Raw genomic sequence first — 142,314 nt, 5'->3', positions numbered from 1 at the left:
TGGGTACTGGCAGGCCAAGCGAGCCGCAGCTCGGGCGGTCCTGGAGGCAAATACCCGGGTCTGGGAGGAGTTCGGTGAGGCCATGGAGGAAGACCTTCGGTTGGCCTCGAGGAAATTCTGGAGGACCGTTCGGCGCCTCAGAAGGTGGAAGCAGTACTCTGCCGGCACCGTTTATGGTGCGGGTGGGGAGCTGTTGAGCTCGACTGGGGACATTGTCGGACGGTGGAAGGAATACTTCAAGGATCTCCTCAACCCGACTGACATGCCTTCCACTGAGGAAGCAGAGAGTGGGGACTCGGGGACGTGCTCATCCATCACCCAAGCCGAGGTCACTGAGGTAGTTCGTAAGCTCCTCAGTGGCACCGGGGGTGGATGAGATTCGCCCTGAGTACCTCAAGTCTCTAGATGTCGTAGGGCTGTCTTGGTTGACACGCCTCTGCGAGATTGCATGGAGGAAGGGGACTGTGCCGCTGGAGTGGCAAACCGGGGTGGTGGTCCCTCTGTTTAAAAAGGGGGACCGGAGAGTGTGTTCCAACTATAGGGGGATCAAACTTCTCAGCCTCCCTGGGAAAGTCTACGCCAAGGTACTGGAGGGGAGAATACGGCCAATAGTTGAAACTCGGATTCAGGAGGAACAATGCGGTTTTCGTCCCGGTCGTGGAACACTGGACCAGCTCTACACCCTCCGCAGGGTGCTCGAGGGTTCATGGGAATTTGCCCAACCAGTCTACATGTGTTTTGTGGATCCGGAGAAGGCATTTGACCGTGTCCCTCGTGCCATTCTGTGGGGGGTGCTGAGTGAGTATGGAGTCCGGGGCCCTCTACTAAGGGCTGTCCGGTCTCTGTATGATCGGAGCAGGAGTTTGGTTTGCATTGCCGGCAGTAGACCAGACTTGTTCCCGATGCATGTTGGACTCCGGCAGGGCTGCCCTTTGTCATCGGTCCTGTTCATAATTTTTATGGACAGGATTTCTAGGCGCAGCCACGGGCCGGAGGGGATCTGGTTTGGGAACCACAGGATTTCGTCTCTGCTTTTTGCGGATGACATGGCCCTGTTTGCTTCATCGGACCGGGACCTTCAGCATGTGCTGGGGCGGTTTGAGGCCGAGTGCAACGCGGCAGGGATGAGAATCAGCACCTCCAAGACCGAGGCCATGGTTCTCCATCGGGAAAGGGTGGGTGGGTGGAGAAGTCCTGCCTCAGGTGGAGGAGTTCAAGTATCGGACTCCCCTCGGAAGAGCTGGAGGAAGTGTCTGGGGTGAAGGAAGTCTGGGCATCTCTGCTGAGACTGCTGCCCCCGCAACCCGGGAACGGATAAGTGGCGGACGATGGATGGATGGAAAATTTTAGACAATGTGTTTATTTAAAATAAACAAATAAACGAAATCTCAACTTTTTTAATTCTATCCTTTATATTAAATTTGTATCTTTTTTACAGACAATTATTCACACTCAAACATTGAACCTGCCAGTTAAAGAATGTCTCAAATTATTTTTATGACCCAAACCATGAAACCAAGCACGACCTTTAACACAGATATATTTTCAAGGCAAATATATGTTGAGACCTTCATAGCGTTGTAATTTACTTGTTTTTTCTTAAGTAAGTGTAATGATTCTACAAACACCGCTGCTACCCCTTAAAGAAGGTGGAGTAGTCTGGATGGAGGGTTCATTTACTAACTCGTATGTAGTACAAAGTTTATTTACCATATTACTGCAGCTCCAATGTGAAAATATTTTCTGTGACATGTCATGTCCAGTTGTTCTTAAAAATACACGGCAATGTTTTTTCTGAGATCTTTGCTGTTAAATGGCAAAAAATATTATGAGTGTTGCTCATTATATAAAAATGTTCACAATCATTCATCTTGGACATGAAATCACAATGATAAATTGAGTGCTTCTACAGATTTCTTCCTTTGAAAGGCAGAGTGACAATCCAGGCCTCTTTTATATTTATTCCTAAACAGTCTGTTTGATTGGTCTATTTTTTGCTGCAATTTGGCTTGTTCCGTTTTCCTGATGCTGCCAGACCTCTTTCCCAATGCAGCGCTTATGTAATCTGCACTGGCACGCTTCTGTCCCCTCAATGAATTTGTACAAGCAACAGCTTCCTCTAGTGTGTGTACTTACGGTGTTTTTATAGCTCAGTTGTCACCAATGATCAGTGTCATTGCTCTGCTCAGTGTGTCCTTTATAGCTCCCTCTTCCTTCTTTAGCACACCAATGTCCATATCTGTCCCAGCAGGAAATGCATCTCTTCAGCTCCATCCATCCATCCATCCATCCATCCATCCATCCATCCATCCATCCATCCATCCATCCATCCATGGAGAAAACCCAGACAGGCATGGGGAGAAAAGGTCATGATTTGAGCCAGAAGAATTCTTGCCTTGAGGAGATAACGCTAACCACTGCACCACAGTGCTGCAACATCAGTCATATGGAAGAAAAATTCAGTGTACATGAGAATATTCTCACATGTCTGAAGCCACCCTTTGGGACACTTATCACATCCCGTCCCCTCCCTCCCTGCGGCCCAAGACTCCACTACATACACACCTCAAGCTCCCTCAGATCACTAAAAGCACAAGCTACTCTGCCTCTAGCGATGGTCCCACAAAGATGGACAAAAAAATGAGCAGAGGGCTGCTTAGAGTCAGTTCAGCCCTCCCTTTGTCTGCCTCTTATCCTTCACCCCCACTAAACCTTCTCTGATTGCTTAAGGATAACATTTGCACACATGCACACACATACAAGGGCAGTGATCGCTGATGGGGATCTGCACTCTTTATAGGAATGCTTTTTATAGTTGTCCATGCTTTCACTGACTTAAAGGGGATAGTGCCAGATTTGTGCAATTAAAGCAGTGCTTACCCACATGACCACTGAGTAAAAAGTAAAATGATAGCGATGAAACACAGTGGAGACACAATATGGTGCAATTATGGAGTAATTATCACTGCTGCGCACTCAGCCTGCTACAGCCGACCTAATCTAGCATTTTAATCAGCATGAAGGACAAAGCTCGGGACCCTGCTTATTTGTCCACTAGTACAGCTGAGGGATGGGGCTTAAAGGGCATGGCACGGTATCGCTATGTGTTATTTTGGCTTGTGCACACACATGCAGGATGTGGCCTGTAGCCAGGTCCTCAGTGTGTGTGTCTCCTCAACCACTAGTGCACACACAGTGGGACATTGTGGGCAGCGGAGCACTTCTTGGCCATTGAAGGTGGTTGCCCCAGTGATCACAAATAAGGGCAGAGAAAATACGTGTGTGTGTGCATGCGTGCGTGCGTGCGTGTGTGTGTGTGTGTGTGTGTGTGTGTGTGTGTGTGTGTGTGGATTAACATGACATTGTTATTTTGTGCTTTGCACCAAACTTTGAATCTGCAAAACAGTTAGGTTCACAGTAAATAACAGTAAACACCCACTCTGAAGAAGGAGCAGAATGAACCAATGATGACTCGTGCAACCAGCTTTTGTTCAGTTCGCATGTTTTCTGCTACAGGTTTCTTTGTTTCTGGCCCATCAATGTGTAAAAAATAAAATAAAATCAACACTTATATATATTTATATATATATATACATATATATATATATATATATATATATATATATATATATATATATATAAAAGAATAGCAATTTAGTTTCTGAGCGCAACTTTGTGTCCCCATCATGACCGGAGGGAACTTTCAGCAACAGCTCACGTTTGACTGGGCTCATCGGTCCTGCAAGGGGAAACACAGGATCATGAGAGAGCGCTATGGGAGCTGCACATCAAGTCACTGAAGGGAATTTGGGGTCAGCAATCACATGTGGAAGTGGGGGTTGTGGAGGAGCTCCTGCTTAAGATAGACTGAGCTGATACTGGTGCTGTGTGTAAAATAATGATGCAAATTATGTGTTTGTGAGTAACTAATGGAGAAATGATGAGTGTACGTCCATGTGAGGGGCAGTTAGATGTGCTCACATTAGCAATGCTAATACAATAACATTAATGAGATATAATGTTAATAAGATGATCACCGTCTCAGTTTGACATGTTTGCATGCTAAATAGTCTTTAATCAACACTGAATCAACTGCAGACGTGGATAATGGGGGATGTTATCTATTATTAGTTGTGTGTAGTTTTGGAAAATGTTGAATATTTATGAGTGATGGCATTTGAAAACAAGTTAGATAGCTATGAGAGTGGTTACAAGTAGTCTGAGTAGGGCTTCAATATCTGAACTAGATTTCATTAGCTGAGACTTCCAGAGGCTTTTTTTGCCGGATGTCAAAATATCACTAAAGTAAATGCAATTCAATATATAGGAAAGACAAATGCCTTTACAAAACTTTGTGGCAATGTGTCAAGTTGATGCTCAGACACGCTTAAACAGACTGACAGACAGTTTTTTCTGGAGTAACGCCAAGACTTAAACAGCAACAACAGGTAAGAAGGTATTTTTCGAGCGCTTACAAATATGATCACTTTCACCTGTAAGATTATGCGTATAGAAATATTATGCTTAAAAGTTTTTTGTCAGAATGGATCCTCCTTGTGACATCATTTTGTGTGCCAAACTGTGAGTAGGAAGTTGATGGGTTTCGATATTTTGGCCCTTCCCTGCACTGCGGCAGAGGCAGATGATCTGGTGTCTGTGTGTCTGTAAGCAAGCGAGGGAGAGAGAGATAGAGATAGGGGAAGGCTGCAGGACTCAACACCTCATCACACCTCATCAGTAATCAAAGATTAGCACCAGCACATCTCTGCGCAGATTGTTGTAGATGGATATATGCAGCCCTCACTAAAGCATTTGAGCCTGTGCAGGATTTTCTTTTACACAATATCAGGTTTGACAGTGACAGGTGACATGGAAAAAGTGTTGTTGTTTCCTTGCAGAGGGACGTTTAAGGACTCCTGACATATTTCAATACTATGGAGCAACAGCATTTCAGTCAGTGGTGCATAATTCCTTCCCGATCACCTTTGCCAGCCCCAGCCACACCTGCAGAAAAGCTCCCACGTCCAGCAAAAGCCTATTATGATCAACTATTCGTTATAATCCTTTTTTGTATCTTTATCTATTGGCTTAAGATGCTTTTAAATGTGAGTCCAGTCTCACCACTACGTGACTGTTGGTGCGTCTTTTCATCTTTTATGCAGATTTTAATTAATCATTTTAAATGTAATTTGGAAATAGAATGATATTTTCACTACTGTGAGTATTTTAGTGTGGGATAAAAATAATTCAGTGTGTTATAAATCCCAGTGAAGTGTCTCTGTGGGTAAAACGCCTTTCCTTCAACTTTTGTCCATTGAATCCTCGGTCAAAGTGACCTGATGACAAAGAATTTCTGTACCGTGGCTCTGGATGGCAAAATACTAACAAAGTGGTAGGGCTGGTCTTAAAAGAGCACTGAACTATGCCCTGATGCCATTTCTTCTTAACTGAGCCCTTGAGGTACAAGCTGCAGCTCAGTGGGCAATTGAACTCTCTGTGCTTGTCCAGATGTTGGCCTAATTTACTACGACTAACAGCGTATGTGGCCCATTTACATGTCCTCACACCCAGTGTGTGTGTGTGTGTCTACAATGTCAGCCTGTGCCTCAGGTGTTCCACCATTCAGCCCGCTGATGGCCCATGATTCACGTTGTTTTTTGCTGTAAAATGTAAGTAAAAATCAGCTCTTTACCTTTAACACGATTATGTGTCTGATGTTTCAAAGCATTTTAATGAGTTTAATCAGTTGGGATGTTCAACACTGTCACCTGCACCCTAAAAACTCTTTGTCTCTTATTTTACAATGCGGTGCCACCCAGATCTGACGTTCTCTGAATTACATTTTGGGTGGACATTGGTCCCCTCTCTCATCCTTTCACCATTAAATAAATCCCTTTTGGTGAAAATATTGGTTTAAAGAAAGAAAAGCTCACTAATGCACTGATTAGGTTCGTTGTAATATAACCTCATGTTGGAGCAGGAAGCAGTTTTATGGAGGGAAAAAAGCTCCCAAACCACCAGCACAACACAAAACATGCTGTAGTTCGCAGGAGTAGTGAAAATAATGGACAAGAAATAAAGTATTTTGCTGAAGTGTTAATGAAAACCAATCAATTCTGGACTTGATTCATCAGGTGCCTGAGCTGTGCTTGTTCAAGTTCAAAGGTGACATGTTTGCATTTTTGACTCACATGCCCTTCAGCTATGACCAGAGACGACATGTACAGTATTAATTACCAGCCTGTTCTCCGGCTTCTGCCCTCAAATCACACGTGCTCCCTGTACGGGGGGCTCTGGTAATCAACAGGTTTTCAACTGGTCTCAGTGCATGCTGTCATATTCACCTGGACATTGTGTATTATGTCTTGTTGCTACATGAGTAAGACAGAAAAGGTTTTTAGTTTTGTACGAATGAACACAAACAGGTGAATGTGGCTCGTGAAGCCACTGAGTCACTGGAAGGACTGGTGAGACTGAGGTGATAGAACAGCCGTCCATTTTTTAATTTGTCATTCCACTCCACCCACAGTCAAAGAGGCACCGCTGTCCTTTGTTGCTTGTCTACCTCTCAGATGTCGCTCCACAGACTCATTAGGGCTGATTAGGATGAGTTACAGTCTGGTGTGCGGAGAGAAGGGCAGTGTGAGGGCACATGTGCTGGTTTGGCCTGCTGGCACCAGAGCCACATTCAAGTGGCATCAGGCCAGTCTGAGATACAGCCACAGCTGGCCGCGACCAGATGTGGTGTGTTTGAAGACAGATGTGCCCAGCAGTCTTTAGAAGCAAGGATCAGTGTCTTTCAGCCTGCCTGTCTGTCTCAGATAATTATTTTCCATGTATGCAAACACTATTTCCATAATTATATAATTTGCTATTTGTGAATATGAAAATTCAGTCCTTTATCCCACTTTTATTGGGCATACTATGTAGAAAAAAGAAAAAAAGGTAATTTAAACCTTTGACATGCCTTCCTTTTCTCAGTCAGCAATCAATAGTTCCCTGAGCAGTGACTATGATCTGAGAACAGGGTTGATGGAAATGTCACTAATCCCCTATCCATCCTGATTTAACTTTACTCCATTCTTAATGAGACCTGCTCTTCTTGTGTATAATGATATAGAGCCTGTTTGAGGATTTACATGGCACCTTACCTCCTGCAGAATTGACTGACCACTGAAGTTTGCACTGAAACGATATTGTAACAGTGCAATACCAAATGGAGGGAAAAAATAAGTACAGGAACGAATATTTTAGAGTGCCCCAAAGGGCGAGTTTTATTTAACACAGCAATAAACATAAAACAAAAAGGAAAAAAAAAGGCTTCATTTCCAAAGTAGAATTTAACCAAATGTACATGTTGCTCAAACAAAAAAACAAAAAAAAGCTGCCAAATTAATATCTACATCAGCAAGAATATTATAATGTGACATCCTTGAAGATGTCTTACAGTAACTATAAAACAAGAGACGGTATGTACAATCATAGAAGTTTAATAGGACATGCTTAAGAGTTTGACTGCACCGTTTAACCACACACTGACTATAAAACACAAAGGCTGCATATTAACTGATATGGTCACTGAGCCATCCGCGCAACCGATCTTGAGAAAGCTTGACCTCAGCTCACTAACCCCCCCGCCCCCCCCCCCCCCCCCCCCGAAAAATAAAATTAGAAGAAAATAAAAATAAAATTAATGTTTTAACAAGCTTGGAAATAAATGTGTCAATGTAATGAATGTAGAGATGTCTGCTTGTGAGATAAACCTATCTATCCACACGACAAACCCAAGAGCTGGAGCCTGTTTTCTGCTCTGTTGCTAGGCAATGCCGAGGAATTTTGGTGTGTTACCATGAACTGGAAGCCTTTGTGCAAATACACCACTTTAAGTTCCTCCAACTAGCGGGGGCAGTCCACAGCTGCGTTAAGACACAATAACCATGTCGGGAGGATATCTCCACCATAACATGCCCTCTCACATCATGCTATTAAATACACAAAAATTAACACACACAAAAGAAGAATGGAAAAATAGCTTTCTTTGGACAGGGCCAGCCTGTGCAGTTTGATTACTTGCTCTTCTCAGTCCTGCATCCTTTTGTTTCCCTACACTTTAGCCCTTAATTAATAATTGTTTGACTTTTTAAGGGTATTCCCAATTTTAAAAGCTTGTTGTTGTCAACTCACTCAAACAACTCAAATTAATCTCTCTGTCTCAATATTTCTTATTAAGATAATATAGAATCAGCAGAGAAGGCTAGCATTTTTCAACCTAAAGAAGCATATTTCTTATAACCATACTCTAATATGTTTCAAAATACAATGTTGTTACTGACAATTCTCCAAATTAGTATGTACCTATAGAGGATCAGCAACCTATTTGTACACCAAAGATGGTTTCAGTCTAACATGTCGGTCCACGGAGCACTGAGGCATCAAAGTAATCGCAAAGCTGCATCTTTATTGCCACACAGGTCACCTTGCATCACAAGCACCTAAATCATGATTGCTTTATGGTCAGAATTGCAGAAATCTATTCTGCACACACACATGACCATGAAATCAAAGACTTAAGCTCAGTAAAAGCATCCGATGCCCTACGCTCCATAGTCATTGTAACCTACAGTAAGTGCTGCTTTTCAGAGGTCAATAGACTGAAACGTGTGTGCAAAACAAAAACGAATCATCTCGGAAGAATATGGTCACATCGGGAGTGCTACATTGGGTAAATGCAAGTATTCAGTTTTCAAAACAAATCTCAGCGACCTCTGGGAAAAATTATACGAAAGGCATTTTTCAAGATTGCATATGATTTGACAACTGCCGAAAAAACCGCCAACAATGCAATGCTACAAATATTTTCCAAAGACTATTTGAAAATGCATATCAGATTTTTCACATCACTGGTCTCTCGGAAGCAATTTCACATTTTTGAATATGCCTTCGAACATTTCAGGTGATCTCAGTAACCAGGCACAGCTTTGTAAATAATGCTCCACTACAGCGAGACGGCTTGAATCATTTGTGTTCATGCTGCTGGTCGCAACAAAAACACCTCTTTTTTTTTACCTTCTATTAAAATGTGTGTGTTTTGGTACTAGTAATAGCAACAGCTGAGCCATCAACAACCTGGTTAAACGTCTGTTTCTAAGTTGTGTCTACATGTCTGCAGTTAATTTGCATACACAGATAATCTTCAGAGTCCTCCACTCAGTTCTCCGAAGAGCCTGTAGAGCTGTGCCGTCCAGAGCGACACAACCGTACATCAACAATTCATCCAGGTTGATGCAGTCTAGACTATTGTCTGCGTTTACGGCTCTTATCCCTGCGCTCAACAACAGCCTTCTGTAATAGCTCTCTCTATGGTTTGTCCCAGTACATGTCTGTACTTTCATCGAAAAGGGAAACCCGTGACACGCTATTTCAGATCTCACACACCATACTGAGAGGGATGTACAGGATTTTGCTTGTTCCTGATGGTTTCATGCTAGATTTATTTACGTACTTAGAAAAATATCCATTGAGTTGTCTCAGCTGCATTTACATCACAAGATAAAACGTCACACGTTGCACATTTCCATATTGGACAAAATCAACATGTGCCTATAGATAGTAAAATCAGACAGATGTAACACCGTTGTATTTGCATACTGTTTACAGTTGAAACAAAATGATAGCTGGATGATCAAACCTTGACTGATTACTGTTTTGTTCAAAAGCAAAATAAACGGTGGAAAAGAAAGATGGATGTGCGCTAAGAGGTTCAGGAGCAAGTGGACAGCGAAGTGTCCACCTCTTCTGAGGAGTGTTTGGTTTCCTGGGGGGGTGAGGGAAGGATTCAGCAGGAAAAACCCTGATAAAACCATCGTGCCCACCCCCCTTCCCCAAGACCAACGAGGCTGGGGCCGGGAGTCGCATATAAGGACTGTGACCCAAGAGGTCTCCACTCACATGACTGAGCAGCTCTTGGCCTTCTCCTTCTTGAAATTGGAGGAGAGCAAATCCGACTTGCTAGGCAGGTGCAGAAGTCTTTTGGAGAGGCGGCGGGTGGGGCTGGGCTTTGGGAGTGGTTGCAGCTTGTTGATGCAGGCCATCGCTGCTGTGCGGAATACACTGTGGATGCTTTTCTCTGAGGTGAATGCTGAGCACTCGAGATAAGCCTCTGCACCCAGCTGCTTGGCCATAGCAGAGCCCTGCAATGAGTTAGATGAGAAATGATACTGTTGATAACATCCTCCACCAGAACCTTATTTTATTTTACCATGAACAATAGTGTGGAGTCTTAAGAGGCCTCAAAAATTCAAAAAATGACTGTGAAATGACTAAAGGAGCATAACAGCCTGTTTTAGAGCGATGCACTGTTCAGGATTTGTATTCAGGATATTTTGGACAGTTGATACTCAGTGAGTATAAGGTCTAACGAGAGAGAGTCAAGCCTTTTTCATAGTGAAATAAATATTTTAGACCAACTTATATCATGATGCAGAAATAAAATACATTACTTTAAAATTCCTTTATTGACTGACAAAGGAATTTTATTATCCTGTCGCTAACATTGCACCTAATTGGACCTAATACAAAAGCATGCAGCATTTTTTTCTTAAAAAGACAACTCTTAATGTCAATAGCTTCCGCTGAGCAATGACCACATTCTTCATGAGTTTATTCTTGGTCTCACCTGCTCGTAGGTCATTGGAGTCTGTTTCTGATTGGACAGCTCCATCAGTGTGCAGACATCTGTGCGCAGGTCAGTCTTGCAGCCAATGAGCAGGATACGTGTGCTCGGGCAGAAGTCCAGGATCTCAGTCTTCCACTGTGAATGCATAGAAGTATAATATGTTGCTCAATAATGCAAGTGTACCGTTTATGGTGTGAATATACGGCACAGGGCCCCACTCCAAGATATACTCGCATCAAAAGGAGTCACAATAGGCCAAAGGAAAGGATTGGGGAAAGTAAAAAGGCCATTACCTTTTTAAGACTGCTGTCCACAGTGTCGGGGCGGCTGATGTCAAAACACAGCAAGACTGCGTCTGAGTCACTGTAGCACAAGGGTCTCACATTATCATAGTATGGAGAACCTGCAGGGAAGATATAAGAGGATTGTTCATATGATTAAAAAAAAAGAAAACAAAACAGAAATCTCTGATTTAAAGGAGCCGTCTGTAAGAAATGTCCAAAACTGGTACTGCAGTCACTTTCAAAATATTGTTGAGCGGCGTGTACCCTCCCCCTCCTCCCCCCGACCAGAGGTTGCCAGGTAGGCTGCAGAATGCAGCAGGAACGTAGGCTGCCATGGCTGTGATAATTAGAGCGGAGCTGGCAACCCGGATGCCGAAACAATACTGACTTGGTGATTGGGAGATAGGTGGAGGGTGGAGCTTCAGGCCAAAACAAAAAATGACAACATAAACATCAGTTGAGGGCTGCAACTCCTCTTTTTAAACTGGAATATCCTGGCTTGAGTGCTGTTGTCAGTGACATAAGTATTTGAAATGAACATGATTTTTAAATGTCTGTTGACATATCGGGGTAATTTTATGATTCGTTTTATTATTGCTCTTACATACAGCTCCTTTAAAATATTTCCATGTGCCATCAGACCTGCTTACAAAGTGATAAACTTCTGCTTCTGCTTTCCTTTGGCCAGGCTCATACAATAAAAGTAATTTAGGTGTTTTGATCATTTTCAAAATGGTTAAAATGGTGCCGCACTTTCAAAGTTCTTGAGGGCTTTTAGTTGGGTATCTGAAGAACTGAGTGTACCCCTTTGTTTCTTGTATTTTACTGCAAGCTATATTTTCTTGTCAAAAGTGCATTCAATTTATACTGTGAAATAATAAATCAATAATTCATTCAAGACTGTAGGAAATTGGTCATGCCCAAAAAAAAGGTGTGAATGAGCAGCATAGGTGGAGCGGAAGATACAGCTGCAGGGATTCTGTGCAGCTGGCATCACTTCCTTCTGAGCTTTGTTTTGCTGTTCCCGAAGCTGCTCTTTTTTACTGCGCCTATCCTTTTGCTGTCATTTCTGAGGGAGAGAAGATGACAATCGAGCCATAAATCCTCATTGATCTTCTCTTGCAGTAGATTACACAAGTGGAACGGGAGGGCTTGGGGCAGGCAGACGCTCCCACTCATGCTCAGAATCCTTAAGTAAGCCACCCACCCCCCAAAAATCCTATGCTCGGCAAGCAATACCTCCAGTCCCTCTGTTACCACAGCAACAGCCTTGGAATCCACCATCTACATCAGGCATTCCTCCCACCTCTCTATAAAGGCTCGCCTTTAACTGCCAGTCAATCATTTCACACCACAAACTGCCCACCCACCTACTGTTGGGGACATTCCTTCTCCGCAACAGAGTTGTGGAAACTCAGCCACACATCCAGCACACAAAGGGGGACATTTACACATGCAAACACTACACCTGATAATGCACAGACTCACTATCTAAATGTGGCTGTAGCCAGGGGTGAGCCCAATCTGTTATCAGATGAAACACAAGACAAGCCCGCTCAGTGGGATTAACGTGTTTACTTCACTCTCTGCGTGAATCCCAAAAGGGATTCAGTGCTCCTCTCATGGCTACAGATAACAAAAGCAGTCTCTGTAATCACGATTAGATATTACACAACTTTCATTATTGATTTATATTGGTGCAATACAATACATCCGAAGAAAACACATTTGAAAACACACACGCAACATGAATGTGTGCATGTGAAGCGGTTTCATGAATACTTAATGGTCTTCTACATTATCAAAGGGTAAAACTGAATTTGCCAGCTGCCTGGTGCTGTGAGTGGAATAATGACAAGCTGTGATAAAAGTCCTCAGGAGTCGATGTCCTGAAGAAAGTAAACAAACCTGCAAAATGACAAAGGGACACACTTGTAGTATTATTTTTTTTGTACACTTAGAAATTGACATATCTATGCTCTACATTTAATTCACTGAAATGTTTTAACTGGAGTAAATAACCTACTGTATTCTGAAAAAGGTGACAGAACCCTGACTGCCGTTTAACACCTACGGCTACTAAATAAGAGGGAAGTGCCAGTTTACTGACTGTGAAAAGTTGACACATATTAGAATCAGAGAATTAGCACCACTGTGAGGAGGAGGCTGTTTGTGTTGCTGCTCTGATAAGAGAGGAAGCGGGGGCACTAAAAATCTCAATCTTCTGCAAGGGGTTATTACACATCCGGGACACTGCTTGAGATTCTGCATTAAACATCTCCTTATCTGCAGCAATCAATGGAAAGCCGCACTGGGGCTCTGAGAGCTTTGCAATTAAAGCTGACAAATAAGTTTTACTGCCAATATGGAGGGGACATAAAGGCACGTGAAGGATTTTTTTTTTAATTCAACTCCCCCAGGTGACCAAATGACCAGTCTTTAAATCTCAGCCTTATAAATGCGTCAGCATTACATTTGTGTACAACACCAGACTTGATAGGACTCACATGATATTATAAGACCCCGTCTCCACTGTAGAAAGAGACGTTTGTATTTTTGCAGGGAAATGAGTAGGGAGAGCAGGAGTGAATAACAAAAATGTCTCTTGTGCTGTTAATCCATCACCCCATCCATCACAGTTGGATATTACAGGTACCAGCCCTGTTCGCTCTCTTCACCTCTTCTCTCAATGGCACCAAACCAGGGAGTGATTTTTGGACAGGCTGATCAATGCCCATGCAGCGGGATGCATAGTCCAAATGTTCCTTTTCCTCCCATTTCTGCCTCCAAAACAGATGGAGAGTTTCTGAGGCATGAAACAAGGAGAAGGAAGCCGCCTAACTTGAGAATAGCAGCAAGAAGAACTTCATCTGTCTTGATGGTACGGCGCCCAGACCTGAGTATGGAAGCAGAATTTGGACCGATGTAAAAGATCTTCAGGCTTCATGAACTGTGACGGCAGGCCCTGTGCTGAAGCATACAGGTGGGGGAGGGGAGTATCTGCTCCTCTCCGTGTGCATGAGTGAGCATACTGTGTTGCTTGTGCGCTAAATCAAGTGAGCAACAAAACCCATTTTCATCATTAGCTCTCCTCCTGTCACTATGAGAAGGCAGGGGTCAGACAGACTAATGATCCGGTGATGGCCTGACTCACAAATTTGGGGATGAGAGCAGCTCTGCTCCTCCACCCACAGTCAGCCGACTGGAAGCCGTGGTGCTGCTGCAGCGTATGACTGCAGACTTCACAGCCTGGCCAAAAGACACACTACATTGCATCAGACAGTTGCTCCATATTTTCACATCAACCAGGCAGAATCACAGCAGAAGACCCCTGCAGGCGTAGAGAGGACGCTTCTTTGTTCCTGAGCATCAACACATTTGAACTGTTAAAAAGCTTAACTTTCAGGCTGTCAAGGCTGATGACACTGGGGATGTTTAACTTGAGGGAAAAATACCAAATTATTTACAAAAGTAAGCTAAAGCTTTGGTTTGCACAGAAAAAAAATATGTGCTTAGCAAGCAACGTTTGAGTCCTCACACAGTCTTTGTGAATAGTATCATTTTAATTATTGCTAAAGGAATTTTTGTTTTTTGCAGGACTTCTTTATCTAAATAATGTATGCAATATGATGCTTTAAACACGTTCCTACAGATGAAGCAAGTTAGTAGTGAATAAAAATGTATCAATCCACATTTGAACAAGCACTTTTCAAAAATCACTTTTTACATTTTTGAAACCAAACTTTGGTTCCAGACTCCAAAATAAAAGTGTTTCTGGTTCTTGGAGTATTTTCATTGAGCAAATGATTACTTAATTGTAAAATAATAGATTCATAATGGAAATATTCATTAGTTGTGGCCATAAAATAGGACCTATTATACTCATGATTATTATTTGTTGTAGTATTAGCATTGTCAGCTGTGTTAATAGGTCTCTGTAGTGTTACAAGAACACAGCTTCCAACTAACCTAAAGAAAATGCCACGTGGTTCGGCCAATCTTTTCTTTCTTGACTTGTCTCATCACGTCATACTTTAAGCTTTCACTTTGTTAATGGTAGCTGCATTGCTCCAGGTTTGTATACAGTGTGTATGTTTCCAGGAAGAAAGATGTGTCTGACCCATGCTAAGAAAAACAAGTTCTCATACAACTTGTAACAGTGTGGAGAAGAGTGCTCTGGATAAACCAAAGCCAAGTGTACGTTGGGAATTTTCAAGCCAAAGAAACAAACGTAGCACTTGGTTCCAGGATGCGTGCTTAGTCTTTCTATATCTCCCCTTTGTTTAGCCTCTGTTGCTACCTCTGATAGTGTAACAGAGGGAAAACAAATGTACGTCTCAGTTCCACCTCACATAGAGTGTGTCATTGAATGGGAAAATGAAGTATCACCACAAAGTAGTGTCATCTAGTCCCTGTTAATTCACACGCACAAACATTGGCCCGGTTTCCCAGATCAGTTAAGTAGCTCTTAACAGCGAAAGACTTCTTTCAAACCTTCTTAAAGAGCCTGTGAAAGAAGTCTTTCGCTGTTAAGAGCTACTTAACTGATCTGGGAAACCGGGCCATTATCAGTTATTTCTGTATTTTGCCAACCGTGGCTGGATGGATGCCCCCTATCTATTGGCTGCATGAGTTCTTGTCTCTGCAGATCACAAGTTCACTGGAAAAATATGGAGAACAGGTTTCTGGAGATATCTTTGAAACCCAAATGTTCCCAAAACTTCAAAGGCTTGTTAATAGTAAAACAGATAAGCTAAAACTCTTAACTGTTATCTTTTGTTGTAGTGTGCATAGTGCGTACAATATAGTATCCAGTATGTAGTGCACACTGATGTAGTGGTGGTCATTAATACATAGCATGCAGGACACAGTCACAAGATTGCTGTGACCAGGTTCTGCTTTAGTGGCTTGCTTTAGTATGTGAGGTGGACTGGTCAGCTACACTGGACATTTCCAGGAAGTAGCAAACGATCTAGGTTGTACAATCGCATGCTGCATACTGTGTACTACATTTTGGCAAAATCAGTACAAACTAATTAGTAATTGTGGCATTTGGCTCATAATAGCATTTTTTAATTGATTTATTAATTGATTGATTTCATACTTTTATTTCTTTTCATTGGATTTTTTACTGGAATGTCTCTATGTGTCTTGTGATCATTTTTTTAGTCCATGTTTTATTTGATTTTAACTCTGAAGCACTTTGGCCAACAGGGGTTTTTTTGAAAGTGCTATACAAATAAAGATTGATTGATTGATTGATTGATTGATTCATTCATTGATAGTATGGCATGTGGCTTTGAAAAATGAATTCAGTCCAAGTTAAAATTAAGTATTTCTTCTGCCACTCCTTGTAGTGTTATTCTTACGGTGTGTGAGAGTCAGTTTCTTATGTTTAAGATGAGAAGTGATGAGAGCAAGCCTTAAGTGCCGAATGGTTTTGCCTCTGTGTAGATGTCAAAAATCATTCATGAAATGACCAGTGGATCAGCACATCTGTCTAATCTGCTCAGTAACCAGCCTGGGAGATTTTCTTTCTACTTTTTTTTTTTTTTCCCCAGCCAGTGGGGAAAAACTGGAGCAGTTAGGAGGGAGACGGGGCCCGAAATCTAATATTTCAAACAGAATGTGCAGTAGCAATGCCCTTAGTGAGATTAATAATGTGGATTTTTTTTCCAACATTAAAGCATGTAGCTCTGTTCTAGTAGATATGAACTGTAAATCTGCATAAAATGTTTAATAATCCAAAAACAATCTAATATTCCTCGAGATAGGTCGTCTGGTAATCCTATCCAATGTGTCCACTAGCAATGCATCTCTTTCACAATTAAACCGATTGTATCGTCATGTTAAATGGTAGGGGTTAATTTCAAATTAATCCCCCTTATTCAGTCACAGAATACATAATTACATGTACAGTAGCTTCTTATACGCAAAGCCATTAAAAGCAAGATCAGTGAACCTGAAACAAATGACTCACTAACACCATAATCAAATTCATTGTTAACTATTCATGAGTTACAGCCACTGGACAGTGTTCACCTTCCCCTCTTCAGCCCTCCTCCCTGCACATCTGATCAGATCAGGCTGATTAAAACCGGAGGATTGATTTTAGTCTGTAAATCCATGGTGGAGCTGGGAGAAGTAGCTGCCTGCCATGTGGGGCCAGTGATGAGGTTAGTCCGATCAATGAAGGAGAGCTGGGATAATGAGGAGACGCTCACTGTGGTGGGGCCACAGAGGCACAACTCCATGCAATTAGAACAAATTACAGTGAGAAGGAGAAACGGTATGATGTGACCAACAACTAGCCCCCCGTGCCTGTCATATATATCACTAGGAGTCTGACAGGAATCTCATTGCTGTGACTTGTCTTCTACAGAAACACACTATACTTGTGTACAGTAATATTTATGTGTATTACACTGTGCAGCATATATTTGGTTGTGTGTGCAGTGCATTGTTTCTGGTGAAAAGAGGCAACATATGTAAATGACCAAGGAAGAAAGAAAGTCTTTGGGTCAGTCAGAGGGGATGGCCCAGTGGTCCTATTCAGGATCTTAATCCCTTGAATCAGTTTGAGTGGAAGGCCATGGCAGCATATGGAGGAGAATGCAGGTCACCACAGTTTCTGCGCTCCCTCCTATCTGTCTGCTCCAGAAAACCTTCCTGCTTATCAGCAAGCTTCTCTCTGTCCCATCATCCCTGGGCACCGGGCCCACTCCTGCTGGCCAGACCAAAGGTCCACAGTCTGAGATTAAAAACAGGATTTGGTCTGGGAAGGGAATTACACTCACTTTTTTTTTTTTTCCCTGTAGCCACTTTGGGATGATGGAGGAAAAATGTGAGGATACACTAGTAGACACTACATTGTCTCATATAAGTGGGTCTGTTACATAAACGATCTTTTCTATGCATGACTCACGTTAACACACAATTTATCCTGTCACAGTGACCTGGTGTGGCCGCAGATATGCAAGGACTGAGAGGGAAACTTATCAAGCAGTGAGCAAGAGGGGAATCACACAGGTGGGTCCGACCCTTTCACACAAGATTCAGGTCAACACACTACACAGCAGATCTCCCCGGAGATCTGTAGTGACACATTGACCCTCTTTTTCATGCCAAGTGTAAATGAACATATGATGCATAAAGTCACCATTAAAAGCAAGTGAACTGGAATAATCCCTGTCTTTCTGCTTAGTTTGCAGTGAAACGAACTTGGCACGTAAAACAGTGATTGTAGATCTGCCAATTCTTTATCTAAAAACATATAAAAAAAACATAGGGTTCATCTAAAAAGAAACAACAAACTGCAAAAACAAATGCCTGAGTCTTTTTCAACAAGTATACACTGTGTGTGCCAATGCATCAACAATGGCCTGGGCTTCCATTCATATAACAGTTACCACCATTCTTTTTATTGCAAAATAGATAGCATCATAACAACAAAGCAAATATTCAAAGGTTTGCTCTCCTTTCATCTGAGACAGAGACTAGTTAATTCACAGGGCATTGATCTGTTTTATCATCCTTCTGTGCTGCAGGTAGAAAGGCAGGTCATGGCCAGACAGAAAAGGTGATAGGTACCTGAGGTGTCCCACAGACTGAGCTCCACCCGCTGCTCCTCCAGCTCCAGACAGGCTGTGTAGTTTTCAAACACCGTGGGCACGTAGGTCTGGGGAGCAATTAGCAACATGGTGCCATTAGTGGGGAGGTGTCAGTCAGTCTGTCAGCTACAGGCACTGGAACTTATCTGGCTGTTTAGTGCAGCGTTAATGCATACATGCAATCAAAAAAAGAAAGCCAAAAGTTGAAAGAATATTGGATGTCAATCAATCACCGGGATTACTGCAGATACAGGAGATGTCGACACAATTGTACGTTATAATATGAAACAGGTATCAATGCGTAGGGATTACATCTTACTTGCATTTATAATGAAACATTTGTATAATTAATGACATTATGGGTAGAAAACACAAAATAACCCCCCAAAATGTCCAAATTTTACAAAATGCGCATGCAAACTGTCCCCATCTGCAACAGACGCACCGTTTTCTCCTGCCATTTTCCATCATTTTATCAGAATTTAAATCACTCTGTTACCGATAAAATAGAGCTTTTTTGTCTATACATTCTAGTTCACATTTTCACCAACATGAGTGACATCAGAGCAGACATACATACCTCTGGGTAACAATCCTTCGCCAGGACTTGCAACATCGCCGTTTTTCCGCATTGAACATCTCCCACAAGAACCAGTTTACATCTCACCACCAGCGGCTGCGCGTTTCTCCTTTCCTTCATGGTGTGAAAAGCGGTCCAGGGTTTTTCTCCTCAGAAAATATCAGAAACAAGCCGTGAAAAACTGTCCCCACTGTGATAAAGCGTCCCCGTGGATGCCTGTCGGAGAATGACCGCAGTTGATCTGATTGAATTTGCCACTGCGGCTCTTTATACACGGCAGCGGCGGCCAATAGGAGCGCATCATTCCACAGGCTTTCCAACATCCCTTCACTGCGCTCACTGACGCTTTCAGAGAAAGATACTCTTAATAAGTTTCTGTATACTTTATTTAGATACTGAAATGTTTTGATCAGAATTTTCGGCAAAATCTAGATTAAGAGCGCTTATCTAGTTTAATGGAAAGAAAGCAAATCATATCTGAGCTTCTTCTATCTTTGCAAGTTCAAATGTTTGTAACCAGGAGTCATACCCTGTCAACAAAAACTGATTAATTTAATTTTCCTGTCTCACCGGATCAATACTGTACCACAATCAGGAGATAATGGAGGAGACAGACCACTACTAAGCAGACTAATTAGTTTAATTTGAACCCAAAGTCTGTTTAATGCAAATCAGACCTGTTTATTTTTGTAAATCATTCTCTTTCCTCCAGAAGAGGTCTTTAATTTTCTGAAATTCTAACTTTTCTTTGATAAATAATCATTTAGTCTGAAGGTCTTTAATCTGCCACGTCAAATTTGACAATTATGTTTGTGTTTTAACACTGTAACCGTGGTTACTGTGAAACATTTTACTGATTGAATTGAAAATGTGTGTTTATGGTTCAGTAGAAACATTAAAGGATGCCACATTATTTGTCGTTATTTATGGGTTAAATGTTCCTTGTTTTAGCATTAATGTTGTCCTTTGGCTTTCTGTTTGGTCATTTCTTCTTTTTTATATCTGTTTGACTTTAAAATGTGTTCTCCTTCTGTACCTTAGTGAGATTTATTTTGTGACATTCCTTTTCCTGTTTGGTTAATTCCTGCTTTTTTTTTTTTTGCTCTCTTGTTTCACACATGATCTCTGTTAACACCATCACCTGTTTTGTTCCCCTCCTCACCGTATTCGTTGTTTTGGGTTCCTTTGTTTATTGTGAGATCCTGGTCATTGTGGCTTGTTCAGTTCCTGTGGTCTATCTCTGTTCCCCACCCTGCATCAGTAACACCCTCCATTTAGTTTCCATGTCACACAGGACTTCCTGCTACTGGATTCCAAGCAAATTTAGTTTGTTTCTATAAGGGTTATTAAAATCTCTGTAGTTCATTATCCACCTTTTTCCTGCATTTACAGCTTCCCCCATGTTCACATGTGGCAGTGATATGTAGTAGTAAACACATGCCAACACAAGTCAGGGGTCTGTTCCTTCACTTGTGCAGCTCAATGTGCCAGAGGGACAAAGACACTGACTTTGCACCCCGAGGGTTGTTACAGCATGGAAACAGAACAGAAAGATAAAAACAAACAAACAAACAAAATAAAACAGCCAACAACAATCACCAGCCCTCCTCAGCGTCTGGCAGCCAGAATAATTACAACTGCTGGTCGGAGCCTTTGCTGTTTTTTCCCTGGAGGCTTTAAACAATTGATGCAAACAAAATTAAACATTCATATCATTCAAACCCACCATGTTTGGACTTGTCTGCTGTCCCCCAACCCAAAATACTTTGTTATTCTTTGTTACTGTAAAACACAGTTCTGACTTGGAAAACTAAAATGTCACCTTTAACCTGTTGCACTTTAGGACTTTATTTGAGGTCTGTGATAAAAGCATTCCGTATACTAGTGAAATATTTTCACCTTTCTAGCGTGTTTCACTTCACACAATAAGCAGTGCACTAATGTTAAACTGCTGAGTTTAGTCTAATTTAATATACAATTATGTCTGAGGGTTTCAAGAATTAAGACTATCCTTCTTTTGGAAGTAAATCAAACTCTTTAGTTGCTTGGGAGTGCTCCCTAAAGCATCCTGAAACAATATCTTTACCCCTAGTTAAAGGCTAGTGGCTAGGGTTAACCAGACAGTGTCTCGGCTGCTTTGCCACAACCTCTTCTACCTCTTGCAGTAGCTGGGCCATCCAAGAGAAATATGTTGGATGATTTCAGGACCTTTCCAGAATGACTAAGTAGACCACTAGCCAGCAAAATCCTAGAGCACTGGCCTGGCTAAAAAACAGAGTCACTTGGAGCCTATAGGCTTGCTCGACCTGCAGGTCACAGCCTGTCTGGGTCCCGGCAGAGCTGCTTGTTTCATATTTTGCAGCACTTGTGATAGCTGTTGTTTCACCAGTGACATTCGAAATGAGAATATTTGGACAGATTTGATCAGAATGAACATAAAGTACCATTAATAAGCATCTTAGGTTAGCATCTACTAAGCGAGCAAAGCTAATATGACTAACTTGCATTGACTGAACTAAGGTGATAGCTTCAAGCCTTGCAGCCCTGCTCGTTCCCTCCATTTGCAACATGGTACCCTGCAGAGCGAGGAAAAAGAGGCTTCAAAAGCCCTCCGCTCTTCAGAAAACCACATTGTGACATCACAATGGGTTGGCCCAGTTCTTCTTATACAGTCTATGATCCCAACAAACCAAAGTAACTCTCATTAGAAGGTTATTCTCTTCTATACAGCAAAAATAATTCACTATTCAGCTTTATAACACAATATAACATAAATCGTTTTACCGGAGTTTGATGGTTTTTAGATTTTGTTCTGTGTTCTGGGCTATAAACCTAACAACTTTGACTGAAATTATGTGCTAAATATTTCAAAGCATTGAGGAGTAATTTGAGTATTATGAGTCAAGAGTGTGGAATAATGCAGAATTGAATTTTGTTTCATTAATGCACTATCAACACTTGCTTACAAACATCTTTCCACTGATGAGTAAACTTAATAATGTGCATACAAATGAGGTAGAAACAATTATAAGGAAAGTCACATATGAACTCTCTCTAACCCTTTTAATGCAGCGTTTATGTAGATGCCTGCAGAAACACAAAACATGCCCTCTGATGGGACAGAAAGACAGCTGCGTGTGAATAATCATCAGGCACGAAGTGACACTTTCCAATATGGCTGGTGTTATGGGATTAGGAGGAGGAGGCTGCAAGCAGGAAAAATCCAACGGAGGCTGACTAATGGCAGAAAAGAGCCTTTTCCTTGAAACCCCCACACTTGTTGGCAGTTAACATCAGCTAAAGGAGGCAGTGACAGCAGTCCACACATGGCCTCAGGAAAACAGATAAAAGCTGAGTCAAGATTCTCAGGAGGTGAGAAATGTGGACCCGGAGGGTGCTTTATATTTCAGTGGTCAGAGACCCCAACTGGTGGCGCAGTAACTCAGGATTGCTGGGATAAATTTCAGTGCAGCAGAAATCTTTCCACTTTTGCCCCCTATTGGTGGCACTGTGAATCTGTGGGGAGAAATGAAATAAAAAAAACAGAAGACAGAAGTGTTATTTCAATGTTTTTATTCACCCCATCCTTCACTTGTGGTAGTGACAAAGATGCACCCTGTTCTCATCATCGTCAGACAGTGCTGGATATTATTTATCTGGCTGATTTGTCAGAAACCAGCTTGTTTACAATAGAAGGTGCATACAGCATAAACGAACGGTTGAGCAATTATTGCATCAAAAAGCATACCTATAAATGATATTAGTGCAGTTATACCCCATCACAACTGAGGGGGTATATTGATAGTCTCAGCTAGTTTCTTGTCAATGCTAAACTTTGTATTGCATCCAGAATTTAGGCGCGTAAAACGCAATAGGAAACAATAAAAAATTGTGCTTTGGACATCAAAAGAATAGATCACTTTATGTAGAAATTTCTTGCAATAAAAATCAAGCGAAGGGGAAAGCTGAAATTTTGAAAGTTGAAACTTTTATCCAAAGAAGGTGCTGTGCTCTCTCTGTTTCACCAATTGGAAGTCATGAAACTAAAGTCCTCAGGGGGAATGAGCGTACGAGGTGACTTAATGGTAACGGTGGCCCTGGATAAGCGGTGTAACAATCTACAAATACATCACACATAAACACATGCTTTCTGAGGTGTCCCATACAGAATCGCGTCCTGTGGTAAAAACCTTTCTAGTTTCCATCAGCATTTTGCAGCATTTCTGTGCAATCCGACTATAATCATATACAGTATTTACAGCTAAGCCTCGATAATGCATATGTATGTGGTTATCTGGGTCACGATGATTCACTCTGATGAGTGAAAAACTCATGTGAGAATGATCCTAAAAAGCCCTTCTGATGCAACAGGAGTACAACATGTCATGCAGATACATCATTTTATTTACAGTAAATGTGTAATTATATTAGCTGAATTCTGTAGTTTAACATGATTTAAGCATTTTCATGTACGCGAGAATTTCAGTGCTTATTGAGATGCATTCCTTTTTCTGAGTACAGTTATACACATACACCTGCAGTCTGAGAAGTGGAGATGTCTAGCTTGTAAGCTTGTCATGCTGATATAAAACAAACCTCCTTAGGAGAGAACCATTTACAATATTCTGATGTGCTCAGAGACTGTTACGGCTCTTTAGGGGAGATGCTGTCTTATATTTCAGCTGCGTGGTGGAGGATGGGTGCAGATGTGTTTTATCTTCTGGTGTCTGCTGAAAGTCTTAGTTACTTCTTGAGTAGCAAGAGAGAAATGCAAATATGATAACAAAAATCCAATCTTTCTGACCACGTTGCCTGTTTAGTTTAAATGTAGTGATTAAAATGCATTTTCAAACTTAAATTATGGGATAAAACCAAGGGTAAGTTACAGTTGTAGGGAGATAATCGGGATATCTTTCTTTGAAACTAGTCCTAAAAGTAAATAATAAAGCTAAATGTGTTTTGGGTTTGTCCGCTTTTAGTTTTTTTTACAAGAGCTTTGTCACAAGTTTTTCCTACAACTATCTGCAAACAGCTATTGTAAATAATCCTTTTTTGAAGCCAATGGACCTCCATAAATTTACATTCACAGCTGTGACAAAGATGCATATAGGCTGTGTGCATATCTGTGCTTGTTATAAGTGGGTCTGAATGACTGCTACATATACCTGTACATATGCAATCAGTTACACTGATGGCAATGTTATTAATTACAGATAGCTGTATAGATTCTTACAGCAGAAAGGTAGATCGATTCAAGAATGTTACTGAATTAACACGGAGAAAGATTAAAGCGATGGAGAACGATGACGATGTTTCTTTTCCTTGTGTCTTCCATCTCAGGTTGGGAGCAACGGTGTCTTTAAGAAAAACAGTTACAAATTTGGAATGACAGCTCACTTAAAGCTGGAAACATGGAAGACATACAGAATTGATTTTCTGTTGCTCTCTTCACCTGCAGAGAGAGAGACGCAAGGTGTATCGCACGTGAAAACCTGGGACGTCTGCACTGGGAAGATGCATGCTCTACTGACAGCTCTGTCGCGCTACGCTACTGTGAGCAATCGTACCAGAAGTTCACAGGTGTGTCGTTTGTCTACAGTGAGAGTTTGAACCAGCCTGTGTGTGTTTCAGACTGTCACCTGTGGGTGTCTGAACACACATGGGCTGGCTCATTGTTGGGAGTAAGCAGGGATCAGGGATGGAGGTGTGAGGGAGGATGACACGGGGGTGGGTTTGGGGGTCGGGGAGGTGCGGTGGTGAACACCGTACAGCTGCACTGGCTGCACTGGAAGCTACCCTGAGTTGTCGCGTCACAGTGGGAGCAGGGAGCTCTGGCCGAGGGGGCAGCAGTGAGGCGGAGGCTTCTTCTTCTCTGTTGCACCGTTCCCCTGCTCCGGCTTTTGTCTTCTCCTCCTCCAGCTCACCAACCTTCTGCTCTGTCCTTCAACTCATGGACCCTGCTCTTGCTCTCTTCTTTGCTCCAGTTGTGGCTAGAGACGGTGGAGGCTGGCTTTGGAGAGGTGAGGGCTGCTGCTGCCCCCTTGAGGCGCCCCGGTCCCTGGACTCTAAAACTTGACTGGTCTGACAGCAGCCGACAGCACGGGCTGCTCCTGCAGAGAAACCGGAGGCGTATCCGTACCAATACCAAAAACGGGTGCCGCTTTTCTATTTCAATTAAAGAGGAAAACTGTTTTCTACCCACCAACACATGTGGAGGTGATCATTCTATCAATTCTTGAGTCTCAGAAAACTGGTATGGACACAAGAGGGAAAGAAGACGTGATTTAAAATTGAGTAAAAATGTTAACAAATCAAGCCTGAGTTAAGCGGTTCTTTCACCTGTTGGCTGGAGTTGGCTGAAGGTGGGGTGATCATGCTTTGGTCCAGTAAAGGATTAACTGGGGCAGAACAGGGGAGATGTGTAGCACGCCAGTAGATTTCCAGGTACTCTGCGAGGTGGTCACACGCGTCTTCCAGCTGGTTCTCATCCAGTATTACATCAAACATCTCCTGATGATCAAAAAATTAGAAAAAGTTGGAGAATGCCAAAGAATGAAGAAAGATTATCACCTCTATTTCACAAACTTCACTTACAGGTGGACACTGTGCCAGCTTGTCCCCAGCCATCATCTGGACATTTAGGTGTTTGCTTTGTGACTTCCCTCGAGACTTAATTAGCCTTTGTAAAACCTGAAACGGGAGCCAGATATGAACTGATGAAACAAAAACCTATGCAGAGGAACTCAACAGAAACACAGTTCTAAAATTAGTTTATTCTGCTAATTAATTAATCAGCTCCCATTTTATTGTGCTCTTGAATGCATCATCCCCTGGCTTAGAAATTCCTGCAGCATTTTCTCTTTATAACTGTAATTTGAGCTGACAATTACTCAATTCGATTAATCAACAAATAAAACCTCTAGAAAGGTCAAAAATGATTATAACAAGTTCAAATAATCAAACTTGAAATGCCTAATTTCTGTCTGAATCTCACACATTCATTTGACACAGAGGAGTAAAAAACGTATATAAAAGCTCAGACAGAAAGGATTTGTCTGTGAAGTTTGTGTTTGGCGTCACTCTACTTTGGGTGAGGAGACTTTGACATAGACGATGATGGGAGCCAGGGACGTTTTGAGGAGCTGCGCTGGGTGGTTGATGGTGTCTGCATCCAGGACTACCAGCTGAAGAGACTTAGCCAGTTCAAAGATCCTCTCTATCTCACTCTGGACCTCAGCTGGGACAAAAAAAAAGAACCAAGCAAGGATGATGAGATGAGGCACTTTGAACACAGAAGCATCACATACTTGAGTTTGGTTTGGTCTAGACATTAAAGACAGAGAAGCTGCTATTCTTAGCACCTAATCATCTTTATTTAGAAACAAATGATCAAGGATGACTTTTACATCACTCACCCAGACTGGAGCGAGTGTTGGATCTCTCCATTATGGCCTTCTTGTTCAGCACCGAACGCTTTGCCAGCGACAGATCAGCAGTCACCCGTGTAATAGAGATCCTGAGGAAAAAGCAACTTATCTCATTGTATCTGCAACTGTTCCATTTCAAAGAGCGACGTGAACTTTTACTCTCCCGCAGCTTAAAATAAATTCTCATCATCACGTAACTTATCGACCATGTAACACGATAGGCAGAACCCCACAAACAGCTCAGACACGGTCCTGCTGTACGCCGAGTTGTATCTGCACAGAGTAACACAGACAGTCATGCTCACCTGCCATCAAATCTGTGCTTGAGGAAGTCAAACAAGGCTTTCTGCATCATGTCTGTTACCTAAGACACAGAAAGTGGTGAGAGTGGTTGTTAAATTTACAGGCATGCATATTTCCAACATGGTTTCTTTTTTTCTACATCATTTATTTACATCAAGGTGAAACTTGACCAGCAATGAAATGGTGGAAAAGAATAAACCATTGCATTATTGATCAACACTGCAGAGATATGCGAACAGTTCCAATTTGGCCCTGGTCTTAACAATGGATATCTGAGTTTGCAGGACCATGAGGATGAACCAAAATATTGACTGTCAAAAGGGGCTCCCAGGGGCCTGAAATGTGACAGAAGTGGAATATTTTTGCATGAACGCCCCCAAAAATGCTGTTAAATCCACACAAAAATGTCTCAAGAACAGAAATAACATGATCAAGCTTGCCATCAGACTTGGAGTTAAAGGAGCACCTCTGGGGTATCTTGAAGAAAACAAGCACTACAGTAAAGAAAAAAGCCAAATGACTGAAGATGACAGTGTCAGAAAAAACCCAACTAATACAAATCTCAACAGACTTGTTATAATAAACAACAATGTTTCTTTTCATTGTAATAGCAAATACCCTGCTGTTAAACTCAAAAGAAACAATTACTATAGAGTAATGCAAATTTGTACCATTTGAGACGTAATTGGTATTGCTCTGAATATAAAATGTAAAAATATACGTATAATCTTCTGTTTCATCTTTGGTAATTGGTCAAAACTGTAACTTCTCCTATGACAACAATTATAGTCCTATGACAAATTAGCCACATTGGTCTGCATCTTAAATTGTCAAAGGCTCATAATAAAGTGTTTTTTACTCCCGTTCCCGTTATAAATCATACATCTCATTATGTTGTGACATTGATGGTCGATGTCTCATCAAAGGATCACATCAACGTTTTATAGTTCTCTACATGTTGATGTATGCCAGGATTTAAATCAAATTCCATCCTACATAATGTTTTACATATTTAATCTTGTAGTTATTTTACTTTCCTCTCTCTCAAGATCCCACATTTCAGCCTTAAATGGTTCGGAGTAGGAGCTTAAAACACATGGCTTGCGTTGCAGTTAATGTACATAACTTAGATGTAACTTTAGATGTAAACCCCCCCCCCGCCCCCCCAAAAAAAAAAAGAAATCACGGTGAGGGGTTATACATTGAATTCGTCAGATTATTGTGTATTATACCGTTTTTATAAAGTATTAACATGGTCTACTGCTAATTAATGGTACTTTAAGTGACTTATGGTCCGTTGTTGACAAAATATTTGAATGCTAGAACATATCAGTGTGAGGACAGCATTTCTTTCAAGCCAAAATGTCAATACATAGCTGTGAATATGTGCAATAATTTTAGAAAAAATTGGCATTTAGCACTGTATAGCAGAGCTGAAGACAGAGCGACCATATTTGCGTTCATTTTAAAGCAATTGGACAGAGCAGATGTTCATTACAGACACTTGATGGGCTCTGAGAGCACATCCTCTACCATAGGTCAATGCCTAATTCTGCAAATTGATTCAAATAGACACCAGATTGTAATGGTTTTTTCCTTTACTCTTGCTCCATCCAGCACGTCTAACAAGATTCAGATTGGCAGGTTTTGTATAATCTTGTTGACAAACATGCAGAAAAACCTCAGTTCCCGGCAAAGCTGTAAAATGAGCACCACTAACTTCCCCATCAGTGTTTTTCCCCACATTACTTTGCTTGCATGCCTAAGTTTCATTTGATGATGTTCAGAGTTCCACCAACAGGGGGATGATTTCAAATCCATTATCTATTTTTCAAATGTCATCCATTATCATGAAAATGCATGACATTTGCATATGGGACGGCACACATATAGGTGCTTCTCTCTTCCAAATGTAATAGCAAGATGGAGTAGAGGAGCACAGAACGGGTGAAGGAGGAGGCGATGCTGAAGAGCGTCAGGGAGTGGCTGCATAAGAGATGCTGGTATTCACCACTGGAGCCTTCCCACAGCACATCACCAAAGCGGTGCATAAATATTTCACACAGACACACACACGCAGAGAATAAATGACTTGGTACGAAGCCTATGCAGCCACAGAGAAGAGAATACAACAGAGAGAAAATGCAGCACAGAGGCACACTGTGCAATCACATGGCTCATCGTCTGATATATTCAGCCATGGACTCAAATTTGACATATTCTGCGGTGGGTTTTCATACATGTAATTCATGATGTATGTGTGTGTAAGACAAGTACCGGTATTTGGAGAGAATCACACATTTTAGCCACCATGAAGTGAAACGGTTGCTTTTCTGTGTTCATAGCTGGATCAAAAGTGCTATACTGCGTGTGCTGGATCTGCAATGTTGAGTGTACGTTTTGACGGCGGTAGACCCTTGAAATCTTGCTGGATCATAAAGTAAAGTCCAGATTAAACTGGAACAAGCAACGGTAGTCCAGGGATGAAAACCCCGCAGGATACCCTCAGAAAAAGTCAAATGTGTCCAATGGCTTCAATAGGCTGCAGACGGGACTTTATTTACACAAGTGCTATATAATACAAGCCCTATTCACTTATATGAATAAACATTCAAACACTGCTTTTATTCCAGAGTAGAGCATCTGTTTGGGTTCAGTTTTTTTACCTAGCATACTGTGACGTGGGATAAATGGAAACATCAACTCCAGCACCTGAACCGGGGTCATCCCGCAGGGCCAATTTGCTAATAAACCATGTCACAAATGTCGTTAGAATTGCTGCTATGTTGTTGGAATTCAAAGTGCGGAGCAAATGTAATCCTTTGAGCTGATGACAGCAAAAAACAAGAAAAGTCACCATGACTCAGCCGCATTTCTATGTGCTTCAGTTTCTACTGAGGAGAAAGTTAGGAACTAGCCTCAATGGCTTTTTAATATCTGATTTGTTTTTTCTATCAAATGATTGTGAGATTTATTTCAGTCTGGACCAAAGAGGTGATCCCGCTGACAGGCAAATACAGCCATCCCAGGAGCTATGCTGCCACGGATGGGTGGAATATTAAATGAAAAAACAAAATTGACTTTCTAAGAGAAGCTTTGTCATCAGAACAGTTTTAACGCACCTACACACTGACTCCAAAAATGTCAGTAATGCTAATGTTGGGATGGTGCTTTCCTTCCTTTACAATATATTCCTTCCTTTCTGTTTTTTCTGGAAACTGCGGCAGTCAAGGCATGTGGTTCATAACATTTTCATTCTAATCAAACCACTGAGTGACCCTCCTTCCTAATGAATGGGATCATTGTCATCATCCTGAAACGTATTTAACTGATCAGGACTGAAATGGTTAGCTGGAATAAAGATGATCACTTACTGTAGAACAAGTTTGCTATCATTATCAAACTAAAATGTAAATCTCACAGGTGCAATTTACATCGATGTTTCCATCTTGTCCAGCGATGCTTGTCATCTTAATCAAGCCTTACTTCGCAGAAGATGCTTCAGCTTTTCAGCTATTCAGCACGTCGACCACGTTCAGACCATTACTCCAAACTCTAGTTTAAAGACCTCGAATAATCAGAACCTCAGCGAACCAGCTGCAGAACAGTACTGACAGCTAACTTACCTCGTAACCTTTCAGCGAAGGCCCCACCAGCACCACCGGCCGCATGGAGGGAACCACGTCATATGGAGGAACATGCTCAGTCTGCACAGGCAGGAAACACAGACACGGGAGAGAAAATGCTGACACATCAAAGGGGGGTTAATTAGAGGCACATTAAGCTCATTATGTTTAAATGTAAGTATGCAAAAGTAAGAAATGTACTACAGTGCATTTAGTTTGGAAGAGTACTAAGCAGTGGTTATGTAAGCTGGAGGATAAAACACAAAGGGGGGGGGATTGAAACATACCTGTTTCTGCTTCTGTTTGGCTTTTGGAATAAACAGAATTAATATTAAACAGGCTGAGACCAACTAATGAGATGGTTATATTGCAATTACATTATCAATTCTGTGAAAAAAACACGTCAGTCATTTTGAATGTCATGCTGGGTGGAGGAATGCACATGCACACAGGGCCGATGCAGTTTTGTTTAAAGATGAAAGCAGCATTCAAAGTCACATCTCAACACTCAACTCTACCAAAGGAAGGATGTAAACCATGAATATGCAAATCCAATCCAGTGGGAGCATTCCGTCCCAGCATACGGACAAAGCAGCAGGACTCCTTCAATCCCACTTACCTGCAGATGGAGGGGTGGACCTCCAGCCTCCCGATGACGCGTTCCCTCCTTTCCTGTGGAGCAGCATAATGTAAAAGTTCATTATGCGTGAATTTCCACAGGAGGCAGTTTATCAGAGAATGACGTCCAAAGCAGAACGGCATATGCGCAAGAACTGAATATAAGAAGACTGTGAGAAGTTTTCAGAGGAAGTTCATAGAAAAGTGGCAAAGAAACAGAGAAACAAGCAGAGGAGTGAGAACAAACACACCTGGCTGCTGCTTTCTGCTCTTGTTTTATCCTCATGGCCTCTAGTTTTACTGGGCTGGGGATGAACGTGATGTCAGCCCCTTCCTTTACCAGTCGGCCAATCCACCAGTCATTGTTGTATTTCTGTATGACAGTGAAGCAGATCTTCCTTTTTAAAAAACGGATCCTTAACAGTTATGCTGCAGAAATGAGCTGGTATTGATGAATGTGTTTTATTGTTAACAAATGTGTTGGTGAAAACATCAAACATTACTGCCCCTCACCTCTTTTATGTGTAGAAAGTCTTTGGTTTCAAAATTGATAGCCGCACCTTGGACCGGGCAGTCTTCATCAAGAGCCCCACAATAGCTCACATTGGTTTTCACTGCAAATGCTACTGGCTTAGACTGTTGGAAGAAAAATAAATAATAACTATTAAAACAAATGATAAGCTGCATAAGAACATTTATAGAATCGGCTTTTACAGATCTATGAAACAATAACAAATTGAAATGATGCTGTTAAGAAAGGTTTCAGTATCACTGCTTCTCGGAGAATTTGAGCTGAATCCACAGAGCGGGACTGAGCCTTGACCTTCCTGCTCTTACCTTGGCCCTCTCCAGTTGCAGCTGAGCCTGGCGCTCGGCTTCACGCCGAGACGCCTCCTGGTCCTCCTCCAGGGACAGGTCGGAATCAGAGGGTCGACTAGTGTAGGAATCGGCTGAACCCTGACAGAAAGAGCATAGGTGAGACGGGAGACAAGGAGAGGAAACAAACTACAACAGCTGGGACATACGATCACAACACGACACAGCACAGCCCTTTGTAGTGGATGTTCAAAGTGAGCTTTAAAGAAGTGACTCATAGGAGGCAAATAGCAAAGACAGTACTTATATGCAGATCATCTATATCCCTCTCCGTTGTTCACCTGCCTTTGCACCTGCCTGCTCTTTCCTGCAGCTTTCCAAAGCAGCTCTCTCAGGGGAACGTGTGCGTGAGTACCGCCACGCTAACAACCAGCACACCCTAGTTGTCTGCTTATCCACTCAGCCAGACGCATCACATGTAGGCAGAAGTCCAGCTCCAAACCGGGAATGAAGAAATGTGCAAACCGTTTGTAAGACACAACTCAATGGTGTTCTTTTTTGGTTCAACTTCAGATTGGTCCGTGTTAACACAGATGTGGGATTTAACAAGCCATAACTAGTTCTGTTCTCACAGTGTAAATTTGGGAGTAAAATACTGTACGACCAGAAATATCAGCCAGAAAAGATCCAGAAGTAAAAACTAAACAAGAGAGTCTTTTACAGAGTAGGAGTAAATAATAAAGACAAAATAAAGACTCATCGCAGCAGATATCATGAATAAGGACTGAGAATTGTCCATCAAAAATAAAAACAAAAGGTTAAACATGTAATAAAACTCACAAAGCTCACCTTTACAATTCTACACCTGTCCTCTCACTCCGTCTGCAGCCTTTTCATCCCTGTTGGCTAAAATCTCAGCTGGGTAGTCGACTCAACCACATAATAAGCCAAATATAGCCCTCTAACAACGCCACACTTTTACATTTATTCCTCCATCTGTCTCCTCCTCCCCTGTCTCTTGCCTCCTCCCTACCAGCTCCTTTCTGTCCTTGCTTTTCCTATGTCACAAAGGAAATAGAACAAACAAAGATTCAGCAGATCAAGGGTATCTGAATGTTAAAGCGTGATGGAGGTGATCTACTGGTGAAGAAAAACAAAACTTAATCAAAGAACCTAATGTTCACCAGATATATAAAGACGGGTCTCATTAGTAGATCCTGCCACTGCATGATCATCACCTAAAAAAGTCTGATCTTTTTATCACAATGTTGTGTTATTTTGACCTAATAAGGAACTATCAACAGTCTTTCTCATGGTCCAAGTCTAAAGTTCTGAAAGGGAAAGATTTTTGTAAAGACAGCTCAAGATGTAACTTGATAAATTGTGTATAGTTCCTCGTCAATTGCAGCAAGGGGCTCCATTTCTATTACTGATATTAAATCCCATTTTAACTTAATTTCCTGTCGTAGCAGTCTCAAGGTAACTGGCCAGATCTTCGAGCTACTCTGCATCTGTCTCTAATTATTGTTCATTCTTCTTCCGACACATTCCTGCTGTGCCACTCGCCAAACACACTCACATACGTGAAACTCTGGCTGAATGTGGAACATCTGAAAAAGATAAATGTTTATCATCTGAGAAGAACACACAGATATCAGATTTCCCCATCTGCTGTGTCAAAAATATGTAATCCAATATATAGAATGGCTGCCTTCAGGATCCATCATAATCTGAAAACAATGTGATAAGAACATACATAAATCCATGAAGCCACATTGTCTGATTTAACAAAGTGTTTCACCACAAATCACCCTTGGAAAAAAAAGAAGAAAAAAAAGAAAAACGCACACCACTATATGCCCTATAGTGCTGGGATCAATGGAAGAATCTGGTAGGACCTCACCGGCCTTGACTCAGGGACAGCATTCATGTGTCTGGCAAGCTCACAGCTCAAGTTATCTCATGACTGTCTTGGTTTTGAAACAACAGACACTCACTTACAAAGCTTCCTCATTGCAAGGAAATGAGAAGTAGAGATGTTCACGATCCCTCAGAAGCTGGAAGTCCCATCAGAGACTGAAACGTGATATAATGCCGTTGCGGCAGTTGTAGATTTTAACCAGCAGGGGGCGCCACATCCACATCACAAGCGACATGCCTTTAGAACCAGCGGTGAATGACACTGCTCGTTCTGCAGTCCATGCTCAATCAATCAATAACTGCCCAAACTCCGATAGATAGATAGATAGATAGATAGATAGATAGATAGATAGATAGATAGATAGATAGATAGATAGATAGATAGATAGATAGATAGATAGATAGATAGATAGATAGATAGATAGATAGATAGATAGATAGATAGATAGATAGATAGATAGATAGATAGATAGATAGATAGATAGATACTATGGAAAGTTATGGAGGAAAACAAGGAGCTTGACAGGAATCATGATCCTTGACAGAGAACTAAAGGGAAATTATAAAGAGACACAAGTAGAATGTGATGTCAAATAATCACAAACACACAAAAGAGCTACAAAGAGATGCAAAACGACTATAAAAGGATATGAAAGGATACAAATGAATACAAAAGGAATAAAGAACTATCATAAAACACAATAATTGGGTCCAAAATTAATAATTTAATGTTCAAAAATAAAATACAAAATAATACATAAAATGACAAAAGAATACCAAAATATGCGTAATATTGCACATAACAACTAAATAAGCCATGACAAGAACAAAAGATGAAAAACATAATATTATTAATTTTTTTTAAGTCCACTCTTATCCTGCACTGTCTTCTTTCCTGCCTGACTGATCCAGAGGATGGCACAAAGAAAGGACCAAAGCGTGACACAAAGTTCTTTGAACAAGAGCAAAGAAGATGCAGAGTCAGCACAGACAGATGTGAAATTACCAGACTTACCCATAAATGATTAAACGAGTCACAAAAGACCCATGAATACTCTATTATAATGATGTAAAACATCAGCAAAATGCACAGTTTGAACAGCAAACTAGCCTCATTTGTATCTGCATTTGCATTTTGTCTTATGTACTGGTGATAAGACTCTTGAACAAATCAGTGGTCAGATTTTATGATATGCAACAGATGGGCCACCCAATGAGCCATAAGCTCAATGCAGAGCTGCAAAGACAGAGTTGACAGTGAACTGCATGTGTGCAGCACAGTATGTCCAAAGAAGGTGGGGAGAAGGTGGGAGGGAAGGGAGGACAAGTGGGGAGATGCTGGCAAAGTGAGTGAACCAGAATAGACTTCTGCTGAAACAACAGCAAGAGGGAGGGGGCACATGAAGAAGATGCCTCGGAGAAGACAGATAGGGGACTCACACATGAAGAGGCTGAGTTTGCATGCAGAGTGAATAAAGAAAGCGGCAGCATTAACAGCGTACCTTGTTACAGATGAGTCCTGTAGCGCTCGAGTCGGAGGCAGACATGATTCTGCTGCCAGCGCTCTCTTCCCCCCATGGCACAAAAACAGCGGAACCCTCCTCCCCTCAGCCCGTGGTTACAGTGGGGAGAGAGAGGGAGGGATGCGCGCTCAGCCTAAGTGCTTCACAGCCGCTGCTACACTGCCTCAACATTCATTTCCTATACAAAATTGATGCCCTGACTGCAGCACTGTTGTGTACACGCCCGCGTGCTGGTAATGTATTGTGGATTTCTTGTGCTTTCAGCCAACCCTCATGCAAAAAAGGGAGCCTTCTTCTGCTGATCTCCTCCTGCACCTCTCTACTCTTATCTGGGTTCCCTCATGATGCCACAGATCTCACATCAGCACCATCTTTTCAGGTTTTTGCACACACGCCTCTCTTATGTAAGCTCTAAGAGATCCTGTGACAGACTCATAAAATCAACTGAGCCAGTTGCTGTTTCCACCGAGTATCATTTTTCACTGGTTATCAAAGAACTTCTATAAATAAGCCAAAACAAGGAGTGAGCATTTGAAATACGCTCAGAGATTAAGTGGCCAAACAAGGAAATGTCGGATGCCTTTCTCACTTGAAAACATGTAATCCATGATTAAATTAAATTATTAAATTAGTAAGCTTGCTGTTTTATGGAAAGCAAGAGCTATGAGATGTGATGAGGGTACGAGCAGCTTATTATAATACGTGAAACCCCCAATAAGCCAAATTACATCGAGTGCCTGACCAGAAAGAAAAAAAAGCATCTGGAAGTTGTATACATTTTTTTTTCCCAGTATCTCATATTGATGTCCGACAAGTTGTCAGAGATCACATGCGTGAAGTCTTCTTTAACACATCCAAGGATTTATAGTGAGGTTAGTCTGGTTAAACCATCTATGAAAATGATGCCTCACACTTTCTGAACCACTCTTTCACAATTTTAATCAGTCCTGCATTGTGCTGCCGGGAAAAAAAATAATCTGTTGATGGAAAAACCGATCATTAGGTATATTCAGGTAGTCAGGAGATCTCATCGTTGGGCAGTAAATTGTAAAGTGTATCTCTGTAAGGAAAGATGTGTAACTGCAATGTTTAACAGCTGTCACATGTTCTGTCATATGATTGGATTGATTCACCTGCAGTGAAAATGAATCCTCTGCTGATCAAAACATGTAAAAAAGAGAGCTTTAATGTTGTGGAGCTCGACTCAGACATGCATGAAGCGACTGAAACGGGTACCGGGGACGGACAGACGAGAGCAGAGCTCTGACCAGAATCCTGTCTGCCTCCCTGCTTGTCTGGCCTAAACCATCCTCCTGACAGCAAGGTGATGCATGAGCCTACAGAACAGAAATGCAGCGGTGAGTCAGCAAACAGCCATGTAAAGTCTGTCAGATGTCTTAATAAAGCAGCAGAGAGGTCTCTGTTTTGGGAAACGGCCTCATTGTTCCTGGCAAGCCGGGGCTGCATGGCTGCTCATCATCCCGCTCCAGGCATTGAGGACCCTACTGTACTTTGGGGTCCATTAATGCTTGCAGCATACACATGCTTTCGCCCTCGTTCAACTTTGGCTGCCCAGGAATTAAGTGCACTTCACCAAGGCTTTTAGCAGAAAATGTCTCAGGGCTATATTTCTGCCTGCCTTTTTAAAATTAAAGTGAAGCAAGCAGGCACGAAATGCACACACGGACACAACGAAACACATATTGTTATTGCGAGAAATCTCAGACGGCACTGGTACAGAGAAGATACCGTGGCTGTATTTTCATCATTAGTGCTGTTCATAAAGCAGCCATCGAGAAACAGCAAACAGTCGCAAACAAGAGGGAGACAGAGATGGAGGGAGTACAAAAAAAGAGATAAAAAGGAGCAAAGAAAAAAAGAGCTAGAGGAAGGCAGAGACAGCCAAAACACAAGCTAAATGTTGAGTCTGTTATTCATTTTTCAACCTTTCCATTGTCATCTAAAATCAAGCAACAGAAGAAATAAGATGAGAAGAAGTAATAGAAGAGTCATAAAAGAAAAAAAATATTTAAAAAGACAAGGGAAGAACACCATTAGACCACTGGAACAACAGGACAAGAGATTAACAAGAGAATTTTGCTTTTTTGTTATGTCTTTGCTGTTCGGTTGTTTCTATATATAGCTCTGCTCCCCGTTCCTCACACTCCTCCCATCACAGACTGGGGTTGGCAGTGGGGAGAAGATAACAGAGGATTGTCAAAGTTCACTGACTTTCGATGAATTCCCCCAAGAAAGAGCAAAGCAGATTTGAGACTCAGCTGCACCAGACACCAGATTGGCCATCTGCACGTGAACTCGGCGCCTCTGTGGAAAACAAGAACGGGCCGCCACCAGGACTTGTCTCTCATCAGCCAGCAACATTTACACTGTCTTTACGTGTGTGTGTGTGTGTGTGTGTGTGTGTGTGTGTGAGAGAGAGAGAGAGAGAGAGAGAGTTCGTGTGTGTGCACAAGCAGATCTTGTCAATTAAAACAGTGGCTGGGTGTCTGCTCAAATCTGTTGTTAGTGTTACTCAGTTTTTAGAAAATCCTTAAAATACAAGTCAAATTTGTGCAACCACTATAGCCAATATAGTTCTTTATATATAAAGAACTATATTGGCTATGCTAGTTCAGAAGGTAATTCAATTCAACTTTATTTATGTGGCCTCTACTACAATACAAATTCTCTGCGCTTTACAGAGACCCAGAGCACGACCTCCTAGCAATTATTAAATAAATAAAGGTACCAATAATGTTCTAATCATGTACCAGTACTTCTGAAAATTGTTATGCTAATGTGCCCATGAGAAGATCAGACAAAATCATAGCCAACAGCATGACCAGGGTCTGCTCCAGGATCATTAGAGCGCAGTTAAAGGACTCGTCCTTATTTCAGAAGAAACAGCCGTCCAGAATACAAAAGATATTTGTCAGTCTGTCCATGTTCTGTCCTGGGAATTTGCTTTTAGAGCAGCTCTGTCATGCTCCCCTGACCAAAGCAGAGCTATCAGTCTATCCGGGCGAAAGTAGGTTTGTCTTTTAACTATTTTCTTGATGTTAACATCTGACTTTTCGCATAAACCATAGGTGGCAGCTTGCGGGTTCCAGATCCTGACCTGCTTTCACTGATGTCTTTCTGCTCATATAAATTTTTAATTTCATCAGTTATATCACATCTATTTATTTTATTTATCAGGCAGACTCAAAAAGCTGCCTACCGAAATTGACAATTTGCGGAAAAATTAAGTTTTCTTAACTGAAATAAACTTTTCAAACAAACAAACTGGACCAGCCACATGAGGGAGAAACAGATTCATCTGATGGAAATCCTTGTGACAGAGAGCACAGTGTCATTGGAAATTCCTGTTGATAACATAATTAATGTTATTATTTAAATGCTACACAGATACAAACAGTGCAGCATAGCTTTTCAGTATAAACAAAGACTAAGCAACTGAAAATCTCAGACTGGGAACAATTGACAAGTGCTTGAAGGCAAAACTGACTTCCAGATCGTTTAAACGGATCTGGAAGCTTTAAGCAAAAATACCCTTGCTGTCAACAGCCCTGATCGCCATCACTTCAACTTGTGAAGAGACTCTGTGCTGTGGAAGCAGCATGGAAGTGAGAGACGGGTCATCAGAGCCAGAGAGAAGTGCAACCAGAGTAGAGCAGAAAGGATCAATGTGAGAGCCACCTGGACTGATGCTCTGTACTGTCCGGCTCCACCCTCATCACCTCCACATGTGACTTCAGGTAACCTTCTCTAAATCTGTAAAGACATTTCAGCACTCACTTTTCTACCCAGTTCTCTAACCAAACACATCAGGCTCTTCTTCTGTTTGAAGAACCGAACACATCATGAATCAGCCAGCTCCTCAAAGAGGTGCTTCTAACATAATGGTGACGATGTGACTCATCTCAGACGGGCTGACGGAGGAGGAGGTGGTTGGAAAGAGAAGCGGGACACAGCAAGACTGGCCAGAAATCTTTATCTTTCATCTACGCTGTCAACTTGGCCTCGCTGGCTACATTGCGCATACTTAGGATCTCACGCCCGCCCCCAGGGATCCCTCAACCTGACTTCCCCAAACTGCTTCAAAGCACAGAGGCTGAGGCTAACCCACATAGAGCTGTGTACCTTGAGCGCAGCACAGAACTGCACAGTGCTGCATCCTTCATTAAATCAGACGCGTTTGTTCCAAGCTGACCTGATTAGGCTCTGGGTTTGAGTCGGGCCTAATTGCTGCAGTTTCACTGGTGGGCTGGGCTGACTATGGGAATATCACACTTATCAATATGTAATGGTGCCCTACATTTTTGAATACACCAGCTTTGCATCAAAAGGTTTTCCTATAAGTGTTGAGTCTTAAACATTTTTTTGTGACTGCATGGTGTCAGTGCAAAAGATGAAAGTCAGTTGTGACAGTTTAGATAGAGAAAACTGGAAATGCTTTGTTCTCCTGGATTAGAGCAGTTGTATGCACAAACTAAAGAACCGATAGCCGGGTATACAGTGTAGGCACTCTTTTGTTTTTTTTTATTATTATTATTCTTTGGTGTGACATTAAAGCAGAGTTTCTGAACAGGAACTCAAAGCTGGAACTGGGATCTCTGGTCCTTTAAACATTGCTGGTTCATCAAATTTAATCAAGGCTTACACACTGATGCTCCAATACACACACGCACACACACAAACACACACACACACACACACACACACACACACACACACACACACACACACACACACACACAAAGCACTTTGCTCCTCACAGGACAGGCTTTTAGTGCTCTGTCTCATGCAGTATTTAATTGACCCCACACAGGAAGCCTAGTGGTTCCAAATGCCCCCCCCCCCCCCCCCCACACATCCACCGATGGGGAAAGCATGAGCAACTCTGCCCAGCTTCCCACCACTCCTGCCACACAACTGCCCTGAATGCCATTTTCTGCTTTAATGCAGCACACACTTTCCCTCAGCAGTATCGGTGCTTAGTGGAGGAAATCAGCATTTACATCGCATATGTTCAGAGTGCTCAAATGTGGATAAAAGTGATTCCTACTCTTACAGACACAGGCACCACTCCCTTGCTCTAACTTTTAGATGAAATTGAAAACATTTCCCATTTTCTACAGACAAAGCTCACATCTGCTAACAGCATCTACTCAGGTACTTTCCAAAAAAAAAAGCATGTGTAGATCTATTGTCAAGCTTTATGGAGGACGCCTCTGCAATTTGTAGCCGAGACATGAGATGTAGAGGAGATAGCAGCGTACTTACTCGGATGGAGGTAGGAGAGCACACTCCCCGTCTCTCTGCTCTCTCTGCTAGTCAGTCATGGTGTGTGCTCTCTCTCTTGGGTAACACTGAAGTGTACTATGTGTGCTTGCAAGCAGTCTATCCCTCTCACTGTCTTTACACCCCCCTCCTCCTCTTCTCCACCACTTGCAGAACACAACCCCCTTGTACGTCACCGAGGCTCTCTCTGCTCCACATCATCTTTCAAACCCCTGTCCTCTTGCCTTTCATCTCATCTCCCCTGTTCAGTGGGACTGATCTTTGTGAGCATTTGCTGAGTTCATTCACGACTACCGCGAGTGACCACGGTGCACTTTTAGATAACCGTGTGATGTTAAATTAATCATAAAGGATAACATCTGAATTTGAGTCGCTTTGCAGAGAAAAACAACAGAAAACAACCTAAGCTGTTGTACATCTACAGTGTTTTACGTCGTGTATATTGTAATTTGCATCAAGCAGACATGACTTTACTTCCCACCTGCCTAACGTTTTTTTGCAGATTATCTGCAACCCATCCTGACAACACTCCCCTACCTCCTCCACCAGGACGGTACGCGGATGGAAATTCTCAGCACGACTGCGAGCAGGGGAACACCGACAGAGTCAACAGTCCACTTGAACTTTTTAACAGGAAAACTAGGTTTGAGCATGTCAAAAACCAAAACTTTAGAGCTGGGAGAAGGTTTGATAGAGAGGAATACATGAGAGGACTGAGCTTAATATTTTGAGGTGTCCCTTGTGTAGCCCATTGTTCACAGAGTGTGTTCGGTAGATGTCATGGCTGGCTGTGCTCTCTGACAGCTCTGCTGCCGAGTGCATGTGTTAAGGATGTGCAAAACAGAGGGTGTGGGAGTTTTTTTTCCTGCACAAACCAACCAAGCATCTCAAGTGGAGCGGGGGGGGGCATCTGCTTTGTGCGTTTTGAATAGGATGCATGAGATGAAGAGTAAACTTAACAATATGCATCTAATAATTGACCGGTCTCAGTCTTGCAAAGCCATGGCTTTGTGCGGTGAGAAATTCTCCAGCACAGCTGAGATTCATAATTCATGTATAAGGCTGTAGGAAACAGTGAGGCAGAGGAGAAGAATATAGAAGCAGAGCAAGATGGAGGAGGTGCCCCCTCAAATTCTGCATGAGCATAAGATGTGAATTAAATATGAATGAATGAATGAAAGTTGGAAAGTGAAACCCCACTGTGCTCTGCACTGAGCAGTAGAAAAGGCAGAAGAAAGAGCGAGAGCAGCTTTAGGAGCTGCACCCAAGCATTGAGTGCAGATGTCTGTCAGTCTGTCCCACATGAAGCTCCTCTGTGGGCAGAGATGTTGCTGGTGCATTATGGATGAGGGGCTATTTTAAGGTGCTAAGGATGCTGCATTTTGATTTTTGAGTGGAGGAAGATGACACCTGGCTGCTGCCAAATCTTTTAAAGAGGTGTGTACAGTCCTTGATGGGTTCAGACATGCAGGTACAGAAGGTGTCCCGGTGCATCCTTGATCCCTGTTTGAAGAGTACAGCGCCAAGAGGAGGGTCGAGGTAAACGCACCCGACGCCACTGAAGTGACTAAGCTACACGCACAGTCGACTTCATGCAGTAATAAAATATGCACTTATATATTCCCCGACATGATCACTGGTAAGGTTGTTCACTAAGTAATTCATTTTGAACTGTACCTGATTTCTTAACAAACAGGCTAACAGCACATTATTGGTTTAAACAGCATTGACTGAATCGTAGAGTAATACCTGACACACATGTGCAAACAATACAAGCACATCCTTTCTTTGAAGCCGTGGAGAGTTTACTCATGTTTAATCAAAGCAATACATAATCAGCACACTGAAAAGATATCGGTACCCTCAGATTTTGCCTTATTTGAAATGTCATCTGCTTTTAAAAATTTAATCAGATACCACAAAATAAATAAGTTTGCTGATTATTTTTTTAGGAGTTTTTTTCTCGACCTCTATTCTAGTTCAAATGCAAACCCTACCTCGGTGAGATGCTGCAAATACTTTTAGCAGCTCAGCATGAATGCGGTGCCGAAAGAAAGAGAGAGTGGACCTCCTGCAGTTTGCCTACTAGACACACACTGAAGCAAATGATGAACTTTTTTGCCACTTGGCTGGTTGGCAGCAAGGTCAAAATCCTCATTCTTGACTTTTCAACCACCTTTAACATTCCAGCGCCTGTGGGTGGGAAAGAAGGTCATAGGAATTAAGATGGATGGCCTGTTGGTGTCTAGAATGGTTGATCATCTCACCGCCGAGCTGCAGTTTTAAACCTGTAGCAGTTGTGCTTGTTAGAAAAATGTAAATAATCTATTTAACTGTTATGACACAGTTATGGCACTCACACATTTTTTTTAAGGAAACACTAAAAGGCTCAAGGAGCTCATGAGATAGATCAGTCTGAAAGGAAATGCAAGAAGAAATAACTTTAAAATATGAAGATAGGAGGATTTCCCTCTGTTTTGTGAATTGTTGCATTGTTATTTCATCAGAATTGTCTTCATTATGTGCGTCACCCCTCTTCATTTGAAAGCTTAGAGTGGATTTAATTATCAAGTAAGATGTTTGTAAGAATATGAGATTACACCTTTAAGTTATGATGAATGTACCTCCATTGTATTTCATTTAGGGCGGTTGCATCACCAGTTGCAACACGTAACATTACCACAGACTGAACTCTAAGTCGTAACTCGTGCTTTGGGCAGTTTTAATTTTAATAGATATGTTTTTCATTAATTTCCTGCTGTACTTTGATGACAAAGTGGAATGAGAAAAAAAGCTGAGACTGTTATGACCAGAGTTAGTGGCTCTACTCACATATTTAACTCGTTATGACAGGTTGTAAAATATTTTGAAATGTTCATTTACAGAAAAAAAAAAAAACATGTGGGTACAAATATATCAATTTTTGAAATTTGTAGTTTTTTTGTTTTTGTTTTGCTAATCTTGCATTTATGAAGTAATTTAACGTTGTGTGTTGTAGTAGTGTTGGTGCAGGGAGAACTGCAAAATTTCTCTCTTAGATGTGGTGGAGCAAAAAAGAAAGAAAACCCACTAAAAGTGCAAGAGTTTCAAATGAAATACAACACTTGGGTTAGTGCACTTGGTGTCCACCACTGGTCACAGCATCACACGTAGTAGGATGTGTGCTCGTCGGTTTTGCATCCTAAAGCTCAGACCTGATTCATCTGAACGTGTTTTCTCACACCTTCAGCGGATGCGGGCCTACGTGATTAAAATCTGAAGTGTAATCACATCTGCCCGACAAAATTAAAATAAAAACATTGAAAAAATCGAATTGTTTCACACAACTGAAAGACGGTGGAAATGAAAGGAGACAGTCCATCTGTTGCACTCGGACGACCAGTTCACTCATTGTCGTCTAAATGGTTATCACGGACATGTAAAAGCCCTTCTCGTTTGCCCCTAATGTCCGCGGCATACTGACACTGCCAACTCTTCCACTCTGAAAGATTCCCATTGATGTCAGACTGTCTAATTTAATTATGTGCATCCATAAATGGCCACACTCCCACCGTCTCTGCTTGTTTATGTCTGAGCGGAGAGGTGAGAAAAGCCCGAATTGTTTCATCGGAGAGCAGCTGAATTAATGATCCCGACCATCAGCAGAGGAGGGTAAAAAAAAAAAAAAACGGAGAAAAGCCCACCTCGTTGAGCAGGAACACGCTCGAGTTGGTCAGGGACATCCGCAGTAAACCAGGATCCCGTTCACCATCATCACCAGCCAACTCGGGGGGGAAAAGACACAGTTTTTAACTGTTAAAGGCATCGAGCATCTGAAAGCACCGCGCCTCGGCTGCTGATCAACCCCTCAAGCCTGAATTATGGTTCTGCGTTAAATCGACGCACGTAGCCTACGCCGTAGGGTCCGCGTTGGTGTAACGCGGAACCATAAATCAACCCCTCGTGCAGCTCCAGCCGCATCTGCGCGGTAAAATCTCCAGTTTCTGAATCACGGCATGATCGCTTTCTGTACACAGTGACAGAGCCATGCATGCACGGACACACTGGAGGATAGATTACAGCTTTGTTCATCAATTATGCAAGAGCCGCACTTTTTCTCACAGTCCGGTCTCGCAGGGATTTCTCCAGCTGCATGTCCAATTTCTATTTTTGAATCCAAATATATGTTCGACGTCAGTGCTCTTGAAATAGTGCCCCAAATGTTTCACTAACTTCAAACTGATTTATTTTTCCTCTCTTTCATCATGTGAATGAATATGTTTTCGAAGCTTATTAAAATGATTACTAAACAAACATGGCCATTAAAGCTCAATGAAACGGGATGAGACGTTTTTCAAGGGTTATGGCTGTCTGAAATGTCATCATAGGCTACATCAATGAAAACATGTATTATATTATGTATTGTTTCATGCATTTAATCAGTTTATTTAATGATCACGGTCTGGGATTCTCCTCTTTGATTTAAGAATATATAAACCTTTTTTTGTGATTGGGATGCACGCTCTCAGACGTTTTGTGTTCTCTGGCAGAAGTTGTTTAGGCAAAGAGACTGCAAGCAGATCCTCTCAGATTTCACTGATCCAGCACTTCGCCCCCTTCACATCCTGTAAACGTCCTCCATTTACTCAGGGTCAATCGATCCCTTCTGTCAGGTAGATTATACAATACAGGCTATGCTGCAAATGTCAAAACCAACAGAGAAAGTCACAGGTACAGTACAGGGTCACGGTGGGGGACCCGCACTTTTGACTGAGGTGGTCGTTTAGCTCAATATCACATTGCCTTTGCTTTGAATCAACAATGAATTCAGGGAGTTCTCAGTAGATTCAATGTTTGAGGACAAACATGGTTAGATGGATGCTCCTCTGCACAATCCAATGCACGAGAGAATGAAAAGAGTCACTTCAGAGGCATGAATGATGAATACATGCAGCATCACATTTTGTGCATGCATCATTCTTCACATTAAAAGTCAAGGCCAGAACCACAATAGATCCGTTTTGATTATACTTTTTCATGTTTTACATGTGCCAAACAATTATGGTGAGATAGAAATGTAAAGACTTTCTTTCACGCCCACTCACACACACATGTATGTATTTTTCACAAGCAAAGATAATAAAATAGATAAAAGATAAAAGCTAAAAGTTGGGACTTTACCGCATGGAAAAAATAATTTAAAAAAAAACAGTGATTCTTATGTTTATTTCAGCTTGAATATACTTGAACACACAATTAACCTAATGACCCTATTCTCTATTGGTTCTCATCAACTTCAATTCATTTGTCTTCATAAGGATAAGGCATAACATTTAATGTGAGTAAACACTGCAATCACCATTGGTGGAGGCCCGTGTGGTTACTCTACTAGAGCTCTGATGCCTAATAACTACTTCACAGAACAGGGTTGAAACATGATTATGTAAACATTTAAAAACCAGTTTAGGACTACTAAAATTCACAAAGTTTTCAAAAGTGAAAAGGTTGTGTTTTCTTAAAATTTCATAGTGGTGCCATCTCATAGGTTTCTGATCCATAATTTTTATTGCCTGCTTGTACAATGATTTTATAGGTTTTAGAGTTGTTGGAGAGGCAAATGACCATGATGTGATGCAATATGACAAATGTGAAAAGAACATTGCATGCATGTATAATCAAGCAGTTTGACATAACAAATTCTTTCGAATATAACGAAATAAATTTAGATTTGGTTGGACCTTCTTGGAAATTTGCTTAATCTGACTGTCAAATTTTAAATTCTTGTCCAGAATAATGCCTAAGTACTTGACTTCGGTTTTAAATAGTAGGTAGTACTAAGTACAAAGTAGTATAGTATATCTAATATAATATGCATCTTATTGTAAAGGTGTGAAAAAACAAAACAGTAAAAAAAGTTAGACAATTGATGACCAATGCCGCCCACTGCTGGAAAAACTGATAACTTTCTTCATAAAGATGCGAAGTGTTTTGCATCATGAGTGGTATTACTGTAACCAACTGATGGAGATGGTGATATTACACGAGTGTAACAGGTTATACCAGAATAACGAAAGGGGCTAAATTGTCACACTGCTATTTTATCCACCACAAGAAGTGCTGGTGTATAAATCAATTATATAAACTATAGCTGAAAGTGTATAGAACATACACCTTGATGCTCAGAGCTATGTTTTTTATCGAGGGGACATGAAATAGGCCTTTTAATAGTTCAGGTGCCCTTTTATGATAACTTAATCCTGAAATGCGGCTTACATTAGTATTAGTATATGCCAGTTTGCAGAAGGTATTCACAATGATTTTTGATAGGTTGTTGCATTTGAAGACTATGAAGTGCTTTCAGGATTTTGAAACATTTGGGATTTAGTGTAATATTTGAATTTACATATGCCACTTTATGGACTTTTTGAGTTATTTAAGAGTTAAATCATCCATCCATCCATCCATCCATCCATCCATCCATCCATCCATCCATCCATCCATCCATCCATCCATCCATCCATCCATCCATCCATCCATCCATCCATCCATCCATCCATCCATCCATCCATCATCCATCCATCATCCATCCATCCTCAGATCTGTTCTAATTCTACTGGGCCGACCGGGTGATGTACTCTCTTCAGCGAGTCCTGGGTCTGCCCTGCAGTCTCCTTCCAGCAGGACGGGTCCAAAAGACCTTCCCTGGACGTCCTCTTCCAGGCATCCTCACCAGATGTCACCTTAACTGGGTCCTTTTGATGTGGAGGAGGGGTAACTTTGAGCCCCTCTGGGATAACTGAGCTCCTACTCAACTTTAGCATGTTCGTGGTTAACAGAAAAAGTAAAACATTAAGAAGAAATACTAATACTAATAAAAATCACATCCTAAATTGCATGTTGTTAACATTTACCATCTAAATTCTCAAGTTTTATGCTTCCTTTGTGTGAAAAAGGGTTGATTTTTAACTGCGACAAAGTGTGTTCATTATGTCTTATCTGATAGACTCCACCTGTTGAGCTCTAACACTTTTACTGTTGCACTCTTTGACTCCTCCACCCCTCCTGTTCTCTCCTCCCTCTATTTCTAGTCCTGCTCATAAAAATGTTGCAATGTTATAGCAACCAGAACATAACTGGACCTGTTTCTTCTCATTCAATGTCCTATTTAAGTATATTTATATGTGTGTGTGTGTGTGTGTGTGTGTGTGTGTGTGTGTGTGTGTGTGTGTGTGTGTGTGTGTGTGTGCTTCTTCACTTGTGATGTTTGAGTTCATCTTTGTTGGATCAGTAATGTTTGTCTCATCTTACTTGTGTTATCATTAGTAGAATCTGGCAGTGTATTGATGAATCGATTATTGCTGGAACATTATCATCTTCTAGCACAAATAATTATACACATCATGGTAATCTGTGGCGGTGCAGAGGATGCGTGGCATTATTGTTGCCAAATGTTTAATGTTCCAGCTAGGATCTTTGAGGGCGTGCTGTTTTAAGAAGTGTAATGTCAACAGACTGTGTCAACACTAAAGTGGCTTTACTGGTTTACAGATTCAAGTTAATCATGGTATTCCTGCTTGGCACCAACGTTGAATCCAACTGTTTTTTATGTTAAAGTTATACTTAGCACTTACAAAAAAGTAATGTGCAATAGTTTAATGTGACTGACTATTGAGTACCGGCAGTTTCATTTTTTATAAATCATGGCCACTAGGTGGCGCCACATGACAATATTTCATATTGTTTCACATTGTTCTCTCTAAGTTTTCTTCTTGTTGATCTGTATGTTATGTTATAAGCTTTGCAGATGTGCGGGCTGGTGTGAAGGTGAGGCAAAAATAAAATAGAAAATGACAACAGCAGGGAAGATAGGTATATAGGTATAAAGGTATATTCCAGACAAGTAGAGGTGGAGATACACCCGAGCCACCGCTAGGGGGACTCCTGCTCCCACTGATGCAGCCTGCGAGAGAGCGTGTATGTGTGAGTCTGTGTGTGTCTGAATGTAAGTGACAGAGGGAGAGAGAGAGAGGGAGATTCGGGACTGTGGCGTGCAAAGACTCTGACTGGGGAAGAGCGAAGGTTGTCCTGCTAATTTCGCAAGTTTGCGACCCTCTCCTCAGCCTCAGATCTAGATCTAGGAGCGCCGAGGAGGACCGGGCTGCAGCCGAGCTCCACTGCGGTGTGGAGAGTTGCTCCCGCTGGATATATATGTGGCATTATACATGGATATCCAATGGTGAGTACACTGGCTCTGTCTCCACGCGTCGCTCGTTTCGTTGTAGGTCGGCTGAACTGAAGTGCAGTTAGATGATACAGTCGGAAAAAATGCCAACAGCTGACTGGCACTCCAGTGTTCTGCTGTTATGACTGCGGCGGTGCTGGGCAGCCGGAGCACTTCTGCAGGACTCAACACAATAACATTACCCTGCGAGGAGGCTTATGCAGAAATCATACATACACACTTTTATTGTGATGCATTTGTTGTAGAATAAAGCAGATGTTTGCATTCGAACCGCCAGTATTTCCCCACATCCCCCCTCCCCACCCCCCCCCCCCACCGTCTTTAGTGTCCTACAGTCTTAACATGACATACACGTTTTTGTTGCAAGAGACAGGCCTATGAAATTCAAACTGTCCATGTACACTAGAACAGATTGTCAGTATCTGCATGTGTCCTATAAACAGAACGGCACACCATTGTGCTATCTAGTGATCCACTGCCAAGACTATAAAGTTGCATGACGGAATGTTTTAGTCCTGATAAGTTGGTGATGTGTGCCGAGCTGCACTCTGTTCTGCAGCCCACAGATTCCAGGCATACATCAACTTACCCGGTCCTACGCCGTCTCCATGTGAACTGTGGTTAAAGGGACTACATGTGAACACTGAGAGCTGTCGACTTTCCCTGCAGGCTACTTGGTGCGTCCTGTTATGTAATGCTCTTCGGCCGACTGCCCGCAACCAAGCAGCCACGGCCTACACGTGTGATTGCTGAACATATTACATGTCACGCTTAACATTGACGACCGGAGGACCAAGGGACCGTTTCAAACCTTAAAATATAGGGAGCCTGCTATTAGTGTATGTTAATAATACCATTGTGATCTTCTTAATGCATGCAAGAGGGCTGACTCAGTTCGGCCCATTTGATACAGATTCAATACATGATGTATGGCAGACCCCTGCATGTTCGGATTGGTTTACATAATAACCGACCTGACCAATGTGCAGCAAAGGTGAGTCGAGGACAAAGGTTGTGTATTCATAGAAAAGATGGTGAATTGACCAAATCGTTTCAGAATGAGTCACGTGCCTAACTGACATATAACATATGAGTAACATGGTATACACTACAGCATAGCCATCAACATCCTGAACAAATACAAGTAAATTATATGTAGTTACCATACATTTTAAAATACTTCTATATCTTTTATTCTTATATTATTATTTTTCATATCTGCGCTTTTTACTTAATTGTTGTTTTTACTTTAATTGTTTTGCACTGGGCACAGGAAAAGCTCTACAATTTCCTTGTACATTGCATAATGACAATAAAATATTAAAGGTTTATCTTATCTTATCTTATCTTAAAGGCATTCATGTCAGTTCAATACAAGTTTACCATTGTTGTGATTGCATGTTTAGAGATAATTATTTAATTCAAAAGATACAACGGCCAACAAACACGCCGCATTGACATTCATATTCATTTTCTAATAAGAAAAATACAGCAACCTGTCTCTCTTAACCCAAAATAGAGTGGAATCTTGATAATATCATGCAAACATCTGTATGAGGAAGACTCCCTAACCCTTTAGATTAACTACTGACAGGGTCCAGAAAAAGACTTCTTTAAATGACACCTCGCTCTACATTATGGTTAAAGAGCTTTGGGTAGTTACATTTTGTGGATATTATCTTGAGATTGACCAGCATGGGTTTTTCTATGACCAATGCCTTTTATTAAACAAGCAAACAAATAATCAGACAGTGTATCAATCAATCAGCCAATGGATCAATTGTTTTTTATATTTGTATTTTAAAATATACAAAAAATTGCATTTTTATCACAAATGTGTATTTTGAACACACCATGTGTTCAATTTCTCTTTCATTCTGAACTAAAATAGTGGCTGAGCAACTCATATTACAAGCTGCTGGTGTTCATAAACATGTCCATGTGCACTCTTCTCTCACGTACACTCCGCTCATTCAGTCAGGCAGAGATTTGCTTATTAAGTTTAGAGGTTAGCAGTGTCCTTGACATGTGCAGCCAGAAGCCAGCCATAGTGAGTCATCAAAGCTAATGGGGGAAGCATGGACAATTTAATCTGGACTGGAGAGCTCTTGATCTCTGGTGGTGCCCACTCAGTGGGCCTTTGTTGTCAAATAGAGCACACCCACCCCTGGCCATGCACTCAAGATGTGAGGGGCAGATTGCAGAAACAGAGCACGGCAGAGTGATACATTCGCCAAGTGTAGTTGGTCTTGGTTTTATCAAAGCCCCCACAGGTAGCTTCAGTGGAGGGGGGGTGTTGTTGAAATAAGACCGCCTTCAGTGTTGCTGTCAAATGACAAAAGGACCAGTGACACCTGCTGCACGAGGCAAGATCACTGAATATTATACTGTGATACTGCATTCACAATCCAATGTTTGACAAGAAGAAAAGTGTAAGCAGAATATAAAAATGATTGAAAGAACATGGAAATGCCATTGGTGGAATGCAAAATGGACACACTATTTACTCAAAATTATTTATCGGCTCAGCCGTTGCTTCTCAAACAATTCTCCAGAGACTCACGCACAAAGATGCATGATTGAACACATTCATATTCACAGTGACCCCAATAACAGATGTTGCATGACAAATGTCTTCCAGAGTGTTTATGTAGCTATCGTGATCTTCAAGAGATATATCTTTAGGTCTTGTTTGCTTAAGAACATTGCCTGCTGTACTGATGTGTCTGTGCTATTCTTTAAAATGTTCTTTAATTTACCTTGTAGGAAAACATCTTTTGTAGATGTGCTAGGTGGTGTATAGGGTTGACACAAAAAGACAAGAAGAACGGCTCAAAGACAGACACACCTCTGATGCCTCTGGCCAGTGTGAGCTCATGGTGTGTGCTCGCTGGGACAAACTAGTCGTCTGGCTGAAGAGCGCTGTGTTTCTACACACAGTAAAGCCCACACAGGTGAGAGGAGGCTCTTAAACACTGAACTAATACAGGCACCTTCAGATTGGAAGAAATAAGATTGTGATTGATGATTTTCCATTAATGTTTCCATCCTTGGTTCTCGCTAGGATGTCGTGGGCCAGAAGTCTCTTTGTAGGCAGAGAGGAAGAGCAAAAGACAACATGGGGAGAACGCAATGGCAAAAAGAGGCAGGACAGCTCGTCACTATGCAACCCACGTTACATGAGCTGCCTGAGGGACCCGGAGGATGTAGAGACCCCTAATGCAGCCCCTCAGCAATACAACTGTGGTGCAGGTACCAGCGGGGGCAGCTTCGGCGTGCGTTGTGCCTGGCAGGAGGACCACTATGGCAAAAGGATCGTCGGCGGAGGGGATCTGGGTCTAAAGGCCGTGGACCTGGGCTTTGAGGATGGTGAGCTGAAAGGCAAAAAAGAGGAAGAATTAGGGGAATTAGCAGACAGCGGTTGCAAAAAAATGACTGCTGCAGACTGTTGGAGGCAGTTTTTGTGGGTTTTCAGATCCAAAAAATTTCAATCCACCAAGCTGGAACGTCTGTACCAGCGCTATTTCTTCAGACTCAACCAGAGCTCTCTGACCATGCTAATGGGAGTGCTGGTGGTGGTGTGTGGAGTCATGCTCGCCTTCCACTGCATCCACACAACGTTCAACGTGGCTTACATCTCCGTACTCTCAGTTGCCATGGCTCTTTTCCTGGCCATGATGGTTGTGTGCAACCGTAACGGCTTCCACCAAGACTACATGTGGATTGTGAGCTACCTGGTGATTGGAGTTCTGATTATAGTGCAGGTTTTTGGAGTACTAATGGTATTCCCCCGCAGTGCCTCAGAGGGCATCTGGTGGACCGTCTTCTTCATCTACATCATCTACACGCTGTTGCCGGTCAGAATGAGAGCTGCTGTGCTCAGTGGAGGCGTGCTGTCCGTCATACACGTAGTGACGGCCTGGCAGCTCAACCAAGAGGACAAGTTCCTTTTCACACAGGTGAGTGATGGCATGATTAGTGTAGTACAGTCAGAAAAACAGATGTATTTTTACATTTATGTCTAATTGGTTATGTTGAGGGCTCTGTCAGTGTTCTTCTGTTACAGATCGAAGTCTGTAAACTAAGCAACCTTCAGAAAAATAATGTGCAGAAAATGTTTATTTATTTTTATATTTGTAGTCACGCTAGTTTTTACTTCTGTTCAGTCTCATTCATAATATCGGGTTTTTGGGCTGTTGGTTAGGCTAAATAAACCAATCTAAATACGTCACTATCAGCCCGAAAATTGTAGTCTTAATTGTCTAATTGGAATTTGTGCATTTCAATGATAAATTATTACGTGAAAGCAAGAAAGGATTTTTGTACATTGCTTAACTCACAAGTCAAGTTATGTCACTGCAGACAATCCAATAATGTCACGAAACACTCATGCATATTAATTTGCACAGGACTCACAATGATTTTTCCAGTGGTATCTAATCATTGTTTGTGTCGCTTCAAATTGTTCTCATTTTCAGTTCAATACTCATGTTCCCATATGTGCTTTTAAAAAAAGGGCTGTAATCATTCTTACTGGGGGATCAAAATCTACAGTTTTACTTTGAAAAAATGTTAATCCAAAGTTAATCCTGAGCCAGTGTGAGTCTTCGGCAGTGCAAGATAGACAAAGAACCAGTGTTTGTTTGTTTTTGTTTTTTTTAATTGCCTTAAAAAATGAAAAATAAGGAAAAACAACAATACTTTAAACGAGGTTACATAATTGTAAGAACAGACATGCTTAGCGTCTTATTAGTTGTCTTCACAATGAGCTGCTGAACGAAGCTAAAACTGTGAAAGTGGGTTTTCCTCCACAATAAAGTTGTGTGTTAGGAAGGGGGTCCTTTCATGTAGCAATGACGACAATGTGCAACTCTGCTAGTGCACGGGGATGTATGTGACTATTGTTTAAAGACTACAGAAATGGCACTTATTTTTTATGACTTACTCATATAAAATCTTTTTAGTTAATAAAATGATGTCATTGTCTTAAAATTACATTCCTGATGTGCTTTTTCAGATGTCGTTTGGTGAGTCATCTGTTAAAGCCAAAGTGAACATTTATGAGAAATCAGATGCGCTTGCAATTAGACAGTTGAGTACAATGTTGTTACTGTGTTCACCGGTGGAAAAATGGCCTACTTTCTCTTCCCATATATAGGACAAACATTCGACAGACTCCTCAGCCACTTTTCCATGTCAAAGGTGCTGTACTAAAAGTAGATAGTGCCATAGATCTCAGCAGCTTTACAAATGAGTTTTTTAATGAGCCTATGTTTCATGCTGAAGGGCAGCTACTGGTAACTCTTTTGGGGTTTGCAGAAGGTCATCTGGACTGAATGAGTCTTGTTTAGCTGCATTGTGGCAGAATATCATGATAACGTAGCATGGTGCCATTCAGGCCACAATCCTCCAAAAACAAGGAGGCTATTGAGTTAAACCAAACAGGGTGGGGTGGAAAACTCTGATTGTGCAATGCATTTTTATGGAAAAAAGGATGAAAACTTCTTTATATTGGAAGAAGTTTGTAATTGCTTCAGCGTGCTGTAGATTGGAAACATTTCTTCATTGTTCCTGTGTTATTGTTCTCTTCGTATAAGCTGCCAGTTAACGCACAGATTTTATAGATCAGATGAGCATGAATATTCCTGTTCCTTTCACTTGTTCTTGGTCTACTGTACAGAGCCTCAACTACAAATCGTTTTGACTGGCAGTAAATATGATAAGTATGTGTACAGTATGATTAATTAATCATGTGAAAAATGCACAACATACTGCATGTGATGTGTTATCCAACCAAAAGTCCAAAACTTGTTAAATTTGACGAAACTCTAATAAATGACAGACGGAAAGGTGCTACAAACCAGCATATGGTGAACAAAATTCAAACCATATGAAATATATCTAGACTGTCCTAGTTTTTGTTATTGTGAATACAGCCTTTCTTTACCTATAATCACATCAAAGCCATTTTCAATTATATTAGTAAAACCTCTACTCTTCAATTATGATTTAAAATATCACATTTGTTGTCCTGTTTTTATTTCCCTGACCATTTTCTTGCCTTTAAGTTGGTGTCAGAGCCTTGCAGTTAAATAGGTAATTAGAATAAGAAATTAATTTTGGTCACGTTTTAGTGGATTTTTGTGTTGTCATGATGTCTAACATGCTCTTTCCAACCTTAAGAAACTTTTTTTTCATATGAAAAGAGTTAGATTCACTGATAAAAGCTGGAATAAGATAACTGGAACTTGATGTAATATTGTTTTTCTCCACTGAAACAAGCATATGAATGTGGAGTCGCTATGGATAAGGCAATATTGACATAGCTCTGTCGGTCTAGTGAGCTTGCATGTTAAGTGCCCATGCCGGCGGCTAGACAGGGTGACAACAGGCGCGTTGGTCTGTTGCCTCTGTGCTCCAGCCCTGACTGGTCGCATCGCTCTTGTGATGATGGACTGCTGCTCTGTTTGGAGGTGTGGACACTAATGGCAGTCCTTTCCACTTGTGTGAAGAGTCAGTGATGGAACATGGACCTCACATGGTCCGGTTAGAGGGTGACTCTAATGCTGCCTCTTGTTGTGCAACGACAACGCTGATGTCATAAACCCGGTGTGTTTTTCAGTCAGCTTTCACTTGTAACAGGGATCTTTCAGTACAACTTCAAGCTACTCACAGTGGCATGAATGCTGCACTAAGGACTCCATTCAGTCAGTACAGCACATTTAAGCCTGCAAAAACCTCTGAGGGTCTTAGTGTCACCCTTCTCCTGGGACCTCATCGCCTTCCAGCTCACAGTGTGCCTCAAGCTCTTCTCTTATTTGTATTTTCCCCGCGGAGATATTCGTACAGGATGAGAGCTGAGAAGATGTGAAACTGATGACAGCTGGGACAAAAGCAGACTTTGTGAGGGACCTCCATGATTGAACTGGGAGGTGGGGGTTAGTGGTTTGTCAGTGGTGACAGGAGGACAACCACAGATGGAGAGCATGAAATAAATTCGAGTCTGACTCATCCTGCTGTAAAAGACCCGCAAGTCTCCGCGCTTCCTATTTTTTCTATGTCCACTCTTTTTCTCTGAGTCATAATTCCATTCTTACAAAATCCCTCTCAAATGGAGTGGCCTTTCATTTTACAGTCGGCCGAGATTGAGCTCATGCTACTCGTGGGGATTGCTTCCGTCGGCCCTGATGTTTCAGCACAGTTCTGCTCTGAAGGGTCTGCTCAGATGACTTCAGAGAAATGGAGGTGTAACAGCTCTCAGGAACAGGGTTGTGACACTGCTGCTGTTCATTCATTAGCTGCCCTACTGGCAAATCGTTAGACAAACCTCCATCGCTTTTGTGGGTGCTGCCTGCTGTCAGGACTTGAAAAAGGAAATCTGGGAGGTTTTGTACAAGTCCGTCTCATGAGGCAACAACATAATTTTGGCTTTGACTTTTCGCACCGGATATCTGGATAAGTGATATCCTGGTAATGGATTCTGGCCAAGTTTTCTTTTTTTTTCTTTGCAATGCTCATTGATATAATGCCAGTAGACGTGATTGATCCATACTCCTCAGAATACAAATGAAAACAAGAATGGCTCCAGTGTCTTTAACTGTGAAATTTGCTTGCAGATTCTGCATGTTCACTTGCAGATATCTGTCCAAAGATATCCTTTTAATATAGCCTGAGAAGGTTTGGCTTGGGACTTCAGAATTTCAAGAGCTGTTGCATTTCACTTGCCCATCATTGGCGTTTTCTCATGGTTCGTAAATTGGAAAAACCTGGTGGCCAATCTGAAAAGAATAACATTCATTGTGAAGAAGCCCCAAGAATCAGACAAATGGCAGGAGTCACAAATGCTGTGCGTGAGAATTCCAGTCATTACTGAGACGAGCAGTTTTCCCTACATGTTTATTGTTATTTATGACCGTCTCGAGTATTTAAATAGTTCTCACAATAAGAAACATGTGTCACAGTTGAGCATTTTACTCACAAACATTTGAGGCATTTTGTTGCTGTTTATCTTAGTCTTGTTCAGTTTTTTTGCTTAAGTTTTAACCTTGGTTTACTTATTCCTTTTTGTAGTTTGGACTGTTGTTCTGTTGTGTTTAGTGTTATTCCTATATTAAAAGGACTTTCCTTGGTCTGCGACTTCCTTTGTTCTCCCTTGGTGTGATTGCCCACTCTTGTGTCTTGTCATCCCCTGAGTGTTCATCAGAGGCCACTAACAGCTACGTTCCTGTTATTACTTTGATCACCGTCAAAGTCTTTTGGTCATCCTGCACTCGTAGAGCCTTTAGATATTATTAAAAGACTTTGTTTTGGTTACTTCTGCTTGAGGTCTCTGGCATTTAGATCCTCCCTCAGCAGCCCTGACACATTTTCTCCTCTGTGTCACTGCCCGGTTATTTGTTTTCCTTGAATTTATATAAAGGGAATGACCCATATTGGCTGTGAAATAGCTGAAACTCAAGCTGTAGGAAACATTGCATGAATATTTTATCATAGTAGTTAACATCTCTCCAGTACATTAATATTACAAGAGATAGATCCACATCACATTACTTTTTCCTGTGCTGGGATTTTGCAAACCTTTTTTCATTCTTTCAAGAGTTGATTGTGATCAGGGGCTTTTAAACGATGAGAAACGACAGAATCCCAGTTGTTATTTTCATTATTTGAGTTCATTGCATTTCCTATTGTTTAATGAACTCCGAACATCTTAAAGTGAGATATACTCTAACAGAGCCAGAGTTTTGTTGTTTGTTTGTTTTGTTACAAACCTGCAGTAACTTGTTGTATTCCCATCATGCTGGTTCAGAAGTACTCAGTGTTCCTCAGGAGGGAAACCCATCTTATGCTGTTCCACTTTGGTCCAGTGGCCTTGGTTATGATTTTTCCTCATAGTGTGGACCACTCAGACTGTCGGTGGAGTCAGAAGCATAGATCACATAATCTCTAACAGATACATACAGTACATGCCTCAGAGTGCTTCCCTGTCACGGACCACCTGTTCCAAGTGTTTTGTGTCTGCTGTTTTCTCCTGAGGGTTGACGATGCACCCTTTACACGGACCTGAGAGGTTCTGCTTTGGTACATGCATTTCCATACTTGGAGTATTGACAGCTGTGCACCCAGATCCCTGCATGTCTGAAGGGGATTAGATTAGATTTATCATTGCTTAGTATTTTACGCTCAGCATGCGTGTTGATGCCATACATGGATTAGCAAGGAGCTATACAAAAGTTATTCTTTTGTGTTCTCCAACTCCAAAATAAATCATCCGAAAATGATTAGCTGACAAGCGAGTAAGATATCAAAAGAGACATCTTGGCTTTGCCTTGGTTATTTTGTGCTGATTTAGCTCGAGAAGAAAAACCTGTTCCTTAGGCAGATTGTTGTGGGGTCAGTGAATATGGGACTAGTGGAAACATACCGATCCCTCAGCTTACTGCATGTGAAAAAGATACCGATCAATGAAATGTCACGAGCATGACTGAGGCTTGCATAATGCATTCAGGCCAGAAAACAACCTGAACACAACAACACAGGTTACTGTAACCTTTAAGCATTGATTAGGGATGTTTGCTTGAGAAGTATGACAAGAGATGGGTCTGATGGTCACATGCTCTGTAGGAAAATAATCTCTGCTGCATGATCCTCTATCACATTGACTGGTTGAACTACTCTGTATGTCATCACAAGGGATGCAAAAAATAGACATTATTTTTGTTGTTTACTTACTGGGTTAGAAGTCACAAGCTGTATTGTTAAGGGTTGGAATCTAAAGACAGTGGAATCGAGTTCTCGAGCGAAATTCTACTTATTTAGATTTTTCATGGCTTGAGGATGAGAAAAAAAACAAAAATGAGAAAAATAATCAAATTCCTTGAGTTAAATGGAGCCAAGACCGTGCACATGCAGATGCCAACATTACTGTCAAACACAATGCTGTCATTTGTTGCTGTGGAACAGTTAAAATAGTTTTGAATTTTTTCAATTGTTTTTATTCTATTTAGTGTTTCAGTTTCTTTACTTATTCCAGTTTAGTTTTAGTTAATTTAACAAGTGGACTAGTACCAGTAGTTTTAGTTTTAGCTGAATTTTAGCTGAATTAACTTACAGATGTTGACAAATAACTCTCGGATGAAAGAGTCCTATTAACAATGACATATAGTATGAAAATATGTCATTCTTTCCATTAATTGGATTAGAAAAATGAAGTGATAAAAATAAAAAAATTAAAAAAAACAAGGCACAAAGCAAAAAATGAAAATGGAGTTAATTTTACCTGCAATTCTATTTAATTTCTGAAAGTTTTGCATAGATTATTTTAGTTTCTATTTACAGTAGTTTTTCATTTTATAAAACACTTTATTTCAGTTAAAAAGATGACCTTCTCACTGTTTGCTTCAGTTTCAGACTTAGTTTTTGTTAGGTATTATATCTCTGCTATGGACCTTTTGTTGTTTTTCAGCACTCAATGATTGAAGTTTGATATGCCCTACTCACTGCAGAAAGAAGAAATACACTGTTCAATAAACTGTTTACCTGTTGCACAGAGAGACAAAGAGTGAATGAAGCATGTCTGAGCTGAACAGACCGGCTTACTTGGCTGCTATCGAATGGTTAGACTCTATCTTTAGATTCTTTAAGTCCCACAACGTCTCAAATAAAACACCCATCCGCTCAAAGCAAAGAAGAGACATGGTATCTTATTCACTTATTGTTACTACAGGTTGCAGCCCTGTTTCACACAGTGGTCACATCATGTGGATGATAAGCTGCCGCCGTCCCTCTTTGAAAATTCACACAGTCCGAACAGAAGCGCCGCATCAGTGTGTGATTACATGCAATGCTGGCAACAGTAATCGTCCGAGGGTTGTTAGTAAGAGCTGTGTGCCCTGCCACGCCAGGACTACCCCGCTTCGTTTCGCCCCCGTTCCTCCCTCCCAAGGCAGAACAGTGGTGAAACAACTCAGAGCTGTCCACATGCATATCAGCACGTAAGATCTGCCTTGAAAGTGCAATATGTATGTGTCTAATTATAGAAACCCAGATAAGGTCCATCACCATCACTGAGCAACATTAGGATCAGAGATAAGTGAAGCATTCCTCTTAAATTACAGCCAATGATAAAGGAAATAATCACTGCACTAATAACCACGCAAGTCAAGATTGAGGAAATGCAGCTGCCAATAACAGTTCACGGGTCACTAAAGCTGGGCATACACTGTGCGATATTTTAATTCGTTTCAGACAGCCCCATCTCACACTGCACGACTAGATCGCTGAGTTCAAAAGTTCACAGCCCACGATTTATGTTCTCACACTGTACGACCCGATGCTCTGATGCGACCCGTCTGCTCACACTATACGATCATAATCCTCACGTCGGACTTCTGTGTACTGGAACTCGAGGCCGGTTTTGGGGCCAAACGTGTGTCCTGCCCACCCAATCAAAGGTTATGGGGATCCTTTATTTTTTTATAATTAAATGTTTTTATATATATAAAAAAATATCTGTAACGTTTCTGATTGGGTGGGCACTGCGCATCATTTTTAGACACAACAATGAACGCCTACCGCAAAAGTTGTGTCTCGGCGGAGGAACCTGGCGTCCCAGCAAAATGAGCACAACAGAGAAGTTCAGAACAGCACACAGAGCGCACATTAAAGGCTGATTTATGGTTCCACGTTACACCAACGCAGAGCCTACGGCGTAGGGTACGCAGCGACGCGCACCGTACGCTGTGTTGGTGTAACGCGGAACCATAAATCAGCCTTTAGCAATTTGTGCCATTCTGTTTGGCCATAAATGAAAAAAGATTAGACAACGCCGTGATTGGACAAGGAATTGGCTGGGCAGACGTGGGAATGTCTTTTTTTTCTGCTATTAAAACATGATTTGTAATGTGAATTTGCAACACTTTAAACTACAAATAATAGTTTTTGACGTGACATCAGAGATTGCGCATGCTCTCTGCGAAAGGATGAGGCAAATCGGGTCGTAGCACGACCAGGATTTCAAACACGTTTGATTTTCTTGCGAGCACACGATTTGTGATCGGGAGCTCGTCGTGAGGTGTTAACCTCTCGTCGTTACCCCACGTATACTGCACGAGGCACGACCAACCATTGGGTTGAAATCCGGCCCGATCCAAAAAATAGTCGCACGACTGGAAAATCGGCTCAAAACGAGCCGATAATCGCACAGTGTATGCCCGGCTTTACAGTTTGACTTTCTGCAACGGCAAAAAATATATCCAGGGATTAAAGGCTGAGCTGTCATAGTACGGTCAATTTGGCAACTGTTAATTTGAATCTGGATGTCATTGACAGCATCTCATGGTGTTAAGGTCACGAAGTGGGAAGTCTACATCTTAGCACTGGTCTCTGTCAAAGGTCAAGATCACACAAGCCAAGTGGCTTGTTATCCCCTCTATCCCAGTTGCGATTACACGGTTGAAACAGTGACAGCGCACGTCAGGCTGGCATATAAACACACTGCTGGAATGACGATGTGGTAACACGTGTGCTATCAGTGTACAAATAGCCACTGACTTCCTCCCGCTGAAATGTACACCACTCAGCCCGGCCCATGTCTTCATTGTCAGGGATATCACAGAGCCTCTTAAACCCGCTCAGCCTCTTCAGCTTTTACTTGACTGCTTCAATAACTGGAAAAAGCAGATCATTGCTGTGACATTGTCCAGCTTTGTGTATAGTGGCTAAGTTTATAGGGTTGAGCTTGGGTGCCTCATGATATATCTTTCTGACATTTTTGGTGAATGATGTCATATACAGTAACAAGACCCTGGTCCCACAGTTATAATTTCACACTCTGTAATGTTCTTCCACATAATGTTCCACTAAACCATGACAAAAAGCCAAAGAAATACTTTGTTTAGTATCTTGATTTTATATATATATATATATATATATATATATATATATATATATATATATATATATATATATATATATATATATATATATATATATATACATACATGTATATACACAGGTATATATAGTTATATATAGGTTGATGTTCCTGCAGTTTATTTTTCTTCAACATCCAATCTGTCTGAATCAATTTAGCAGGAGATGACGAGGACGAGGTAAATAATAATTCATGGACATATACTGTAGCGGTTCATGCTTTAGTTGCGTCGGCATGTATGGAAATGCTACACCTGCTCTTTTGTTCTCATGAAAGACTGTTTATGCGCCGGGCTGTGTAAATATGTCACGTGAGCTCAGGACCAGCTCATCCTTGGCTGAGCAAGTCGCGGAGAGCAAGTACGGTTTAAACTATAACCTGTTCTTGTCCCAGTATTGATCTGTGGTGTAGTAACAGCCAGTGCTGTGTACGGTTGAGACGGAACAGGGAAGGACGGTGTTTAAACTTTCCTGTGACTGTAAACAGAGTCTCATGTAGCTGGACAGTCAAAACAAAACCCTCGTAAGTTTTTATTAGGTCTCACGCACTAATCTAATATAGTTTAATGTTCCCTCCCTGAATAGTACCATTCAAGCTCAAGTATCAAATGAACATTGCTGCGGTGAAATTCTACTAAGGACGAGCACACGGTTCCTTGCTTCAGAGCAGTCTGTGATTATTTACAACACGGTCTTGTAGTGGTGTGTCTCAGAGGGAACCGGTTGAAATGGTTGAGTTTGTGTTGTGCATTGCGCTTAAAAGGAGATGTAGTGACAGTTGAACCCAGAATTCCTGGATGTTTAGCTCACGCTCATACGGTTCAAGGTCTGGACTGGCTCACACAGTTCAAAGCCAATAGGAGACGTAACGTGACTGGTCGCCTGGTTGGTCGGGCTAATTGAGCGTATTTTGTGTTCCTGTAATTGCAGCTGTGCCTGTGAGGGTGTCAGTGGGCAGGAAGCGGAGGGTTAGTGAGGACACAGCTGGGAGAAGAGGGTTGTGTCCAGTCCGGCCTGCTCTCCCCCTCCCAAACACTTCCAGCCAAACACTGACCCCAGATTATTGAGCAGCCAAGACCACTGAGAAAACAACAAGTGTGCTCCAAATCTCTGTACGTAACATCACATTTAGTGAGTGATGATTCAAAAAGAAAAGGAAGAGGACAGGAGAACAGGTTCCCACTGGTTGCAGTATCCTCGGTATATTTAATCATTTCTTTTTTTTTGTCTAAATATAAGGCTTACAATGTGCCAACAATAGCAACACAATGAAGAAGAGAGAAAACTGAAGGAGTTTTGTTTTTGTTTTTGACAGAGCAGTGAGTCAGCTGACTGGTTAACAATGCAAATATTTTCTCACACTTTTTACACCATTTTTCAAACAATAAAAACGGAAAATCTTCTGTTACCATCTTCTTTAGAGTTTGACAATTTTCTGCGTCCAATAATAAAGTAAATGACTGGAGTTATGGACAAAATAAGTTGGGAAAACTTTTTTTTCAAGATCATACAAATCAGCTGTACTAAAGAAAACAACAGTTGAAAAATGATATTTTCATGGCTATAATCAAAACTGAATAGAAATTGTTAAGCTGAAGCACCAGGTCAAGCCAAGTGCACATAGCCCTTCAAAACCTGAAACTACCCCTTCATTTCATGTAGGTCAGACAGGAAATCATGGGAATGAGAGGGGAGAAGGTCAAAGGATTAATGTCCTTACAGCAAACCTAGACCTGGGGCACTGGTGATATTTTTCAGCAAATCCAGCCACATGAAAGTAATGTAGAAAAGTGAAACAAACCACAGCCTCAATCAAGGCTTGAAAGAACAATGCAAAAAATGAAATGGGAGCTTTTCTGTCTGTGTCCAATTTTACCAAGGTTGCTCTCCTTTTTATATTGTCTTTGGTTTTTTTGGGGGGTTTTTTAGGCTAAAAAGCCCCCTTTTGCTTTGTTTTCATATCTGTCCCGGAGTTGAAAAGTAAATATAGATAACAGGGCTAAAAAAAGGAAGTAAACTCATAGCAGACGAAGAGCATACTGACCATAACAGGGATAATTACAATTCTGAATTCAAACTCATTAAGTTTGGGTTGAATTAAAAGTGCAAATGAGCATTTTAATCTTTTGATCTGAGGAAAAGTGATCAATCAGTCCAGAAGAATTGATTGATTATCTTAACAGTTTTCCTTAGTGAATCTGTGATACACGTAAGTTTCTTTTTTTTTTCCTGTCCTCCTCTCAGTATTAATTCAGGATCTGTTTTCCTGACAGATGTGCAGCATGTTTCCAGCTCTGTTTAGCTTCACAGAATTAGATTCAGCTTTTCTCAAAGATGACTTCGAAGTCTCACCGGTCGCCTGAGACCAATTTTGGTTTGGCCCGAGTCAGGACAAAAACAGAACACAGATTCCAGATGGCAGCGACCCAAGATGGCAAAGACAGACACCCACACCCCTCTTCAACATTTATCTTTATAAGGAAAAGCTTCTTTTCCATTTTTGTAATTATACATCACAGTAACCACCAATTATATCGTAACTAGTGCAACAAAGTCTCAGCATATTGGCTATTTTTACCACTGGAGCACCACATGTTATCTTTTCGGGCTGTGATCTGCAGCGTGTGACTGGGTTTTGCCGTTGATCTTTGTTAGACATTTTAAAAGCTCCAGATGCCTGTCAAAGGTCATTTGCTGGAGAGTAGCCCCCATGTCAACAGCATTCAATGTCCCAAGAGTCCCTGTGTTGACTTATGGGATGTAACATTCTGGCCTTTAAAGTTTACACTGCAGCTTTTTTTTGTAGCTCAGTGCTAATGGAATAACTGAACTTATCTATCATAGTGGATCTCCTCAAATTCTCCCCAAGAAATCCAAACACTGACTATATAAATGGCACCTTCAAGACAGTAATGGTATGTTCCCATTTGTGATTATCCGTTCTTAGTTTTTATAGCCCCTCGCTGTGTTGTGAAAGGAGTTAATTTTAGAAAACCTCCAGTTGTCTTCACTCAACTTATGTAGCAAATAAAACACTTATAAGTTTGCAGTGCTGTGGGTTTGTCTTGAAAATAGCTTCTATTCATAAATACAGCAGTTATAGCATTGCAGATTGTTAACAGAAGAATAGTTAGCACCTGATCTGAGCACACGGACCTATCCTGGCTTGCTTGTGGTTTGGGGTGCCGTCCAGGGGGATATTATTAAAGATGGAGTGGATTTTCTGTGTGTTTGCCAAGAAGAAATCTTTTCCATCCCCTTCCTCGATTTGTTCTTCAGAAGTTTATCCCCCTGCCTGAGTCTATGAAGCATCTTTCTGTGAGCCGCACCTTATAAGCCAATGTTTGGGCTCCCTTATATTTTGCCGTCAAGGGGTCCCTGCAAAAGTAAATGTTGAGCGAGGCAAACCTTTGAGAGGCAAAAATCTGCAGGACGAATGGTCAGCAGACATCAACTCTTAAGTCAGGATTAGTGGCTCCAAAGAGCGTGTAACTGTGCTAATAGAAAGAAGCTGCTCCTGCTCCGCGTGCACCGCATCAGTGTTTAGGGAGGGGAGTGTCAGCTGTGGGTCTGCGCTCTAGTTGTGGGCCTGAGTGATATTAATGCAGCAACAGACACGACCAGCTTCAGGATCAAAGAGTCTCTGGTCCAAAACGACTCTCACGCTCTCGCATGCAAGATTTATACAAAATCCTTGGTGAATACCTCCACCTCTAATCGCTAGACTGTGTGGTGACTAAGCATATAAGCACGCATTAATGCAAGCTTTGTTCGTCATGTTTCCCTATCCTTTAGTTTCACGTATTCATAGCTAGAGACAGGTGACAAATTCAAAGAAAACTAGGGAAAACCATCAACAGCCTCTGGGTGTAGATTGACTTTCGGTCATGAAAGTCTTTGGAGGGCTCCTGGAGGGATTCAACACCATTATTTAAAATATGAGTCCAACTTTTTTTTAACACACCAGCCTAAAATCTCCCACAGGTGCTCAGTTGGATTAAGAAACCCGTAACTTTCGGTGACATCTCCTCCCTGTAGATGAGGTTTGTTGTCCTCCTGGAAGAGACCACTCCCATCAGGGATGTGCTGAATGTGGCTGAAGTAACACTGAGCATTCCTTTAAGATGTATTTACTCAGTTGTTGCAGCTCCAGTGATGCTCAGGGCCAATGTCTCTTACTTGTCAGCAGTTTTAGTACGTGCTTACAACTGCAAATAAAGAAAGAGCCCTATTTTTGTTATGTTTGCCATATCAAGACATAACATTGTGTGTGTAAATACAATGACAAGGGGAAAGACATCAGACAAATATCCTCTTATAGACGCCACCGGTGCTGACCATTAGTTTGTGAAGGGTTATTAGGCTGTTCCAGTTTCGATTTGTTCATCATCAATCTTCACAGAAGTTGATTCATGCCAAACGAAATTAAAAAAAAACAACAACTTTGGAGTACATATGAAGAAGTATGGATTTGGAGTGGAGGGCGATTTGGACCTAAGCAGCAGAGTCAAATGTGAGTCCGTCTGTCTGACAGCTGAAGCTTGAACTTTCAAGCACAGCAGAATGGCTGCAAAAGAAAGAACTCAAGCTGTTGCAATGTCCCAGTCAAAGTCCAGACCTCCGCCTGATTGAAATGCTGTGGTGGGACCTTAACAGAGCTGAGGCTGCAAACCTCAATGAACTGAAACGTTAAAAAAAAAAAACACCGCTTTTTGACATATTTTTCAGGCTTTCTTGTTTGTTCCTCAAAAATGCAGTGGCTCTTTTTTTCGGCCTGGTCCTCTTCCACATCTGTGGACCTTCATAGAGTTTATTTTTGCTTACTCATCTACTCCTAATCTAACTCAGTCATTTGTTTTCAGGTTGAATAGGTGGGTAGACGTGATCGTCTCCTCTAATACAATACAGTGGAATTTGCCTCCCTCTGTGTTGTGGGGATGGTGTTCAGTTTCGAGCACAGGTTGTTAGATTATCTTGTTGTGACAACAAACGATAAGCTCTTGTGTGTACACTGTCAACTTCTTCTCAGTACGCTGTAAGGAAAACTAAGAAGTCTACATTAAGAATTTTAAGACATGCTTTTGTCTAATTAATGAATTATTGCAAACAAACAATGTCTTGATCAGTTTTGTCCATTGACACTCCTTTAGGTTTCCTTTTATTTCCTGAATCTTAAGAGGCAGTGACATATTCACAGAAGTATGCAACGATTACATGTGTCCGCATAATCATTTACCATCTCCAGAACTGCATTTCTCTCGTGTCATCCTTTTGAGGATCAAAAATTCATCAAAAGGATGTCAGATCACCATCGGTTGCACACAAACACATACTGGTTTGGCAACATACCAGTCCCGGCTCAGGCATACTGGTACTGCTGATAGTTTTCACCTTCCTCTTTCAGTCATAATGTTGCCATTATAGCAGATCTAAATTCAGCCTTTATGTGCGTGCTGTGTCCGCATGTCTTTTTTTCATTATTGATGATATCATCTTCGGAGGAAACACTCCAGCGCTCTGGTCATGGGTCAAGTGATTTTCCCAGGCTGGAGTGTGTTTCTGAACATGGAGAAGACGTGTGTGTGTGTGTGTGTGTGTGTGTGTGTGTGTGTGTGTGTGTGTGTGTGTGTGTGTGTGTGTGTGTGTGTGTGTGCATGCCCATCCATGTGTTTCCGAACCGAGGGGAAGTCCAGAGCTCAAGGCTCGTTTTCTGATGTTCAGACTTGGCTATGGACGAGTGAGAGGAGAAATCACAAACAGCTCCGTCTTACCAAATGAGTCCAAATACACACAGGCACCGAGAGAAAGTGGCAGCAGCAGCAGAGAGGAATGCCTTTAAGGTCGATGACTCCACAAAGTTAACTGTACTCCATGGCTCAACCTAATTTACTCAAGATGCAGCTAATGTCATACAGATTGTGCATTGTACTCTCAGAGCTCACAGCGTTGGCTACACAAAACGAAGTTACACAGATGGCTGCTTTGCTTTAAAGCAGCGGTCTTCAGCACTGGTCCTCGGGGCCCACTGTCCTGCATGTTTGAGACGTTTCCCTGCGTCAACACACCCTGATACAAATGACTGTCATTAAAAGACTTTGATGACCTTGATGACAAGCTGATGATGACCATTAATTAGAATCAGGTGTGTTGATGCAAGGAAACGCCTAAATCATGAAGGACAGTGGGCCCTGAGGACCCTAGTGAAGACCACTGCTTTAGAGTACACAAGCTTCATGACACATGCTGTGTTTTTGCTTCGTACCAAAGTAGATCGCCAATTTGTTGGGGGTTTTTTTTCAATAAAAGATGTAATTTCACATAAATATGCATAAATTCACATCCATCTTTTCCCCCTTTTCAATTTGACTGTACACACCGTAAATCCAAAAATAAACATATAGCTGAAGTGAAATAAAATGTGTGATTCCACACGTCCTAGTTGTCTGATCTACTCTACGGAACACAAGGTGCAGAAAATGTCCTCTTGCAGCACGACCGTATGCTCATCATCTCTAACCAGATAACTTCTAACGGCTCCTCAGATGTTTGAGGAATTTTTCGTCTTGCAGTCACTCCGATGACATAGAATGTTATCAATTTCACTCTATGACCTCACCCGGGTCAGGCAGAGTTTACTGTATTCTTATGGTGTGACCTGTGCATACTTGCTGATTTTTCTCTTCCTCTTTTACCCTTTCTTCAGATCAGTGCCAACGTCCTGATCTTCCTGTGCACTAACATGATCGGGATCTGTACCCACTACCCTGCTGAGGTCTCCCAAAGACAAGCCTTCCAGGAGACCAGAGGATACATCCAGGCCAGACTGCACCTGCAGAGGGAAAACCAGCAGCAGGTACACGCATACACACCTGGACATTCCTGTTTAAGTAAAATGAGACAGGAAGGAGAGGAGACATAACAAATGCAAATGAGCAACAAATGGATGTCTGTGTTTTTTTTGTCTGATTTGTTTGTCTCGGTTTTCAGAGTCAACAGTATGTTCTGGAGTGTAACACGCATCTCCAGTGCTCCCTATTTGACTAACACATTCCCACACAGATGCCACTGAGGCTGGATGACTCATTGAGCATTCTTAACTGAGGAAAAGGATGAAAATGACTGTGCTGTCTCTCTTTCCTTTTCTTTTTCTTTTTTTTTAAATTCCTCTCTCTCTCCCAGGAGCGATTACTGCTGTCAGTGCTGCCAAGGCACGTTGCCATGGAGATGAAGGCTGATATCAATGCCAAGAAGGAAGATATGATGTTTCACAAGATCTACATCCAAAAACATGACAATGTTAGGTAAAACCACGCAGCAACATGGACACAAACATACTTTTTCGAGAAGATGCCGCAGCGATTTTCTCCTTTTTGGTCATCTTTGGCTGGGACTTCTCTCCGCTGACTGATGTCTCAGTTACCGTGTTGCTCTAACAGCTATTTCCCTGACAACATGTATTATGCATGCTGTTGTTTATTGACACTGACAGAACTGGCTGCAGTAAAGATATTGACTTAAGAACACCGCTGCGCTTTCTATAGAAAATGATAGGAGGTAGATCTCAACTTTGCTGCTGCTGTGCCTCAGCCCTCACTGCTGGATTTCACCCCTTGAGTAGGGATAGCTCTAGCGCTATGTGGCGACGGAAAGTCTGAAACTCTCCGTCCGTTATGATGGCGACAGTAGTCGGGGGAGAACGAAAATCGGTTCCAGTAGAGACCTTGTAATGGCTCAAATAAGTAGAAGTGATGTACTTGGTGGAATAATCTGTTACAGCATCATTGCCCTGCATAGGTTTACACTTACAGGTGGAATCAAAAAGCAAATCACGATTAAAATGTTTGTGCCAAGTTAGTTATTAGTTAAAACATGAATATTTTACAAAAAAAGGGAAAAATAAGCACATACTGAGAGTATGTTTATATCCCCGATGGTATCATTAACAGCATGGTCGTTGACCACGGCCGTCAACGTCAGCGACAGACCCTGTAACCGCACCATTTAAAGGTTTGGAAATTTGGCAGGATATTTAGGAACCGTCCCATGATTCCTTTCTCCAAGTTTAGAGTCTGTTCTTCAAGCACATGAACGCCATCAACAGATCAAAATGGGTGGCAGGTTAATGCCTGATTTTTGAAAATCACATACAGTATTGTTTAATTCATTGACCAATACAAGCTCCCGGTGAGGTCAGTTTCACCAGGTCGTATTGTCTGCTACGCTGTATTTACAAAAAAAAAAACTCCTTTTTTATATTCACCAAGACTGGCACAGATGCTTTTTAGAGCCATACAAAATTATGCTTATAAATTGTTGCTTTTTGTCCCTCATTGCAAATAACGCATAGCAGGGTTTAGTATAGTACTGTGTATTAATATATTTATTATCAATCTGCGTACTGACTTCCACATTTTCTCATTTGCGTATAACATGTATGGATGTATGGATGGATGGATGGATGGATGGATGGATGGATGGATGGATGGATGGATGGATGGATGGATGGATGGATGGATGGATGGATGGATGGATGGATGGATGGATGGATGGATGGATGGATGGATGGATGGATGGATGGATGGATGGATGGATGGATGGATGGATGAGTGCACTGCGAGTGTGATTGTTTTTCCGACGGTGGTGAAATCATGACCCACCATTCTCTCCATCATATGTCATGAAGATAAGACTCACTGAAGACAGGCCAAATACACGCAAAGTGTTTGGTCTTTAAAATCATAAATGAGACCATATGAACATAATAAAGGTTGCAAAAATAAAATAATATATACAGTTTATACAGTAATAGTAATTAAAACAGAAATAGTAACACTAAAAGAGGAAATATTACACATTAACAAAAAAGCAGTACTTTGATAAACAGAATTGTATTCTGTATTAGATGTTCACATTTTCTTTGCTTTATTGAAAGTGCGGCATGAAGCGTGTGACAGTGGACGATCCGAACCAGAGCTGAAGTCTCTATGGCTGCGTCTGTCTTCTGCTCATGAGTCAGCGTCCCAGCAAGGAGAAAGTGATGCGCTAATTGTTTGACTCATTTTTGTCTTTTCATTCCTCTCCACCTGTTTGGGGTTATGGTCGCCCTCCATCCCTCCCCCACCCCCGTCACCTGCCCCGCAGCATACTGTTTGCCGACATCGAGGGCTTCACCAGCCTGGCGTCTCAGTGCACGGCCCAGGAGTTGGTCATGACGCTGAACGAGCTGTTTGCCCGCTTTGACAAGCTGGCCTCGGTGAGATCCCTGCGACACTTGCTGCTAACTGCGGAGCTCTCAACCGCTGCTTCTTTACATGACTGTACACGATATTTGTGTTGTGTTGCCTCCACGTGTGTCTGACAAAGCCGGCTTGAATGATGTGGCGTGTGTTTGTGCTTGAAAACACACCAATTAGGCAGATCAGAGGCTGATGAATTTAAATTATCAATCGACTAAACAAGAGCGAACCTTGTTTTAGCTGACACGAAAGGTATGCTGCACATGACATGTGCTTTGTGTGTTTGCTGTACAGGAAAACCACTGCCTGCGTATCAAAATCCTTGGGGACTGTTACTACTGTGTTTCAGGGCTGCCCGAGCCCCGAGCTGACCACGCACACTGCTGTGTAGAAATGGGAGTAGACATGATTGAAGCCATCTCGTGAGTAGACCAGGCGCTAAGACACTGACTCACAGCAGAAAGATATGCTATAAAGCTTCAGTGAAATATCTTTTGTTGCTGTTGTTGTTGTCCCAAAGAGACACTGTGACGCTCAGTGAAGCTTTTTCCAACGATGGTGTGTGTATTTTTATGTGTGCATCTGCAGGCTGGTGAGAGAGGTGACAGGTGTTAACGTGAACATGCGAGTGGGAATTCACAGTGGGCGCGTACACTGCGGGGTGCTGGGCCTGCGAAAGTGGCAGTTCGATGTCTGGTCCAACGATGTGACGCTCGCCAATCAGATGGAGGCTGGCGGGAAGGCGGGGTCAGTCCCTCCCACCTGATACTCCATTGAAATGAGGTTACACTGGCTGTGCGATTTCTGACCCACAACAACCTTTGTGTCCGTTTAGACGCATCCACATCACCAAGGCCACCCTGCAGTATCTGAACGGGGATTACGAGGTGGAGTCCGGTTATGGAGGAGAGAGAAATGCTTACCTGAAGGAGCACAATATTGAAACCTTCCTGGTGCTCGGCTGCAGCCAGAAAAGGGTTAGTGCATGGCCCGACGCACACATGTTCCAATTATCTTCATGGCCACTTGAAAATAGCACACTTGTGTCATATTTCACACAATCAGTATAATGGCTTGTCACCTGGCTCAGAGGGCCTTCTTTTCAAAGCATGCACCCTGGTGGGGTTTCTCCACTTTCAGAAAGAAGAGAAAGCCCTGATGGCCAAAATGCAGCGAGCACGTGCAAACTCTGCAGAGGGACTGATGCCACGTTGGGTGCCTGACAGATCTTACTCCAGAAGCAAGGAGTCCAAAGTTTACAAGAAGATGGTGAGATACACACTAAAACACTAAACAGAGAGCATGGTTCCATTGTATCTGTCATCTTCTCCAGTCGCTGAAGTCAGTTTGTTTTTTATTTGGGTCCTTCAAGGCTTGTGGTTTGTAATCGATTATTTGTTAGTATGATCAGGTTGGTCTGTTACCTTTGCTTTTGGGTGTAGTTAAGGAGCGAAGCCGGGATTTCCACTCTCTTTTAACCTGGCTAAATAACTAGAGATCTAATATTTTATCCATCACCTTAAGAGTCACAGGAATGAGTTTCCATATTTATTCATAATTGTATCTTGACTGATTCTTTTTTAGCAACTGAATCTTTGAGATCGTTGGTCTTGCATGTAAGCTTAACCAAAAATCATGCCTTTTGATCAGAAATTGCTATTAAATTAACCAAGAAAGTTTGTGTATACACACAGCTAATGTGCTGCTAAATTCTAACTTAAGAAAAACTTTGGTTTGAGTTTCCAGTCATGTGAATGTGAATAGTTTGTAAGGTTTTCTTTGTATTAAAAATTGTTTTTGTTTAGACCTGGTGCAATTTTGTTTCATTTTTTGCAGAGGTGGACAGAGTACTCGACCCCAGTACTTGAGTAAGAGTACAAATACTACTGGTCAAAATTTACTCCGTTACAAGTAAAAGTAGCTCAGTCAAAATATTACTCGAGTAAGAGTAGAAAAGTACTTGCTTTTAAATGTACTTAAGTATCCAAAAGTAAATGCTTTTAAATTTACTTTAAGTAAAAGTAAGAGTAAGAGTACATTTTTCTTATTTTCCACATCAGTAAATTACTATATTTTTTCTAAATTAATTTAAGGATCTTTTAACTCTTGTTTCTGAGAATTCGTTGTTGAGTTGTTGAAAGCAGAGAGGTAGTTCTGCTTCGGCAGACACAATAAACATTTGAAAATAAATGTCTGTGGTTTGTCTGTGCCCTCGTTTTTTACTCGGTCGAACTCAAACATTGAGTTAAGATACGGCCCAGGATTTTGTGAAAGTCCCTGCTCCGAGTCCGGCTCATTATCAGATTCAGACGACTCAGCGGATTGTCTTTCTTCTCCTGACGCAGGCGTAGCCATTGTTGCGGCTCTGTCTTCACTTGTTGTGGCTCCTTCTTGACAAACGCAGGCTACTTTGGCGGTATCGTTTTGAGGAGGCTTGACGTATTTCCAGTTTACGTACATCCCAGTGGAGAGCGTGCACTGTGATAGGTCTCCTCCTTTGACAAAAACAGCTTGTGTCCAATAGGATTTTAGGGAAGAAGAAAAAAGAGCAGACCTGAAAGTAATGAGTACTTTTCAGCCTTCCTAGAAATTTACTCGAGTAAAAGTAAAAATATTTGTCTTGGAAATGTATTCAAGTAAGAGTAATAAGTACCAAAGAAATCTAATACTCAAGTAAAGTACAAATCCTCTGGATATGTACTTAAGTACAGTACTCAAGTAAATTTACTCCGTTACTGTCCACCACTGATTTTTTGTTTTTCTGGTCCCTGGTTAAGAAATTAAATATTATAACATAGCCAGAAAAACATGTGACATCCACATGTGTGTACGCCAGGTCTTGGGAGGTTAAAGCATGGAAACAGAGATGTTAGGGAACTTCATCACTGGCTGCTCATTTAGGACCCATGTTGACATTTATTAATATGTACAGTTTGTGCAGAAAGCATGTACCCTTAGAAGGTTTACATGTCTTGCAGTGATAAACAAAGTTTAGCCCACCAACAGAATGGGAATTGTACAAATCCATCGTTGGTCTTGCAGCTGCGACTTCCTGCCACATGCTCTTCCCATTGCTTCTAAGCAGCATCTCTTTTATCATTTCCATCGGGTCCTGGAAGGATCAAACAACCTTCACCTGCCTCATAAAAACTTCTACGGTTGGGTTGAGCTCCCTTAAATTTCTACAAAAAGATTAGATCTGAATCACAAGTTTTAATATTGTCATCAATATAGACGTTACAGATATGAGTCAAATTATACATTGGAAAATGATTGTTACACCCTCAAGGATATTTAATGCTCGTCCACAAAATAGTTTCTCCTTCCAAGTCGGGGCTTTTGTCATAGTCAGTGAATATGGGTGTACACAAAGCTTCGTAAAATTGGAGAACAAAGGAGCCTCTGAACATCAGATCTTGAGAAAGACCCTGAAAGAGCACACATAGGCATCTGGCAACCTGACAAAGCACAAATGAGGAATGTGACCAATTATATAACTAGACTCCCTCTGATTTTACTATTTTGGTCATTTTCAGTATAGCCTTGAAGTTGTTGCTCTTTTCTTTCTTTTATGATAAATTCACTGATTTGAGAAAAGTATGCTCAAAATATGAATTTGAGAGTAAAGATGTGGGAAATATTCATTGAACGTATGCTAAAACTCTGAGAGAGATAATAGAAATGTTAGAAGAAGTATTGATTTATTGTCATGAAACAGGTCTTAATAAGCTACTTGGGAATTCCTGGCTCATAATATACTCACAAATTAACCTGATGATGTTGCGGCTGCAGATGTTCTCTTACCTCCCCCCTTTCTATTTGCTCCAAATCTCATTTCCTTTTCTTTTCTAGTTTTTTTCAATCTTCTATTCCTCTGTCCTTTCAATCTCAGAGGGTTTGAGCCCTGAGGGCAAAGAGGGCGTAATTTGAAGCCTCCGAGCATTAATTAAAACATCAGTCTGGCTCACAAGGATTAACTGTGCAGATGTCTGAGTCTCTGCTTTTCACTCCAATTGTAGCCACAAAGCCCATCCCTTTACTGTCCTTTTCTCTTCTTTTGCTCACATTTTCACCCTTTGTTTTTTTTTTCTCTCTTTCTCAGGGCATTGATGCAGCATCCAGTAAAGAAAAGTGAGTATTTTGGCCACAGTTTTTGTTATTAGGGAAGCTCTTGTTTTTAGAAGTTGACTGGCAGATTTCCACTTTCATTTTAGAGCCCATTGTTGGTCTAATTCAGTCAGACTCAACACCGCTCTAATACTACAGTCCCACTGGTTCTCCTGTCCTTCATAACACAGGCGAACACATGCACGCAGATACAAGCGCATGACATGCAGTGACCTTTTTGTTCCATGTACCTTCATAGCCGCTGCACTCAGGAGGCTTTGAACCCTGAGGATGAGGTGGACGAGTTCCTTGGACGGGCCATCGATGCGCGCAGCATTGACCAGCTGAGGAAAGACCACGTCAAGAAATTTCTCCTTACCTTTCAGACACCTGACCTGGAGAAAAAGGTTGGCGTTTGAGCAAACTTCTCCTTTGACTGAACCCATTTTACTATTTCATCTTAATGCAAACATCGGAGCAACTGGATTTTCACTGATTTATCGTTACCAGTTCTCCAAAAAGGTTGATGATCGCTTTGGGGGATATGTGGCTTGCACACTTCTCGTGTTCTGCTGCATCTGTTTTATTCAGATGATCGTATTTCCAAGGTAAGTAGTCTCTCTGACAAGTTTGTTTACCGAGTTACTCTAAATTATGGACCGGAACTGTGCTCTTGATCTGTTAAGGAGGAGCTTGCGAGAGCTGCACGTTCTAATGAGATTGCTTTCTTCTCGTCCACAGAACAAAACTTATGACTGGTCTTTACATCAGCATCTTCATCATCCTCACCAGCATCCTCTTCATCTGTGCCATCTATTCCTGCATCAAAGTAGGAAAAAAAGCCCTTCACCACTTCCACAGTTCCATTTGCAGATATATTTGAATTGAAGTCATTGTTCTACGTCTTCCAACATCACTCATGGTATTAACTCTCCAATCTTCTCCCTGCTATTTGTGTTAAAGTTCTTCCCAGCTGCCTTGCAAACAGTTTCCAAGAAAATAGTCCGGTCTCGAGCAAACAGCACACTGGTGGGCGTTTTCACCATCCTCCTCCTCTTCATCTCTTCCTTTGCTAACATGGTACGCACTGAAGGACTTAATTTAGTTGTTTTGAGTGTTTTGTTTTTTTCAAGATGTCCCACAACATGAGCTTATGAAAGGGGCTTTCCTTGTGTGTTCCCAATTCGTCTGTTCTTTCATAGATCTATCCTCACAGATGTTGCTGTATCCATTTTTTGAGAAATTTGAAGAAATTCTGCCCTATCGGTAGCTTTTGAATTAGACCACACTTCCCAGGGGCTGCTATAGTTAGAGCCAAAGCTGTATTTAATCATAATGTGGACACTCGCCACAGCAGGAGGCCCGTTTTTCCCATCCATGTTTAACAACATCATATAAACGCATTAAGAATTGTATTTACACTGTGAGATAAACCATGCTTAACTCAGGTGTGCTCCTATGTAATATGAAAATAATATGGTTCTGAAAGGGTAGCGGAGAATGTGCAAAAAAATGAACGAAAAATGTGTGAACAGTAAACACACAACCAAATATCCAGCAGCAAAAGTCCAGCATTTGGCTTTAACCCAAGGTTACGTTAAAAGCAGTTGCAACATTATTGTGTGCTGTATTGACACAATATTGACATTTATTTCAATAAGATTGCAATTGTCAATACTTGTATATGGCAACACTCTTATTGCAACAACACATATGCCTTATGTGCGTAAAAAGAGGATAAAGAGTTAAGGAAAACTCCATGACAGTTGCTGGGACTGAAACTTAAAACATTTGCTTTATTGACTGCGTTTTATTGACCCACCATAACTGGCAATATAATGCTGATTTTTTCTTGTGGAATATTTCAGGGAACAAAACTTTATTAATATAGTGTGTTCAGCAGAAAGAGTTGATTCTTTCCAGTTCATTTCATTCTAGTACCAGTCAAAATTCTTTATCAACCAATAGCTTTGAGGTGCTGCAGGTACGACATGTGTGTCTCCACATTTGCACTCTTACACAACAGAGCGTTTCCTCCTTTCTTGGCAGTTTATCTGTAGCACGGAGAAACTCCGGGACTGCGTAGCCAAGGAGCAGAATACAACCGTGACTCTCTGCCTGCTTCACAACCTCACTAAGACAGCGGGGGACGGCTTGACTCTGTGCTCCAGTCAGGTCATGCCCTGCCATTTTCCTGAGGTTGGTCACATAACATTTTAGCTTCTGTTCATCTATGCTCACAGAATCACAGTTGCGTGCCTGTGTGCTTGTGTTGATGTTTGGTTTTCAGTGCCGCATGAAATGTATATTTGACTATTCACCTAAAGTCCCCCCCACCTCCCTGTTTGCTGTCTCCCCTGTGCTGCAGTATTTCAGCTACAGCGTACTGCTGACCCTGCTGGCCAGCTCCGTGTTCCTCCACATCAGCAGCATCGGGAAGCTGGCTCTAATGTTGCTCATCCAGCTCACTTTCCTCCTGGTGGTGGAGTGGCCTCAGGTGGCCCTGTTTGACAACGCAGACCTGCTGGTCATTGCCAACACACTGTGAGTCCCCCGCCTGGAACACTCAGGCTTATGCAAACAATTACTCTAACTCTTTCCTAATTTACAACCAGAACAGTTCAGCTTATGTTTCACAATCATGTGCTTTAGTTTGGAATTGGCCTACTTTTTATTATAGGCTTTACATTGTAGAAGTCCTAATTTCTGAACATGTTCTCATTTATTTTCTCAGGCAATTTCCACATGTTAATGATTCCCGACAGTAAGTTGCATTCTGCTTTCCTCTACATAATATAAGTAGCTCATATGCTTTGCAGGTGTGTGTGACTTCCTCTTCTTTTTCTTCCAGACCTAGTTTCAATGAAACTGCTGAACAGTGGTAAGTAGTTTTTTCTTTTTAAATGTATTTATACTGTAAATCAAGACGCTCATTCATGACTCCTTTTCCCCCTCCTCAGCCTGGATGACGTGTACAAGGTATCCCTGAAGGTCATGACCCCTGTAGTCCTGATGGTTTTTGTTCTGGCTCTCTACTTGCACGGCCAGCAGGTGGAGTCCACTGCACGCCTTGACTTTCTCTGGAAGCTGCAGGTAAATAACATCATTTACATGTGCAAACAGGAAACAAAAGAATATACGACTGTTTAAAGCCAACGAAAGTCATTTTTCCCTGTGTGAATTGTTGTCGTGAATACCATCAGATTAGCGATGAATGACATTAACAATGGCTCCATTTTGCCCGTGTATCAGTGAGTCAGTGAGTCAGTGTGTGTGACACCAGTGCTGTAACTGGGGAAACTAAGTGGAATTCAGTCATTATCGTTTCTATTTCCAATTTGCACCTGTGCAACTGTGCCATGTCAAAATGTCTCAAACACAACAGAAGCAGGTTCTCGAGTGTTACTGAGCAGCTTCGTCTCTCCCTGTCCCTCCCCAAGGCCACAGAGGAGAAGGAGGAAATGGAGGAGCTACAGGCTTATAACCGCCGCCTGCTCCACAACATCCTACCCAAGGACGTGGCTGCCCACTTTCTTGCGCGGGAGCGTCGGAATGATGAGTTGTACTACCAGTCCTGTGAGTGCGTCGCTGTCATGTTCGCCTCCATCAGCAACTTTTCAGAGTTTTATGTGGAGCTGGAGGCGAACAATGAGGGGGTCGAGTGTCTCAGGCTGCTTAATGAGATCATCGCGGACTTTGATGAAGTAAGCTATAGACCTGTTTGTACGTATTTTGAGCAGCCGATTGTAACTATTTTCCTATCTGATTGACTGGCTGACTGGCCTGTAGTAAGTGCTGTTTTAGTTTTTTTAATTTCCTCTCCATAAGTACGGCTAATTATTTATTTCTAGATAATCAGCGAGGACAGGTTTCGTCAGCTGGAGAAAATCAAAACCATCGGCTCTACGTACATGGCAGCCTCTGGCCTCAATGACTCCTCTTACGACAGAGAAGGCCGCTCTCACATCCTGGCTTTGGCAGACTACGCCATGAGGCTCAGAGAGCAGATGAAATACATCAACGAGCACTCTTTCAACAACTTCCAGATGAAGATAGGTAAACCTGAAAAGTGGAAGAAATTGCTCTTGAAACATTATCTGATAGAGCTTATCCGAGTGGCATTATTGGGTCAATCAAAGAACTTGAGTAATCCAAGAAGCAGCAGTAATGTTTACTTTAAATGGTTTAGTCAATGCATGTATGTGATTTGTTCTCAGGGTTGAACATGGGGCCTGTTGTAGCAGGGGTGATAGGAGCCAGGAAACCCCAGTACGATATCTGGGGGAACACTGTCAATGTGGCCAGCCGGATGGATAGCACAGGCGTGCCTGACAACATCCAGGTACTACTTATGGCGTGGTCTGTTTTCACAAAACTCTGCAGTTTGTAATTCCATATGACATGAATTTGAACATTTTGATTATTTATAACTAAATATGCCAACTCAGAATGGCACTTATCAATAAATGTGTGTCACTTACATTTAATTGCATGCAAATCATCATATAGACCTCTCAAAGAAAGACTTTACTTCAAAGGTTATCCAGTAATGTTGATAAGCTACACCTGAATTCCCTGCTTGTAATTAAAACAACATGATCTCTTTAACTGGTGAAAAGCCCTCTCTACAAAATATAGCAGACATATTCACTTATTGTTAAATGTGAGTTCAAGAGCCTTACTCGTTGTTGGGGTGGGGGAAAGAATAGGAAGAGCGATGCTGCCATCTGTTGGAAAGAATGCGTTACTGCCCTTCAACGTGTCCTCCGTTTAAACTGTAATATAGTCATTAATTATTATTTTCATCATCATATAACACTGTAATTACTTGTGTGTTAAACACTTGGTCGCCCAATCAGTCTGCTGCCTGTCTGCCAGTCTGCTGCCTGTATTGAGCAAGTTACGGGAGAAAATAATCTGTGCCCAAATTCAAGATTATTTTATATGCAACTCATTATTCATTGGCAACCAACATGCATACAAAGAGGGACATTCAACAAGCTCAGCAATGGCTCAAATGACTGACGATTGGTTGAAATGTATGGAGGACAAAAGATTAGTGGGAGCAGTACTACTAGATTTTAGTGCTGCTTTTGACGTTATTGATCACTGTCTTTTGCTTGAAAAACTCAGAAGTTATGGTTTTAAACCAAATGTATTTTCCTGGGTGAGAAGTTACTTGAGCTGCAGAAGGCAAAGAGTGTTTTTTAATGGCAGCCTGTCTGACAGCAAGGAGCTGCACTGTGGGGTACCACAGGGGAGCTGCCTTGATCCTATTTTTTATTCAATTTTTACAAATGATCTTCCATTAGTGATGAAGAATGCAAAAGTTGTCATGTATGCGGATGATTCGACCATGTACAGTGCTGCACCGATAAATATTGAGCTATCTGATATCTTGAACATTTATCATGGCTGTTGGTGGTGGACAGATTAAAATTAAGTCTCCTTACTTTCATGAGGACTTTGATTAATAGTAAAAAAAAACACAATATTTCGCAGATCAGATAGTGTTCACTAGAAATGTCAATAAATATCCAACCAGACAATCATGTTATGATAATTTACTGGCACCTAAGCCAAGAACAAACAGAGCTATCACAGGATGGAACACATTACCTAATAACATCAAAAATATGACATCAAAATACAGTTTTAAAAAGGTAGCAAAAGACTATTTACATAAAATTCAATGAGTAACAAATATATCACATGCTATAATTTATTACAGGAATTTATTTGTGGGTTATACTTGGTGGTATTGTAATGACTGTATGATGCATCCTTTTACCAATAATGTATTTTAGACAGAAAGTTTGCTGTTTGTGTATATGATGAATCGGTGTTACATTGATCCGTAACAGCGATAAATGTGTGTGTGTATGGACTATGTTCTTTTAAAATTGCATTGGGGACCCCAGGAAGAATAGCTGATGTCGCGACATCAGCTAATGGGGATCCTATAAATAAACAAATAAACTTGGTTATTAAGTCCCTGAAATGAGAAAGTCAATAAGAAAAATCCCTTTCAATGTCAAATTTTTATTGAAAGCTCTCATTTTTTAGCTCATTTGAAATACACTTAGAAGATAATATGGTGTTCTTTTTGTTTCTGACTTTGAAACGAAAAAAATCACAACATCTATAAATTGTCAGGATACTGAAACACAAGAGTCACTGTTTCTCAGGGGACTTATGTCTTGAATTATAATAAAATGGATAATTGTTTCTGAGAAATTGTTTTCAACTGAAGACAACCAGGAGAGCTGTAAAGCTTCACATGATAAGAAAGTTTAATTTCACCTGCCACTACTTTTACAATGACATGCATGTGAGGACTTCTGACTTAAATTTATATTGATATAGCAATTTGATTAGAGGAACCGTTTGGACTTAAAACAACCTTAGGCCTATTATTAGATAATAAGGAGATTAAACTTTTCGCTGATGAAATTATTTGATTGTGGATAGTCCACTCATATTCTGTTTCTCTCTGTCCAATCACCTTAAAATGAGTCCTATTTTCCAGCATAAAACCTTAGTTCTCAGTGGTTTATTTTCCCAACTGAATAAAAATGCACCTATCACCCACCAGGGGCACACCACATGGTTTGAGAATCACTGCTTTAGCACAATTAGATGAGCAACACAGAGCATTATACAGAATATATCACTAATTCAGTCAATATAAAAGACTTGTTTTTATATATCTTTTATATATCCTCCCCAATTATAATGTTTAAAGGAGGTTATTCAGTGTGAAACTGGGACTGGCATTGTTTTTCTCTTTGGAAAGGGTTGAATGTCTCATATCCTGCGTGTCAAATGTCCGTGTCTTCTCCAAGGTGACCACAGACTTGTACCACGTGCTAGCCAGCAACGGATACAAGCTGGACCGCCGAGGAGTTATTAAGGTGAAGGGGAAAGGAGAGATGACCACTTACTTCCTCACCAGCGGCCCCCCGGGGAGTGAACGACAGACCAGCTGACCACAGTCACCCCACTCCATCGATTCAGCAGAGACTGCAGACGCACTGAGGGGTCAGCGTGCCAGTGAGCACTGAAGCGCGGCGCAAACACGCTGGGGACAGGACATGACCAACAGAGACAAGGCTGTATATTGTCACATACTCAGACAAGCACACATGTACGGCATTGTTCATGTTTGAAAGTTTTTTTTCCAGCTGCCCGAGAGATAATGAAGCCCAGTTGCCTTAGGACGGAAGTGACTATGCTTGTTTTTAAGCAATAGTACTTCATCTCGATCTGTTTTTCATCCGGAGTCATTATTTATTTTTGTGAAATAAACTAATTCTTAAAAGAAAATATGCAAGGACAACATGAAGGAAGATAAAAAAAAACCAAAGAACAAATGTTTGATATGAAACATACACTGACGATTCTGTTCAAAAAGTACAAAAACCTTATTAGGTTTATTATTCCTCTTTCGAGAGCAACAGCCACGGAAACTTCTCTGTTGATGACAGGGATTAACTTTTATTTTGTGGACTTGTTAGTGACGGAGAACACACATGCACTGATTTTCAGGCATATATAGACAGAAGACACAATAACCTTGGCTCGGAAGTCTGTGTTTCCTATCAGGGCCTTCTTTTTTACCCTTCCAGCTTGTGGCCACACCGGACACAAGGCTGTTTGTGGTTCATTCAAATGTAATAACTGAACGCTCACTCCCTGCAATATCGTTTTGGTTCAAGCCAAACACAAGAAGTCATAAATGAAGGAGGAATAGCTGCATTAATACCACAGAACTGAGGAGAGATTGTTAAAGTACTATAAAACATTTTATACAGGTGTGTGTGAGTCATGTATGCAAGGCTGCGTGCGCGTGAGCACATGTAACTGAATGCTCCTCTGTAAAGGAGCATACTGTAACGTTTCACTGTGAGATTTTTATGAAAATGTACAAAAATGCTTTCTTGCCAAACTAGTTGCTGCAAGGCATGTTTTATATTATTCTTCAGAACAGTGTGTCCATTCCTTATTTTTTGTGTCAAAACGATCATTTGACGAGAGTTATGTCTGCTGCGCCGTGTACTGGACTGTGATTTTGACTGATTTCATTCCCAATGGAATAAGCAATGTTTTTCTTTTGTTTTTGGATTGTGTTAAACATGTGAAAGTACACTTGTTTTTTTCTCTGACAGCTTCAAGATAAGTGTATGCAGAAATTGTCCATCTGCTATGTATTGCCTTGATAGAATGCAGTACCGGTGTCCTCATCCTTCATGGACCACTCATCACAATTTTACACAGCAGCAGTATTCAATCTTGGATTAGGACTTAAAAAAGCTTTTTAAAACCACATAAATTGTCAGTTTGAAACAATAATCATATGAATGTATGTAATAATGAAGATTTCTGTCCACAATGAGACTACTGAAGACAACATTTTGGTCCACAAGAAGCAGCTTAGTCATTGTACAAGAGGTCAAACGGTTTGGACTTCATGTTCGCTGAAGAAATATTTTACATTTGAACAAGCTTTACACTTGGTGTGGACATGTTCACATATCTGTCTGCCATCGCAAGCTGCAAAAAAGCATCCCATTCGCTTGTCTGTGGTGCATAATTCTCTCTCTGTCCTCTCAGAGGGAAAGCAGCGTGAACGCTGTTGCATCTACCTTTAAGCTGTGGCAAAATTTAACAACTGGTGCAATGATTGATTTGGTTAGATTCCCACAGGAAAAAAAACAATCAATAAATGGCTGTTTTTGCATTTCTGTGCTTTTCTTTGGGGGTGGGAGGTCCTGATGCAAAACACACTTCAACCTTCTTTGATGAAAAAAAAAAACAAATCAGTAAAAAGCTTACTTCGCAAAAACGCCAGCCTACTCAGCGGTGCTCTATTTGGTCCATTTAGCGCTCATGTCAATCATCAGCCTGCAATCAAGATTGCACTGTGTGACAGTAACATGAGAGATGTGCCCATCTCCTTTTCCGAATAACATGGTCTACAGTTTCAAGAGGGTGATACAGGAGAGAGTATTTAATTGCTTGCACATGAATAATGAATCCCTGTTGAGGCTGTTTCAATGTTCACTTACACCACTCTTATGCTGAGCATTAATTAAGTGACATAAATTCCTTGTAATCCCCAATGAAAAAGCACTAATGTAACTATAATAGAAACATGATACAGAGTATGCCATTGAACTGCATTATCCTGACGTGTATTTATAATATTTTGAGGCCTTATTGTTTGTAAGCCTGAATGTGGTCTGAACTCTCAAAAATAAACCCCTATTGACTATGATCTCAGTAATTAAATAAGTTAATGAATCCATAAACCTACATCAATTGTCTCAAAGACTAATTATAAGGGATTTATCAAACTTGCAAGAAAGCTGTAAACAAATTCTTCCAATAAGGTGGGAAGAAGCAAGGCACGTTTGTTTGTGTAGCACAATTCAGCAAAAAGGTGATTCAGAGTACTTTACAGAGACATTTAAACATCCTCTCATAGCAGAAAATAAAAACCAACATTTTAAATTTAAACAAAATAAAGAAAGAAAACAAACTATATAAAAACGGTCAAAAAGGGAGTCCAAAGCACTCTTCTTGTGGAAAAATATTAAAAAGCCTTTATTGAAACATGGCTAATACGTTTAAAAACATGGGAGCAGAGACCCACGCGTTTCGGCGCAAGCCTTCTTCAGGACCCTGAATTCAATAAAGGCTTTTTAATATTTTTCCACAAGAAGAGTGCTTGGACTCCCTTTTTGACTAGATATTGTTTTTTTCCCCAACACCAAAGAGCACCTTCAAGATTTTTTCTGAACAATTCCCTGAGCACTTCGGATTTTTTCTTCACTTGATGATATATAAAAACGGTATTTGAGATATGATCAAGTTTTGAAGCTCAAGCTTAAAAGTAACAGATTTTGAGCTTTATTCAAATGCAGCTGAGAACAGGTGCGTCTTCAACCTGGATTTAAATAAACTTGAGTGTTTCAGCTGATCTGAGGCTTTGTGGGAGTTTGTTCCAGACATGTGGAGCATAGAAGCTGAATGCAGCTTTTTCATGTCTGGTTCTGACCCTGGGAACTGATAATAATATTGATCCAGTTGACCTGAGGGGCCTGGAAGGTTGATACTGGGTCAGGAAGTCACTGATGTATTTTAGTCCTGGACCTTTCAGTGCTTTATAGACCAGCATCAGAACTTTCAAGTCTATCCTCTGACGGAGAGGCAGCCAGTGTAAAAACCTCAGAGCTGGACTGATGTGGTCCACCTTTTTGGTCTTTGTGAGGACTCCAGCAGCAGAGTTCTGAATGAGCTGAGGTGAATAAAGAGGTTTTTTTTTTTTAATCTCTCCTATCCAGTGTTAGGTTGTCCGTCAAACACCTGCTTTTGAGGTGTTTTTTTCCAGAACCTCATCTTTAAGAACAGACAGCTGGTAGATGGTTTGTGACACTGGACACCAACAGTGAGCGGATCTGATGGCTTTGTCACGCTGTGGAGGGAATCAGGTTAGTGATTCTTTAGATTTAGCGCATCATTTGAAGAAACGTACTCAGTGTCAGTGGAAGATAGCATCCTCCACAATAAAATTCACATCTTTTGCCATGTGATCTTTCCAGTCACAAGATTTCAGCAGAACTGACACCGAACGAGGGACTGTCTTTTGAAAGTGTTCCAGATGGCAGGCACATTTTAGGCACTTATGGCTCAGTTACGCCCCTGGCAAGTACTATGATGTACTGACATGTCCCGAAGTTCATGAACTGGGCCATACTTGTCTTCACATATGTTGCATGAGCCAGATATGGCCCCAAATTTCATAGGTTTTACATGGGATATGACACAGGATTTGGGAGGCCACGCATGACCCTAAGGCAAAAAACAAATGAAGAACTGGTCATGGCATGGAAATGTGGCTGAATGAAGGCAGCCACACTCATCTTAAGTCAATGCTGACAGCCAAAGTCCAGTGTGGGCCAAGGAAAACTGCAGATGTGGGCCAGTTCGGGCCGGTCCTTCTCTTTACTGTATGGGATGATGCTTCTACTGAAACAAACACACTGTGGAGAAGGTGGAGGGCCAGAAGCAGGTTGCCACCTGGACAGATCATCATAGTCAAAGTGAATCCATCTAAGTAAAATTAGATTTGTATTTGCATAAAGAAAGTAGCTCTATTAAAAGAACCAGCCCCTTTGACTGATATAGCATGACATGTTAGATGACTGTTAGGCTACTCTGAGTACGGGACAAGCATGTTACTGCTGACAAAACATTAAAAAATCTAAACTATTTGTGCGATGTGAAATGTTATGATCCATTAGAAATTTGAAGTGTCCTAAAACATATAAAAATGATGAGAGAAGGATAAAATTATAGAACCGTTCGGATAGTCAAAACCAGGGGTGGAAAGTAACAAATTACATTTACTCACGTTACTGTAATTGAGTACTTTTTATGATTAATTTGGAATTTTCTAAGTATTTTTTGAAATATGTAATTTTTACTTTTACTCGAGTACATTTTTTTTTTTCACAAGTCTTTTTATTGATCATTTAGACATATATTTGTTCATACATTCCAGGCTTTTTTTTCTACATACAAAAGTAACGTTTTACAAAATGGCTATAAAAGGATATTATACAAGAATAAAATAAAAACATATCAGATGCAATGAATTATATTTTTATCGTAAAACTTAAAATAAAATAAAACGACTGAAAGAAAGGAAAAAAAAACAAAAACAAAACACAAACAAAAGGTTGACTGGGAAACCCATCCCTGGTAAGCTACCCTCCCCTCACCTGTCGTGCCTCCCCTCCCTCCCCCCACAAAGACCCTACCTACTACTGTATGTCAGGAGCTGTAATGTGTTTGCTGAGAGACGTGCTGCTGTGTTGGGTTTATATATTTGCAAGGTATGATATAAGAGGTTGCCAGGTTTTATTGAAGTGTTGAACATTGTCTTTCAGAATGTGTCTAATCCTTTCCAGATGGAGAGTGTTAGTTATGGCCTCTACCCACATCTTAGATGTTGGCAGATTTACATTTTTCCATAGTGTGAGAACTATTTTCTTTGCAATTATAAGGCTGTATGAGACAAAGCATTGTTGTGCTTTGTTTAGTTTGTTGAGAGTGTCAGATACCCCAAGAATGATGAGTAGAGGTTCTGGTTTGATCGCAATCCTCATGACCTCAGACATTATATTAAAAACATCAATCCAAAATGAATTAATCTTGGGGCATGTTACATAACTATGAAGATGCGTTGCGACAGAGGATTTACATTTATCACATATGGGTGAGACCTCTGGATAAATATTATGTAATTTTTCTTTTGAGTAGTGAAGCATATGTATAATTTTGAATTGAATAAGGCAATGTCTTGCACTGTGTGAACAGGTATTGATCTTCTCAAGGGTCCTCTCGAGTACATTTTGACCCAAGTATTTTACTTCGCTACATTTGAACCCCCTCACGTTACTGAGTACAAAATTTATGGTGAAAATCTTGTGGGCATTTTATTTTGGTTTATTGTGAATAGCAGGATCTTGTGGGCATTGGGCACTTTATTTTGTGTTTGAATGATTCTGGTTTTAGTGTTGTCGGTTGGACAATATGACTGAAAATAGTTTGCACTTTACAGTACAGGTTGTGACTGTCCTTTTTGTCCTGTTCTGGGGAAGTAAGAGGATCATGTTACTGAGCTCAGCTGAGCTTTTACAAGTGTGGATGTTAAATTAATTAAATTAATACTTTAATATGCCTCAACGTTAATTAAAACAACTTGTGCTGGATTTGATTCGTGACTCATCCTTTTTTTGCATTAAATAACTGAAAGTAACTTTTACTCAAATTACATTTTAAATTAAGTACTTTTGTACTTTTACTCGAGTACATTTTTAGATGAGTACTTTTACTTTTACTTTGAGTAGGATATAAGCAAAGTAAAGATACTTTTACTCAATTACAATTTTTCAGTACTTTTTCCACCTCTGGTCAAAACCTTTTTTTAGCTGTAGTATAAACCCCAGACGAGGTTTGATGTTTCATCTTTAACAGTATGAAACACAAAGCTAGTCTGCAACATACTAAATAATTTCAATATTGATTTGTGTATGTCTTTTCCTCCCAGAACTTGCTGAAGTTTAGGACACCCTCGACCAGCAGGGGACTCACTTTAACTAATTATTTGAGCAAAGGTCACCTGTTCAGTTAAAAGAAAAATCAGGGAGTACGGTCTGCTCTTAAAACTAATCTGGTTTCTCAAAGAAACTGAGAAGCCACAAACGCGCTGATCCGTCCGTTTCTGTGCGCAAAAAGGAAGGTGCATCAGCCAGAACAGGTGGAGGAAACATCGACGGTAAGTGGCGGCGCTTCAGGAACTTCACACGATCTCATCATGTGTAGCCTCCCTTGGAGATTATTCACACTGAAATCCCCGGATCTCGTTTATCTGTCAAAATGAAGATTAAATAGAAACAGGTGATTATGCAATGAGTACACAGATTAAATAAAAATCGTTTGCCATCAACTTTCCTCTTCCTCTTTCATTTTGGTCGCGGTGCTTTGCGCGCTTTCCCTCAGCATCTTACTGGTTTACTTTTTCTTGTGTTGGAAATAATTTCAAACCATGTTGATAAGGCATATCAATGAACTTCAGGGAGAAAAAAAAAGCAGGATCCAAATATATTTAGAGGTTCTGAACTAGTTATTTAATGTGGATTTTGACAGGTAGCTTTGATGATTTAAGAGACTCAGCGGTGTGCGGTTTAACTCTTCTGGGGCAGGAAGAGTGCTCTCTTGAATTAATTATGAAGGCAATTGACTTGAGAATAAAATGAATTAATAATGCCCAAGTAAGAGTGAGTCTCTTATTGAACAGTGATCACCCGAGGACACGCAAATGTAGTACATTACAGTACCTAATGCCCTCTTTGCCGCACCAGGAACTGCTCTACTATTAAAGCTGAGCGATGTCACGCCAGGCTTCACATAACCCCGTTAAAGGCTGATTTATGGTTCCGCGTTACACCGACGCAGAGCGTACGGCGTACGGTGCGCGTCGCCGCGTACCTTACGGCGTAGGCTCTGCGTCGATTTAACGCAGAACCATAATTCAAGCTTTACTTCCTGTTGTATACATGACACATTGGCAAGAAATGATGGCGTGTCCGTCTGTGGAGGAGGGAGACAACAGATTGCGTGTCACTTATAAGGTGGTGTGGGAGCTGGCTCACCTGCTGCCACGTGGGTCCTGGTGGACTGTGACCAGGGCAGGTAGATTCAGGTGTTTGCTGTGAGGTGTGGTGTGTTTGTTCACTCTCACCTCCTGCTTGTTGCCTCCACCCGGCCCCGGAGACTGTCCCCTAAAGAGAGCAGGGAGGAGCATAGTTGACTGGATCAACAGCTGTGACACAAGCAGGGACACACAAACCGGTTTGAGAGATTCTTTTTTTATTTTTTTTTTCCCTGGTCGTCATCTTTTGTTCACTACAGGAGTATTTCTAAATGGATGTGTAGCTGTGGATTACAGGAGAGGGAGTGTTGAATTATTTTCTTGGAGTTATCTTTTAACCATCAACTCAAATCAACAGGAAACCTCATAAGGATTTTTTTTTTCAAACTTTCTTTTCAGTTCAACAACCCTTGGAAGATCATCATCAGCCGTTTTTTAAAATGCGTTTGTTTCGCCGGCGTGTGTCTCCTCTGAAACTGGTTCTCCTGGGAGGCACTCTCTTCATGGCAGCCCTGGTGGTTCTCCAGAGGGACGTTGGCTCTGCAGCTGCCGGGGACCCCTGGCTGCAGGGGCTGGTCAACAAAGGGGACAAGATGATGGTCATGGTCAGAGAGGCCGTGAACAACATCGGCCACCAGATCAAAGCTCCGGAGGCCCCACCGGTGCAGGAGCTGCCCAGCCAGGATCCCAAATGCCCAACTGGGTTTTACACCAGGGCGGAGCTCAGACCTCACATTGAGAGACCACCTCAGGACCCCCAAGGCCCTGGAGCTGATGCCAGGGGATTTCAGAAAGACCAGATGACCCCTGATGAGGAGAAGGAGAAGGAGGAGGGCATGACGCGGCATTGTTTCAACCAGTTTGCCAGTGACCGCATCTCGCTCAGTCGTAGTCTTGGTGATGACACAAGGCCCCCAGAGTAAGATCACACTCATTTTCTTTCATACCTGGTACTGATCATTGTTTTGCCAACAAGTATGCTGACATGTACACAGGCCAGATAATACTCTGTATGTCAGCTGGAATAATCCTCAGAGATGTCAATTATTTACTAACTGTTTTTACTAAAGGATAACTTTGTTGTGCAGCCTAACTTGACTGTGAGTATTATAAATGAAGCATTCATAGCATGCAAAATCCTGGCCAATTCATCTGAGACAATACTGTCATAAACGTAAATGAGCCGATTGTTAGTGACCGCTGCACACTGAGCTGGTGTGCAGTGCGACTGTGCAAGCCTTAAATATCTGCATATCTGCAAACAATGTTCTGTTATGCTTGGACGTGAGACCTTGTGTAACTTTCATTTCATCAGATACGCCTCTCCCTCTCACACAAATCCCTTTTCTCTCTTTGTGTTTGGCGGGGCTCACCTTGCTCAGGTGTGTGGAGAGAAAATTTCCTCGGTGCCCTCCTCTGCCTACCACCAGCGTCATCATAGTCTTCCACAACGAGGCTTGGTCAACGCTCCTCAGGACAGTCCAAAGCGTCCTTCACACATCTCCCGCTATCCTGCTCAAAGAGATCATCATGGTTGATGACGCCAGTACCGCAGGTGTGTGTGTGTGAAATGAAATAAAATTATGAGAAAAGAGGTAAAATAATAAAAAGCACAAGTTTTTTAAAATAAGGGCAGTAGACTCCAGCAGGTAAGTATTTAATTTAGGAGTACGCTGCAGTAAACGGGAAATGTTTTTAGGCCTGATTTAAAGGATCTACAGTTGGAGCAGACCTCAGGTCTACAGGAAGTTTGTTCCACCGGTGAGGAGCAGAATAACTGAACGCTGCCTCACCTTGCTTGGTTCTGGTTCTTGGGAACCACAACAGACCAGATCCAGATGAACCTCAGGGGTCTGGGAGCTTCATAGAAACTAACAGATCCAGCATGTATTTTGGTCCAAGACCATTCAGTGCTTTGTAGACCAGCAGTAACATTTTAAACTCTATCCTTTGACTCACTGGAAGCCAGTGTAGTGATTTCATGACCGGTGTAATATGGTCCAGTTTCCTGGTGTTTGTAAGGACTCTTAAAACATTCAAGTCAGGAACAATAGAAATGGCAAGTAGGAAGAAGTGATGAAGGATGAAGTGATTTTTCTGCAAAAATGGATGCAAAGAAAATATATTTTTTCATGATGTTTTACTCAGCTAGAGATATATTTTTGGCTAAAATGTCAACTATGTTTAAAGATCTGTGCTTTTATGTTTACTAATATCTTTATGCATTTATCCTTGTGATTCAACTTTTTTCATAGCAAAGTGTTGAAATGGAGCATGTTAGGCTTCATAATGTGAAAGGAAACTACAACATCACCCTGACTTTTTCTCAAAGTTTGGTTGACAAATATATCAAAGAGAGAAAGAAGTGAAAGGGCAGTCGCTGTAACATTTTACCAAAAAATTATTGACATAGTGATCATGTTTTAATGTATCTTGATCTTGTCATGTGTCTGTCATGTATTGATTTTATTATTTGAGGTTATTTCCAGGGTTCTTTGGAACATGGTGCATAAAGAAAAGGCAACTGGAACTCTTTTCTTGAATCTTAAATACACTTTACCTTTCATAAAATACCTTTTTTTGTTTTGTTCATTGAGCATGACTAAACTGACAGTGTAAGGTTTTAAATTGTGAACAATGAGATGTGCAACACCACAGGAAGAAGTATATTACTCATTTTTACACATTATATGTAGTCACCACATTTATAGCATTCATTCAAGTTGTATCCTCTAAACATAAAATCTTTCATGAAGTTGCAAACCTTCCACTTTGTAAAAACAATTCAGTCCTTTCTGCAACCAAAGCTGTCATAAAAATATATATCCAATACAAAAGTAACTTTTCAGTTGATCCAGACCATAACCATTTACACGTCAACCAAGCCACTTAGTTATAATTAGAGTAAAATTCATCAATAAACCAGACATAAATCCCAATCCCTCCCCTCTCATCTGTCCGGTTGTCTTGTGACAACCAGGCTGAACACATGGGACCCTTGTCAGCATCTCTCATGGATGCTCTTCCGTGACACTGTTAACCACAGAAAATACCTCAGAAGAAGAAGAGAGAGATTTACAACCGAAGAAGCCTATCATTAAAGCAAATCAATTTAATGACTAAACCGACCAATTACATCCACTGTATGCGTAACCACAGCCCTAAGTGCTTTTATCGCTTCGTAACGTTACTCCTTTTTTTTTTTTTTTTTACAGTACCTGAAAGGCCTTCTGACAGAGAAGCGTTTCAGGTGTGGTTTGGTCCCATTATTCATGTGAAATCACCTCGAGGTGTCAAAAAGTGTGGAGCCATCATTGTGGCATTTTTGTTTCAAATTCTGAATGGTTAAGAAAGCCGACAGATTAGTCGAACCCTGGTAGTCTATTCCTCTCCAGTTTGCCATCGTCATTGTTGGAAAATTCATAAATGCTTTAAAATGTTTCAACTGTTTTGTTATTCCTGCAATATTATAGGTAAATTATTGATGCAGGCACTGGACAAGATTCAGAAGAACACAGCTTTACACCTTTGACTTGCATCATTGCCCTTAACTTCCTGAAATTCACCCAGATTTCTCACATCATTTTTGCACAGTGGGCGGAGAAATACTCTCCTATCTTTTCATCTTTTTTTTCTGAGAAACAATGTTGTTACACATTTCTCATCCAGTTGCTGGTGGGCTGCAGATCTTTATCGTTGCTCCTCAAATATTTAATCTTTGATGGGAACAACTTTGCTACAAAATCAATAAAACCCCATCACATTAATAGCTTTAAACTGTCTCAACTTCTTTTGCAGTATGAAAATACAGGACAGGCTGTATAAGTAACGAGTGAAATCAAATTCATGGTCTGCAACAAGCACAAAGCCACAGTGAACATATGAGCCTGAGCAATTATTTATTTGCTTTCCATACTGCCCCTTTATCCATCCTGGCTGCAAGGGGAACCGTTTGATTTTTACTTTAGTGCTTCATGTTTTACATCACTTCCTTTTTTGCGCCATAAGAATCTAATGAAAGGTTGCAATGATTTTCAAAGATCTGGTGCATTTTCACAATTTCTTTTATTCTTTTTGCATTCATTGTCTATGCAAATTTCATTCCATGTCTATCCAGAAGTATAGGAGTAATAAAAAAGGTTCTTAAGGGCATAATGGTAATGCACGCTGGCCTGTTTGATCAGCATTTAAGCATCATTTATCAATCATTTTTGTCTGTTCTTTAACTGGGTGTGACATTTCTTCTGTCTGTTATCCGTCTCACTGGTTACCACCAACGCTGAAATTTCCTACTACCCAAATGCCTTTTTAAGCAACCACAGAAACAATTTTCCGTTGTGACGTGCATGACGTGTGGTTAGTGGATCAGACAGAAACTTCAAACAAAACTGTGGCATTCATCGACGCACAGAAGGGAAGTGTGAACCACGAAAACGTTTCAGCCTCATTGCTTCTCTGCAGTTTCATGAGCATAAACATGATGTTTGTTTAACTACCGGTACATCTTTTTTGGGACAGTGAACTTCCTTTATGAAATACTAGTTTCCCAGGTTGGACCTTTGATCACAGAGATAAACGTAGAGTATATCGGTACATCTTTGGAAATAGACAAAGCTTTTTATGATTTTTTTTTTTTTTTTTCACCAATACAACTTTTGCGTGCGATAACATTGGTTTTGTCTTTGCAGAGCATCTTAAGAATCAGCTGGAGGTGTATGTGCAGCAGTTCAAGATTGTCCGAGTGGTCAGGCAGCGGGAGAGGAAGGGCCTCATCACAGCCAGGCTCCTGGGTGCAAGTGTAGCTCAGGCTGAAGTTCTCACCTTCCTTGATGCACACTGTAAGTAAACACTCGCACAACGATAAAAAACAAACAAACAATAAATATATAAAAGTCATAGCAGGCATCTATATTAATAAATCTAATAAATCTACATTAGCTTTAACAGGAAAAGACATTTTACATTTCCTCTTATTCTCTCAATAATCTGATATCAAATTAAACCACAGTCAGGAATAATTTAGTTATTTTAGTGTTAAGATCCAGTCAGCAGGTTGTATAGTCTTGGTATATCATTACCATCTTCACTTGATATGATTCTTGAGAGCAACTTATTTTTATAAAGTAAAGGTTTGTTGAATATTGGGTCATGTCTTTATTTTTAGGCGAGTGTTTCCACGGTTGGCTGGAACATCTCTTGATCCGCATTGTTGAAGAGCCCACTGCTGTGGTTAGCCCAGAAATCAGCACCATCGACCTCAACACCTTTCAGTTCAACAAACCTGTGGCCACTAACCGCGCCTTCAACCGAGGTAACTTCGACTGGAGCCTGACTTTCGGTTGGGAGGCAATACCCGAGGACGCAAAGAAGCTGCGCAAGGATGAAACGTATCCTGTAAAGTAAGAAGTACGCTGTTGTTTGCACTCAGGATGCTCTAAATCATTTTAAAATGCTAAGGCTGTAAAAAAAAAAAATTTCAGGACACCTACTTTTGCTGGAGGCCTCTTCTCAATCTCTAAGAAGTACTTTGAACACATTGGAACATACGATGACAAGATGGAGATCTGGGGAGGAGAAAACGTAGAAATGTCTTTCAGGGTCAGTGTCTTTTCATCTCTTCTCCCAGATCCACACTTTACCCGCTGTGAGTGTCATTGACATGTAGCCTGAACACCTGCATTTTGTGCCATATATGATTTGCAGGTATGGCAGTGTGGGGGTCAGCTAGAGATCATCCCTTGTTCTGTGGTGGGCCATGTCTTCCGCACTAAAAGCCCACATACTTTCCCTAAGGGCACTGAGGTCATCACTCGCAACCAGGTGCGCCTGGCTGAAGTCTGGATGGATGACTATAAGAAAATCTTCTATCGCCGCAACAAGAATGCTGCAATTATGGCCAGCGAGGTCTGTTTTCAAACTTTTAATGGATACAGTGCCATTTCTCACCCACTCTCTTGACCCAGCCACTGGAATTCATAACCCCTGTGGAAACAAGCTATTGTAAATGTTGGTTGTTGTTTTAGCTTGTCAGACTTGGAACTGAACCTCCCCTTTATGGTTACAGAACAGGTATGGAGACATCTCTGATCGCTTAAAACTGAGGGAGGGGCTTCACTGCAAGAACTTCACTTGGTACTTGGACACGATTTACCCAGAAATCTTCATGCCAGATTTAGCCCCAGAAAAATTTGGAGCAGTGAGTCAAGTTTGTGGACAGTGACCGTTTCATAAAATGTGCCTAATGATGTGGGTTGTTGTCTTACTCTTAGTTGTGTCAATTTTTGCACTAGCTTCAAAACTCTGGCTCCAGAACCTGTTTGGATGTTGGAGAGAACAACCAGGGAGGTAAACCTGTGATCATGTACCAGTGTCACAACATGGGAGGCAACCAGGTACGGTAACTCTGACTCAACAGTGTCAAGCAAAGAATTTGAACAAAATTCAACGTCTTCTTCTTGGATTGTTTGGTTTTGACTGGATAATTGTATCTTTTAGTACTTTGAGTATTCATCTCATAAGGAGCTGCGCCATAACATCGGAAAGCAGCTGTGTCTTCATGCCACAAACCCACCAGAGTCGGTCAAGCTTGAGCTTTGCCAGTTAAAGGGAAAAGGTACCAGTGTGGCACCACAGCAGGAGTGGATCTTTACACAGGTGAGGAGCACTCGGGGCTTGACTTACTGCAAAAGTCGTACATCCTAACAAACTTAAAAAGGCAAATTTATTTGTAGAGTACAATTCAAAAGGGAATTCAAAGGGTTTTGCAGCTACATAAAATCACAATAAGGCAAATAAAAGGATTCTGTAAAACATAAAAATAATCATTAAGTAATTAATTTAATTGAAAAGGAAGAGTGCAGATAAAATCCTTTCAGTTGTCATACACACAGCTAAACAGACCTGTTTTCAGCCTGGATCTGAACATTGTCAGAGTTGAGGTCTGTCTCATCTTCTTGAAGACTGTTCCAGATTTCAGGAGCATAAAACTGAAACGCAGCTTCACCTTGTTTAGTCCTCTGAACACCAGCAGGAGACCACTGCCTGGGGTTCTCAAAGGGTTTGAGTTGGTTCATAGGGCTCCAACATGTCGGCGATGTCAGTGTTTCTCAATCCTGGTCCTCGTGGGCCCTTGTCCTGCATGACTTAGATGCTACTCTGCTTCTGCACACCGTGATACAAGTCAAGTCAATTTTATTTATAAAGCACATTTCACATTACGAGCATGGACTCAATGTGCTCAAAAATACATAAACAAACAAACTAACAAAATTACAAGTTTACAATAACAGAAATAGATAACGAGTATGACAAGAGAAAAAACAATAATAACGACCATAATTCCATTTTAACAAAAGTGTGATCACCCAGCCAACCATGAGTTTACTCAAACACCTGTGCAAAAAGGTAAGTTTTTAGTCTGCTTTTAAAAGTGGGCACTGTTGGAGCAGACCTTAGTTCCTGTGGCAAGGAATTCCAGAGAGTGTAGTAGTGACTGAAAGCACCATGAGCAGATCTAGTGTGGATTCTAAGAATGATTAGAAGACTCTTATTTGATGATCTGAGGGATCTGTCCGGAATGTATTCAGTCAGCATGTCAACTATGTAGGAGGGAGCTAAGCCATTCATAGATTTAAAGACAAAAAGAAGTACTTTAAAATCTACTTGTTGTTTAACAGGGAGCCAGTGCAGAGAGGACAAAACGGGAGTGATGTGTTCATACCTCCTGGTTTTTGTTAGAATTCTGGCTGCAGCATTTTGAATAAGCTGGAGTTTATGTAACACTTGCTTTGTCAGTCCTGCAAAAAGTGCATTGCAATAATCTAATCTACTGGAGATAAAGGCATGAACCAGCTTTTCAGAGTCTGATTGTGACAGAAAGCATCTTACTTTAGATATATTTCTGAGGTGATAGAAGGCAGTCCTGGAGACATTAGCTATGCGTTTCTGGAAGTTAAGATCACCAAGATAACCCAAGTTTTTGACAAGCTCACAAGGTTTTACTGACAGAGGAGTTAATAGAGGGAGAATATGTTGCCTCAGAGCACTTGGACCAATTAAAAGAATCTCTGTTTTTTCTTCATTTAGCTGTAAAAAGTTTCTTGCCATCCAATACCTGATATCTGTAATGCATTGAATGAGGTCATTGACTGGGCTCAAATGATTGGCAGTAACAGATAGGCTACATATAATTGTGTGTCATGATCATCAGAATAATATTGAATATTATGATGCCAAATGATGGACCCAAGTGGTAACATATACAAATTGAAAAGTAGGGGACCTAGAATTGACCCTTGTGGGACTCCATATTGAATGCTGACATTATCAGATTCAGAGCTGCCAACCGAAACAGAGAAAGATCTACCACTTAGATATGATGAAAACCAGATAAGAACTGAGGCCTCTGAGGCCCAAACACTGTTCAAGGTGCTGGAGTAGAATGACATGGTCCACAGTATCAAAAGCTGCACTAAGGTCGAGAAGTAACAGAATAGAGACTTTGTGGTTGTCTGTGTTAATTTTCAGATCATTGATAACTCTGACGAGGGCAGTTTCTGTACTGTAATTATTTTCTAAAACCAGACTGGTAGGCATCAAATGGGCTATTATATGACAGATACCTGTGTAATTGCTGGTAGACAACCTTCTACAGAACTTTCCCCAGGAAGGGAAGGTTTGAAATGGGCCTGTAGTTCTCAACAGTGAATGGATCAAGGTTACTCTTTTTTATCAATGGTGTTATAATAGCATGTTTGAGACCTGAGGGAAAGATTCCAGACCGTAGGGAGGTATTTACAATACAGTTAAAAACATCTTTGAACAGTTTAGTGGGGTCACGTCCACCAGCAGAGGAAGCCGCAATATTGTTCCTAATGTTCAGGATTTTAGATTTGAAGTATAATGCAAATTCATTACATTTATCAGAGGAGTGGAACTCAGTGGGTATTGGTCTCGGAGGATTAATAAGTTTGTCAATTGTGCTAAAGAGAAAGCGTTATGTGAATTGTCAGTGATGATTTGAGAGAAGTACTGCTGTCTAGATTGTTTTATTTCTTTGTTATAAGTGCTGAGCATATCTTTATAGATCTTATAGTCTGCCTGCAGTTTGGTCTTGCGCCACTTGCGCTCAGATTTGCGGCAGTTCCTTTTCAGGGCCCTCACTGTTTTCACATTCCTCCATGGTGCTTTTGTCTTGCCAGAAATTAATTTGGTTTGAATAGGCGCTATGTCATCCATAATTTGCGTCACTAAACAACTAAAGTCATTGATCAAGTTGTCACATGAAGACAATGAAGATGGAGTAAAGTCCAGGTTAGAGTCAGAGTATGGCCCAAATAATCTAGCAGTGTTGGTATATTTAGCAATAAGGCTACCAGCTGTGTCAGCAGCAGTGGTGCGTCTTTTGACTAGTTTTGACCCAGGTATAATTTTAGTTGTCCAGGCAACATTAAAGAAGATACAAAAGTGATCAGAGATCCCAACATCAAGAGTACACTCAGGGGTTATGTCAAGACCTTTGGAAATAACCAAATCAAGAGTGTGCCGCTGATTATGAGTAGCCCCAGCAGTATGTTGTATGAGTTCAAAAGAGGGCCCACGAGGACCAGGATTGAGAAACACTTTAAGCCGTTTTGAAGTCTATTCTCTGAGCGGCAGGAAACCGGTGCAGAGACCTTAGGACTGGACTAATGTGGTTGTATTTCCTGTTTCTAGTCAGAACTCGACCAGCAGCATTCTGGATGTGCTGCAGCCGTCTTAAAGCTCATTTAGAGAGCTCAGTGAGCAGGCCGTTACAGTCGTCTAACCTGCTGGAGACAAATGCATGGATTAGTCTTTGTAAATCTGCTTTAGACACGATTCCTTAGATTCTGGCAATGTTTTTTAGATGGTAAAAAGCTGCTGATGTTATTGATTTAATGGGGCTGTTAAAGGTCAGATCCGAGTGCAATATTACCCCCTTTTAGGAATTAGAGAGAGAGTCGCAAGGTAGCTGATAACACTTTCTCTTTGTTTGTGTGGACCACAGACAATGATTTCAGTTTTGTCTAGGCTTACGGTAACTGGAGAAAATTGTTTTGCATCCACACACTGATCTGTTTGATGCAGTGACACAATGAATCTACAGGGCCATGTTCTCCTGCTGTCAGTGACCCGTAGATCTAAGTGTAATCTGCATAGTTGTGGTAGGACACATTTTAGCTGCGTATTAGCTGGCCTAATGGAAGCACGTGCAGATTGAACAATCCCCACAGGTCATAGCCATTTCGTCTGCCATAGCCATACAGTCATCAATTTCAACGATGTATCTCCTTTTGTCAAGACAGGACCTGAACCAGTTTAAAGCGGGACCAGGTGGATATCATTTGTCACCTTGATCAGAGCTGTCTCAGTGTTGTGGTGGGGCCTAAAACCTGATTAGAAAATATCAAAAGCATTGTTAGATAGGAGTACAACTGTCTAAGAATGGCAGGTTTGATATAGGCCAATAGTTCTTCGGGACTGTGGGATCAAGACTGCTCTTCTTTAGAAGAGGCTTAATGACAGCAGTTTTTAAGGCCTTTGGACATGTTCCAGTTTGAAGTGAGATGTTAACGAGATGAGCGAGTTGTGGTAACAAACTGCTCAGCACAGACTTTAAAAACCTAGTGGGCAATTCATCAAGTCAGCATGTCGATGGACTCAGACTGCAGATGATCTCTTCAACTGTTTTCTCAGTGACAGGTGTGAAATGTGTCTACATGTCTAGCTTGCTGCAGAGTAGCTTTTTATGTTGTGGAAATTATTGTTTTTTTTTTAATGCCTTTTTAATACCATCACTAAATAATATTGCAAGCTCATTACAATTAGATGTAGAAATGAGTTTTACGGGCAGTGAAACTTGGGGCTTTATTAATCTGTTTATTGTAGCAAAAACGAGGGGAGAGTGGATACTGCAGTTTCTGATGATTTCAGAAAAATATCTCTCCCTTGTTCCACGCAAAGTCTGGTTGAACACACATAACTTTTCTTTGCAAATCTCATAATGAACCTTTAGCTTTGACTTACACCATTTCTTTTCGGTACTCCTGTTTCTGTGCCCTCGTCTGCTGGTTTGGGAGTAACATCCAGGTCAAAAAACAAGATCAGATAAAGCCATGTTGACGACATCCACATTTGAAATAAAAACATCCTTTGATATAAGCACATCTAGAATGTTCCCCCTGCTGTGGGTGGACTCACGCACAAGCTGAGTTAGACCAAACATTTCAAGGACAGCAGTGAGTTCTTTAGCTTGCTTATCATCGGATACGTCTACATGCACATTCAAGTCCCCTATTATGACTAAACAGTCAAAATCAGTGCACATAACTGAAGATAAATAAGTGAAATTGTCAAAATAAACAAACAATATAAGGAATTTCATTTCTCATTTATTTGTTATAGAGGGACATTGTACATTTAATGAACATTTTAAAAATGTAAATGCACCCAATTGTAGCCAACAGGCTAATTTCCATTGGCAGCCCCCCCTGCCAAAAGGAACACAAGGCGTAGTATTAAAAACACAAGGCGTAGTAATAAAATAAAATGAAAGATTGTTTCATCTCCATTTTGAATGACACGTACTCAAATGATGAAAAAAAAATCCCAAATGACAGTTTGTGGGTGAGTATATTGTCCCCCACAAACATAAAATCAAGATTGTGAGAGAAATTAAAACTCTTAATTAAGAATGATTTGTTACTTTAAGATCTGACATTGATCTGACATTGAGTTCCTCTCTTATCTAATCTATGTGGTTTGACAATGGTCATTAAAAAAATAAAATAAACAAGATAATAATAAAAAATAAGAGAACACTTCCTCCCTGGAGCGCTGGTTGATATGGGGTTTAGCAGTGCGAAGGCCGTTAGCGTCCTACACAACATCATTGACGCTGTTGGAAATAACAGCTTTGGTTTGTGGAGTGAACTGAGGGGAGAGAAGGGCGTGACTCTTCCTTAAGGTTAGAATCATTGATCTTCCCATGTCAGGCGTTAAGGGAACCATTTTAAATCCTGATTTCATCAGGCTTTCAAGATGATCAGGAAGACTTGTGCGTGACGGTGGAGACAAGAATGATGCTGAGGTGTCTCTTGAGGGTGTAGATGCACAAGGTGGGTCCCAGGCCCGTGGTGAGTGCTGTGTTAAAGGTGATGGAGAAGCTGCTGCATGTGAATCCTGTGTTGGGGATGCTGGAGGTGCTGCTGTAGCTACAGTCTTAAGATGCATGCAAAGTCTCCCTCTTTATCTTCTGTTACTGTGTTGTTGTGATGCTGTGACAGTTATTATTCCTGCTCCTGCGGCTCGTCACTTACAGAAGGAGGAGTCACGGGGCAGTCAGTAGCTCGGTTAAGCATGGGTTGCGTATATATGCTGGAATAACTCAAATTAGGACCGCATTATCTGGCACTAAAAGCTCGATCTCAAGAGCTAAAGTTCGGTTCGACTACAGCCCGGCTAAGGTGTATAGATGGCTTTTAAAATTTCAATATCGGACAGATTAAGGCAACAGTTCGAATTTCTGTTAGTGCATGTAAAAACGTACTGAATGCAAATTGCATTTTGATAACGTAACGACGGGAGCAGAATCTGAACGGCTCATAGAAGCCACATCAGACTGGATGGCTCATCCGGCCGGCTGTACAGACACTGCAGAATTTGGTTGCTTTACTCCTTCTCTGACTTGGCAGGCTGAGGGGAGACCACTTTATATATGTTAAAGCAAGAGAAAACGTGTTTTTCATAATAGGTCCCCTTTAATGAAGACTCTTAAATAGTTTCTTGAAGTTTTCTTTTAAGATTTCAGACTGTTCCTTTCTGATGTCCACTGCACCCACATGGACAATCAACTGTTTGACCCATTGGGGTTTTGCCAGCACCTCAGATAGTAGCTTTGTAATGTCAGAGACAGTGGCACTTGGGTAGCTGCAAGTAACTACTCTGTTTATGTTAGATATGGCTCCATCTCCAAGCACAAGAGTATCTTTTTACCTTGACACGTGGCACACTTATTCTGTCCATCTGCTGCTTTGTAGTTTCTGTCTGTATGTTATATTCAGTCTCATTTGGCTCTTTCAGTGGTAAAAATGTGTTAACTTTTTTCAGGTGATGTAACATGTCCTCCATTGATATCAACATTTTGACTTTGCTTCAGCTTAGCACCAAGTCCATTAAAAGTATCTTGATACTATATCATTTCGCTTCAAGTTGTAAGTAACCATTTTTTCACCCTTTCCTTTGAAAGTGAATGTGGAGATCTTACCACTGGATTCCATTGGGAGCATTTCATGAAGTCCTTTTTCGGTTTCTAAGGCAAAAATCCTTTTTTGAGGCACACAAATTTCTTATTGATATATCCGACACAGGGAGACTTTGTTTGTATTACTCCTTTTGAGCATGTTGAGAGATTATCGTCACTGGTTCATCAGATACGTTGTAAAAAGCATAAAATGATTCAAATAGTCTTGGTTCACTTAAAAAATTAACAAAATCATATCCAAGACGTGTGGACAAAAGTACAACGATTTTAAAAGCAAGACACATCTGGACTCTCTGTTCCAAAGAGCAGTGGTATGGAAAGCTTTTCTAGTTTGAATATTTCTAAGACTCACCATGTTTGGTCAAGATAACACAAAAACACAGTAATGTCTGTTTGAAGCAGTTGCTTTTAAAGAGAAAAGCAAGCCACTCTGACTCCCACTTCTGCAGGGTTTCAATCTTTTTAAAATTGGCGTTGAAAATAAACTTAGTTAATTCGAGGTACTCTGAACTGGACCTGCAATTTCGAAGTACTTTGAAAATCCGAACTAAGACATTTTCCAACCATAAAGGGGTTGTCTTGTTGGAGTTCAAAGTTAAAACCTGACACCCAAATATGCATGATGTTGTCAAGCAAATAAAGGATTTTTTTCTTTTTCGTAATACATTCCCTGAAACCATATTTAAAAAATTCTCAGCAGCTGCCTGACAACTTGTTGAAATGGTGAGAAACATTCAAAGAAACCCCTTTTATGCTTTTCATGAAATGTGATGGGAGCACCACAAAGATTGTTCTTTTTCTATTGTTGATTTTATTTTTATCCCATCCATTTCATTATTCCTTTCTCTTAATTGCTTCAGAGCTGAAGCTAAGAAGGAAAAATAACGTCCAAGCATGAACAGAAAAGTTGTTTTGAAGCAGAAAATGTGGCATTAACACACACATATATACATATATATATATATATATATATATATATATATATATATATATATATATATGAACAAATGAATATGAAAGTGCTTTGTGATTTTCTTCTTTTTCATACACATGATCTTTGATCTTTTTCTGATGTTTCTCTGCAGGAAAACCTTCTGAGGAACCCCAGCAGCGGGAAGTGTTTACAGTTGAAAGGAGGTCAGATTCAGATGGACTACTGTAATCCTGCAGATGCCTCCCAGCACTGGAGCTTCAGCTGACCTCCCAGTGCCCCCACTGGGTGACCTCTGTCTCCTCGTGTCCACCTCCTCCTCAGACTCTGCACATCGGAGTCAAATCCTACTCTTCCAGAAGGACCTGCTGCAGATCTCGGGGCGTTTGGCCACACTGATGTCCAGTGAAAGATGGAGGGGGGAAAAAAAGCAAAGACAATAACATTTTATAACAAACCCCCAGTTTAGGGGTTATTTTAATTGTTCTTAAATATATTTATTGAGAAATTATGTGTGGTTGGGGATCTTCAGACATGTAAAGACTTTGCATTGAGGAGCGGCAGCTTGAAAAAGGTTTTTAAATACAGTGAGTTTAATTCACTTGTTTAACTCCTGGCTGAACTTTTTTTTGTCTGACAATGAATTTTGAAATGTTAAATGTGTCAGAGTCAAGAGTAAGAGAGATCTGTCTTTAAATAAATCATATGGTTTTATTTTTAATAAAAAATCTTCTGTTTTTGATCAATTTTAGTTCACCTTAGATATTTACAATATTAATTCAGACATTTTATACAGAATTATTTTGTACTGTAATGCCATTTGTGTGTCGTGGCTAATTAATGAACTCTATAGAACAATCAACCCTTTCTTGCCATCCCAGAATTTTCCAACTGATTTTTAGACCGGGTAATAAATCAACATAGTGTACTATATCCTGTAGGAGTGGTTACTCATTCAACAAATATTAAACCTCTAAGGTTTTAAGCCACTGTAATAAGTTGTTGATCCGGAAATGCTTCATTGCCCAGTTCTTTACTCATTAACAACCTGTGAAGACAGCCCGCCCACAGTTAACGCACTGATAAGACATCTTCCTGCAGTGAAGGCGTTGACATTTGTTACTGGCGCTTCTTGTTTGCACAATATTTGTCCAAGGAGTGGTTAAGGATTCTTGAAAGGTATTTTTTAGCTTTGTCAGTATGGATCTGAAATGTCAGTTCAGAGAAGAGTGCAGGACTGCAAAAACTGATAGGATGGAATGTACATGCTTCCTTACCCCACCCCCACCCAGGCCAAAGGGTGGGGAGCAAAGGTGACTCTGTATAGTGTAATATAATCATAGTAAGACATGACCTAAAGTGGGTTCTTCTTGCACCCATAGGTGGCATCATAGAGTTGATTTTTTTTTGTTGCAAGGCAATGATGACGATTGAACTATTACTATGCAAGCCACAACAAAGAGTGGTCAGTGGGGGGACAGGCTGAGAGCAGGCTGGTCAGAATATGAGCACCGAGCCTTTTACTCGTCCTGGGGTGTTTACACAGCTCAGAAGGGAGCTCTATGGAGAAGAGCAGTCGAGTCTTTCCAACACTCACACATTTATCATCCTGGGAGCGTCTGTGAGTACAATCTTTGGACTTCTTACATTCCCATGTCTAATATTTTCAAGTTTTCATTGGTCAGATTTCACATAAAACCTCTTATTCCACCAAATTCTAACTGTTGTGAACAGCGTGATATGGGCCTGACACAAAGCTCTGCTGAAGAATATTCCTTTCTCATAATCAGTCAATGGAAACAGTATATGAGCACATGTTCAAAGAAATGTGGTTCATTTACTTTTTCCTTTGTCCAATTCCAATAGACCTCAATCTCAATACCTCTGATGGTTTATTCCAAGTTTACCAAGTCTACCCACTCTTTGGACTCTTGATTATTTTTTTCTAACTCTCGCACTGATTAGCCCCTAGATGTTCTTGATCAGACGTATTTTGTTTGTACATGTGTGTCTGTGTGTGATTTGCACAGGGAGATCTTGCTAAAAAGAAGATCTATCCAACCTTATGGTGAGTAATGCATACACACAAATGCAGCAACACATTTTCTGACGCCAGACTAAATTTGTCCGGGCGGCATGTTTTCTGAGGAGTTTGACCTTTGGCCAAAGTTTTCTGCATTACTGGTTCTGACTGACTGTCCGTTGTTTAGGTGGTTATTTAGGGATGGCCTGCTTCCAGACAACACACACTTTGTGGGTTTTGCCCGCTCTGATTTCACTGTGGAAGACATTAAAGCAGCATGTCTGCCTTATATGAAGGTAATGCATTTAAGGCCCCTTGTTTGATATCTGAGACAGGATAGTCAAGTGTTTTTTTTTCTTCTTTTCATATATATCTCTGCCACATTTCCCTTAGGTCACAGATAAAGAGGGCGATGCTGTATCAGCCTTTTTCCATAAGAATTCCTACTTGAGTGGCAGGTATGATGATGGCACCTCCTTTGAACAACTCAACCGTCATCTGTTGTCTCTTCCTGGAGGAGCCAATGCCAACCGAGTATTTTACCTGGCTCTGCCACCCACCATCTACAATCACGTCAGCTCAAACATCAGAAACCACTGCATGAGCAGCAAGTGAGCATCTGTTCAGTCCTGAAAAATGAAATGATATGAAAATACTGTTTACATGTACAGTATGTTTTTATTTAATCGGCTTTATTTGTGGCAGAGGTTGGAACAGGATCATTTTTGAGAAGCCGTTTGGTCGTGACTTCCAGAGCTCACAGGACCTGTCCGCCCACCTGTTCTCCCTGTTCAGAGAGGACCAAATATACCGCATAGATCACTACCTGGGAAAAGAGATGGTCCAGAACCTCATGGTCATCAGGTGATAATATTTTTGGGGTGTTTTTTCAATAATTTAGATGCTATCTATAGATTTACTTTCCTTATTTCAGAGGTAATTTATTACGGTTGAACGTCTTCATCTTTAAAGTGTTTAATTTGCTAACTTCCAGGTTTGGAAATCGCATTTTTGGACCCATATGGAACAGAACCAGTGTGGCCTCTGTGGTCCTCACCTTCAAGGAGCCCTTTGGCACTGAAGGCCGTGGAGGATATTTTGATGACTTTGGTATCATTCGGTGAGGACCTTAAATTTGTTGTGCATTTGTTGCCCCGGAGACCTGCTCTGAGTCCAACCCCTTCATTTTAATGTAGAGATGTCATGCAGAACCATCTGCTTCAGATGCTCTGTTTGGTTGCCATGGAAAAACCTGCTTCCACCAGTCCAGGTGATGTGAGGGATGAAAAGGTAACACTGGGGATTTGGAGTTTGTTTGTTGTCTTCACAAAGATTTTCGTTTCATTGCAGCGCTTTTGTTTTTTTAATGTGTCATAGGTGAAGGTGTTAAAGTGTATAGCACCGGTTGCTATGTCAGATGTTGTGCTTGGCCAGTATGTTGGAGACCCTGCGGGGAAGGAACACTCCAAGCTGGGATACCTGGATGATCCCACTGTACCAAAAGACTCCTGCACACCAACCTTTGCCACTGCAGTTCTTTATGTTCATAATGAAAGATGGGAGGGTGAGGCTTCCAGCTTCATATTTTATGATTTCATCATGATTTTTTCTCCCTCAAATGCTTCTTCTCCTACTGACCTATCTGTGATGTGTTCCTGCAACATCCACCAGGAGTTCCCTTCATTCTGCGCTGTGGTAAAGCTCTAAATGAGCCGAAAGCAGAAGTACGTGTGCAGTTCACGGACGTTCCAGGAGACATCTTTAATGGACAGTGTCAAAGGAACGAGCTTGTGGTCCGGGTGCAACCAGATCAGGCCATTTACCTGAAAATGATGACCAAGAGGCCTGGGGTTAACTTCAGCCCAGAGGAGACAGAGCTGGACCTCACCTACAAGAGCAGATATAAGGTGCTCACAGTATTCACAGAAATCCATTAGACCCAACTATCACGAGTTGTTCTTATTCTTTTACATTATCAGGAGTCAGCTTTTTTCTTGTAGACAAAATGTTTTTTTATGACTGAAAATTTCACGTGATCATTGAGAGAAGTTGGCCATACTCATTTCACTGAAAAGGGCAGATGTTTTGTTAATGTTGAAAAGTAAAAAAGATCATGGAAACCTGCAACAGCCACCTTCGACTGTGGTCAAAGTTCTAGTGGTTAAAATGTGTTTATACAGCGATATTGGATACTTTTTTTAAGTCTCACTAAATTTCAGAGAACACACCATTAAAAAGAAAAGAAAAAAGAAGTCAACAAAAAAACAGGAAATACATTTTTTCAGGAACCACAAGACAGTGTTCTTCAAAAAAAAAAACATTGTGTGTGTTTTCGGTTTTGTTTTTTTATATCCTGGCATAAATGTAACACTGTTCTTATATCAATACAGTGATATAAGTATTGCTAAAATTATACTATAAAAAATTAGAACAAAATTAGTTAATTGATTTGAAGTGATGTCATAAATACTTCATTAATCCCTGAAGATAAATTATATTTTGCAGCTCAAACTTGAAAGAGCAAAGTTAAGTTAAATTACTTGCGTAGTTGTTTTTAAGATAATTATAAACACTTTTGAGTGTTGCATTTTTCACCGCGCAGCATCTGTGCTTATGATGTCACATGCAGGTGAACTCTCTCTGTAATCAGTATGGATTCAAATTTACACAATTTACAATTTACACCAGTTACATCATGGGTTATCCACAAGTCCACTCCTGCCCCACTTCTGAAGTTTTTCTTTTTTGGCCACCTTTATCATCCAACATTCCCACAGAGAGATGCTTGAGTCATGAACCTGATCCTGTATGTCTTGTAAAACTGGAAAAACTGGATACTCCCTGTCTCATATCAGTGAAACTACAATCTCATCCATCCCATCTTCCATGAAACTCCCAATGATGACTGAGGGGGAAAAATTGTTAAAACATCCTCTTTTATTTTTTTAACAGTCCATCCTTTTCCAACCTTTTGAGTTCTTCATCTCATCTGCATTAGGAGCCTTTTATCAGTTTGTCTTTGGAAACCTCAACCTGCTGCTTCCACACAGCAACAACTTTCTGCTGTCATGGACACTTATACCGGCAACTGTTGAAAAAAGTTTTTGTGTTTTGAGTTTTCAATGATAGCTGTGTTATCCTTTTGTTTGGTTCTTAATTATTTCTATTTTGTAGGACGTGAAACTTCCAGATGCTTATGAGAGACTTATCCTAGACGTCTTCTGTGGAAATCAGATGCACTTTGTTCGCAGGTTGGTGGTATTATTTACTTTAGTTAATGGAGAAAAAATGAAAACATCTGTACACTTGTCTCGCAGCACTATAAGATTTAAGAAGACCCTTCGCCAGGATACTGGAACATAAATCATATTCACACACAGTCTTTATAGAACTCCGCTTAGTGGGAATTTTGAAATTGATGTTGATTTTTAGCTGTAAAGCTGTTATCTGAATTCCTCCTTTCTCTGTCCCAGCGATGAGTTACGGGAGGCCTGGAGGATCTTTACACCCCTCCTCCACCAAATAGAGAGAGAAAAGAGACGCCCCATTCCTTACACATATGGAAGGTAAACTAGGTTTTATTAGACAGAATCTAATGGACTACATGCACTATCCTCGCAGGAGATCATTATTTTCCATCCTGTTTTGGTTTTGTCGTGTCCATAGCCGTGGTCCAAGTGAAGCTGATGATCTCACGAAGAGGGTGGGATTCCGCTATGAAGGAACGTACAAGTGGGTGAAGCCCCATGCAACCTGATGCTCTGTCACATGCATGTGCACATATAATTACACCCATGAAAACCATTGTATGAAAGTTTACAAGAATAAAATTGACTAGTTACTACTGTACCAGTTTGATTTTGTCTGCATGTACACAACGGAGCACTGTTTTTTTCATTTATGGATGAAAATGGAAAACAAGAGCAAGATCCTGATTTCAGGCGTGCACCACCTTTCTGCATGCACACTTTCATAAAGCATTAAATAAATGAGACCCGTGAAGCAAACAGATCCTTTATAATAATATACTGCTATATTATGGACAGGGGTCTGTGTGTAAAATCCACTCTGTCACATGGATGCTCAGAGTATAAGCTTGTTTCTGTTGTCAGTAGGCCTGTGTTTACAGTAAACCCTAATCAAGTAAAACATGATTCACGTGAATCCACATCAAGTAGTATCTACGCCACCAGGACTGGTTGGACTGGTGAATAGGTAAAGTTGCTTAAACATTGAAATGCCATGCCCCAGGTAAGAATAACTTGAGCATGAGTGTTTTAAACTAAATCAAACCCATAAGCAGCTTTCATTGGCATGTTAATCTCTAACAATGCATGCATGGTTTTGAAAAAAAGGCCAGCATTGTGCTGATGTTGTGTCTTGTCACTATGTCTCTATCCAGGTGTCCACCCTAAATGGAGTCACACACACACACACACAGATATATATGCTCACACACATTTGCCCAGTCTTGGAAAGCTGAGCGAAGAACAGCAAAGACAAGCATCTGTTTAAATAACTTCACCTTCTTTCCCCTGCTTCTGCCGTGTCAGTAGTGTTGATATGCAAGCTGTACTCACACTAAAAATACAGTAGAGAAGTTTTTCAATATTTTGGAGTTCAACCAGAATTAGATCCAACGCTATACGACCCACGATGGATAAAATAGAAACTGTTACTTTTATTTACTTTAAAGGGAAACTGAACTGATACCGAAGACATTCACTCGATCCAAAAAAAATGGTTAGTCCTTTTTATTGAATAAATAAAAAAAATGTTAAAGTTACTCATGACTATATTTTCTGGAAGGTCACGTAGACCAAGAAAAAAAAAAAAATACAGACCACAATCAACACCGTACACCATAACAGGTTAAATAGATTTTGTGCAGAAAAACCTGCATCACAGATAAGGGTAAAAGGAACAGCATCAACTCATACAAGAATAAATACTTCTTTCTTGTTATAAGAGTGAAAAAAATAAATGTACCTGAAATATAAGGAGCTATTTGGCAATGTCAGACAGGAAGACTGGCTGTTCTTTCCTTAAATTCTCATTTTTCTCATCAACCCAAATGTAAGTGAGACTATTTTCCATGACAGTTGACCCTCCCCTAGATGCAGTCGCGTATTGAAGCTCCATCCTCGATGCCCCTTGCATACAGACGGACCAACTGGCCATGAATCCTGAGAGAGGGGAATAAAGTAAAAGAGTGGAAGTGGTAGTTACATAACAATGTTATGTATGAACAATTATTTTTCCAATGTCAGGTTAGAAATTGAAGATGAAAGGAGGTGGTATGAAACCCTGGGGATTTTGTGTTTGTTCTCAACTTTATTTCATGTGTTAATTTGAAGCATCTTTTTCAAAATGTTTTTTTTTTTTTTTTTTTTTTTCTCTTTAAAGAAGGCAATGCAAAACATACTTCTGGACACATTACAAATGCATAGCTGAAGAAGACACTGGACTGGCCTACTTGAGGTCCTAACCTGTTTCCCAGCAAAGTATTCATGAAGATTTTTTAAACAAGTAATGATAATAATAATAATAATAATAATAATAATAATAACTATGCATTACTTTGCAAACTTTTAGACGTGTTTGTAGTGATAACGAGACAAAGTAACACCTGAAAATACTGTATTGCTCGTATATTCGATGTCAGAATGCATGTTAAGCTTAACTGTCCAAACTGTTTTTATTGCTGGTCGGAAATGCAAAATTCATGCAAATCAGGAAAAGAAATAAAGCAGATGAGACAAAATAAGAAATATATTGCGTTCATTCTGTCTGCAATTACATTAAAGCCATTGTGAAATTATGCATAACTCTGATTTTTTTTGTTATTAGTATTTCCCATACTATCTTAACACCTGCTGAAAGTATAATTTCAGAACATAAAAACATAAGATGTTGGGTGCTCTTACCTGCAGTGGATGTCAGTGAAAGGCAGAATCTCCCCATCGCAGTTCCACACTGATGCAGTGGGATCTTTTTTGCAACACAGTCCACACAGGAAGGGAATCGCTGTTTTTTTCTCTTTTTTCATTCCCCGTTCCATGGATCGTTCAGCGAGGTGATGCTGAGATCCATCTTTGCTTTCAGTCTCTGCATATGCTCTTTCTTCTCCGTCCTGTTCTTGAATTGGCTCTCTACTTTCCTCTTGCCCGTTTTCCTCTTTGCCTCCTGCCACAGAGAAACGGACTGCCTTGACCCGATGGACCTCCACAAAAGGCAGATCAAACTAGGAAAAATAGGAGGAAACCTGGCTTTGAGTGCTTTAAAAAAAAAAAAAGTTTTTTTTTTTTTTTTACTCCCCTGAGTTTACATAAGGAACCCACACCTGGTCCTGTGTGCTCGTGTGCCTGTAGAGGAACCTGAGGAAGCCCAGTGGGTGAGTGTCCCACACTAGGATGAGGTCCCCAGTTCCGTCTGCCAGGTGGGCAGACGGAGAAAGACCCTGGGGACTTCTAGCACATGAGCTGGACATACAAGTGAGAGACACACACTTGAACTTGCCCTCCACTCTCACCCATTCACCTGCAGAGGAAAAGAGAGGGTGAGATGTATCTACATTTAAAATAAAAAAAAACCCTACTAATGTTGCTCTTCAGTTTGATCATTTAAAGGAATGTCCCATTGCTTCACTGTTGCACCATTTAAAAAAAAAAAGCAATATTTAGGAAAAATTACTACTTTACCTTCTGACTCAGCACTGAACTGGCCGGAAGAGTAGGAGCTGTATATGGAGCCCGTGTCAGAGGAGTTGGGGAAAAGTCTTTCTGTGCTTCTGGAACACACACCACACCTACACACACCCATACATGACAGAGAATTTCACACAAGTTTAAGTCTGTGAAATACCAATGTCCTCCACTTTGACACTCGTTCACGAGAGTATTTAAAACCATTTCCTGTCTGGCACACGCAGCTACCTCAAACAAAGACAACAGCAGGCATTTTACACAAGAGCAAGACTCACATTTCAACTAGATTAAGTTCCTCCTGTATTGGTCTCTACTCTCCTTAAGATGCACCCAACACCCGAGTCCACACAGCAGGTGGTAGCAGTTACAGAGTCTCAAAATGTGAATTTGAACCATTTACCTGGTGCCTGGATAGTAATGATACGAGCCACATGAGCGTTTTCTTTCCCTCTAATCAGACAGGTTTAGAGTTACAACAAATCCTCCTCCACTTTCACATATAACTTGCTGGGGACACTGAGGCAATGCGCACACACAGTCAAATATATATATATATGTATATATATATATATATATATATATATATATATATATATATATATATATATATAGTGGGGAAAAAAAGTATTTAGTCAGACACCAGTTGTGCAAATTCTACCACTTAAAAAGACAAGAGAGGCCTGTAATTTTCATCACAGGTATATCTAAATTATGAGAAACAGAATGAAAAAAAAAAATCCACATTCTTTAAAAATCACATTTTGTGATTTTTAAAGAATGTATTTGCAAATTATAGTGGAAAATAGGTATTTGGTCAATTACAAAAGTTAATCTCAATACTTTGTTATATATCCTTTGTTGGCAATGAGACAGGTCAAATGTTTTCTGCAAGGTTTTCACACACTGTTGCTGGTATTTTGGCCCGTTCCTCCATGCAGATCTCCTCTAGAGCAGTGATGTTTTGGGGCTGTCGCTGGGCAACACGGACTTTTAACTCTCTCCAAGGATTTTCTATGGGGTTGAGATCTGGAGACTGGCTAGGCCACTCCAGGACCTTGAAATGTTTCTTACGAAGCCACTCCTTCGTTGCCCGGGCAATGTGTTTGGGATCATTGTCATGCTGAAAGACCCAGCCACGTTTCATCTTCAATGCCCTTGCTGATGGAAGGAGGTTTTCACTCAAAATCTCACGATACATGGCCCCATTCATTCTTTCCCTTACACGGATCAGTCAACCTGGTCCCTTTGCAGAAAAACATCCCCAAAGCATGATGGTTCCACCCCCATGCTTCACAGCAAGTATGGCGTTCTTTGGATGCAACTCAGCTTTCTTTCTCCTCCAAACATGACAAGTTGTGTTTCTACCAAAAAGTTCTATTTTGGTTTCATCTGGGCTTATAACAGTCTCCCAATCCTCTTCTGCATCATCCAAATGCTCTCTAGCAAACTTCAGACGGGCCTGGACATGTACTGTCTTCAGCAGGGGGAACGTCTGGCACTGCAGGATTGAGTCCCTGTGGCGTAGTGTGTTACTGATGGTACTTTGTTACTTTGGTCCCAGCTCTCTGCAGGTCCTTCACTAGGTCCCCGTGTGGTTCTGGGATCTTTACTCAGGTTCTTGCGATCATTTTTACCCCACAGGGTGAGATCTTGCGTGGAGCCCCAGATTGAGGGAGATTATCAGTGGTCTTGTATGTCTTCCATTTTCTAATAATTGCTCCCACAGTTGATTTCTTCACACCAAGCTGCTTACCTATTGCAGATTCAGTCTTCCCAGTCTGATGCAGGTCTACAATTTTGTTTCTCACGTCCTTTGACAGCTCTTTGGTCTTGGCCATAGTGGAGTTTGGAGTGTGACTGTTTGAGGTTGTGGACAGGTGTCTTTTACACTGATAACCAGTTAAACAGGTGCCATTAATACAGGTAACGAGTGGAGGACAGAGGAGCCTCTGAAAGAAGAAGTTACAGGTCTGTGAAAGCCAGAAATCTTGCTTGTTTGTAGGTGACCAAATACTTATTATACCCAGAAATGTACCAATGAATTCAGTAAAAATCCTACAATGTGATTTCCTGGATTCTTTCCCCCGATTCTGTCTCTCATAATTGAACTGTACCTATGATGAAAATTACAGGCCTCTCTCATCTTTTTACACACACATACACACACACAACAGACCAAAAGTTTGAACACACCTTCTCATTCAAACAAATGGGGAAGTGTGTCCAAACTTTTGGTCTGTACTGTATATATAAATAAACTTACAAATGCATGCATACACACATAAATACTAGTATTTGTGTATTTATGTATTTTCATTGCTAATGCATAAATCAGTCGCGTTCCAGTGGAACAGCAATAGTTTTTCCCATGGTTAATGTACAGTGACATTCACTTGCACAAGAAATGTGTAGATTTGGTGACATGCACATGATAAACAGTGGGTTCTTGGGAAACAGCTTCATGAAAATGGAGAAGTAGGGCATGCACAACAGTAACATGTTTTAACTGCTGAAAGTTGTATCGTATTATTCACTTCTCTGCTCAATGGATTTCATGTGATTATGCATGCAAGTGTTAGTGAGTAGTCTGTGTTTTACCCAGAAAGGCAGCGTGTTTTGTCCCTTGGGCTGGAGAGTAGTGGGTCTGCTGGTAGATACTGAATTGTTCCTGTGTAGGTTCTGTTGCTAAGGTACACCATTGTGCCTAAGAAAAAAAAAAAAAAAGGGTTATCGAAATATGCACAAAATATTATACTGTATAAATACACACACACACGCACGCACACACACACAATGTAACATCCAATCTATTTGAGCAAGCAGTCATTACTGTTCTCTACATGGATCATCAGTGCAGACCTGAATAGTCATATCTTAGAGGTCCCATCCAGCGATGTTTTTCGCTCTCAGCCAGTACGTCCCCATAGAAACCATAGCCCAAGAGAGACACTGAGTAGCACACTAGAGAGGAGCCATGATGGACTGAACATACATCCAAAGGCTGAGAGTCTCCTGAAATTTGTTATGTGAAATCAGAGGAATTATACATTCATAACATACATACATACATACATACATAACAAAAAAATAGGCGCTTTAATTGTATTAATGTCCCTTCTCACCAATGATGATGTGCAAAGCTGAAGTAACAGGGTCGATCACCCCCAACGTGGCATGGCACACACAGTCCGTAGAACCTACAACAGATATTTTACATCAGAGATTGTGTACCCCAGCTGTGAACTGAACATGATGAGATTATGAATAGTTAAGAGCATTAACCTGCAGGTATGATGCCAATGTGAAGTGGACAAGGCTGCAAAGTGACAGCTGGATCATTCTCACAAAAGCCTGCCTCTTGTTGTGTACGCCCAATCACACCATGAAGTATTTCGCTGAACATGCCATCCCCACCCACGCAGACCACACTGTCAAAAACAAATATGTGGGTGTCTGTTATGTGAGAGCACCTCTGGGCAGGCTCAACTGTTGTAATGGTCTATTAAGGCTGTAATCACACAAAATCTGTTGGCCCTTACCCGTCAAAGCTTGTCAGATCTTTCTTCAAGAGGTGGTCTCTGGCCTGGTTTGCCCGTTCAGTCACTAAACAATAGATTGTATAACTGCTTTAAACTTCACCCATAAGAGTATCCGCTCTTTTTGATTTGACAACTGAACCTTTCATGAAGTCAAATGAAGGAAATATTGCTCAGCTTTACCTATTACATGTGAGCAGATACCAGCCAGCTCAAATAATGGAGCGACCAGAGAATGATAAATCTGTCTTCCTTTCTTCTTTCCTCCAAATGGGTTGATGAAAACCAACAGTCTGTGTGGACGCAAAGGACCTGAAAGATACATTTATAAAATTGCTCATTTGCTGCAAACCTCTGATCAGCAGCAGGTGGGGAATTTGAAAGTTAATGAATTTCAATTGTGAATAAATTGCCTTTTAGAGAATATGAGAGTTTGCCCCTACTGTGAGTTTTTAGAGCGGTCCTTAGCTGTTTCGTCCACTGGTCTCTGAGGTCCCGACTAGGGCAGCTGAACTGAATCCGGCCCAATTTCCATAGCAATCCATGGGAACCCCCACTGCTGTTACGCTTCACATAAAAAACTGGAGGTAGATGACAAATAAAGAGAGCTACACCATGCTGTAAAGCCACAATATCAACTGTTGTAATCTTAAAGACAGCAACATGACATCCACAGAAACTGTAACATCTGTAATGATTCACACCATGCTTTTACCTCACCTGTGAAATCTTTGTCCGTAACCTCAACACACTTCTGGGGCAAAACCTCCACCTGGCCGTCCTCCACTCCAACCACCTCAGCCACCGGCACTGAAACTTTAATATGCACAATAAAAACCCACAAAATTACAATATTTCACACACACAGGATAATATTTTAAATCAGAATGTGACATGTGCTTTTATTAATATATAATCTATATTGCCTTAAAAATCATGATTTGCTGGAAAGTTTTTAAAGTGCGTACACAGACAGAATTATGAATAAATTCTAGTTTCACAGTTTTTTAAAACATTGAGGATATTTCAGTATAAAGGACAACCCTCACATCAGGCACGTGGTTTTGACTCTGTTTTCCAGCTTGTGTTTTCAGTAAATGACCTGTTGGTAGACTATGTCAGGCGTCCTGTTGGTGCTGATAAACAAGTTATTCACGTTTTGTGTGTGTGTGTGTGTGTGTGTGTGTGTGTGTGTGTGTGTGTGTGTGTGTGTGTGTGTGTGTGTGTGTGTCAGTGTGTGTGTGTGTGTGTGTGTGTGTGTGTGTGTGTGTGTGTGTGTGTGTGTGTGTGTGTGTGTGTTTTTTCACGCAATGGGTTTAATTAAAGACTTTGTGCAAAAGGGGTGGATTTAATGTGTTTGTTGTGCTTCCCAGGCGACATGTAAAGTGTTAATATTGTAGATAGAAAACAGGTTTCTCTTCAACGCTTCACTTTGTTTTTTTGTTATTCTGTTATTATATTATGTTATTCTGAATATTGTATCGTACGAAAACACTTTAAATAATTTTACATTTTTGAGTTGGTCTTTTTTGTTCTGTTTTCAGTCCTAAAGTAGGCTATATGTTTAGATACCACTCACCTGTTTTCTTCTCGCGGTTCTTCTTATCTACCTCGGTCCACTTGAAATGCCAGCCTGTGAGGACAGCCAGGTATCTCTTAGTCCCGATCCACAAACTTGACTCCAGCCGTAAATCGATCTCCATCTGGAGCGCCTTTCCTCACAACGTCGTCCTCGTCTCCCAAAACACTGCTCCTGGTCACATTTTAACCACACAACGTGTACGTCTCTGGGACAGAGCAGGTCGCCTATCTGGTTTCCCCATCAGTCAACAATAAAGCCCAGTGTCTCTCTTTTCCGACATGTGAAATATGTTCATCATTCTCTGATTGGCCCTGGCTCTTTAAAAGACACACTCAGGTGAAATGTTGTGGACACCGCCCTACACAGCAGTGTTATGCAAAAAAATATCCGTATCCTCTCCCCACACCCTTCCTTATAACACCTGCTTGATTTGCATGGTGGACTGTTGATTGGATGGAAGTATCTGGAGGACTGGAGCCTATCTATTAGAAAGAGGATGGATGGATGGATGGATGGATGGATGGATGGATGGATGGATGGATGGTGAATCAATTAGATCCGGCTCTCCATTAAACCGAATCTATCATAGTTGATAAATGGAAAAAAAGGGGTTTACACAATTTACAAGTAAATAAATGTATTCACCATTATACAAAACTTTTACAACATTTACAAACGGTTAAAGATCAAATTGGGGGTGTTTTTAATTTAATATATTATAAAATATAATAATAATAAAATAATGAAAAAATAATAATAAAAAAAAGGATTTCCAGTGCATTATTTCATATGCCGCTTAAACATAGCTAAGACTGTTCCTTAATGAAGTTATTGTAAAAGAAAAACATCGTTTAACAAAATATTAATATTATGTTCTGGATCCATCCTAAATATTGTCAATTTTTTAGAATACTTCAACTATTTTTCAGGCAACATCAATTTGGGAAAAAAAATGACTTAAAGTTTAGAAAATACATTTTTTTGTGCTTCGATGAACATGTGCGTGATTAAAGACATAAAATATTTTTGCTCAAGTTTAATATGAAAAGCTACTATTGCCTAAAACTGATGGACAGACGTGGTGGAGTAAAGATGTGCAATATTTATATAGATGTTGAAATAAAAATAAATGTTGAGCTTGGTCCCACTGGGCCGGCGGATATGCGACTCTCGATGTGTGCGCATTCACCAAAACAAAATCGACGTTTGTCGTCTTTAAACTCCGAATACGAATGGAAGAGGGAAGTGTTACTTTTATTGTGAAATCTCAGGGCTTTTCCACCGGAAGTACCTTACCTTATTGTGACATGCGCACTCCCTCCCACTTTACATGCTAAGCGAGGCGACTTGGCCAGTGAAACAAGATCGTTAAATTCTACTGTTTAATTATTATGAACAGTTTCATCACATTTGTATAATTGATTTTTGTTCCCGGGCTTTGTAGGAAGTCAGTTGACAAAATGAACATACGAAACGCGAGGGTAAGTATTCTGGAAATCTCTCGGCAGCCACGCTTTTTAGCTGCAAGTGTGGCTAAGCTAAGGCTACTTCCATACAATCCACTGTAGTTGGCCACATTACCTGCATCAGCATCGTGTCGTGCATCTTTATGACGCTTATTTCTTTCTGTTTCAGCCGGAGGACCTTATGAACATGCAGCATTGTAATCTGCTGTGTCTTCCAGAAAACTATCAGATGAAGTACTACTTCTACCACGGGCTGTCGTGGCCTCAGGTGACTCCTGTTTCTGCCTCTAGTGCTTTGCCTGTCATGTAGAAACAAATAGTGAATGCGTGTTTTCTCACGCTCCATTTTTGTTTCCTTTGTTTCAGCTCTCGTACATTGCAGAAGACGAGAACGGAAAAATCGTGGGCTATGTGCTGGCAAAGATGTGAGTGTCTGTGACCACATTTCCAACTTCAAACCAGTTGATCAGCGGTGATAAAAGTTACAAATGTAATGTCCTTTTTAGGGAGGAGGACCCAGATGATGTGCCTCATGGACATATCACTTCACTGGTAGGTCTAAACACTAGAGACTAGGGGTGGGTATTGGGAAGGACCTCACGATACGCATCACGATACTTGAGCCACGATACGATAACATTGCGATATCCCGATTATGCGATATCCCGATTATTATATTCTACATAGTTCACCGAAAAATTTAAAAATGCATTACACATCTTAAAATCCAAGTTGTATATATGTACATCAGATGATAGTGATGGATCTTAAAATCCGAGTTGCACGTTCATCAGATTATAGTGACAATTCATGGGACAAACTGAGTCAAAACAATGTTTTATTATAACTATACAAGCTAAAGTTACAACATATTTGTATATGTTTTTCATATTATTTACATCATATGAAATTAACATTAAATTTAGTATGAGGTTGCTTTAATTATGTGGCAAATGATAATAAACACAAGAAAGATGGGTACTAAAACCAAGAACAGGCACAGTGATCAGTCAGTATAGATATAAATCCATAAATAAATAAACCTCTGTCCATTATTTTTCATTTTTTAAGGACAGGCAATTGTGTTATATAAAAAATAAATTATAAAATTAAATAAAACGTGAAATAAAACCTGAGCTCAGTGCAGGGCCCTCCCAGGGTTGGTAGAGAGTGGCAATGCCCAGGACTGTCACTTAGGTAGGAGCACTGGGTGATATAATGGGGGAAAAAATCGGGGATAAAAAATATTAAAAAAAAAAAAATCGATATTCAAATTTTTAATATCGATATTGAATCAGCTGGAAAAGTATCGCGATATATTGCCATATCGATATTTTTGCCCACCCCTACTAGAGACACATTTACATGTTGTCACAGAGTTGAGCCTAATGTTCAATTCGCACAGAACTGGTATTACTTTGGGACCTACAGTAATTAAATAATGACACACCCAAATCTGTGTTTCGTAAACATTTGCATGGGATAAGCGAAGTCTGTCTTGTACAAAAATGTACAGACTTTAATCCCTAGATGTGTGGTCATGGCCTTGCGCTTTGTTTAGTGATTACCCTTTAGTTAACATAAACTTTGAATAATAAATTGAACGCTTCTATTTTTCGGGTGATAGTCAAACTCTGAAAATGGCCATAGGCCTATGTGCAGTTGTCATGGTAACAGTAAACTAAACAGTAACTGTAATTATAGCTTTTGATGATAAAATGTACCGTTAGATCAACTTTGAGTTTGGTGCAAGGTCAGAAGTTTCTTACTTTATGATCCATATATGTAATTATTAAAAACTACTGCAGATCTCCAGATAATTTTATTCCAGTGTGAAAAGGACATACTTTTTTCTTTGTGATTTCCAGGCAGTGAAGCGCTCCCACAGACGTCTTGGTCTGGCTCAGAAGCTGATGGACCAGGCGAGCCGGGCTATGATAGAAAACTTCAATGCTAAATATGTTTCTCTTCATGTTCGTAAAAGGTACCTTTAGTTTCAGGCTGGCTGTGCTTTGCTTTATTTATGTATATGATCATGGCACATTGGTGATGTCACAATCCGATCACATAATCAGGAATGGGGCTGGTCATGTGATTTCCACATGATTGGGATTGACTGGAAATTATCTGATTATTACACTTTTATTTATTTATTTTTATATCACTGAATCACTGTAACCTTCAACATAGAGTAGCAGTGCTGACTAGTGAACTGACATCAGTGGTGCCAACACGGGAACTTATTCACTTAGTAAGTTCAGACCTCTTGAGCAACTTTTTTTTTCTTTAAAAAAAAAAAGAAAGTCACAGCAGGAGACGTTCACCTCTATGCATCCAAACTGCAAGTAAATCCCAAATCCAAATCTGGATGTTGTGCACTGACCGTGCGTCATTGAATAATGAATGATAATTATTATTCATATATAATTCAAATGTAATGGTAAGAGAATCTTTTTTTTTTTTTTATCTCTTCCACAACTTTAATCCTCTCTCCTACAGTATGCATTACAATTATATACAAATTGTAAAGCCAATAGCTACTTTCTTTCCTGAGGAGTTAGCAAAACTGGCTGAGTAAATGTAGAGGAAACATGAAGTTTTCTCTTCCACATTTCACAAATTTCAGCAGTTTGGAAATATTTAAAATTGGACAGTGAATGCAGTGATGCAGCAGTTTCTTCTGTTTGGAATTTGGGAATCGGTTAGACAGAAGGGACAGAGCTCCTGCTTCCTCTTTTTGTGGCTTGCCAAAGTATCGGATTGAAACTGTATCGCCCGATAAGCAAAATGATTTTACTTGAACTTTGGAGCAAAAAAAATGTGATTGGGATGTTCCTATTACACTCATTTGTTTCCACAATGTGATCGTTTTCTTTGTGCTAGTCTTCCTGTTTTCATGTTTTACTCTATTTTCTCCCTACTGCAGCAACCGGGCAGCTCTGCATCTGTACTCCAACACACTCAAGTTCCAGTAAGTGTATTGTTGAACTCGAACTGGTTCACTCTATTATTTTTTTTCCCCTTTTTTTTTTCTTTTTGATGTGGTGTATGTATTTCATTTATGTGGACTTAAATACTGAAGGCATGAGAAGAGTTAAATCACTAAACCAGAACTTTACATTGCATATCATCTGAGTTTGTGTATGGGTTTGGTTTTTGGTATCTGTTAACTGATAAAAGGTAAGGAATTCCATCAAAAGAAATAAACTAAAGCATTATCTTAATTCTTTGCAGGATAAGTGAAGTGGAGCCTAAATACTATGCAGATGGAGAAGATGCCTATGCAATGAAGAGAGATCTGGCCCACATGGCCGATGAGGTGACTTAAATTCCCGTCATGTCTTCAGTCTGTTTGCAAACAAATGGTTTCTAGTGGCTCTCAGATGAGCAAATCCTTACTTTAAATGTGTAATTTATTTTTTATTTTTTTATGTGTTTATTGCCCTGGGCACCGTCCTGCAGCTGAGGAAACCTGGAGTACGTACGTCGGGGCAAGAGGGACCCTCTGGCGAGAGTCCATCTGGCTCTGGCGACCACGAAAGGGAAGGCGAGAGGGACAGCGGAGGAGAGAGCAAAGAGCTGAGTGAAGTCAGCGAGGCAACAGAAAGCACAGATGTTAAAGATTCTTCTTCTGATTCACAATGACACCACATATGTAGATATTTTTAAAAACATCCCTGACTTCCTCTTTTTAACTCTGTGCCACTATTTATGGCTTCATGGACCAGTTGTCTGTGCACCAAAGCCTCAGCAACACATACATCTCCTGTTTTATTGATTCCTATTTTTCCCTCCTCTGATGAACAGAAGACTTGGAAATGACTCTGTGCTGTCTTAATTAAACAAAATCAACCTCTGGTCTATTTTTTTTTCTTTTCTTTTTTAGAACTTTCGTAGTTAGAGCTTTGTGACAATTACAGAGGGTTTTTCCAGTTTGATCGTTAAGTCAATAAACAAAGTTTCAACAAATTAATCTTTCAAATAATACTTCTGGTTATTTGTTGTTGAACAATAAAAGGCTTTTATATAATTAAAAAAAAGTATTTAGTGGGTACAATTATTCCCCATGTTGAAGGGAAAGAAAAAGGTTTTACTACGTAAAAAAAAAAAAAGATGACTTTCTTCCATTTCTATGTTAAAACGGAGGGTAAAAGAGCTTGGAGCTGTTTCAGAAGGTGAAATGTTATTCTTGTGCACCAAATATTTGGAGTCAAAGTTTTAAGAGGTCTCAAAGTTATATAGCTTAGTTGCTTCTAGGTCATGCCACTGAGATAAAACCTTAGTGAAGGATTGTGGAAGAAAAACAACGTATGAATATTAGTGGCTGAGTTAAAGCACTCTGGAGTTGTGGGTTCAATGCATGCTGAATAATGGCTTGAGGCCAAAATGATACCAAAGGTATCAAAGTTATTAAAGGTTGTAAAGATTTACATACAGAGGTAACTTCTGTGGCTAGAGGAAACCAAAGCAGGAATGTGATGTATTAATCTGTTCACATGCAATGCCCATAAGGAAATGCTTAACCCCGCTGGACTATGTGATATTTCCTACAAGCTGAGGCTTTGCTGCCTCCTGTATGTAAGGCATTGGGACTATCAAAGAATGATAAATTAAAATATTTTAAAACCTAGAAAGTTCAACATTTATGATTCCAGATTAGAAAACTAGTTGAGGAAACAAGATAGAAACCCAAGCCTGATGTACCAGAATGGAGACTCAGAGTAGAGTTCGTAGAGTTCACTTCATCACTCCCTACACAGAATTTGCTACATAATGATGATGTAGTGAGTAGCTGCTGGTTTCAAACACAATTTTGGACCTCAGTAAATTAATAAATGCAACAAATTGAATTAAAAACCATATTAAGTCATATAATGCAAGAGTCTGAGATACATGCTGTCCATCTGGAAGTCTAATTAAGAGTTATACTATTCTGTTTTTTCCTGTAACTTGCACAGCAGTTTCTGCATCAACACTCTAAATTTGCCTTTTCTGCCTGTGAACAAAAGGAGACAGTGGAAGTAAAAGTGTCCTTGTGCAACATCATTTAGCTCTGTGTTTGAGGAAGGAAACAACAGAAGCAGAGAGGTGCACGACAGATAAGATGTAGATATGCGCACCAGCTTTTTTTTGCACGTTTGTCTGTTCGTTAACAATTTTCTAATAGCTCAGTTTAAGACAGGGGCGTCAATTGGGTATGGCAAGGTATGGCAGCCGCCACACCTTTGCTTCAAGGGTTAAATGTAAATGTTTGTTTTTTTAAATACATTTATGGAATAAATACAAATGCAAATAAGAACAACATGATCGATTTCACTAGTTATTATACACTGCAAAAACTCAAAATCGTAACAAGAATATTTGTCTTATTTCTAGTTAAAATGTCAAATTTTTAGTCTCATTTTTTTTTAAATCTCATTACATTTAAGACAAGACTCAAAAACAACCATTTTCACCGGTTTCAAGTAGATTTTCACTTAAAATAAGTAGAAAAATCTGCCAATGGAACAAGATTGTTTTGCTTGTAATGAGAAGATAAATCTTGTCCCACTGGCAGATTTTTCTACTTATTTCAAGTGAAAATTTACTTGAAACAGGTGAAAATGGTCAAATAACAAGTTATTTTTCTGGTAATGACTCTTGTTTTAAGTGTAATGAGATTTTTTGACTAAAAATTAGACATTTTAACTAGAAATAAGACAAATATTCCTGGTAAGATTTTGAGTTTTTGCAGTGAGCGAGACTGCATTTGAAAAAGTTCCAACTTTCTTGACCACACAGATCAGCTACATAGCAGACTTCTGTGATGAGTATTTGCTGGACGTGTTGATTGATACTCTAGTTAAGTTCTGTGACTCGTAACCTTGCCATACCTTAGCTTCCACTGAATTGACGCCACTGGTTTAAGAACTTTAAGAATTGCAGCTACATAATAACCCCGCAGAAGTCCACAGTAAATGCTTCGCGACATATCTTGTGTGGCGTACGCGAATAAAGGCTGATTTATGGTTCCGCGTTACACCAACGCAGAACCTACGCCGTAGGTATCGCGGCGACACACACCGTAGTTTGCGCGTCGCCGCGTACCCTACGCCGTAGCCTAACGCGGAACCATAATTTAGGTTTAAATAACTAGCGGGGAGGGACCAATCACGAAGCAGCTGCTGAGACCGGGCTGAAAACCTGCTGCGGAGTTCAGGAGGCAGCATGAAAAGGAAAGAGAGGAAGGGCTTGACTGAAAAAGGTCTTCTTGTCACACTTGCACAATCACTCAAACTGTTTGTGCGTGAACGATGAGGGTGAGAAACACTGTGGTGCGCGTGAAAGTGAGTGAGAGAGAGAGAGCGTCAGAGATGAGTTCCTCTCCACCCACATCTATCCATGGCCAATGTGAGGGGGAGGTGAAACAGTTTATAGCTTAAGGTGCCATTAAGTCACATTATTTTACCGTCTCAGTCAGGATAAGAGGCTAGTCAACACAGCTCTACATAAGGTAAAACTATTTTCTATTCAATGCATTAAACTTTGTCCTCTTCGTTTGACCAAAGCAGTAGAGGGAGTTTTATTATCATTATTTTTATTTTATGTTAGTCCTTTGGAGCTGCGAGCTGTTCACAATCTCTCTCTGTTGGATTATTTCAGTTAGTTATTTTTATTGTCCACCGACCTACCCCTCAGGCCGTGAACGTGTCGTAACTTTTGCCGCGTTCCATTTGTCCTCGGAAGTGGGGATTTCCCAGTTCCCAGTTGGATTTTTCAACTGGAACGCCCTTCGAAGTGGGATTTCCCACTGGGAAAGTGGGAGAGTCTTCACCACCCCCGAGTTCAGATTCCAAGATGGCTGCCCGCGGTTGTAAACAGTAGAAGAGAGCTCTGTAAAAATTCGTAGCACTTCATTCTAGTTTTGGTCACACTAAATCAGTCGTATACAAGTATTGTTCGGCATATATATGCTGCTATAGTGTAATTTACATTTTTCATGTGGTATATGCGAACTACAATCTTGTTTTCCTACTTTGTAACTGGAACGCTGATAACTCGGCTGTGACGTCATTCCTAGTTCCCAGTTCCGACTTCCGAGGTAAATGGAACGCAGCATTTGACCCCCTCCTCCTCTTTGTGTTGACGCGTGTAAAACAAACTCGCACCGAAGCGATGAAATGACACGGCAACAATAGCGAGTGGACAAAATCGGATTTGAAATGAGATGGTAAAGAGCAGATTTATTGAATTATTGCAGCAGACTGCCGTGGCAGGAGCTGGTGATTCACTGGCAGATCCCACAGCGAAAGAATTTCAAGGTGCCGTGGAAAAAGGGTGACACATGCGAGGAAAATTGAGGAGAGACGCGCTCTGCTTTTTAAACTCTTGCTAAACTGGCCCAGTCATTTCGGAGGGGTCAGTGGATGTGAAAGTCCCCGGTGAGAAAAAAGAAAAAGAGGAGTTCACATTTCAGCTTTTGAAAAAGGGGAAAACAAAAGTGGAAGTTAAGGAGTGAAAAGAGCTTTGGTTCTGAGAATGCAAAAAGGGCTCTGATATTTGCATTTTAGTTTCATTGTAGTGTACTTATTTTAGCAGACTTAAATAATTAAGGGGTTTCTCAAGGGCTCTCACGTGAACATGTATTAAAACAGCTTGTAACTCTTGTGTACCTCTTAAAGCTTTCCAAGAGCAGGCCACAGCATGCCATGCATGTCTTTGTTAGTTTCAGACTTGCCAGACAATAAAAATAGCATTCAGTAAAATCAAACCCGACAGCCGCATTGCAACACATTTTCTTGAGAAGTGGTGAGGTGCTACTTTTGCTGCATTGCTGCTGGAAATGAAGATAAGCTCTTCAGTGCATCAGTATGTTTGAGAATAATTGGATAAAAACCACCTGTTGTCTTCAGAGCAACTATCCCCACAGAGTTTTATGCCCTGTGGTTCATCCTATTTTTAGGGCTGCTGAGATGTTGTGAGAACTATTTTTGCGCCTCTTGCAATTCTGCAGTGTAACTGGTGCTGCAGGCAACACATGCCAGCTGCCTTTTCAGTTGTCTGTCCGTTCAGGAAGGCTCAGAAGACGGTGACAAGTTTGAAGAGATGTGTTAAAATTAGATGACTGTGCTCTCTGTGGCAGGAGGAAGTTCATGCAACCGATGGCAGTTAAAGTGTGAAAGTGTGTATGTAGTTGTGCGTCTGTCTGTACATGTGACCCTGCGATAGACTGGTGACCTGTCCAAAGTGTAACCCCTGCCTGTAATGAGCTGGGATAGGCTCCAGCAGACCCCCGTGACCCTGCAAAGGATAAGACGGGTATAGAAACTGGATGAATGTATTTGTGCTTGGTACGCAGTGGATCAAAGGCCTCAACTTTTATTAGTACCCAAATCACAGTGTGCCTCTGTGTGACTCAACAACAGGAACAAAACATGGATTGTGTTTTTTACTGTTGTGATATGATTGTGTGTTTTACTTCATACAGAATTCTACCCTGCTGGTGCAATCATGTCTTCTCATGTGAAACTCAAGAAGGAGAGGGTGGGTGTGGTGGACTATGATGTGCAAATTAAAGGTAAAATGACTGGTAAAATGCGTTGTTTCATGGAGTTGATCTTGTAAAATCTGTTTCTCAGCAAGTAAGTTGCACTTTTTCTCTCTTAGAGGTGCGTTGCCAGCTCATAGACCAACTAAAGGTGTTGGATCTGCAACTTGAGGTGAAATCTCAACAGCTGCAAGACCTAACGGACTACCTGCGGCGACGTGGCGAGATTGAAACAGAGTACGCCCGTTCACTGGAAAAACTTGCCGAAAGGTTTACGTCAAGAATTAAGAGGTATTATCAGTCCTGTATGATTGTGAAATGGATATCGCTTCATCCTACGTTGCTAAGCGACACCTGTCTTCCTATGTTTAGGAAAGACCCTGGCACTCACTCCGTCTCCCAAGTCTGGCTGACTCTGCTGGTCCAGACTCGCCAGGAAAGTAAGGACCACAGCAGATTGGGTGAAAGCTACAGCAACCTTCTCACTCAGCCGCTCAACCACTGTCTGGAGTTCACGCAACGCCTTGCTAAGAAGGTACTAATACAACCACTGATTCACCAGTTAAAACAACAGCGACCTAGAGCTTATGTATTTGGGACAAGTCTCAGTATAACTCTTTTGACATTGAAAGCATCATGACTTGGGTTGTTCAGTTTGTATGTTTCCATCTGTTATATTTTGTCTCTGCTTTGTGTTTTCTAGAGTAAAGACATCTGTACTCAGCTACAAGATGGGCTCCTCAAGGTTACCACAGAGCTGCAGACCGTGAGTGTGAAACCATCACCTCAACCCATTTTCCGTTTTTTTTTTAACTTGCAAAACAAAGCATTGCTGTGAATGTCTTTGTGCAGGCATGGCGGACGTACTACCAGTACCACTCAGAGTATGAGAGTGCAGAAGGGAAGCTGAGGGAGGCAGAGAAACAGGAGGAGAAACACAAGCAGAGTGCTGCTAAGAAACTGGAGAGGTTGATAGAAAAGGTGAACTAATACCTTTCATTTTTGTTTGCATGTACAGGACTCTCAGAAAATTAGAATATTGTGATTTTCTTTAATGCAATTACAAAAACAAAAATGTCATACATTCTGGATTCATTACAAATCAACTGAAATATTGCAAGCCTTTTATATTTTAATATTGCTGATCATGGCTTACAGCTTAAGAAAACTCAAATATCCTATATCAAAAATTATTTTGATTTAATTAATTAATCTTAAGCCATATGACATTTTTGTTTTTTTAATTGCATTAGAGAAAATAAAGAACTTTATCACAATATTCTAATTTTCTGAGACAGTCCTATATGTTAACGATGTAGCGCTTGGATTTCTTGCTGACACTGTTTATGGTTGATAGAGACAAATAAAAGTCCAAGACATATACCTAAAGTGCAGCAAGGCCCGAAATGACTATCTCCTAAACCTGGCTACAGCAAATTCCTCCATGAATAAGTACTACCTTGAGGATGTCTCCAGCCTTATAGATGTAAGTGGCTCATTTTTCAACCTTGTACTCTGTCTGCATGCCATTCCCTTTCAAAAGGCACAGACTATACAAGTCTCACCTGTAAAGGAAATGTCCTTTTTATCCTTTAGTGTGCAGATGTGGGCTACCACCTATCTTTGGGACGCGTAATGCAGGCCTATCTGTCTAGACGGTGGTGGGCACGGCAAAACTTGAGCACAGGTTTGCAAAAGGTCCAGGAGGCCGTATCTGGACTGGACCAGAGCCGGGACAGAGACAGACTCCTGCAGGACCACTACAATGCCTTCTCCATGCCAGTCCGCTTCCCCTATCAGCCCCACGAAGGGGACCAGGTATGTCATTTGAGAGGTGCGTGTGCGTGCGTGCGTGTGCGTGTGAGAGATTAATGCATCTATGCTTGTCTCTCAGGATTCTGAGGTCAGTGCAGCGGGTGAGATGAGGTCTGAGCTGGAGACCCGATTCAGACAGATACAAACCCGACTGAAAGCTGTTACCCAGGAAACGGAGGAGGTAAAATGCATTATACAATATGTAGCACCGTGTTGGGATGTTTTTAGCTTAGTTTTTTTTTTTTTTTTTGTAAATCTGTTTAATAATGTCTCTTAATCTAATTCTATTAAAGTAGAAAAGTTAATGAACTCATGGATGGGGAAGAGGTGAACATTATACAGAGGCATCTTCTTCAGAATTATGTATTTTAATGTTAAACAGTGCCCTATTTTCTTCAAGTTGTGCACCATGGCAGCAATTTTCGTTTTTTTTTTTTTTTTGGGTGACCTTTATGAAAGCTTTATGTTTAACACACGCATACTCTATGAAAATTCTGCTAATGTCAGACGGCTCAGGAGCAGCGTCTTCTATGAAGTAGTATAACTCTGTTTTATGTGAACTGAGCACTATAACTGCAGATTATTTGCATACATAAAGTGTATGTACTGGCACTGTAGTGGATCAAAAGGGAAGGAAAAAAAAGCCTTTTGTAAAGGCTAAGAAACAACCTAAAATGTTTAAGTGAGGAAATTATGACTTCCTTGTTTGTTTTTATTTTTTTAACTCTTGCTGTATAGTTTATGTATTCACAGTATGTGGCATCTTCCCCACTGTCATTCAGGCTTGTCAGAGCATGTCAGCTGCCGAGTCCTCCCTGCTGGAAGGGATTAGTGACGACGATCTTGAGCCGGGTGGTGGATGTGATTTGTCTCTAGAGGACAGCACTGAGAATCTGGCGGTCAAGCCCAGTGCGGCCCGACGCAGGGCCAACTTGGTGGAAGTAGAAAACCTCTACTTTTTTGTGAGGGTTTCTTTTATTTACACACTCTCTTAAAGCCAGTTCAGTTCACTTTTCAGGACTGTGTTAGATGATGTACGCTTTCATGTTGTTTTACAGAAGGTAAAAGAGTACCTTCTCGACAGTTCCTTGGTATCCAAGCTCCAAGCCAAACATGACCTGCTCAAAGTGGCTGTGGAAAAAGGTATCACTTCAGCATTTTTAACAATGATATACCACAAGGAAACCTCTGACTTAAGAAACCACTTTAGAATAAAATGCTGCACTTTGATGCCACACGGTTGTTCCTTTTTTATTTACCCCCTAATAAAGTATGTGATGTATTTCCTGTTTCGGATGGGCTAGTTCTCAGTCATATTTATTAAATTCCCCTTTCTTCCCTTCTAGCTGAATCATCAGATAGACAGCAGCCAAGGTATGACCACATCTGATTTGAACTATTCTCCTCATTGCCATAAAGCTGTGTGCAATTATGAGAAAAAGAGAAAAATATTTAACTTGCTGTGTAACGGCATGTTCTGCAGACACATTGGAATGTCGCTACGTATCAGGAAGACTCAATCGAGTGCCCATTTGTTGCCCAATCACAAGCTTTTCAATGTGGACATATTGTCCTTCATAGAGGTAGGCAGCGTCCTGATTACTGTAACAGTCCATTTGAACTTTTAATGTTTTGTTTCCATTGGACAGTTGGTATAATTTTTAACTTTCTTACCATTAGTCAGCTGTGTATTAAACAACCCATTCGTGCACTCAATCATTTGATTTGTTTTATTCAGGAATCAGGACAACAGATTCCAGTTGTTATGGAAAGTTGCATTCACTTTATCAACATCAATGGTAAGTTTTTTTTTTTTTTATATACTGACTTTACAGCTCATTTTTTTATTTGATTTTACATTGGTCTACAATAATACCACTTTATCTTGAACCTTAATCTTGAGAAACCTTCAGTGTTGATGCCAACATGCAATGTGTCTGTTACATAATTTTATGAATGATGAAAGCGACACATAACTTCAACATTTTCACAAAAGTGTCTGCAAATTATGATATAAGTTAAAGATGCCTCATAAAATGTTATACTGGGATTTGTTTTAATTTATGTAAGTGAATAAAAGGGCTCTCAACTGATGTTTGGTACTGAGAAATTATAACCTTTGGCCATCAGGTCTCCATCACGAAGGGATTTTCAGAGTGCCAGGATCTCAGACGGAGGTTAATAACTTGAAAGAAGCCTTTGAGCGAGGTACGTGGGTGTGTTAGTGGATGTGTGTGTCGCTGTCTCTTAGAATAATCTACACTTTTAATTCTGCTCACTATGGAGCATTAATAATGTGGGCCAGTGTGCCATTGGCTTCCCCTGCAGGAGAGGACCCCCTGGCTGAGCAGAGGTATGATATGGACTCTGTGGCTGGAGTGTTGAAGCTCTACTTCAGAGGTCTGCAGAATCCTCTCTTCCCTGTTGACAGCACTAATCAGCTCCTGGAGTACGCCCGTGAGTGTGTGGGTGGGTTGGGCACAGATCTGATGAGTGTTGCAAACCTGCAGCTTATGCTTCTTTCATCACCTTTCCTCAGAAATTAAGAACGAGGCAGAGCAGGCAGCTCAGCTCAAGATGGTCATCTGTTCATTTCCTGAACCCCTCATCGTTGTCATGAGATACCTTTTTGCATTCCTTCATCAGTGAGTATTTTGAAATCTTGACAATCAAAATTTTTACACAAGACAGCTGGTTAGACAAAATAGCTGTTGGTGTTGCTTTTTTTGTTTGTTTTTTTTTCCCCCAAGTATATTTTAAACATTTTCAGTGTATTTAATATGTCTGACTTTAAAGGGTTAAATATAGGGGTATTTTAAGATGAGTAATTTAGATTTATGTAGTGTACACTCCCAGGAAAAACTTTACTAACATTTGTCACTACAAATGGTTAGATGGAAAGATGAACTGTACTCCAAATTACATTCATTTAGAAATAAAACCATCTGCATGTTTGGTTACCCCAGAAATTTGGGCTTAAAATCTCCAATTTCGTTACGTTTTTAGCAAAGAATGGGTGAAGCAAGTGTCAAAACACAAACGTATACTAAGTCTTTAAACCCTGTACAAAGAAGAGGAAAAGAGGAAAGATGATGTTGAACAAGCAAAAAACACTGAGGAAGCCTTTTCAGCAGTTTGTTTTTAACCCTTAATGCTGACACATGAAACACTCAAAAAATATATTTTTTTTTATTTATTTATTTTCTATTTGAAGTGTTGATTTATATATTGAAGTGAATTCCTTTGGGAGGTTCCCTTAGGGAAATTGAACATTACATTAGGTATATGTTGTTTTTTTTGTGGTTTGTATTTATTTATTTATTTTTGTTTATTTTTGTCTGTTTTCTATAAAAACTTTATTTTTTTCTTCTTTTGGTTATCGGGGTGGGTCAGAGGTCTTTAAAAAAATGAATATATCAAAGATGATATGCCAAACATTAGGGTTAAGGAATGAGTCAGCAGGATCAGGGGCCTGTTTCACAAAGGAAGTTCAAGAAACTCTTGAAATCAACTAACTCTGAGTGAACTTAGTTTCAGGAAAAGGTGTTCAGAGTTAGTTCAGTCAACTCTTGAGTATGTTCACTCTTGAGTTATCGCGACTATAAAAAGCAGTCATCATTGGAGCTTCAATCACTTCAAATCGTTTTATTTCGGTAATTTTATTTCCCACAGTTCTGTATAATTCACTTTCTAACATTAATAACCCAATATATTTTGTGTGACGAATGGAAATACTGTGGATGATACTTGTCATGCACAGAACGATGAAATCATGTAGGCTAACTGACACAAAAAAGGACAAAACACACATAAAAAGACCCAATGCTTTTAAAAAACCATCAGAGTATCATGTTTACAATTCATGGCTGGTTTGATTTCATTAAACTGTCTTTTAAGATCATTAGTATACTCTCCTGATGCAAATGCGACATGTCATCATTGAGACTTGTCTAGAATGCGTAATGTATGATTGTCTGATTTGAATTGAACTAGTTTCAGCTTCATGACGGAGAGGAGACAAAGTAATTTGGGGTGTGCTGAAGTAAACTTCTTCTTGAGCTGGTTTAGTTCAGAGTCTGTTACTCTGCAGACAGACTTGACTATGAGTCACCTCGGTTTCTGAAATCAGCTCAACTCAACCCTTTTGGACAGAGTTAAATTACCTCTCTTTGAGAAATGGAAAACTCAGGTTCATCATACTAAGTTTTAGTACCCCCTTTGTGAAATGGACCCCTGGTTAACGACTAGAGGACCAGGGAATCTGGAGAATATTATTCTGTGAGGATAAAATCGTTCTTGGATCCTCAGCCCAAATCTAATCTACACACGTCTCCAGGAGTCTGAGTACAAGAGATTCATGTATTAACAACATAATTTGATCTGATGATGATGTTTTTTTTTTTACTGCAAACTTCTAAACCTTCTTGTTTTTTTTCCACTCTCCTCTCTGTTCCACACCTGCAGTGTGTCTCAGTACAGCGATGAGAACATGATGCAGCCTTACAATCTGGCCGTGTGTTTCGGCCCCAGCCTCATCGGAGGGATTCATGATGATGATGTTGTGACTCTGCAACCTCAGATCAACTCCCTGGTGAAGAGCATCATCATCCAGCATGAAAGCATCTTTCCCAGCCAGAATGAAGTGCAAGGACCAGTGTATGAGAAGTGCATGACGCTTGAAGAGGCTATTTGGTATGAAAAAAATTGTCTGAGCTTGTGTGAACATTCCACATGGAAAATGTGTATGTTGGAATGATAAGAGGGTGCTTTTTCCTCTTTTTTTTTTTTTTTTTTTAAGTGAGCCTATTATTGAGGAAGGAGAGGCAGAGTACAGTCTTAAAGATGGTAGGTTTATGTGCTGCAATTTGGTTTGGCTGAAATAAATAAATATACAAATAAAGAAGTGTGCTTTCAGAAACTGGCTCCTCGACAAATGGCCCAGGTGCGTCTGCATCTTCTGCACAAATAAAGGCAGAACGTTCCCGAGCCAACAGCTGCGGCAACGGTGAGAGCAGTAAGACGCCAGCAGGGGGCGGTTTTGCCTTGGCTGGAAAGATGACACTTCAGATACCAGTTGGACCACAATGCAGGCCAAGGAAGATCCACTCTCCCACTCGTATGAGCAAAGAGTAAGTAATAACACCAACTCTTTATCATGGAGGACTGAAACGTCTTCAGCTAAAAGGGAAAACAGAAATGGATAACTGTTATGTGCCATTTGGAAGACCTGGAGGTCTGAAGGAAGTGTTACATGATACTTAAACTAATGCTACCGCTCAGCTGGAGATGCTGATTTATGGATCAATAGCCTGCATTTTTAGAGTTTGTAATATATTGTGGTTTGTGATAAAACAGGATCCGTGTTATTCAGCTGGAACAGATTTTTTTTTTTTTTTTATTTATTTTTTTTAACTATTTGACATGTAGTTTGAGAGTCCAGGTCGATGTAGTGGGTTCATGTACTCTGGTGTAAATCAGCCGTGGTGAAGGAGACTGATCCCATCACACACTATCCCAGGAAAGTCCGACACTTGTCTAATAACACGGAAATGTGAAAGGAAAATTTAGAAATGTACAGGTCTGAGAAATGTGGTGAAAATAATGTATTTGTTCTCATTCTTTTGTGTGTGTGTGTGTGTGTGTGTGTGTGTGTGTGTGTGTGTGTGTGTGTGTGTGTGTGTGTGTGTGTGTGTGTGTGTGTGTGTGTGTGTGTGTGTGTGTGTGTGTGTGTGTGTGTGTGTGTGTGTGTGTGTGTGTGTGTGTGTGTGTGTGTGTGTGTGTGTGTGTTTTTATACGTATTAATAAAAAACTTGTCTGGGAAAGTAAATATGGCCAGAAATACAATGGTAAGTGACTTAAATTTGAAGCAAAGAGGATTCATTATCCTTATTAAATATTGTATTTATGCTTACATTCATTTAAACATTGTTTTGGCTGAATTCACCTGAAATTTTTATTCCATTTTAAAGAGCACTTTTTATTTTCTACTCTTTTTGAAGATAAGATAAATATGGTCTGTAGTCTGACCCTTTTTTACATTTATTTTTCTCCTGTGCAGATTTCAACACTCACCTTCTGAGGATGCAGAGCTTCACATAGACAAGGTCTGTCTTCATCATTGTCTTAAATAAAGCTTCTAGCAGTAATAAGGGACTGTTTCAAATCAGAATTGATGCTTCCTAAAATATTTTTCTCCTCTTGAACCTGCTATACTTATACATTTTTAAGTTACTAATGAGGGTTTTATTACTCTGTGGAGGGAAAGACATGTTCCTCATAAGGTGAGGTTGTATGGGTAGCGTATATAGAAATGATTGTTAATCTTTTATAACTGGTATTAGCAGAAGCTCATCAGCAGGGGAGAACAATGTTAGTTTTATCTTTTATCAATTTTCTCATTTCAGGATGTCTGCCGTCAGATGGAATCGGTCTTCAAGGAGCTCCTTTCACGGCAAGCAGTGCAGGATTTTTCCTCCGCACCTTCTGCCCAAGCCCCCCAGAAAAAGGGGAAGCGGGATGGACGAAAAGGAATAGGGGGCGGGCTTTTTAGGCCAACGGATCCGCTGGCCTGAGAGGAGTGGCAGCAGCACATGATTTAAGCCGAGAGATGATACTAATGCAAACTGAAGTCAAGTCTGCTGGGCTCTGACAGTAGTTTTCACCACATCTATTTCTAGAAAACTGAAATCACTGACCTTTACGCCCTTTCTCTGAGGCCCGTGTGTCGGGTTTAGGAGGATTTCTTCAGGAAGCTCACCGTCGTGGTTTTCTTTTAGTAAGGTGCTGAAACTGTGAAGTGCATAAAATGCACATCTGTATCTATACAGCAAAATGTGGTTATGCAATTTTGCCAACTGTTCTGAGTTTAAGCCAAATATTCCTATTTGATTTTTAGCAATTACGTAAAGATGCAGACATTCTCTGAATAATATCGCTGAAGACGACAGAGGCACAAAGGTGGTAAAGGAAACTGAATGCTTTGGCGTAAAGGAATTAATTATTTTTTAAAGGTTTCACACTTTGATTTGTCTATAAATAGATCATACAATATTTGCATATTTCCTCAGATTAAATGAGTTCAGGAAGATGTGCCCTTGTAATCCTTGCCAGATTCTGCAAAGTACTTTCCCATTAAAGTCTCACCAGTGGTGCAGCTGCCATGTCAAGTGCACACCTGCTGTCAGGAGTGAACTGACACTTTCATGTATGTATCACATGACCAGCCTGGTGATTTTTGGTCAACCTTTTCTTTCAGTTCAGACCGTGCATCCCCCTCCCACCTCTGTTCACGCATACAGAACGGCTTCAACACTGGTGTGTCGACAGGTTTTGGGTCTCTTTACAGCCCCCGATATTGTGACTTGGACCTAACAAACTGTTATTTAATCACTTTTTTTTTGTAATGTGATTTGTGTGCCTAGCATGACTACATTGCTGTTTTAGAAACTTTTTGTCCCCTGGCATCTTCCACAAAAATGCCTTTGTGTGGCCTTGTTTACAGCTTCACACAGATTATTTTTCAATTCAAACTTTTTTTTTGTCTTTCCTCTGCACAAAACTGTATATAGCTTATAGTATGCTGCTAACAAACAGTTAAAGTACCAATATACTGTATATCATTGCATTTTTAGGTCTTTAATTGCATTTTGTTCCTTTTGTTTTTTTTAAATGAGGATGCTTATTTGTAAAGATTTTTTTTAAATGTTTTCTAATGTCTGTCTGTATTTGTGGTTTTGCTTAAGTAAAGGATGTGAGTGGCTACTTCATACAGTAGTAGAGGTTTTGTTTTATTGCCATCACAAACAGGTTGTTAAATTCAGCTTATCAAAATAGCAGGATATAATCATATGCACAGATAAACACATTATCACACTTAAATGATTTAGGGACAGTCACGGCCGGGTAAATTGAATGGATACTCTGGACGGATGAAGGATCACCACCTTAAAGGAGCTTGAGGCAGGATTTATGAAACAAATTCATATACGTTTTAAGTTTTCTAGTAATGATGTCAGATGAAGCGTTCCAAACCAAAAAGAATGAGCCCTCTAGTGTATCTCTCCATTGCCTTGAACAGGCTGTGTGCTGCAAAATGTGCTGCAATGGTGACCGGAATTTCTAGCGCTGTCCTGCGGATGTGACGTCAAATGACGCTGCATGCACGTTCTCCCCGTTTTCCCGTGCCGGCGTCGCTGTTGGCTGCATTACCCCCGCCGGCCGTCTTGGCGAAGGGTGGCGCTAATGAGTCATTTCTTAAAAGTAGCCTCATGCTCCTTTAAGCAAAATCTTTCCAAGACTGAGCTCATTGTCTGTCCAGCCAGTCATTCCCTACCACCTCGGATAAGCGTGCAGTTTCCTTCACACTTGTACCCACATCTTCTGCTAGGAATCAGCTGACCTGTAAGGAACATGTTGCCTCCATTTCCCGGTCTTGCAGATTTGCTTTTTACAATATCAGGAAAATCAGAGCCTTCCTGACAGAACATATGGCACAGCTCTTGGTTCAGGCTCTGGTCATGTCACGCATTGACTACTGTAATTCCTTGTTGGTCGGCCTCCCAGCATGCTCAGTTAAACCTCTGCAGATGATCCAGAATGCAGCAGCACGTCTGGTCTTCAACCAGCCAAAGAGAGCTTGTGTCACTCTGCTGCTAAAAGCTCTGCTTCTGGCTTACCAAACAATTACCCAAACAGCTCCTGCTCACCTTCACTCCTTTGCTCTGGCAGTGAGAGGCGCTTGCTGCTTCCACCACAACGTGGTATGACATCAGTAGCCAGACAATTCTTCTCCATTGTTCCCCAATGATGGAATGACCTACCAAACTCTGTCCGATCTGTAGGGTCCGTACCTACTTTTAGGAGCAAGCTAAAGACTCAGCTCTTTAGGGAGCATTTTTGCATTTAGTTAACTTTTCTGGTCACCAGAATGAGTTAGATTTGTCCAGCTCTTTGCATGACCAAGATGGTGAAATTAAATTTTTGCTGAATAAAGGGACTGTTGTAGTTGGGTGGGGGAGAAAACAAATCCTCTATCACTAGCATGTCAGCACTTGTGTCCAACTGGACTCTCAGCAGTCTGACCAGCACTTATCCAGCTGTACCCTCTTATGTGATTTCTTGCTTGCGTTCTCTCAGATGTAAGTCGCTTTGGATAAAGCGTCTGCTAAAAGACACTAGTAGTTGAAGGATACAGCACATTAATTTGGCGCAAGAAAAACAAGCAATGAATAATATGCTATAGTTATTTTTTTGCATGAGTCCACACACCTTTTGTGACTTTCTTGTCAGTGTTGGAAGTTGGCTTTCAGTCCTGGAAAGACCATTGCTGGAGTATCTTGGCAAGAGAGAGGGGGGTTCCTTCATTGCACTGGGTAATTACTGTGGGAGCTGCTGCATTGTAACTATTTTGAACAGGTTGCAACTCGGATGGGTTTGACCACAGACACTTGCAAACACAAGGTTACAAGCAGAGGTACAGGGGCCCATTCGACCAAGACCCGTTTGACCTGTAAGATGAGTTATATCATCAGTGGAGACAGAATATGTTCTCACTTCTATCCTCAGCTCTTGTGGTTAATGTCATTACTAATGAGTTTTCCCAAGGTCGGGTCTTTTTGTTGGATACATTTTCAGTATTCCCATAAATGTCACTCATACAAAGTGGACATTTGCCAGGCTTCATTGTTGGGTTTGTCTCATCAAACATGTGTTCAAGCTGCTAGATCCAAACAGCAGCTAACGCAGTACGCTGCATCAACACACATGATTCAAATTAATGGCCGTCATCAGTTTGTCATCAAAACTCTATACAGACACAGTCATTTGCTATAGGCTGTATTGAAGTGAGAAGCGAGAGAAACATCTAAAACACGCAGGACAGCGGCCCTTGAGGAACAGGGTTGGGAAAAACTGGGCTGGACAACAGCACCCTCACTGCCATTAGGTATTGAGATGAGATATTTGGACCTATTGTCAAACACTTTGCTGGGTCAGTGGGTCCTGGGTTTCTCCTGGTATATGAAAATGCCCTGCCTCATGTGGTGAGAGTATGCAGGCAGTTACTGGAGGATGAAGGGATTGACACTATTTACTGCCCCCACACTCATCTGACTGTAATATAAGAACTATATATATCACATGCAGTATATCAAGAGTCTTTGATATATATATGTAATCTTGTCATTCCAATATAGAAAGCTTAAAAATTAAACAATTTAACTACTTTCTCCTTAAAAGTGTAGTATGTTTAAGTCTGAGGATCTGTTGTGGGATGTTGTTTCTAAATTGTGTTATGTCATCCTGGCCTTCTCTCCACTAGTTAGGGTTAGAGAACTCCAATGGACATAACAGCTGTGAATATCATGGTTATTCCACCAAATATGGATTTCAAAAGTATTTTTAAGTTTAAATGATGACCATGTTTGCTTTGCATTCTTTGACTTCTGAAAATTGTATGTTTTTGTTAGTTTTATTGTTTGTCATTTTCTGCCAATTAATTCTCTAAATCCCAGTATTTTCAAATATTGTCCGCATAGTAAAGAATGAAAATTGTCTTTTTACCCGAACACATATCCTTTTATTGTAAAATCAGAAAGACTGATATTTTTGCTATAGTCTCTCAATTGAATACAAAGGTGACGGGCAGTAAGGAGGCTTTTTCAGCTCGTCCACTCAGATGCAGTTCTCAGATACAGCCATCAGATGTCGCTCTTTAAACTATCAAATGCTTCCAAGAAGCACATCATTCTTGAGGCTCAGTGTGTTTCACTGCTTCATTTCACTGTCGCTAGAAACCTTCCTTTTACAGGCATTTTATATCTGCTTTTTAGGTCATTGTTTCAGATAGAAACTCAAAGGGACTGGTCAAATGTTCTGCGTGGCGGTTCAAGAAATTCATGACTCTGGATGTCTGCGCCAATACAAACATTAGAAAAACATGAAGGAGTTGTAAGAAAAGAACGAGGATCATCTTGAACTGACAAATAAACTGAGAGAAAAAGCAGGGATTTTAGGCTCCGTTTAGACTGCAAGTCTTAATGCTCAATTCAGATACTTTTGGCTGTTCACATTACCTTGCGGTTTTGAACTGACATGCATGTGCAGAAGAACAATAACAAAGGGCAAAGGCAACGGATTGGAGCTATGGTAGGGATAAACAGTGACAAATGTCGACGTATAGGCTATTGACATAAAAGTTGCATCAAATCCACCTGTTCACACTGGTTCACACTTTTTTCCACATTGGAAAAAATCAGACCTGGGTCTGATTCAGGACCACATATGGAAGTGGCCAGATTTGAGTGTTCACACTACTCTTGAAGAAGTCTGACCTTGTCACTTGACTCCCCAAAAATCAGATTTGAGCCACTTTTGCCTGCAGTCTGAACAGCCCCTTGGATGGTCTTGATTGTGTAGAGGCAGCGCAGCTGTCCAAGCGGACTGCACCTGTAGAGTTCTGTCAGAAACAATGGCAGAGTCGCTTTACACACTCAACCTCAAACGTGCAGCTCGATGTCCTCAGTGAATTTCCTAAATCAAAGAATTTTGTTCCAACCAGGATCTGGGTGGGCCCAGAATAATTGTCTTCAGAACAAAACTGTGTCTCTACAAACAGTAACCAGTAAACAGAAATTGCATACTCCTGGGAAACTGTTAAATCTTTATTTTAATAAAGCTTTATGTTTTTATTTGGAAAACACTTCCTGCCTAACTTGTAGTTTTTGTAATCTATTTGGGGTTATATTAGATAGCTAGAACAAGAAAATGTTTATTTATTTATTTATTTTGTTAAGCATGTTTAATGTTTTAATGTCGGTTTCACAGAACCAATATAGCTAAAGGAGGGATGTGAGAGAAGATATTACAACAGAGAAGGTAAATGGGATCCATTTATGGCGTCCCAGGTGGATTAAGTGTTTAGGTTTTGGAAAAATAAGGATTCTAGCACATTAGTTAAGTATACAAATTCAGGACAAGATATGTAATAATATGCAAAACAAGTTGCACCTTGATTTGGACCATGTTTTAACCGCATCGGCCAGGTAGGATTTATTCAGCGGTGGAAAGAAACTACAAATTGGTACATTTACTTGAACGAAGGTTATTGCTACTTCTTCCACCACTGCATTTATTGTAAACTAGTTATGTATAACTAGTTATACATCTCTACAAACTGTTATATTTCTGTAAAGGCTTCCCATTATCATGCATTTATCTCTATAATGTAGATCCTGGCTATGAAAGTGTCAACTCTTGTCATTTTTGGCTATTATCGATTTTGCTTTGCATGCCTGTGCTTATACAGTAAGAAAATCCCTATTGATTTTGTGGACCACATGACCTTCTCTGTAGTGCCACGATCAGAACAATGTTCATTTTATAGTATTTTATATTCTTTCTTTAGTGTAAATCTTTTGTTAGCTATAGTTGAAAGTAGATATAACTTACGGTACATCAATGAGTGAGGGAAATCAGGTATAATCTTTTATAGATCTGAGTGACCAGTCTTGCATCCTATTCATCTCAATATGGACTTGAGATTTTGCTGGATGACAATAGAGACTCTAGTTCTTTTTCCTTTCTCATCTGTCTCTCAGGTTAGTTCAGACTTTAAGAAGATCACTGAACTGAATATTGAGCCAATATACATGGCAATGTTATACCTTTATACATTCAAACTGATGTCCTTGTGAAGAAAGGTGCTGGAGGAGAGAGACATCAGGCACAAATGCTTGTTCTACTTCAGGTATTGACATGTATCCCCTAACTATTCAATTTCTGCTGTAAAGGGATAGTTTAGATTTTTGGAAAAAGTTTCATGAAAGGCTTCCCAACAGTATGGTATGTACACCTGGGTCACCATCATGAATGAGTTTCCTGTTTTGGGGGATCTTGCGTTTTCCAGTGAGAAAGTAGTTCCATATGCGGCAGCCTTACAACCAGCCAAGTTTTGATCTCCAAAATAGTATGTAGGTGTTACAGTACACTATTTTGATGTGCATGTAATGTATTATTTAAAATTTGTCAATTCTTCTGGGTTTTTTT

The 142,314-nt window shown here is 40.7% G+C and overlaps 8 protein-coding genes across 14 annotated transcripts; 5 read left to right on the top strand and 3 right to left on the bottom strand.

Moving 5' to 3' along the window:
• Positions 1-7,646: 7,646 nt before the first annotated feature.
• Positions 7,647-19,373, bottom strand: rnd1b (Rho family GTPase 1b). Its single transcript, XM_061736224.1, has 5 exons — positions 19,150-19,373; positions 18,550-18,637; positions 10,969-11,078; positions 10,676-10,810; positions 7,647-10,190 (listed from the first exon to the last, which is right to left on the bottom strand). Exons 1-5 carry the CDS (start codon positions 19,267-19,269, stop codon positions 9,945-9,947), a joined length of 699 nt encoding a protein of 232 aa, XP_061592208.1. The 5' UTR covers positions 19,270-19,373; the 3' UTR covers positions 7,647-9,944.
• Positions 19,374-22,712: 3,339 nt separating this feature from the next.
• cacnb3b (calcium channel, voltage-dependent, beta 3b) lies at positions 22,713-44,501 on the bottom strand. Of its 3 annotated transcripts, none has more exons than XM_061736222.1 (14): positions 44,370-44,501; positions 31,961-32,080; positions 31,637-31,759; positions 31,375-31,496; positions 31,125-31,177; positions 30,793-30,812; positions 30,506-30,586; positions 26,882-26,940; positions 26,565-26,665; positions 26,235-26,386; positions 25,744-25,839; positions 25,489-25,659; positions 25,352-25,399; positions 22,713-25,259 (listed from the first exon to the last, which is right to left on the bottom strand). In XM_061736222.1, exons 1-13 carry the CDS (start codon positions 44,406-44,408, stop codon positions 25,370-25,372), a joined length of 1,167 nt encoding a protein of 388 aa, XP_061592206.1. In that variant the 5' UTR covers positions 44,409-44,501; the 3' UTR covers positions 22,713-25,259; positions 25,352-25,369. The 3 variants fall into 3 exon arrangements, with proteins under 3 accessions (XP_061592206.1, XP_061592205.1, XP_061592204.1); XM_061736221.1 differs by lacking the exon at positions 44,370-44,501 and adding an exon at positions 35,362-35,904 and having other exon boundaries at positions 22,713-25,253; XM_061736220.1 differs by lacking the exon at positions 44,370-44,501 and adding an exon at positions 35,362-35,903.
• A 4,185-nt stretch (positions 44,502-48,686) lies between these two features.
• LOC133457215 (adenylate cyclase type 6-like) lies at positions 48,687-84,457 on the top strand. Of its 2 annotated transcripts, none has more exons than XM_061736218.1 (24): positions 48,687-48,901; positions 51,674-51,861; positions 51,972-52,866; positions 68,541-68,690; positions 69,017-69,138; positions 70,979-71,090; positions 71,368-71,495; positions 71,662-71,820; positions 71,909-72,050; positions 72,214-72,342; positions 75,176-75,204; positions 75,440-75,587; positions 75,691-75,788; positions 75,922-76,009; positions 76,144-76,260; positions 77,230-77,379; positions 77,549-77,724; positions 77,915-77,944; positions 78,032-78,061; positions 78,141-78,273; positions 78,621-78,884; positions 79,032-79,236; positions 79,398-79,522; positions 82,026-84,457. In XM_061736218.1, exons 3-24 carry the CDS (start codon positions 51,973-51,975, stop codon positions 82,167-82,169), a joined length of 3,573 nt encoding a protein of 1,190 aa, XP_061592202.1. In that variant the 5' UTR covers positions 48,687-48,901; positions 51,674-51,861; position 51,972; the 3' UTR covers positions 82,170-84,457. The 2 variants fall into 2 exon arrangements, with proteins under 2 accessions (XP_061592202.1, XP_061592203.1); XM_061736219.1 differs by lacking the exon at positions 48,687-48,901 and adding an exon at positions 48,935-49,584.
• Positions 84,458-88,364: 3,907 nt separating this feature from the next.
• Positions 88,365-104,537, top strand: galnt6 (UDP-N-acetyl-alpha-D-galactosamine:polypeptide N-acetylgalactosaminyltransferase 6 (GalNAc-T6)). Of its 2 annotated transcripts, XM_061736216.1 has the most exons (11): positions 88,365-88,525; positions 89,801-90,320; positions 90,784-90,956; positions 94,090-94,239; positions 94,566-94,800; positions 94,882-94,999; positions 95,105-95,305; positions 95,466-95,597; positions 95,692-95,793; positions 95,897-96,055; positions 103,769-104,537. In XM_061736216.1, exons 2-11 carry the CDS (start codon positions 89,842-89,844, stop codon positions 103,880-103,882), a joined length of 1,863 nt encoding a protein of 620 aa, XP_061592200.1. In that variant the 5' UTR covers positions 88,365-88,525; positions 89,801-89,841; the 3' UTR covers positions 103,883-104,537. The 2 variants fall into 2 exon arrangements, with proteins under 2 accessions (XP_061592200.1, XP_061592201.1); XM_061736217.1 differs by lacking the exon at positions 88,365-88,525 and having other exon boundaries at positions 89,549-90,320.
• Positions 104,538-104,807: 270 nt separating this feature from the next.
• LOC133457213 (glucose-6-phosphate 1-dehydrogenase-like) lies at positions 104,808-109,486 on the top strand. Its single transcript, XM_061736215.1, has 12 exons — positions 104,808-105,235; positions 105,645-105,682; positions 105,825-105,933; positions 106,031-106,248; positions 106,343-106,501; positions 106,632-106,757; positions 106,834-106,927; positions 107,015-107,201; positions 107,309-107,544; positions 108,812-108,888; positions 109,111-109,203; positions 109,304-109,486. Exons 1-12 carry the CDS (start codon positions 105,119-105,121, stop codon positions 109,392-109,394), a joined length of 1,545 nt encoding a protein of 514 aa, XP_061592199.1. The 5' UTR covers positions 104,808-105,118; the 3' UTR covers positions 109,395-109,486.
• Positions 109,487-110,376: 890 nt separating this feature from the next.
• On the bottom strand, positions 110,377-117,830 carry zgc:158263 (ceramide kinase family protein). The gene is made up of 13 exons (XM_061736214.1): positions 117,460-117,830; positions 116,601-116,696; positions 116,324-116,461; positions 116,064-116,192; positions 115,884-115,947; positions 115,627-115,772; positions 115,467-115,541; positions 115,204-115,356; positions 114,943-115,048; positions 112,339-112,445; positions 111,981-112,177; positions 111,565-111,881; positions 110,377-110,823 (listed from the first exon to the last, which is right to left on the bottom strand). Exons 1-13 carry the CDS (start codon positions 117,581-117,583, stop codon positions 110,751-110,753), a joined length of 1,725 nt encoding a protein of 574 aa, XP_061592198.1. The 5' UTR covers positions 117,584-117,830; the 3' UTR covers positions 110,377-110,750.
• A 928-nt stretch (positions 117,831-118,758) lies between these two features.
• Positions 118,759-122,786, top strand: naa10 (N-alpha-acetyltransferase 10, NatA catalytic subuni). Of its 2 annotated transcripts, none has more exons than XM_061734971.1 (8): positions 118,759-118,943; positions 119,098-119,196; positions 119,295-119,353; positions 119,435-119,480; positions 120,797-120,912; positions 121,852-121,899; positions 122,163-122,247; positions 122,391-122,786. In XM_061734971.1, exons 1-8 carry the CDS (start codon positions 118,923-118,925, stop codon positions 122,571-122,573), a joined length of 657 nt encoding a protein of 218 aa, XP_061590955.1. In that variant the 5' UTR covers positions 118,759-118,922; the 3' UTR covers positions 122,574-122,786. The 2 variants fall into 2 exon arrangements, with proteins under 2 accessions (XP_061590955.1, XP_061590956.1); XM_061734972.1 differs by having other exon boundaries at positions 118,761-118,943; positions 121,855-121,899.
• Positions 122,787-125,221: 2,435 nt separating this feature from the next.
• Positions 125,222-137,023, top strand: LOC133457211 (SLIT-ROBO Rho GTPase-activating protein 3-like). Of its 2 annotated transcripts, XM_061736212.1 has the most exons (22): positions 125,228-125,421; positions 127,396-127,485; positions 127,575-127,746; positions 127,828-127,990; positions 128,159-128,221; positions 128,308-128,436; positions 128,813-128,941; positions 129,052-129,273; positions 129,350-129,451; positions 130,053-130,232; positions 130,329-130,413; positions 130,617-130,644; positions 130,754-130,853; positions 131,009-131,069; positions 131,401-131,478; positions 131,599-131,727; positions 131,810-131,915; positions 133,735-133,962; positions 134,069-134,115; positions 134,186-134,399; positions 135,329-135,374; positions 135,675-137,023. In XM_061736212.1, exons 2-22 carry the CDS (start codon positions 127,419-127,421, stop codon positions 135,840-135,842), a joined length of 2,517 nt encoding a protein of 838 aa, XP_061592196.1. In that variant the 5' UTR covers positions 125,228-125,421; positions 127,396-127,418; the 3' UTR covers positions 135,843-137,023. The 2 variants fall into 2 exon arrangements, with proteins under 2 accessions (XP_061592197.1, XP_061592196.1); XM_061736213.1 differs by lacking the exons at positions 135,329-135,374; positions 135,675-137,023 and having other exon boundaries at positions 125,222-125,421; positions 134,175-134,380.
• Positions 137,024-142,314: the final 5,291 nt, after the last annotated feature.

This window comes from Cololabis saira, chromosome 12, assembly GCF_033807715.1.
Source record: "Cololabis saira isolate AMF1-May2022 chromosome 12, fColSai1.1, whole genome shotgun sequence".
Lineage (NCBI taxonomy): Eukaryota > Metazoa > Chordata > Actinopteri > Beloniformes > Belonidae > Cololabis > Cololabis saira.
This window is presented reverse-complemented; position numbering and strand designations above follow the sequence as displayed.

Coding starts and splice junctions, on each gene's coding strand:
- rnd1b (XM_061736224.1), bottom strand. CDS start 19,269: ATGAAGGAAAGGAGAAACGCGCAGCCGCTGGTGGTGAGATGTAAACTG. Junction 18,638..19,149: donor CGAAGGATTGTTACCCAGAG/GTATGTATGTCT, acceptor ATTGCTCCCCAG/ACCTACGTGCCCACGGTGTT. Junction 10,811..10,968: donor TGGACAGCAGTCTTAAAAAG/GTAATGGCCTTT, acceptor ATGCATTCACAG/TGGAAGACTGAGATCCTGGA.
- cacnb3b (XM_061736221.1), bottom strand. CDS start 35,406: ATGTCTGCCTCCGACTCGAGCGCTACAGGACTCATCTGTAACAAG. Junction 30,813..31,124: donor GTCCACCCCTCCATCTGCAG/GTAAGTGGGATT, acceptor TTATTCCAAAAG/CCAAACAGAAGCAGAAACAG. Junction 26,941..30,505: donor CTTCGCTGAAAGGTTACGAG/GTAAGTTAGCTG, acceptor TCTGTGTCTTAG/GTAACAGACATGATGCAGAA.
- LOC133457215 (XM_061736218.1), top strand. CDS start 51,973: ATGTCGTGGGCCAGAAGTCTCTTTGTAGGCAGAGAGGAAGAGCAAAAG. Junction 78,274..78,620: donor ACTTTCTCTGGAAGCTGCAG/GTAAATAACATC, acceptor TCCCTCCCCAAG/GCCACAGAGGAGAAGGAGGA. Junction 78,885..79,031: donor TCATCGCGGACTTTGATGAA/GTAAGCTATAGA, acceptor ATTTATTTCTAG/ATAATCAGCGAGGACAGGTT.
- galnt6 (XM_061736216.1), top strand. CDS start 89,842: ATGCGTTTGTTTCGCCGGCGTGTGTCTCCTCTGAAACTGGTTCTCCTG. Junction 95,306..95,465: donor CTGCAATTATGGCCAGCGAG/GTCTGTTTTCAA, acceptor TTATGGTTACAG/AACAGGTATGGAGACATCTC. Junction 96,056..103,768: donor AGGAGTGGATCTTTACACAG/GTGAGGAGCACT, acceptor GTTTCTCTGCAG/GAAAACCTTCTGAGGAACCC.
- LOC133457213 (XM_061736215.1), top strand. CDS start 105,119: ATGAGCACCGAGCCTTTTACTCGTCCTGGGGTGTTTACACAGCTCAGA. Junction 106,928..107,014: donor GTGATGTGAGGGATGAAAAG/GTAACACTGGGG, acceptor AATGTGTCATAG/GTGAAGGTGTTAAAGTGTAT. Junction 107,545..108,811: donor CCTACAAGAGCAGATATAAG/GTGCTCACAGTA, acceptor TCTATTTTGTAG/GACGTGAAACTTCCAGATGC.
- zgc:158263 (XM_061736214.1), bottom strand. CDS start 117,583: ATGGAGATCGATTTACGGCTGGAGTCAAGTTTGTGGATCGGGACTAAG. Junction 116,462..116,600: donor TACGGACAAAGATTTCACAG/GTGAGGTAAAAG, acceptor ATCTACCTCCAG/TTTTTTATGTGAAGCGTAAC. Junction 115,773..115,883: donor GATCTGACAAGCTTTGACGG/GTAAGGGCCAAC, acceptor TGTTTTTGACAG/TGTGGTCTGCGTGGGTGGGG.
- naa10 (XM_061734971.1), top strand. CDS start 118,923: ATGAACATACGAAACGCGAGG. Junction 118,944..119,097: donor TGAACATACGAAACGCGAGG/GTAAGTATTCTG, acceptor TTTCTGTTTCAG/CCGGAGGACCTTATGAACAT. Junction 120,913..121,851: donor TCTCTTCATGTTCGTAAAAG/GTACCTTTAGTT, acceptor TTCTCCCTACTG/CAGCAACCGGGCAGCTCTGC.
- LOC133457211 (XM_061736212.1), top strand. CDS start 127,419: ATGTCTTCTCATGTGAAACTCAAGAAGGAGAGGGTGGGTGTGGTGGAC. Junction 131,070..131,400: donor TCACTTTATCAACATCAATG/GTAAGTTTTTTT, acceptor TTTGGCCATCAG/GTCTCCATCACGAAGGGATT. Junction 134,116..134,185: donor AGAGTACAGTCTTAAAGATG/GTAGGTTTATGT, acceptor GTGTGCTTTCAG/AAACTGGCTCCTCGACAAAT.